The 140,035-nt window shown below is 40.6% G+C and overlaps 13 protein-coding genes, 1 long non-coding RNA gene and 2 pseudogenes across 23 annotated transcripts; 11 read left to right on the forward strand and 5 right to left on the reverse strand.

The window, feature by feature from the left end:
- Positions 1-9,492: 9,492 nt before the first annotated feature.
- LOC115670758 (uncharacterized) lies at positions 9,493-12,925 on the forward strand. 6 transcript variants are annotated; one of them, XM_030592524.2, is made up of 8 exons: positions 9,493-9,684; positions 10,491-10,842; positions 11,521-11,592; positions 11,706-11,773; positions 11,886-12,036; positions 12,217-12,297; positions 12,382-12,471; positions 12,620-12,925. In XM_030592524.2, the coding sequence occupies exons 2-8, from the start codon at positions 10,588-10,590 to the stop codon at positions 12,707-12,709; spliced, it is 807 nt and encodes a 268-aa protein (XP_030448384.1). In that variant the 5' UTR covers positions 9,493-9,684; positions 10,491-10,587; the 3' UTR covers positions 12,710-12,925. The 6 variants fall into 6 exon arrangements, with proteins under 6 accessions (XP_030448384.1, XP_056164320.1, XP_030448303.1 ...); XM_056308345.1 differs by having other exon boundaries at positions 9,496-9,684; positions 10,494-10,842; positions 12,382-12,477; XM_030592443.2 differs by having other exon boundaries at positions 9,497-9,684; positions 12,382-12,477.
- An 854-nt stretch (positions 12,926-13,779) lies between these two features.
- LOC115670987 (uncharacterized) lies at positions 13,780-18,201 on the forward strand. The gene is made up of 11 exons (XM_030592411.2): positions 13,780-13,858; positions 15,039-15,112; positions 15,195-15,265; positions 15,358-15,407; positions 16,248-16,321; positions 16,407-16,469; positions 16,822-16,909; positions 17,367-17,429; positions 17,501-17,580; positions 17,669-17,740; positions 17,816-18,201. The coding sequence occupies exons 2-11, from the start codon at positions 15,081-15,083 to the stop codon at positions 17,895-17,897; spliced, it is 675 nt and encodes a 224-aa protein (XP_030448271.1). The 5' UTR covers positions 13,780-13,858; positions 15,039-15,080; the 3' UTR covers positions 17,898-18,201.
- Positions 18,202-22,509: 4,308 nt separating this feature from the next.
- On the forward strand, positions 22,510-23,459 carry LOC115672740 (uncharacterized). The gene is made up of 2 exons (XM_030594664.2): positions 22,510-22,722; positions 23,023-23,459. The coding sequence occupies exons 1-2, from the start codon at positions 22,605-22,607 to the stop codon at positions 23,319-23,321; spliced, it is 417 nt and encodes a 138-aa protein (XP_030450524.1). The 5' UTR covers positions 22,510-22,604; the 3' UTR covers positions 23,322-23,459.
- A 5,260-nt stretch (positions 23,460-28,719) lies between these two features.
- On the forward strand, positions 28,720-30,957 carry LOC115672714 (7-deoxyloganetin glucosyltransferase-like). Its single transcript, XM_030594638.2, has 2 exons — positions 28,720-29,392; positions 29,685-30,957. Exons 1-2 carry the CDS (start codon positions 28,867-28,869, stop codon positions 30,620-30,622), a joined length of 1,464 nt encoding a protein of 487 aa, XP_030450498.1. The 5' UTR covers positions 28,720-28,866; the 3' UTR covers positions 30,623-30,957.
- A 2,560-nt stretch (positions 30,958-33,517) lies between these two features.
- LOC115670635 (GDSL esterase/lipase 6-like) lies at positions 33,518-35,058 on the reverse strand (annotated as a pseudogene).
- Positions 35,059-36,020: 962 nt separating this feature from the next.
- LOC115671504 (uncharacterized) lies at positions 36,021-43,173 on the forward strand. Its single transcript, XM_030593097.2, has 13 exons — positions 36,021-36,461; positions 37,338-37,447; positions 37,539-37,649; positions 37,758-37,815; positions 38,390-38,479; positions 38,625-38,719; positions 38,933-38,986; positions 40,693-40,830; positions 41,168-41,225; positions 41,354-41,468; positions 41,715-41,784; positions 42,483-42,554; positions 42,723-43,173. Exons 1-13 carry the CDS (start codon positions 36,056-36,058, stop codon positions 42,837-42,839), a joined length of 1,494 nt encoding a protein of 497 aa, XP_030448957.2. The 5' UTR covers positions 36,021-36,055; the 3' UTR covers positions 42,840-43,173.
- A 149-nt stretch (positions 43,174-43,322) lies between these two features.
- LOC115670612 (loganic acid O-methyltransferase-like) lies at positions 43,323-44,833 on the forward strand. 2 transcript variants are annotated; one of them, XM_056308347.1, is made up of 2 exons: positions 43,323-44,055; positions 44,179-44,833. In XM_056308347.1, exons 1-2 carry the CDS (start codon positions 43,751-43,753, stop codon positions 44,297-44,299), a joined length of 426 nt encoding a protein of 141 aa, XP_056164322.1. In that variant the 5' UTR covers positions 43,323-43,750; the 3' UTR covers positions 44,300-44,833. The 2 variants fall into 2 exon arrangements, with proteins under 2 accessions (XP_056164322.1, XP_056164323.1); XM_056308348.1 differs by having other exon boundaries at positions 44,378-44,833.
- Positions 44,834-45,088: 255 nt separating this feature from the next.
- LOC115669990 (ATP synthase subunit beta, mitochondrial-like) lies at positions 45,089-49,168 on the reverse strand (annotated as a pseudogene).
- Positions 49,169-50,951: 1,783 nt separating this feature from the next.
- On the forward strand, positions 50,952-54,889 carry LOC115672836 (54S ribosomal protein L51, mitochondrial). Its single transcript, XM_030594800.2, has 4 exons — positions 50,952-51,074; positions 51,342-51,421; positions 54,288-54,394; positions 54,552-54,889. Exons 2-4 carry the CDS (start codon positions 51,342-51,344, stop codon positions 54,722-54,724), a joined length of 360 nt encoding a protein of 119 aa, XP_030450660.1. The 5' UTR covers positions 50,952-51,074; the 3' UTR covers positions 54,725-54,889.
- Positions 54,890-65,581: 10,692 nt separating this feature from the next.
- On the forward strand, positions 65,582-69,481 carry LOC115670409 (protein DETOXIFICATION 14-like). The gene is made up of 7 exons (XM_030591710.2): positions 65,582-66,000; positions 67,272-67,816; positions 68,099-68,185; positions 68,342-68,398; positions 68,495-68,733; positions 68,822-69,027; positions 69,181-69,481. Exons 1-7 carry the CDS (start codon positions 65,662-65,664, stop codon positions 69,241-69,243), a joined length of 1,536 nt encoding a protein of 511 aa, XP_030447570.1. The 5' UTR covers positions 65,582-65,661; the 3' UTR covers positions 69,244-69,481.
- A 2,441-nt stretch (positions 69,482-71,922) lies between these two features.
- On the forward strand, positions 71,923-74,669 carry LOC115670549 (palmitoyl-acyl carrier protein thioesterase, chloroplastic-like). The gene is made up of 7 exons (XM_030591867.2): positions 71,923-71,938; positions 72,618-72,952; positions 73,064-73,197; positions 73,694-73,807; positions 73,892-74,060; positions 74,145-74,213; positions 74,316-74,669. Exons 1-7 carry the CDS (start codon positions 71,923-71,925, stop codon positions 74,667-74,669), a joined length of 1,191 nt encoding a protein of 396 aa, XP_030447727.1.
- Positions 74,670-76,474: 1,805 nt separating this feature from the next.
- Positions 76,475-93,480, reverse strand: LOC115684731 (DExH-box ATP-dependent RNA helicase DExH5, mitochondrial). 2 transcript variants are annotated; one of them, XR_004006174.2, is made up of 20 exons: positions 92,866-93,480; positions 91,441-91,595; positions 91,269-91,356; positions 90,074-90,319; positions 89,160-89,255; positions 87,303-87,491; positions 87,013-87,172; positions 86,801-86,931; positions 84,075-84,242; positions 83,710-83,982; positions 82,986-83,180; positions 81,341-81,544; positions 81,171-81,240; positions 80,932-81,080; positions 79,432-79,737; positions 78,296-78,355; positions 78,042-78,194; positions 77,774-77,884; positions 77,021-77,627; positions 76,475-76,979 (listed from the first exon to the last, which is right to left on the reverse strand). XR_004006174.2 is itself a non-coding variant. In XM_056306727.1 (19 exons), the coding sequence occupies exons 1-19, from the start codon at positions 93,343-93,345 to the stop codon at positions 77,166-77,168; spliced, it is 3,696 nt and encodes a 1,231-aa protein (XP_056162702.1). In that variant the 5' UTR covers positions 93,346-93,480; the 3' UTR covers positions 76,475-77,165. The 2 variants fall into 2 exon arrangements, 1 of the variants encoding a protein (XP_056162702.1); XM_056306727.1 differs by having other exon boundaries at positions 76,475-77,627.
- A 9,065-nt stretch (positions 93,481-102,545) lies between these two features.
- Positions 102,546-103,574, forward strand: LOC115670747 (E3 ubiquitin-protein ligase RHA2A-like). The gene has a single exon (XM_030592104.2). The coding sequence runs from the start codon at positions 102,673-102,675 to the stop codon at positions 103,252-103,254; it is 582 nt and encodes a 193-aa protein (XP_030447964.1). The 5' UTR covers positions 102,546-102,672; the 3' UTR covers positions 103,255-103,574.
- Positions 103,575-110,523: 6,949 nt separating this feature from the next.
- On the reverse strand, positions 110,524-114,445 carry LOC130137370 (uncharacterized). Its single transcript, XR_008815819.1, has 2 exons — positions 111,711-114,445; positions 110,524-111,648 (listed from the first exon to the last, which is right to left on the reverse strand). It is a non-coding gene; the product is annotated as an uncharacterized LOC130137370 (long non-coding RNA).
- Positions 114,446-114,799: 354 nt separating this feature from the next.
- Positions 114,800-122,620, reverse strand: LOC115672011 (uncharacterized). Of its 3 annotated transcripts, none has more exons than XM_056308657.1 (7): positions 122,387-122,620; positions 122,209-122,287; positions 121,929-121,975; positions 121,579-121,745; positions 120,861-121,068; positions 118,464-118,636; positions 114,800-115,119 (listed from the first exon to the last, which is right to left on the reverse strand). In XM_056308657.1, exons 1-6 carry the CDS (start codon positions 122,390-122,392, stop codon positions 118,469-118,471), a joined length of 675 nt encoding a protein of 224 aa, XP_056164632.1. In that variant the 5' UTR covers positions 122,393-122,620; the 3' UTR covers positions 114,800-115,119; positions 118,464-118,468. The 3 variants fall into 3 exon arrangements, with proteins under 3 accessions (XP_056164632.1, XP_056164631.1, XP_056164630.1); XM_056308656.1 differs by having other exon boundaries at positions 114,800-115,004; positions 122,363-122,620; XM_056308655.1 differs by having other exon boundaries at positions 122,363-122,620.
- An 11,629-nt stretch (positions 122,621-134,249) lies between these two features.
- LOC115670495 (uncharacterized) lies at positions 134,250-134,855 on the forward strand. Its single transcript, XM_030591797.1, has one exon. The coding sequence runs from the start codon at positions 134,250-134,252 to the stop codon at positions 134,853-134,855; it is 606 nt and encodes a 201-aa protein (XP_030447657.1).
- The last annotated feature ends 5,180 nt before the right edge of the window (positions 134,856-140,035 follow it).

Consider the following 140,035-nt stretch of genomic DNA (forward strand, 5'->3'; position numbering starts at 1 on the left):
ATTGCACCAGGACATCTAAATGCTGTCTTCGGGACATCTTCCTTAGCTATAAATATTTGGTTATAACCCGAATGACCATCCATCAGGGATAACATCTCATTTCCCGATGCTGAGTCTACTAACATATCTGCTATAGGCATTTGGTATTCATCCTTTGGAGTGGCATTATTCAGATCCCGAAAGTCAATACAAACTCTCAGCTTCCCATTCTTCTTTTTCACAGGGACAATATTTGAAAGCCACTCTACATACCTGGTTGTTTCAATAAATCTTGCTTTCAGCAGCCTTTCTATTTCCTCTTTGACTTTATCCACCACATCTGGAGCAAACCTTCTTGCTAGCTGCTTATGCGGACGAAATCCTTTTTTGATTGGAAGACGATGTTCTACAATGTCTCTTGATAAACCAGGCATTTCATTATAGTCCCATGCAAAACAATCCTTATATTCTTTGATTAGATTAACCAACTTTTCTTTCATGCCCCCTTGTAAAAAAGCACTCACATATATCGGGCGAAAACGACCAGGCTCCCCTATATCAACTTCTAACAATGGATCTTGAGCCTCCATTGTCCTGTCTTCTTTGACCAGTGGATCTTCCCATTCATCTATACAATCTGAGGCTTCAACCTTTTGATGCGCCATTTCCGCCAAATATACAAAATACTTTTCACAAACTTCTTGCAATACTGACTCGCTTTCCATATAGAGTATGTAATTCTTCCAATGCCAAGCTTGACTTAGGGATCCATTCGGCTTTCGCATCCCCGAGGCGGCAATAAGCAAGGGATCGTGGATCTGTCCCGGTGTTTCAACAAAGATAACCTTCATATGCACAGCCTCGATATTTTCGGCAAATATCGTCCACCCGATTGAAACATATCCCGAATCTGCCTCAACATACTCCACTTTCTTGCCATTCCAAAATGCCAAGACTTGATGCAAAGTTGAAGGTACGCACTGATTAGAGTGTATCTAATCTCTTCCGAGCAGCAGATTATATGAACCATCAGACTCTATCACAAAGAAAGTCGTTTTGGACGACTTGGACCCTATAATCAAATCCAGCACTATTGCCCCATTGACTTCGGTAACTTCCCCAAGAAAATCAGCCAGCTGAACATTGGAAGGGATAATGTCATCATCGTCCTTCCCTAATTTCTTGAAGTACTTGTAAGATACGAGGTTCAAAATGGCTCCAGCATCTACGAAAATTTTACCGACAGACCTACCATTGACCTTTCCTGAAATAACCAAGGATCTTAGATGCTTTGCTTTTTCAGAAGGTACCTTATCAAACTTAATGGCTTCCTTGTCGGGAAACTGGAATTCTGCCATGGCTATTTCCTTTTCCGAAATGTGTTCGGTATCTTCTTCCACTACCAAATCAGTTCCATATTCCGCTGGAAGTTTAGCATGGATCATATTTATCCGTAATGGATGATCATATTTCTTTGACATTTTGGGGTAGCCAATTCGGTAACTCCTGTCATTTCCTCGTGACCATTTAGGACCCAAGTCCTTTTGCCCCACCTTTCCTTGATGTCTTGGATTGAGAGCTACAGTGAACTGCCCAAAATTAACTGTCTGAGGAGCTTGTGAAACTTCTTCTTTTTTCATCTCAACTTGAGAACTATTTCCCAAATCCCCTGGCTCTGATTTAATTTGATCTTTTTGATCAGGGTTTCTCTTCCAGACCCAATTACCTTTCTTACTAACAGATGTGAAAGGTAAATCCTGCTTTGCTATACTTTTAACTCGGCTATCTTGGAAATTCCTTTGCCTATTTTTCATCCGCTGAAAACGCCTCTTAATGGTTCTGTAAGACGCTTGTCCTGGCAATTTAACTGTCGACCATTTTCCTTCGGGAGGATTGTGTGGCACTTTAACTGTTTTTCGCTTGTGGATCTCTTGGGAATTTGACGGTGGTGGATCATCAAACTCATCTCCCCAGCCAGTCGGCACAATTGGTAATGACGGAGGTGCATAATCATCCGTATCTCCGTAATAGACCACATAGTCAAACTTCCCACTAGGTTGTCCAAGCAATCCGACTTTAGGATCACCTTCTTTATATCGTTGCCACAAATTCTTTTTCTTTGCGGGCTTGGGTAATGTTTCTTTTTCTTCATGAACCTGAGTGGTTGATTCCCGAAGTGGGAAAGCTGGTTGTGACGAACCATAGTGATATTCCTTCCTCTCACATCTTTGACTAACATCTTTTCTTTCGGGAACATGTGCTGTTTGTCTTGATTGAACTTCCTGATCTTCGGTAGCAACAATCTCAGATTTTACCTGTGGTCTACTTATTCTGCGGACAAACGATTCCGATCGATATCTCCCCCTTGTTCCTCTCATGTATTGGAACTTGGGTATTTCCCGATTCTGGTGAATTAACTCTTGGTGACAACGAGCGCAAAGTTGCTTGTTATTGTCACCTGTCATATCTCGTATGTTAACCATACTAATCATGTTCGGGAAAGGGTCTGTATCCACTTCCATTGGGGCCTTGCCTTTGTCTTCAACAAACTTAATTTTGCCTTGGCGAATTGCTTCTTGAATAGTCTTCCTAAATACAATGCAATTCACCGTATCATGGGTTGTAGAGTGATGCCACTTGCAATACCTCTTATCTGTCATTTCCTCCTTTGGCGGAATTATTTGCCCTTCAGATAACTTGATCACTCCATCCTTCAATAACAGATCAAATATCTCATCCAACTTGTAGATGTCGAAGGAATAGTTATTTGTCTCCTTAGCCTTGAACTTGGATGCATCTCTCATCCTGGCTGGCTTTAGTGCTGGGCACACATACGGTTTTTCAAGCACCATAGTTGCTACGGCTATTTCATTCTCCTCTTCGGCTATATCACCTTGTTCGGTATTTTCAGCAAATGCCACTGTATGCCGATTATCCTTGTTCGGCTTCTTATCTTTCTCCTTCAACAAGTGTTCGTACTTGGAAACCCGTGCGTTCAACTGAAAGAGATCATCAAATGCTTGTCCTTCAAATCTTTCTTTAAGGTTGAACCTCAAGCCATTAAAAGCCAAATCCGTGAACTCCTTTTCGGTAAGTGACGTTAAACATCGGTTTCTGGATTTCTTGAAACGTGCAATAAACTGATCTACCGTTTCGGTACCATATTGATACATCCTGGCCAAATCGGCTACCGTTACTTCGGTAATCGTTTCGGTAAAATTGAGAATGGAACCGCTTTCCATCTCCGTCCATGTCTCGAATAGAATTCGCATGCAGATTTGTATACCAAGTAAACGCTGTTTTTGACAAAGACAGTGGGAACAATCTTAACCTTAAATACTCATTAGTTCCGGCTTCTCCACATTGTGCTAAGAATCGACCCACATGTTCCACGGCTTGATCGATCTTCTTCTCCCGTAAATACAAACAAAATCGACATCTTGAAACCCCTCGGATATGGTATATTGTCAACCCAATCGGGATGTGGTTTCCTATACACTGGGCTTGGCATTCCTCTTTCTGCTCCCAATTGTTGCATTACCAATTCTGCAACTCTATCTGGGTTCCATGGCCTTAAATTTTGCTGGCCTACCCAAGGATCTTGACCTCTAGGATCGAACTGTTGCGGTCGATTCACCCCTTGCTGCTCTACGTTGAAATTAACAGGCAGTGGTGGTCTATAAAGAGGATTTTCTATCACATGAGGATATGGTTGAGGCGCAGGTGGTCTGATATGGTCAATATTAGGCATATTCACTGGTAGAGGTACATTCGTCCCTGATGGTGCATTAGTGGTCACAGGATTAATCAAATTAACCTCATTTGAGGCATTTTGAGGGAAATTATAAGCACTCACACCATTCACAAGGTTTATAGGGGTAGGATTCTCTGGCCTTGGTATAATTCTAACAGGAGGTTGAGAATTTGATCCCCCACTACCATTATATCCAACATGAAGAGGTCCCGATGTTGGTGGGAATGATGTTGTCGCCGGAGGATTTACATAAAAGGGTGGAATTTGAGAAGATGAAGTGGGACGCGATATTACCTCATTTATAGCATTGATCACCATGGGCTTTATCACATCGGTTACATGTCGCACCATATGATTGGTAAGATCGTTTCGTCGCTCCTCAAACATCCTTCTTATCGTGGCTACCAAGGTGTTATCTCGGTGCCAACACACGGGCTTGTTCTTCAGTTAATTGTCGAGGAATGTCGGCATTCTCCTCTACTTGATTTGCTGCAGAATGTTCAGAACGTGCTTCATCAACTGGATTGTTGATGTTGCCGACCGGTATTCTTTCAGATTGCCTAGTTCTCACCATTTCTCCAAATCTTACCACGCAGGTCCCACCGGGCGTGCCAAAAAGATGTTCGCTCGTTTTGCGACGAGGAATATCCTTCACCGAAACTGTGATTTTCGGTTTTTATTAAAGTAGGTTCTGTGGCTTGATTACTAGGAATATCGTGGCGAAAAAACAGAGTGTAGTTTGGGTTATGTGGAAGCGGGTAGAAATTGAGTGGATTGAAAATGGATCTGGGATCAACGAGTTCCAAGCTACGTTACAATACTCCTACGAAAGCGGTAAAGGGCTTGAAGGTTAACTAAAGCTACGGGAAGTCAAACGCGGGAAGTAAAAGTGCAAATGAAACTAAAGTGCATATAAACTTGAGTGTTTTTGCATTCTTGTGTGTGTTTTTTCTTCTTCTTTCCTCTGAGTACGTATATCTCCTCCTACCCTGTAACTGCTTGTCGGTTACTTCTTTGTTTTCGAACTTTGAATTTTGGCGCTTTCAATAACTGCCTTATCTACCCACGTTTTCCAATTTCATTGTCCACCAAAACTTGATCTCAATTGCTGGGATAACTTCCAATTTGGATAAATGATCTCCCACGATCTGCTCGTATTTACTATCTCCACTTCTTGCTCATAACTTCCTGTTGTCACGATTCACGTGACTGGGTTGTGATCTTGCCGATTTTCGGTAGCTTCAACATTTCCCGAAATGTAAACTTTTCATGTTTCGGTAAAATTACCGATTCTCCATCCACGAGTTCGGGACATGGTGCCACTCACGCTTACTACATTCCCGAATTTTATCCAAACGTACTACGACTGAGCTCCATTGTCCATCGGATTTTGACATTAAACCGACGTGACATCCATGCCGATTTTGGTGTAAACAGGGTCAAATTGTATAGGGTCGCTTGGTTGACCTTGTTTTCTTCTTCCTGAACAATGCCTTGTGAAGTACGTCGACGCAGAAGTAAACAAGAAACAGGGTTGCTCTCTATCCATTCAAAGATCACGAGCACTTCTTCACAGTAGACCCGTAGCCCAGTAACCCCGTCCCAACTTAAGGCTTAATGGATCAGAGATCAATTTTTTTGGACAAGGTTTTGCCCACGGGAAACATGACCTCCTAAGTTATAACGAGTGTGAGATATTGTAATTAGAATATGGAATCCACTGCATCCAAATCATATGCCCGACCGCTTACTTCCTAAAGGCCATTTAAGGCACTAATTAAGGTATTATATATAGAAAATTTAGTCGCAAACTAGCTATCTCACGGAACGATGGTATTGGACGACATATTCACATCAACATGTCATCCACAAAAACATCCAACCAATCACTTGTACAAGTTTGCATTGGATGATTCTTTTTCCCATCTCATGCTTGAAGTTTGTAATAAGACCAAATACCTCATGGATTGTTGATATCTCAAATTAGGATATCGGCAAATCGGCTACATAATACACCTTCTCATTATTTTAAAAGGTCCCAATTTTATCTGTTATACTGTGGTTTAAACCACCCAATAAAAGAAAAACCTAAACTAAATTTCTGGCCTCAATTAGCAAGCTTGGGTGTGAAATTATTAAGTTAACCTTTTTAAGAAGAGTCCATGAACAAGAAAGGAGCAGTGGAAAAGACATTGAAGATCATGCCATCTCCCTCATGTGCTCACCTCCATATCAAGCGCTCAAGCGAAAGCAAAGGCTTATACCCTAAGGAAACTTCCACACATCCTTTCTTGGTGATGAAGAGTTGCCCTTTCTTCTACGTAAACCCTAGAACTCAAGACACATTCATTCTATGCATCTCCCACAACAAACATGCCTTCCTTTCTCATTATTCTCCCCCTTCTGTCTTGGTCCTGTCTTAATGTTTCCTTAAACTCTGCCATAGTAATCAAGCTCTTAATTCAATGGAAGGAATGCCAAATTTTAGAGGCAAAGTTCTTACGAGCCATGACAAGACCTGATCACGGGCTTGACAATCTATGGACCTCACTACGACAAGAACGACCTCAGGCAGGATTGTAATTGCAACACTACAATATTTTGTTGCTTGAGAGGACATATGCCAACACCGTTATAATGCGTTGCCTAAGAGGTATTCTAAGGCAACGAAGAGTGCAAATGATGCATTTAAGGGTTCTGAGTAATCCTACTTGCTACGTAATGTCATTAATAGATCTGTCAAAATGGGTCATGGATCCAATTTTTAACCCATATTTGATGAGCTGAGTTGTTATATGGGTTAGTTATATTCAATAATTGGGACCTAAATGGATTAAGAAGGGTAAAGCCCAAATAATATGAATGTTAAAAGAATTCACAACTTACTCAAACTGAACCTACATCTATGGCTCTCTCTTGCCCTCACTCGATCTCATGCTCACTCACTCTGCGTTCTCACCTTAGTTTGGTGCATAAGTTTTCATAGATTTGGTTAAATAGAGGAGTAATTTAGCAATATGGGTCGGATTGGATAATGGTCATTAGATTTATATTATATGGAAATGGGTCAATTTGGGCCGGATCGTTTTCGGCCTGACCCAAACCCGATCCAACTTACTTGTTTGATGGGTCTAGTCATTTTCTTATATTTGTTGCAACTCTTTACTTTATTATACTTCAGAGAATGGTTATCCGAGGGTTCTTAAAACCGTGAGCAAACGATTAAAGTTGAAGCTACCGAATAGACACCTCAATTTAATATGTAGAAGCTAACGCAATCATTCAGCTTTAGGCGACTGGTTTCCTTAACGAAATAAAAGGGGAAAACCTAATTCCCCAACTAGAAATCTCAAGCACGAGAACATTAGGGTTATCAACCCATCTTAATTGTTTTTTGCACAACTGATATCGAAACCTACGAAAAGAAGCAATGTCTTGTCCGCTTCCCCACCAGGTTGCGTAGGTTTAATTATAATCATCTTAACTTAAACAACAAATCTATGAGAAGCAACTCTAATAACACACCCTAAAGCTAAACTCCTACCATCAAATAATCTATCTACTCAGCTCAATAATTATTCATATAAACCAATAGCCGCCATATCCCACACGTTCAAACCTCACAAGAAACGCTGGAATTCCTAAACCCTAATAATAACTTGGAGTTTGCTTTAGGTTGGTCATGTCTTTGCTATATTCTCGCTAAGCAAGTCAACATCCGGCCAATATGGTAGGTCAACCACGCCGTCCACCACTTTTTCTAAAGCACACATGCGATCATCCTCAAGGAATAATAATTGCGTTGAAATCGAAGGATGACGAGGGTTTACATAACCCTTTTTGGAGCCTAAGATGGAGGAGGATTAGGGTTCTTGCTTATTGGTACGGTTGCCAACCAAAACCAATCAAATGATTTTGCATGAGATCATGCATGCAATTTCTTTCCCCTCATGTCATTGTCAAGCGTCAACCGCGAAGCACTTCGACCGGAGACCAAATTGTGTTTAATTTCGACACGTAAACCTGAGTTTTGATGAGGAGAGGATGGATGAGATCGCCACCTAATCGGGTCAACCAAACCCTTCTCCGACCTACGACCATCTAGAAATGGTCGTGGTCAAAGGTGTCCACCTTCCTAATAAATCAAAGTTCAAAGTTTAGTCCCATGAAAGTAAGAAATGTATTATTTCTCTTTTAAGCCGAGATTGGAGTTGGAAAGAAATTTCAATTGCACGAACTTTGGGGTAGTCCTAGCTATTTGTACATAGTTTCGAGGTCTCGAATGTTGTCGATTTCTATCAAATTAATGAAAGACGGATCACCTTGGAAAATTCCCGGTAGTGGTAGCCGGATTCGAGGAGTCCACGAGAACAAAAGAAAGGAAATTACAAATACCATCCTAAACTTTACTCCTCATATCAAACGACGCGTTTGAAGCGATAAACATCTTCACATATCGATTAATTATCTTGCTAGGATATGAAAAATTGACCCACCGTCAATAACGTTTGTAATTCTAGAAGAACCGCCCGTGCATTCCTTCACCTAATCAATAACGAAACCAAAGTTTGTTTCCTCTAGCTATGCATCTTACGTTTGGCAGAATCGTCCGTTCTTTCGGTTGTTCTACGGGGTTGTCCTTGAGGATTATCTAGACATGTAATGCGCCACTTCTTATTGGCTTAAAATAATCTCAAAGTATGAATTGACCGATTGATTAATCTTTCTCGTTATCTAGCTGACAATGGACAATTTCAAAAGAAGTCAAGCTTTGACCTTCTAGTTTAGGTAAAAGAGTTACGACATTTTTACCTAAGGAAATGAATTTCATGAAGATAATCCTTAATTCCAGTTTATGCGCACCGCGAATTATGGAATTAATTATAATCCCGTTGACCTTCCTAGCTCAACGACTCGTGGCATTTGGCTCTTCACCCGCTTGCGTTACATTACGTTCACGCGTGTCTTTTGGAGAATCAACAGTGTGATCTCATGCAGGTTTCCATTATCTCTAATGATAGCTAAGCAAGGATTTAATATGATATATATCGATTTCACTCATATTTATATATGTGTGTGTAGCTTGCATTTGTGGTGTTCCATTGCTTTCGAGACAATGTGACAGATTAAGTCCGAAACGCAAGGATTTGCGTTTTGTTCGTGTTGGTAGTGCAAGCCAAGTTACAAAACAGGGGCAAGATCCTCATCCATTCCGAAACCCTTCATTGATATATTCATATTTATTTGCTCATTATAAACAATCTCACTAATCAACGAGTGCACGAAATATATGGAGAATTAACAGGAGAAAAAGAGTAAGATGAAAAGAGGGAACCGGGATATATCCTCAATAAAAAGAGGTAAATTAATCTCGTTTATCATATATGATCGTGTTTGTAGATGCTGATCGCGGAAATTATCGAATTCGAAATCCATGCCCGGGAAATCTTTTTCCACCTGTTGTGGACAGAAAAGTACTGAACAAGAAGAGATTCGGCGGAAAAATAAAAATATATCTCAAAAAAGGCAAGATAAAAGAATTCGAGGGATCGTTGAATTCGTGTCGATCGCAGGTTGTTCTTTGCCTTTACCGTTGGAATCTCTTTGCTTTTTTATCTTTTCTATTCTTTCAACTGTAAACTAACTCGTAACACAATCCCTGAAAGGAAGAGGGGTTGTTTTGAGCTGAGATAGCGACTTGATTTCTGTCCCTGTTTATTTTAATCCACAAGCTTTTAGCCTCTCTTTCTCTCTCTCTGTATGTGTCTCTATCTGGTTTCCTCTGTATAACTATTTTTAGAGCTTCTTCACGAGTCCCATGTCCCCAAGTCATTCGCAACACTCCATTCTCTCTTCCCCTTGCTTCAAAGAAGAAAGAAACTAGAGAGAGGTTTTCATTCAGAGAGAGACTTTGTTTTTGTCTAAGCTTGAAGATATGCCATGCTCTTCTTGTAAGTCTCTCCTTCCCTTTTGGCTTCCTTCCCTTTTCCCCTGGAATCTTTTTCCCCTTTTCATAAGCCAAAAGCTATTCAATATTCGCCGTTCAAGGCTTTTGGATTGATGAAACAAGGGAAGGAAAAGTGTTCGGCTTTTCTTGTTTTGGCATCTGGGTCTCTTTCCTTTTCCCTCATACTTTGTTCTCTGGTTGGTTTCTCTGACACCGGGTGCTCTGTTTCTCGCTCTCTCTGTACCCCGCTTTTGTACCTAGAAAAAAAAATGATGTCTTTTGAGAACGCCCCTTTCCCTTGGTTGTTCGTTTTGTTCGGTAATTAGGTACCATCAAGAATGGCTTTCTGTTTTGCTGTCAAGGGAGGATGCTATCTTTTGCATCTTTTATTTCTTCCTCATCCCCGTTCTTGTTTGATGATCTCAATTTTTTTATGTAAAGTTGGAAACTGTTTGTTTCTGATCATCACGATATGACTATTGCATTCCAATCCATTTCTGAACTCATTTGTCGATATTATGAACAGAGGCTATTTGTCTTCTGTTGATAGTCTTCCTTTCTGTGATTGCACTTTACCTTCAGCACATTAATTTCAAGAGTACAGCTTTTCTTTAGCTCTATATTGATTTAGGAAACCAGTGTCAATTTTTGAAATAGTCTATTCGTTGTTTTGTTGCCATCTCTGTCTCTGCGATTGGCTTCCATCGTTTTCTCTTTGGATGTCTCCTTGGCCTTTTCTGTGTCCTTGGCTTTGCTGTTGCTAGCTATTAATCATCCTTATGGTAACAGTTGATTGGTCTTCTGTTACAGAAGCTTGCTAAAAGAGAAGGCATCGGATTGAGTTGTTTTGGCCATCAATAATACGAGTTTCTTGCGAAGGAAGCAATTTGCTTATTGGTTGAAGTAAATGGGGGATCACTTCGTGTTGTTGGTGGATCGCTTGCTCACCGAGTCGACTTTGGGAGCTGCAATCGAGAGCCAGAACCGGTATCTCGAAGCTATGGAGCTGGCTTCAGACTTAAAACCAGCTGAGAGCGCCTCACACAAGGTCGACTTAGGCAATGTATCTTCTACGGGGAAATTGGTTGAGTGCCGTATATGCCAGGACGAAGATGATGACAGAAATATGGAGACACCATGCTCTTGTTGCGGCAGCTTGAAGGTTAGTCGAGCCGTCCTTTCTACGTTTAGTAAGATGATGTTCATTTGCTTTTGTTCAATGGTGATTTTTATCGATCAACTTCTTTGTAAGTTCCACGGAGGTCGACTTCATTTGTCTGCACAAGTATCATGCATCACGAACCTGGGTCCATCTGCTTTAACCGGTCTAACAGAAAAAGTACCCGGAATGATTTTGTAACTGATCTTCTTGTGTAATTCTTCCTTGTATCAAACATGAGCTTGAATCCTGCACCCTAAGCGGGCCCTTATATTAGGACAGTCTCATTAGAGACTTTTAAGGTCTTTATCATTATTAAGCCTGAGTAGCAATGCCATAAGGCGTAGAGAATGTACCAAGAATGCGGATGGGATGTATTTCCTCTCATGGAAAGAGACCGTTTTCAGTTTTGTTTACTCTATATGCAAAAGGCCCCTTTTGGTCATGTTTAGGTGGCATAGTTGCTTTGATCACCAATTGCTCTGGTGCAATCACAAAGTTGTTAATGAACTTTATTGTTGATGCCATGCTTGTCCTGCCGCAGCAGATGATCTGTGTCCTGTTGCCAGAATTTTCATATCCAAAACTTTCTGTCTTTCGTTTATATGGTTTCGCCGGATAGTTTTAGTCCTCTGACTGAATTCTTTTTAATCATTCTTTCCTCTTTCTTGAATCCTTCAGTACGCTCACCGCAGATGCGTACAGAGGTGGTGTAATGAGAAGGGTAACACTTTGTGCGAGATCTGTCACCAGGTAAAGTTTTCTGCCTTTTCTTTCACCATGCATGATTGCTTCAACATATATCGATCCTTAGCTTAAACTCTAACTCTATGTTACATTGCTTGGCTGGTTTCTCCGCATTTCAGCAATTCAAGCCTGGTTACACAGCCCCGCCTCCGCTATTTCAGTTTGGTCGGGTTCCAATGAACTTCCGGTAATCTAACAGCCAATCTATCTAGTTTAAGCTCTCTTATCAGGTTGCCGAAGAAAATTGGTTATTGCGATTGCTCCAATTTCAGCATGTTCTTTCTTTTTCTATGTTTTAGGGGAAACTGGGAGGTATACCGAGGAGACTTGAATGGGCCGCGCATTATAGCGATGGTTGCACCTGATCGTAGTTTCTCTGAACCGGCAGACAACGAGCACTCACACTCGGTATCAAGAAGCTTAATGTGCTGCCGTTCCATGGCTTGCATCGTAATCTCTCTCTCTCTCCCCCCCTTCCACTCTGAAAACACAATCGAGCACGCATGTTACTACCCGAAAATGCCCGTCTCTTGCATAGACTCGGTTATAAGTTCGCCTTGAGATGCTCTGTTCATTCATTGGATAGTTCAGGGATATTTCAGATACTAAACCTGCCACACTTTGATGCAGTTCATGGTTCTTCTGGTCTTAAGGCACGCTCTTCCGGTCTTGCTGAGCGGCACTCGTGAATACTCGTTGCCATTGTTAATGGTAAGCCGAAGAAAACTAGCGCAAACATTATTAGCTCTACAGCAACGAGACTCGCGGCTAATGTATGATTTCTTTGCGAGACAGCTACTGTCTTTACGAACCGTGGGGATAGTCCTGCCGATTTACATCATAATAAGGGTGCTAACTGCCGTCCAGCGACACCGGCGTCAACAGGTACAGGTACAGGGCACGTCCTTAATGCTGCTGATTTTCTCCAAACTCGACACATTGTGCTTCGTTTCTTTACTTTTCCTCACCACGAGCGCTTAACGATAGGCGACCGGATTGTTATAATGTTACTGATATCGGGAGCGACCCACAGGTGTCTCTGAGCTCGCCGCTCGCTTCATCAGACCAGGAGACCGAGAATCCTACCCAGCAGCCTTCTCCGTTATCGCGCGACGGCAGATGAAGAAAGAGGCTAGGCCTTGAAAATGGAGTGTTTCTTTAGTCTTCAGAGCGATTACAGCACAGGTCACCAGATCATTTCTACTGGTTTTTTTCATTTTCATCTCGTGGGGAAAATTGTACAGTCGAAAGGAAAGTATCACAATGTACATATATATATGTATACACAAGAAGCAGCACTGCTGCACGCAGCCAATTATGCAAAGTTATCTCCATTGAATTCTGGTATAAACTGTCTGGCTTTCGTCTTGAGAAGAACAAAAACACCAAGGTTGTTAAAAATGCTACAGAAAATAGTCCGGCGGCATGTCGAGATTGACGAAGAATTCCGCGCGCTTCTCGCCGTGCTCGATCATCTTCGTGGCGAGGACCTCGCTAGTCAAAGTCGGGCACCCTCCCCCCGCTCAATTTTACCTCGATGTGGATTCAATCTTCGAAAAGGCATCGAGATCGTGGATTCTTGGGAATCGAGCTAAATGGATGGACGCGACGAAAGAGTTTTGAACACTCGTCGAAAGATTTGGTCCCCGTGATTTCTCTTTGATGCCGGAGAGCTTGTAACTCGATCTTCAGGTCGGACTAATTGATCAGTCAAAATCATAAAATTCCCATCACCCTCGCAATAGGGCGGTTGTGATATTGAGTATAGTTAAGCAGTACCTTGAGCTCATTCGTGAACAACATAGTTCTTTCGAAGAAAAAGGCAATGCTGGGTATTTACTAAAATCGACCTTGGAAAATTGATGTACCGAGTAACGCCACAGATCATTAGCGGGACATTCCAGTTCAATACCATTACAGAAAGTGTCGCGATTGTTTTAGTTACATCGATTTCATGAATCCGATCCAGCCGCCGCCCAAATCACGGTAACTCAATCGCCACGTGTCGGCATTCGCCTCCCTCGAACCCAACCGCCGTCCAGACCCGACCCGACCCGACCCGAAACACCCACCCAAGCCAAACGCAGTCTTCTTATCAGTGACCGCGCACGCGGAGCTTCAGTTCGGAATATTCCAAATTAGGGTTCCATCCTCGATCCCCCGATTCCTCCCAACACCACCGAAGCCGAAGAAGCTCGTCTTCTTCCCCCTCCTCCCGTGTTCTGAACAATTGCACCCCCCCCCCGTCTCGTCGACGCCGATCCCGGAGGAGGTGAGTTTGATCTTCCGATCTCCATTCTCACTTGCTCTCTCGCTCTCTCTTCTTCTTCTGCTGCTGTTTCCGCTCCGTTGCCGGATGAATCGTCCGTGCCGCGGTCGCCGCTTCCCTGCCTTCCCCGTCGCGGTTTCTGGCCGGAATCCCCCGCCGTTTTCGTTCCACCTCGTTAGGCCTCGGTTGGGCCCGGGGGTTGCGCGGGACTTCGACCGCGCCGTGTGGCTTGTTGAGCGTGCTCCTCTGTGGCTTTTTGGTGGGGTTGGCTTTGTGGGACGGCGCCGGGAATGCGCTTAGGGGTCTTGAGCCGAGCGTGGGGCGCTGCTCATAGATCGCCCCCCTCGGATGCGTCGAATCGTCCTTACGGCTTGATGGTTAGTGTACGGAGGAGATGCGTGCGGCTGCTGTGTCGAGTTTTTGCGGTACTTTGGGATCGATCTTGCGTTGTTCTTTCTTACGGGAGACGGGACTCGTGCGCGTGCCGTAGCCTTGCGCTTTAAGCGCTGCGGGCGCTGACTGAGCTGGTAGATAGATTAAATTCACTCTGTGTTGGGACTGATTTGGACTTCTTGGTTTAAGTATCGGAGTTGAAATCATTGCTGCTGTGTCCTGTAGGGGCCGAAACGCACTTACCATTGAGTTTTAAGTCGCCCAGGTAGAGCTATAATAAGATGACTATACTCGCAGGTTAAATAAAAACTAATGAAGACGAGAGCTGAGGGGAGAAGGGGAATATTTTTATCGATCGGCCGTTGGGAGATTTTCGGAGAGAACACGTTTGTTGGGTAGACGCCTAATATATCATTAGTAGATTGGAAGGAGCAACCTGGACGCTGTTTTCCCCTTTTCATCATGTTAATTGCTGCCTGCTTTACCGTTTCCACTAAAATGAGGGTATTGATTGTTTGATGTACATGTATTCGAGGTCATAATAGTAATTATCGGGGGAATACCTTGCATGAATTAAGCAAATCTGATTGTGTCTTAATGGAGAGCTAAACTCTTCTTGAGGATTGCTTGATCTCCTCCTTCCATTTGGCTAGGAGAATATTTGTGCTTGGTCTCCTTCTTCTAGTTGGTGAGGAATCTTCTTTATCAAATGTGCTGTCATTTATTCCTTATTTTTCTCCTCTGGAAATTATATGGAAGAGTAATATTGAGCTGTGACCATATACAACAGGACCTCTGAGAAGGCTGTTGAACTCATCGTACTGCCTGAGCAATGAAGTTCCTAGAATACACCCCTCTGGAACGGTAATCTCCTAGGTAGTCTTTTCAGAATCTCAGAAGCTTTTCTGGAACGGTTAAGTGAAGCTTCCTAATCGAAATATTGCAGAATAAATGATTTCTTGGATCATTTGAGTCTTGGCGAATGTACCATTGAAGGGTGCCTTGAAGCTTACTCTTGTACGTATTATTTGCATTTTTTTTTCCTTTTTTTTTTTTGGTTTACTTCATATTCAGTTGTTGACTGTGAGCTCCCGCGCTGTTCCTTGTAGGCAAGCATACGGGAACAGATAAGAAACTCTCCATCAGTTTGGAGCATGAGGTAAATCAAGGACAATTTAACATGTCGTTTAATTTGAATACGACTTTATAATTGTTGAAAGGAATTGCTTTGTTGGTTACATAACCTTCTCCTTTTCTCCCATATAACATTTGTCGTACAGATGGGATCGATTTCAATTAAATTAACAGCCGAGTTTCTATGTCACAGTCTGGGCTTGTTATCACGATATGTTTCGTTTGTTTTCTAATCCAGATGCAGTAGTTTAAACGGCGTGCATGGTGAAAGTTCATGTAATTGCTGCTGAGAAGATTATAGTAAAGAATCTTTTAATGAGAAATGTTCATATTGGCTGAGCATTGCTACTAGTATAACTATACCTTTCTGTCGATGGATTTTCAAAAGAATCCTGCTAACTCTTTAGTTACATATTTAGTTGCGAAGCTTAGAGTCAATCGTGGCTCGTGTTAGAGTTATCTTGAACATTTGAAATTGTAAAAATGTATTGGATGAAAGATGTTCTTAGTCCCATTTTATTCTGTTTAAGATGTGTTTCATTCCCACGATCCTAACAGAATAATTTCTATTCCCTATGCTATGTACTTCCCACATTTCATTGATAATGATTAAAAAAATGCTAAAAAATGCATCAAGAGATTCGAGACCTGTGTTAGTGGACTGGTTATCACGATACTAGCACTCTTTTGTGTGCTTTTGGTTCATTTTGTCAGGTTGGGCCTTTACTTTCTCACTCCCAATCCCATTTCCCTTGTCTCTCCTTATGTGGACAGAGGCCTTTGGTATTTTCAATGCGTGTGTAGCGCTTGATCGCGTTTTACAATTTATGTCCTTTCCTTAAAAAATTGTCCTATTCAATTTCAGATGCTTGATTATCTCGGAAGATCTTCAGACACTGACTCTTCTTCACCAGTTGATCACTTGTTGAGCAGATCCAGGTGCAAAAGAGTTCTTGACTTCACATATACGGGGTTTTCACTTCTTGTGTTTGTTTGACTGGATTTTTGCTTATGGTCAATGCAGCCGAAAGACATTGATCTATCTGGTTCTTACACTTTATCACATGTGTCCGGATTATGACTTCAGGTACATCTGTATGTTTGTTTCTACTTTGTAACTGCAATAGAAGGGAGGATTATGGGTAATGACTTCGTCAGCTGACTAGGCGACATGGCAACCCGTTGTATAATCCTTTCTTGATCATGTTGGGAGTGTTGTCAAAGGTTGACAGACAGTTCAGAGAACTGTTGCTCTAGGAGGAGCTGAGAGTTCAAGTCTCTCCATTTCCCAAGCTGATACTGCTTCTCTCACAATGAACTTGTAAACCGATGACATTTGGTCATAACATATGACTAAGCAGAGTCTTTATCGGGATATTGATTGTAGCAATTCATGTTCTAGCAATGGTATCAGGTTTACCTGTCTGTTGGTTTTCCAGTGTGGTGAAAGCTCATCAGTTCTTTACTGAGGAAAGCTGGGACAGTTTTAAGCAGATCTTTGATACGTACATGTTTGAAGCATCCAAGGTAATTCCTTTTGAATAATCTTGGTTCACTCATATCTGAATGCATTAATGTTCGTTTTTATCAATTTGACATTCAAATGTGTGGTGTGACCTATCTTTCCATCTTATTCCTTTTCCCCTTTATTCTTGTTGCAAGTTCCAGTGTTTTTAATCAGTCCTCTCTACGGGGGCCATTTACATGTAGTTGGTTATAGCCGATAGTTACTGTCATTGCTATTGTTATTGTTTATCGCTACTATTGAGAGAGCAGAGGATCTCCTTTAATGTCAAGAGGTTCCGGTTTTTCTATCTACATAGCTATGAATGAGGAGGAGAAACTTGGTTTAAGGTTCTTTACCCTTCTGAGTTCTCCTGCTTATTCCATAAATTTTTTATCCAACAAAGTATATTATTTCTACCTTTTGTTCCTTGTATTTGACTTTGAAGAAGTTGTAATTGTCTAGCTGTTAAAATTCCAGGAATGGGTACAGGCAAATGGTGATGGTTCCCTTATTGAAACCTTAAAAGAGGCTCTGGATGAGGTGACTTTTACAAGAATATAACTGCATGTTCCATCAGCAAGTGTTTTTTCGCCTAACTCATAGCCGTGCAGGTTGTTAAGCTATCCGAATGTGAAATATACAGCTATAATCCCAATTCAGATGCAGACCCGTTTTCAGAGAGAGGAGCAATGTAATTGTCTGCTCATCATCTCCTCACTTGTGCAAGTGGTTCCCATTTTTTATGTTAATTATTAACTCTCTTTTTTGGGCTCCTTCAGATGGTCTTTCAGTTTCTTCTTCTATAACCGGAAACTAAAGCGCATTGTTAGCTTCCGATTTTTATGCTTAAGGTAGGTTAAGTTTCAGTTTACTCATCTCATTCCTTCTTTAATGAAACTTATATGTTTTCACCATTACTTTGGCAGTAACTTAGTGGTGGAGGGACTGCTTCCAAATGAATTAGGCTACGGTGAAGACGAGGAAATCTTCGACGACATGGACATGTAAATACAACGCTTAGTTGTTATGTGTATACTGTCCAGAGTAGAGACTTTTAGACTTCCAGCTGTACATGTCTCGTGTGAAGCTGTATTCGGATAACTCAATAGTAGGTCTAGCTAGTTTAGCTTTTCAGCGTGCAGTTGCAAATGTCAATTCAATGGGATTTATGCGTGTAAAAAGTTGTTTGTAATGCTTGAAGACTGGAGGATCATGTCCAGACTTGTTGATATTTGGAGCTTCTGTTAAGAGGCTTTGGCCGAACAAGTTAAAAAGCAAAGACTATGGAGGCATGCCCCCGTTTATTCTTCTATGTTCGGACTCTGCCATGGTACATAGCCATGGTGGTTTTTGAATTGTGGTTTGGTGGTTGACGAGTGTTGGGTCTAATTTTCGGGTTTTTTGAGCGCCATTGAAAAGGATGGGTGATATCATGTCGGTACGTGGTGTTGGGAATCTCATTGAAAATACTTTTGCACCCGGACGGATTACTCCAAAGTTACCTCTATGGAGTTACCTAAAATTTGATGAAACCGATTGTACTCTATGAGAGCCCTCATTGAGAATAGATCGAGCCTCAGTTTCCTCTGGTCCTCCGATCCTCCAGTGTCTGAATTTATGATAACCCGCCATACGAATCCCGTTTTTTGACGTATATTTGTGGGTGCGGCTTTCGATTTCGGCGGCCATACTCATGCAAGTTACACTTTCTCCTTGAGATCGTTCTGAGTGATCTCATGGACAATCTGAATCTAATAATTATGACAAAAAAAAAAATCTGGAAAAAGCACTAAAGTCAAAATCCTGATAAATATGGAAGTCTCCTCCAATTATTTTCTCCCTTAAAGTCGGCCATCATTGAATCGAGATGCTCGGCCTTCCTAATTTACAACCTTTTTTTAAAATCTGCCTAACTCCATCATCAGTTAATAAACTACTAACGAAAACGGCACTGCTGATTATGGTACACCTGTTCATCATCTCATGATTGAACAGATTTAATAAGTTAAAGAGAAGGTCAATCATGTCGAGATGACTAATATCTATTGCCGTCTCTCTCTCTCTCTCTCCATCGGCCGCATGTCGTTTGGACATTTGTGCTACGTTACATGGGCTTCTTTTAATAAAGACGAAAAGTGACTAAGTGCATCCCTCATTGATCCGTGATTAGGACTAAAAGATTAGTTAGCATCATGTGTGTCGACACCTGTGGATACTTAAAAAGGCTTCTTCTTTTATCCTTATATAATTTTATTCCTTTCTTTGGAGCCCGCAAAAATGGGGATTTGAAGCAGACTCACCTGGCATTCATCCAATGAAAACTTGAATAATCAAAGTTGTTGTCATTCTTGAATCCAGGTCCACCATGCAATCCAACATGAGCACATGGGTTCGTCTAAACCCATTAACAGTCGTCACGAGATTATGATTGATACAGAGAGATTAGTATTTATTAGAATTAGACGCATAAACACAAATAGAGAGTAAAAGTGAGAAAGAAAAATCAAGACACACGGCAATCATAGACGTCCTCGATTGTTAGATTGTAGTTCATACTTTTGTACCTTCCTATTAATGGGGAGTGTGAATAATACCCTCATAGTATCATTGATCACATGTGTCCTAAAATCGCGGATCATTCGTGTGGTGGATGACAAAACACAAGCGATGCGGATTCAACAACAGAGTATTCATGCATAACTCCCCATTATGTTTCGAAGCTTTGGTGCATGTCATTAACAAAAACAAACCTAGCCAGCAAAAGATTGCAGTGTCCTCTGTTGTGTGACAGATGTGTCTCGCTTCCCAAGAAGGCAGGAGTTACGTTGTCCAGAGGATACGTGGCCAAATCAAATTGTTAAAGGTTTCTTTATTGCTTTTGTAACACCAGCCACTCCATCGCCATTTGCTTGCTCATGACTGGGGGAATCATCCCGGATCTTCACGCACTTGTCTCTGTCACATTTTGTCAAATCTTAAGCTATCTCACCTACCCTCAAAGCCTATGATCAAATTCCCTCTGGAATTTCCTTTGTTTTGGTGAATGTCCCTTAATTTCTACTAATGTCGGGTTAGGCATGAGACATCACTAAACCCTAAATCACCAAGTTTTGCATGATTGGAGAAAGAGTATTTCCCGCGGCATCTGAAAAAGTTTGGAGGAATAATTCACGCAGAATATGTTTCCCAAGGGTAGGGACTTAGTGTTGCTATGCCCATCTTTCTGTAGCTAGATGGAGATGTTCATAAGATACAATTAAGCAAAGAATGAACACCATCATCACAAGTACCTAAGCAACTCATTTGATGTTTCTTGTTCTATCGGCTAGCTAGCTAGCAGTTTTTATCAGCCATATTTGCAACTAAAATACCTCTTAGATTGATAAAAATGTACGGAAATGTATAGCGAAGTGATATTATATATATGCCATTAATCATGTCATGACAAGAAGGGCGAGGTTTGACCCTCTTTGCTATTATGTGTATGCTAGACAACAAGCTCACTTTGTTTCTTCTGCTTGAGTCGTAATGTGCTGCTAATCATTAGTTTGAATCTTTCACCATGTAACTTGGAAAAAAAAAGAGATTACATAAACCCACTAAATGGGTTAATCAAGTCCTTAATCTTGGTTAATCAACTAAAGGATAAAGCGCATAGGTTGGGGACCTAACATTATAGTGATGTTCAACGCCTTTTGGGGATTTTCAATAAGGGCTGGAGAGTTTAATCAAAGATTAGACATAGTAATTAACACTTAACGTTAATGTGCAGAGCCAGTCCTTTGAATTAATCTTCCTTCAGAGAGAGAGAGAGAGAGAGAGAGAGAGAGATTGCGACAATGACTTCTCCATCTCTTTCACAAATGTTGATAATTCTGAACCAAACCACTTCTTTGTTACGCAATGATAACCTAAATGTTTATATTATAATATCACCTGACTACTCAAGCTAACTTAAGGATTATAATGATTGCTTTAATCGACAATACATAGCATAATATAATTCCATTTTTTTTATAACTCAAGGGCAGGAGCGTAAAGGCTCGGCTACTTGGAGGCTCACGAAACACTCTACAAGCGTCACAAACCGATTAAGTCCAGACTTTCAACTTGTGTAGGTAGCTCTGATCCAAAGCAATATTTGCTTACCTACTATAATTGATAATGTCATATTATTATTTCTTTTTTCTTGTTTTTCCCATTTGATTTTTGCTCGTTTGGCGTCGTATTGGCATCACGCATCATTTTCTATCTCATAAGCAAGGCCACGTCATTAATTAATTTGAGTTTGTCGTCACTAATAACACTATAAACATCCTATTCAGTAACAACTGAAAATTCTTCATTAGGGTATACATTTCCTTCCTTCAGCAAGTCTCCAGACGATGTGCAATGTTGCTCCTAGGTGTACCATGAATGTACTTGTTGTAAATAACAAAAAAAAATCTATATTTAAAACTTTCGCTATTTTTTTCTTTCAATAGTACTCTTTATTCTCTTTAATTTGTCCTTTTCTTTTTATGACATAGATGCAGGAAAGCCTTATTTGTATATACATATTTCTAGATAGAATATATACACACATGTAAACAATTATTCTAAAATAGTTATTACCAAAATATGTGCGATCATGGAACATAACTTTTACCATGGACTATACATAAACAATATATGCATAACAATTATATATGTTAAAATGTCCATTCAAAACAAATCGTTAGATAAAATTTTAATTAGAATCTATATATGGACAAACAATATATGACAAGAATTAGAAACTGGGTAAAATCTAAAATAGAATCTATATATACATAAATAATATAAGCATAAGAATTAGAAATTTGCTAAAATAACCATCAAAAGCACATCACTGGGTAAAGCTGGCTCATTAAAAATGTCTAGAATAAGAAATATATTAAGCACACATTTAGGGGTATTAAGAAGGTTTTGCCATTAGTTAAGCTTAATTTGATGTTGATATTAATGTATTGGATATATCTTCATATTTATATTTCACCTAACAGCATAAAATCTTGCGACTCTAATCAATAATCTTATCATATAATAAATAAATCTTATATATATCAGACATCATGTGTTAACAAGAACTCAAATTAATATCACTGTGCTGTAAAGTTCATGCATGATGTAGTATGTACGCATGTATCCTAGGACAACTGTACAAGTGTAATGTCAAGAATAAGAACATATTAAGCGCACATTTAGGAGTATCAACGAGGTTTTGACATTAATTTAGCTTGGTTTGATGTTGATATACATGTAATAGAATAAATCCTGCAGCTCTAATCAATAATCTTATGCTATAAGGAACAATACATCAGACATGATATGTTCACTAGAACTCAAATTAATATCACTCTGTGTTGTAACTTTCATGCATGACTTTTTCATTTCTTATAGAAAGCCAAAATATTAAGCATATGTGTGATTTAATAAATTACCAGAAGCAAAAACATAGTGCATATACAAAGGATGAAGTACAAAGACCTTATGAATATATAACAAAGTGATACATCATATTCATGTGATGCAGAAACATGCATGTATCTTAGGACAACTGTACAAGTGTACATCTGTCAAGTACGACTACTTCTTATTAACCTTATCTCTTTGCTATAAATAAGTAAAAGGGCCAAGTGAGAGTAGTTGAATCTGGAAACTTACAAGCCCTTCAAAGTAAGTACCCTCCACACAATGGCCTGTTCATCGTCTCCACCAAGCTTTTGCAGAGTGAAAGGCCCGGCTTGCACTTGCAGGCATAAGACATCGATCATGTACCCAAGAGTGATATCGCGAAGCTTTAAAGACGAAGGTAGGTTCGAATTCTCTTGTAAACTGGCCATTATTTTATCAAAGCAGATTAGTTCATGATTTCAAGGGCTGGATCCTATCAAGCATAATATTGGATAAGTTTTCGGAGCAAGAAATTTTGTCAGTGAATCACGTATATTGAATCTGAAAACATTGAATACCTCCCTTGATCTCTCTGTGATTTATCCTGCCATAATTGTCATTAAGGAAATCTAAGACGAGTCTGCGCATATAGATGGTTTAGGATTCCTGTGCTATGTTTCTCATGGGATTAATCTGTAAATAATCTTTGGTTCTACAGGGAAGGCAGCGAATATGGTGGACGCAAACTTGGACGTTCTAAGACAGCGGATAGACGAAGTAAGGCAGAGGGAGAGACTGAAAGATCATCCCCGGGGCCACCAAAACGGCTGGAACTATCATCCTCATGTCCATGGCTACGACACTCAAATAGTGAACAGGAAGAAGAAGAAGAAGAAGGCGATGTTGGTGGAAGCAATGGAGCTGGTGATTCTAGCAAGTAGTTCCCTAGGGCTCGTCTTGCTTTGCGGTTCTTTATGCATGTGCCTTGTGTCGTTTCTAGTTCGTCTGAACTACTAGCGCTCTTGTGCAAGCTTAAGCTGCTGCTTCTTCTTCCTCTCTTTCTTCTTCTTCAATGTATTATCAAGAAGATTTTTGATCTGGTAGAAGGAAAAGAGTCAAGGAACAAACTTTATTAGGTGGCCAACACTTTCTGCATGGTGATATCTCGTCAACTTCAAGGCTTGTATACTTCTGAGCTTGAAAGAATTAGCAGAACTTAGATATAACAAAATAAAATAAAATAAAAAGAATTGGGAATCGAGTTTTAATTTCATTTATTGGCAGTGGAAAAATTTTCGCAAACGGTGGCCATCAGTACAACTCTCGAGTATAGCTATGATCAATGAGTTGATTACATCTCACTGCCAAAAATGGGTAAGTTACATGATTCAAGGTAGTTTGTCGCCACCGCTTGTTGAAAGTGACATGTGGTTTTTCTACTAATGGTAGGCTGTCTAAGAATTTCTTGCAATTTTAGCAACTTTCTTTGCTAGTCATAAGAATCATCTAATGTCCTTCCTAGTTTCAAATCAAGAGTTTGAGGGTCATTTCCTTTATATATATTTGTCTTCTTGTATTACCAAGACATAAGGAAGAATGAGTTTTTTGGCCGTCTCAACTCGGCACAAGGTTATCGAATGATTCTACTCTTTTGAGCCAAAATATAATGATTTGTATCTGTGCAGGTAAATCTCTATAAATGTTGATGAATGTAAATAAACCGTGAATAGATCAAATATTACTGATGACTTTTGTCCAAGTAAGTTATAAGGGAGTAATGCTCCGCATTCAACCTGGGAACCCTCCCCCTCCAAACCGACTTGGTCGGTTCGGTTCAAGGCCGATTCTCAAGTGAATAGCGTAGATTCACGAATTAAAAACCTGGGAACCGATCAAATTCGGTTCATTTCCCAGTTTTGAGCCTTGAACTCGCCGGTTCTACCCGAGAACCACACTAACCAAGCCGGTTCTTGGGTAGAATCGGGTTTGAACCGGCTTCGAAACCGGTCAGCACATTTAGAAAAAGAAAATCACTCTATTAAATTACAAGTTAACAATCTAAAACTGAAAAAAAGAAAAGAAAAAAACAAAAGGCCCTAGGCCCACACTTAAACTCATGCCACTCCCAGCCCACATCCCCACCGCCAGACAACAAGACTTACAATTCATAAAGCTAATAGGTAAGCCCTAGCACGACTCTCGATCCCCTCTCTCTTCTATTTCAAGTTGGAACCGGCTCTCCCAAATAAAATTAGCAAATTAAAGTGGCAACTCAATGAAAAAACCGATAAATCGAAAAGAACCAAATAAAATTCTGTACAAACTCAAATAAGGGTTGGTGACGCAAAACTATAGTTGAAAACTTAGTCGGAGAAAAGTTAGTAAATCATACTAAAGTAGTTGGTGATTTCGTATAATAGATAATAAATTTAAGGCGTTGGCGAAAAAGGTGAATAAAATTTTTCAAAAGATAGAAAAAGTTGCTTCGTTTTTTAAAGAGATGTTAGTTATTTAAACTAAAGCCAAATAAACACCGGTCACTAATCTCTCTGCGAGACATGCAAACAAGTTACGCCATCTTTGGAAAGTGATTGAAAGCATCATCATTGGGCAGTCTCAAGTGAATGAGTCCGCACAAATTCTTAAGGAAGAAGTGCTGCTATCTTTTACAATTTCAGGGTATATGATGGATCCTCGGCTCCACTGATTGAGACCCCTTGAATTTACTGCGAGAAAGTGGAATGGGAACTTCTCAAGCTGCTCAGAAAATTGTTTAGAATCCACTACTGTCCTCGAAAAATATGCAGGCTCGTGCTTATGAGCATTCTCGAAGCAACTCTCCGCTTGGCTAAGCAGACAGAGCAATAAGACACTCCTCTTCTGAAACACCTTGGGACACTGCATGCATTCTCTGAGGATCGACCACGTAACAAGTAAATGGATGAGCGAGCATTCTCTGACTTCACGTGAACGCGAAAGTTGATTTCGGTCATCTGCATGAATCCAAGACACTCTTGGAACAGGACTGCCACCGCATAGTACAGTTGCTGTAGGAGAAAAAACAGTGAACTGTTCCGGCAAGCTTAGGATGCTCCTTCCCAGTTCTTGATAAGATTTCTGGGGATGTACTGGTCCCATCCTGGATCTTTTGGCCGACTTCAAAAGAGTATATGCTAATTCTTCGTTGACAGCAACCATTTTAGGAAGCTGCTTGCAGCAAAGGATGTGTTTGATAACTTGCAAAATAGTTACTGATTCTATTCTTTTATTCCCGGTAATAAAAAAAGAACAGAAATATGTTTGGTAAATTTTTTGTTCCCGGACATAAATTTGTTCCCACAATCAGTTTTGGAACAGAATCAAGAATAAATAAAAAAAGTTGATTCTTGATTTTGGGAACAAAAATCAAAAATAGAAAAGATTTTCTTTTTCTTTTTCTTCTTTCTTGGCCGGCGACTGGCCACAGGCCAGGGCCGGCGAGGGCATCGCGGCCTGGGCAAGGGCTGCCCTCGCTGGATCCGGCAACGACTGGACCCTCGCGGCCTAGGCGGCCCTCGCCCAAGCTGGCGAGGGCCGCCCTCAAGGCTCACGGCTTGGGCGAGGGCCGCCATCGCAGGATCTGGTGAGGGCAACGGCGAAGGTCTAGCCCTCGCCAGATCCGGCGAGGGCGTTCCTCGCCCAAGCCGTGAGCCTCGACGGCGGCCCTTGCCGGTTTGGGCAAGAACTGGAAAAGGCCGGCGAGGGCCGCGACGCCCTCGCCGGCCTTGACCTATGGCCAGTCGTCGATCATGGCCAAGAAATAAAAAAGAGAAAGAAAGATCAAAATATTTAAAAATATTATTAATAAAAAGAAATTTTGTGCAGTTACCAAAGGGAAAATTACCAAAAAAGTCCTAAACCTTTTACAATTGTGCCAATTCAGTCATAAACCTTTTTTTTTTGCCAATTCAGTTCTAAACCTTTTGCAATTGTGTCAATTCAGTCCATCCGGCCACTTTTGGCCAGTCGGCGCTGACGTGGACGCCGGCCGGTGCCGGGCGGCTGACGTGGCAATTTTTAATAAATTTTTTATTTATTTTTCGAATTTTTTTTTATTTTTTTCTCTTTCTTTTTTTTTTTTGCCGACCTTCTTTCCCTGTCGCCGGTCCGGTGACCGACGAGAGGCTGAGGCCGGCGAGGTCCACCTCGCCGGCCATGGGTGAGGCTAGCCCTCGCCAGCACTGGCGAGGCCTCGCCCGGCGACGGTGAGGCCGCCCAGATCTGGTGAGGTCGACCTCGCCCGGCGACGGCGAGGCCGCCCAGATCTGGCAAGACCTCACCTTCGCCATGGCCTGGCGAGCTCGACCTCACCCGGCCACGGTCACGGCGAGGTCTCGCCGGATCGGGCGGCCTCGCCGCCGCCGGCGAGGCCGACCTCGCCGTCCGCCGGGCGAGGCCGACCTCGCCGTCGCCGGGCGAGGCCGACCTCGCCGTCGCCGGGCGAGGCCGACCTCGCCATGACCGGGCGAGGCCTCGCCGTCGCCGCCGGCGAGGTCGAGCCTTGCCATGGCCGGGCGAGGCCGACCTCGCCATGACCGGGCGAGGCCTCGCCGTCGCCGGGCGAGGCCGACCTCGCCGTCGCTGGGCGAGGTCGACCTCGCCCTGGCCATGGCGAGGTCGACCTCGCCCATGGCCGGCGAGGTGGACCTCGCCGACCTCAGCCTCTCGCTGGTCGCCGAACCGGCGACCGGGGAAGAAGATAGGCGAAAAAAAAAAGAAAGAGAAAAAATAATTCAAAAAATGATAAAAATAATAAAAAAAAATAAAAAAAATTATTAAAAATTGCCACGTTAGCCGGCCGGCGTCCACATCAGCCCCGCCCGGCCAAAAGTGGCCGGATGGACTGAATTGGCACAATTGCAAAAGGTTTTGGACTGAATTGGCACAATTGCAAAATGTTTATGACTTTTTTGGTAATTTTCCCGTTACCAAACGCATTTCTATTTTTTTTCTATTCCAGGAATGGAAATTTTGAGCCATTACCAAATTTCTTCAAATGTTTAGAAATTATTTACGGAAACAGAATAAAAAAATTATTTATGAACAGAAATTATTTTCGAAAACAGAATGGTTATCAAACGCACCGAAGTCCAAAGCTGCAAGTACTTATGCATCACTGGACAACCATTACAAGACAAAAAGGTAGGCTCTAAAGGCAAATCAGGTCGTAAAACATGTCTGCTGACTGCTCTTCACAGTTTCATTTGTTTTCAAAAGCCAGCTTAGCATTGTGACTGTGATAACAGCTAAAGATTTCATCTACCAACTAAAGATTTCATCTACCATTTAGTGAAAAGGAACCATTTATCAATCATTCTACTTTGGAAAAATCCAGTTCAACGCTCACGCTTGTCTTATGTGGAAGTTTTCCTCTTTATCATTCAAAAGAGCGCATGGCTGTATATAAACTGATCACAGTGATTGAGAAATGTATGTTACTTAAAGTTCTATTTGTTTCACGAAAAATGAATAATTTAGAAAATATTTTTCTAAAAATGATTACTTGTATCGCTTAAAATAATTAGTCAATGAAAATATTTTCATTATCAATAACAATGTATGCCTAAATATTTTTGTGGACGATGAAAGAGATACACGCGATCATTTTAAAGAAAATATTTTTCTAAATTATTCATTTTCCGCGAAACAAATGGAGAATAAAGCAGCTACATGTAAAGATGTGTAGAACTTGTTAGATGAATGCGTGGTTTATTATTTAATCACTTGAACACTCCCCCTCACACGTAACTGGACTTTGGCCTAAGTCGAAAGCGCGAAAATATGTAATCGGGGAGATAAATAGGAGCTTGGAAAAGATCTGAACTCATGATCTCTTGCTCAATACCATGTGATATTCTAAGTGTGAGGGGAAAATGATAAAATATTTAAATATTAAATTAATATTTTATCTAACGGCTTAAGTTTTCAGAACAGTTGATAATAATTCTATAAAAATCTCACGGAACTTACAAGTAGAAAGTGAATCGGTGTCCGGCAAATATTTGGCTCTGCCTGGCATTTGCTACATCTTTCCCCCTCATATGAAATATAAAACTGACCATCCATGTCAACTTTTCTATCCTTTGGGTTTTGCTTTGAGTGTCACCATAGAGAGAGAGAGAGAGAGAGAGAGAGACATGGACACCCCAATCAGCCACAGTAATGGTCGCGGGCAGAAAAGTTTAGGTGAGAGAGAGAGAGGAGAGAAAGCGGGGTACAGGTTAATAGTGGACCCACGTTGCCACGCCGGTCAAGAAATGGAGTGACTTACGGGTGTGGGTGTTGTCAGATGTTGGAAAAGTCCAAGATGGCGTGTGCTTGTAGTTGGTGAAACTCTTCTATAGATAGGGCGTAGTGGACGTCCAACTTGCAGCAGACCAGCTGGAAAACCTCTCCTCCTTCCATTGTGTTCCCAGCTAATACAAGTCTTTTATCTCATATAGCCTTTGTTCCTTGCTATATTTCACACGTATGCACACACGCTTCCGCAAATACTGACAGAGAGTGAGAGAGAGAGAGAGACATGGACACCCAATCAGCCACAGCTAAGAGAAGCCATGCCGTTTGTGTCCCAGCTCCATACCAAAGCCACATAGGAGCAATGCTAAAACTGGCAAAGCTTCTGCACACAAAAGGCTTCGACATATCCTTTGTGAACACAGAGCATAACCATCGACGCTTATTGAAGTCGAGGGGACCTCGAGCCCTCGATGGCTTCCGTGGCTTTCAGTTCCTGACCATCACTGACGGCCTTCCTCCCAAGGATGCAGACTCGAGCCAAGACGCCTTGGCTCTATGTGATGCTCTCAGAAAGAACATGTCTGCTCCATTTTCTGATCTCATCTCCAATCTCAACCACACCGCATCAAACTCAGATGTTCCTCCAGTCACTTGCATTTTCTCCGATGGATTCATGTCATTTGCCACCAATGAAGCTGCTCAAGAATTCGGCATCCCTATCATTCACTTGTGGACAATCCCCGCCTGCGCCTTCATGGGATTCCAACAATACCGGACGTTTAGGGAAAAGGGTCTCACACCATTAAAAGGTACAGGGAAGATAGTTTTATTGAACCCGTGAGTAGACTCAGTGATTAAGCAGCGGACACGTGTGTGGATTATGCGCATGGCTTGTGTATGAACACCCACAACATCTGGTATCAACAATTCCGAACCCACCCACCTGTGGTTTGGCTTGTATTTTACCGGTCCTAGGTTACCAGGGTATTTTTTGAGCCTGAGGTCTACCGACCTAAAACTAGCCTTCCTCGTAAAAAAAAAAAGAATTTAATTTCGTAATATGATATTCATGTAAGACTAAGAATATCATGTTTGATGCAGATACCAACCACTTAACAAATGGCTATTTGGATACAGTAATTGATTGGATTCCAGGATTGAAGGACATTAGATTGTGGGACTTGCCAACCTTATTCCCTCGTAGCAGGGATCCAGATGATATTTTGTTCAATTTTTGTATGGATGCCGCTGAGAGAGCAAATAAAGCCTCAGCAATGATTTTCCATACCTTTGATGCCCTTGAATCAGAATTGCTTAATGCTCTATCATCGATGTTTCCTCGCATCTATGCAATTGGCCCACTCTCGTTACTTCTAAGCAAACTAACGAAGGAAGAGAGCCCCCTGAAATCCATTGACTGCAATCTGTGGAGAGAAGACACAGAGTGTCTCCGATGGCTCGCCTCGAAGGAACCGAAATCAGTTCTATACGTTAATTTCGGCAGCATGGCTGTCTTGACAAGAGAAGAGCTTATCGAGTTTGCAATGGGACTGGCCGACAGCAAACATCCATTCTTGTGGATAATTAGGCCCAACCTTGTCAGTGGGAATTCAGCAGTTCTTCCTCGGGAATTCATGGAAGAAATAGAAGGAAGGAGCATGCTTGCAAGTTGGTGTCCACAGGAGGCAGTTCTCAACCACTTGTCAATCGGAGGGTTCTTAACGCATTGTGGATGGAACTCTATAATCGAGAGTGTGTCCGCAGGAGTCCCAATGATTTGTTGGCCATCTGTTGCTGACCAAAGGACAAACTGCACTTACGCTTGTAGTAAATGGGAGATCGGTTTGGAGTTATCGGGTGTGGTCAAGAGAGAAGAAGTGGAAAGGCTAGTGAGGGAATTGATGGCAGGAGACAAGGGAAAACAAATGAAGGAAAGAATCACAGAGTGGAAGAAACAAGCACAGGAGGCAACAGATCCAAATGGGTCATCGTCCATAAACTTTGACAAGCTATTGAATGAACTTCTTGTTAGTAATTAAACCAAATTCATTGGAACTTGCCGAGCAAGAGGTTACCGATTCACTAAACAAGCTGTTGATTTCAAAGTTGTCGATCGGTTACCTAATTATCGACGTCTGTTCGACCCTCAAGAGAGTGTTTATTGTAGTATTATTTTCAAGAGTCTGTTTGTATTTTTATATCTAGTTAATGTTTTGTAAATTTCTAGGAATTATTTTCTTGGAATATTAAATATATTTATGAGTCACTCAAGAATCGTGTAACAAGCCTATATAAAGGCAAGTATTGTAATTGTTTCTAATAAGGTGAGAAGGTGAAATAAAGAAGAAATGAAAAAAGCCTATTCATCTTCAAACATCCTGAATCAACAACTCTTTCCCAGAATCGACAACTTTCTTGCTGAATTGTCAATTCACCTTCAATTATCCTATGACTTCTTACTTAAATACAAAATCAAACGTCTTGTGCAATACTGCTACCACAAGCAATCCTTTGTTCACAACAGCATTATACTTTGTGTATGGGTTGTGGGTTTCAAGAGGTTTGCACTGACTGCTTAATTCATCTATCCTATAAACTTGTTCCCTACAAGAAGAGCTGTCTTTCCTACACCCATCTTCTACTCTCCATGCTTAGTCAAAAGTTCATAGATATCTATTGGCATGCTTTTCTCCTGGTGAAAATTCATCTTCAATGACAATCACGGATTTGTTGTGTATTTCATGGTGAAATCACAGGGTGCCCGTGAGACCTGGACAAATTTGAAGGCTCATATGCTCATGAGCATTTCCTTGCAATTCTCCCCTCGGCTAGGTTGACTGGAAAAAAAGACACTCCTCTTTCCGTGATACCTTGGACCCTGCATGCATTCTCCAAGAGGATCGACCATCTCAGAAAATGATGACTGAGCATACTAGGATTTCATGTTTTTGACAAAAAAAATAATACTAGGATTTCATGTGAATAAAAAGGCCCAGAAAATGCATTAAGAAAATCTGCAGTTTGCATCTTTTAGCCAATGCGGTCGATTGACTGAGAATATGCAACAATTACGTGTAAACTGTCGCCAAAGAGAATGTGGAAATAAGCATCTTTCTGCTTCATGAAAATAAGTTTCAAGCACCAACTGTAAGGCCTGGTGGGATGACTTCACCTTGGCATTTGATTGAGATATGAACTGTAATTAACATGAACAGGAGACTTCTCTCCATCGGTCACAAACACACCGAAGCCTCAAGTAAGGAGAATCCTAAGATCATATCATATACTTTTGGCTCTGCCTGATTTGCACTACATCTTCCCTCTCATCTGAGAAAAAAGACTGACCACCCAATCAGCTTTTCTTTCCTGGATTATGCTTTGAACTAGAGCCACCACAGAGAGAAGGACAAGGACACCCGATCAGCCACAACTATGAGAATAGAACCCATGCTGTTTGTGTCCCAGCTCCATACAAAGCCACATAAGAGCAATGCTAAAGCCAGCGAAGCTAATCCTCTGTGAAAACCGAGTACAACCTTCGACACTCGCTCAAAATGGCCATCCTTTCTTTGATGCAGACTCGAGCCACGGCCTTCTTGCTCCTGGAGAAAACACATGTCTACTCCATCTTCCGACCTCATCTCTAATCTGAACCACACCGCATCAACCCTGGATGTTCCTTCAGTAACTTGCAATTTCTCGGATGGGTTCGTGTCATTTGCCACCAACGAAGTTGCACAAGAATTCAGCATCGCTGTAAAACACTTATGGACAATCCCAGCCTGCCCCTTTATGGGATTCAAACAACACCGAACGCTGAGGGAATAAGGGTCTGACCCCATTGAAAGGTAAAAAGTACATGGCAACTAATTTAGGAAGGGACGTGCTGGGATTATGTTTAAAGCACACATTCGACGCCTCCCACCACCACATACAAACAATTTCCATGTTGTTAGGCTCACCCATCCGAATTGTGGCTGGCATCTTATCCGATCTAGATTAGCGGATATCTTTTAAGTCCAAAATTTATCTATCTAAACTAGATTTCCTCATCATAAAGGAATAATTTTCTGTTTGTATTCCGATATCCATGCAAGATTGAGAATTCTCGTGCGAACGCAGATACTGGTTACTTATCAAATGACTACTTGGATACACTAATTGACAAGACTCCACGAACGACGAACATCAAATTCTAGGATCTGCCCACTTTCTAAAGTTGGATGACACTTCTAAACAAAGTTGTGAATCAAAATTCTATCAGGAGAAATTGTCCAATCAGTTTTAAACCTGCCCACTTTCTAAAGTTGGATGATACTTTCAATTTTGACACTTAACAACCTTTTTCAAAATAAACTTCTTTTAAGTCGGGAAAATGACACTAATGGTCCCCGAACTTTGACTCAATATGCAATGTGGTCTCTGAACTTTAGCTCAATGTGCGATATCGTTCCTTAACTTTTAATTTGTTCAATGTAGTCCCTAAACTTTTGGTACATGTTCAAACTAGCTAATGGACTATATAAAAATGTTCAATATTGTCCTTAAACTTAAATTAATTGAATGATAATATTGGATGCTTTCATACTGCCTAAGGACTAGGTTGAATATTTATCAACAGGTCAAGGACTACATTGCATATTGCTCTAAAGTTCAGAGACTATTTGTGTCATTATCCCTTTTCAGTGCGGGGGCAATACGACCTTCCAAGTTTACCAGCCTAAGCGGAGGGGAAAACCGGTCTCCCTCTTGATGATTTTGAAGTGCTCGAACAAAATAGGAAGGATTTAATCTTGAAAAGCCAATTTATTTCCGTTCTCAAAATGAGTATTGATCAGTACACTTTATTCTTTATCGAAGTCCTCATCAACATAGAGAAAAGCTGGAAGAAGCATGACATAAGTCTGAAGCGAAACCGGATGTTCATGCGAAGTTCATCCTGTAACGTTCTTCGAACTCGTCGAGCGAGAGACGCTAACGTTGGCCAACGTGTTCAGATTCATGGGACGAATCCGAGATCGCTTGCCTCCCCACAAGGCCTTGGAGATGAGATGATTAGTGTGCTCCGATAGATGGAAGTAATCCCAGAACAGGAAGCGCTTCGGGCCCGAACAAATCTTGTAGCCTTCTTTGCCGCACTGCAGCATCCCTCCTAGCGTCCTGCCACCGCAACATGCGCTCGATACGTCGGAAAGACCTTACAACACGAGACACGAATGGCTCACTCGTATATCTCATACCGCCGGTCATGCTTTGCTCATGCTACACATATACAGGCTACAGGGAGTACTTGCGAGTTTGCGCGCATACTTTGTAACATGAGCGTTACTACCTTCGCAACGAATTTGATTCTCAGCATATAGTAGATCGATTGGGATAAAAGAGCGACGTTATGTACCACAGCGCGTGGGGATTGCACGAATCCGGTGAACAATATCGTACACCGTGCCGTAAACACAAGGGCGCCGGGGTACTTAAGAGGCACGTCCCTGGCCAAACTCCCCAAGCCATGGTTGTACTTCTCGACCATCGAATTCATCTTCCCCTAGCACCGGCCCACTGGCACCCCCGGCAAGAGTGCTTGAGCAGGGATGCACCCGACGGGGCCCAGCAAAAACACCGCAATCCTGCGAGCGCCGAGCTTGTAGATCTCGCCGATGAAGCGGGCCACTTCGGTGAGCATGGCCTGCACGCACGCATTGGGGCCGAGGGTCGGGGCGTCGAAAGGGAGGAAATAGTCAAACACATCGTTCGATCCGGACTCGAGGAAGAAGATCGATTGTCGGACCAATTTCTTGTCTACTTTGTTTTGCTCTACTAGGGCCCGGACTGTTGTAGCTGATCCTGGATTGGCGTCACTCCCTATCGTAAAATCGACAATTTTTGCTTGTTAGGACATGAATTTTTGTACCATGAAGAATCGAATTCATGAGATCATACTAATGAACTGGAAAATCTATGCTTATACATAGAATTAACGGAAAAAATCGGGGCATGTTTTCTTTACCATGTCCTTGTTTGTGTCTCTTAGAACACCACTCCCAGCACTAGCAAAGTTGATGCCATTTGATGGATAGTTCCTCTCGCTCCCATTGATTACCGCACTTTGTGCCTCCATGTATGGCTTCCGGAATTCGATGCCCAGAAATTGAGCTGCCACATTTTCTTTTCAACTCAATCTAAAAATTTACTCATAGAAGAACAAATTGACAAAATCATTATTTAAGTTAGCGAACTCACATATGAAGTCTGCGACGGTTCTTCCATTGGTGAAACTCCCCGTCGGGTGATGGAAGAAGCTCGACCCGTAGGGCGGGAAATCAGCCTGGGCCGTGCAGTTCCTGTTGAAGCGGTTGTTACCCACGTCGAAGATCGAGTCCCCAAATACGAAGACCGCGGGGACGTCATGCGACAAGGCCGGGAAGCACGACGAGACCAGGATGAACAATGTGATGAGCGACGATGGCCTCTCCATGTTTTCCGAAACGGGTCTCTTAGTTGATCTTGCTGGGACATGCGCATTTGTACATGGAACCCGAAATGGAGCAGCGATGGATGAGCCAAAGACAAGCTACTTTGAAACGAAAGGCACGAGCAAGTTGCATTTAGAAGAGCTAGTAATGAGTGGGTTAGAAATGAATTCCACACTCAAATCATTAAGACTTATTTATGATAAGCTTTAAAACTTTAAGATCCATTTAAGATGTACTCTTCAAAGTTGTATTGACCCATTTATGATCTATTTATTTTTTAAATGGGTCATAAATGGGTTTTAAGACCCATTTAACATGTCTAGAGCTAGCGAACAAAAGAGAGTGCGTAAGCTTTTGGGGCGGTTGAACGTGATGCGTGTGCATCAGCTATCAAAGCTGTCTCTTATGTTTTTCATTTTTGGCACTCCTGGGCATCATGAAGACTAGGTTGCTGTTTCTTTCTGTTTCTATGCTTTTCTTGGACACAAAAACGAGATGGCCAAGAGTTGTCTGAGACCTGATTCTTTTGTATTGGATGAATCGCATGTCAAGAAACGATTGGATATTACACCGACGGTCTATCGTAAAATAGTGGGATTCCCGGAGATACAATTTTGAATATTGAATTTCATATTACGATTGGTTTTGTTCACCGAATCATCTATTTTGAGGATTGTACGATATTTATCTTCTTTTTGCCGTATCCTAATATTTTTATCTAGTGTGATAAGGCGCTCTCTCTCTCCACTCAAGATTTCGCCCCTCGCCTCTATACAATAATATCCCATCTATGTCCAAAGAGGATTGTTGGCAATTGTCCACTAGGTACACGACCCAATGGTAAGCGAATTAGGATGGAGACGCTAGTATCATAAATATGAGATTTGACTCTTCTAATCTACAAAAGAGATAGATCATGTGTATGAAAGAGAGATGGAAGTTAGAGATAGCACGGAGTAAAGAAAAAATGGTCATATTAGCAGTTTTACGACTTCAGTAATGAAGGATTCAACTGCACAAATCGACGAAGATAGTGGACCGGAATTGCAAAACAAAAAAACTTGGAGGACTAAATCGCACAAGCGGCAAAAACTTCGGAGCGCGATAAAACAAAGCCACAACGAGGTCGTTTCGGCGGTCCTCTCTCCTCGCCTCGATCCCACCGGCGTCGCCGTCTTCAAGCGCTCGTCCATCCTGGCGACTTCGATCAACCGCGATTCCTCCGCGCCGGCGACCGCAATGAGCGGTCAAGCCGACGTGAGCTTGCTCGCAGCTGCGACCGAAGCTGCGAACCATCTCTATGGCGTCCGGGACACCTACTTCCCCTCCAATCCGGAGGACAAGCTCTCGAAGCTGCGCGACGAATCGAACTCGGCGCTCAAGCTCCTCGATTCCATTCCTCCCGGTAACCTCTTTTCGATTCGATGGCTTTGGCGAGCTTCATTGACGGTCCCTTTCGTGATCTTCGGGTTGGGTTGTGTTTGAGGACTCGCCGCTTGATTGATCGGGAAGTTGGCGGAACTTCGGGGGAGGTTGAATGCGGCGCTGTTGAAGTTTCGCGTGGCGAATGTGAACATCGAGTTGTGCTTATAAGACACGTCCCGTGTTACTGCACTGCGGGATGTGTGGGAGTTACGCGAGTTCTTTGGTTTTTTTAGTTTGTTGAGGAAGATTTGATCCGTGTTTGCTCTTGTGCATTTCGTGTGATGCCAGTGAAAAAGGAGCTTTCTTGTGCTTCTGTGCCCTTGTTTAGTTGGTGATGTAAACAAACGTCGGTTTTGTGCTTCCGCGCCTTCGTCTGCGTATCTTTATTCGTTGAATTATTTGAAAAGTTCACTTTTTGACTGCTTTACTCATCTTCTTTGACATGGCAATTTTCTGTTCTGGCTGGAGTTAGTGCAAAATGGAGTGTGAGATTGTTAAAAAAGTAAGAGCAATGAAAAGAATGGTGTTCTCATCCATCTCATTGAATTGTGGCTGCAGTGGTGGGAAGGGAATAAAGATGCTTCAAGGAGCTGATATTAAGTTCTTACAGACTTCTCGCATTTGGTTATCTTAGTAATGCTTGCGAATGAATGTGTTGTGTCTGAGCAGCATAGACATTGTCTCGTAAATGACTTTGGTAAAAGGGTTGGCGCCCCTTCTTTGCTGTTATGATGAATCTTCATGTTCTAACCAGTAATAAACTGAAAATAATGCAGTTGGGCTTTTCTCTTTTAACAGTGGGAAAATAATTTTCAGGTTTATTAACGCTGTGTTCGCTTGTCTCTGTGTTCGGCAGAAAAGAGGAAATCGCCTCTACAACGAGCAACATGTGAATATCTAAGAGGAAAGATATTGGATGTATTTCCTGACTATAGGAAAGAAGCAGAAGAACATCTCTCAAAAGCTGTGAGCACTGAGTTCCTGGTTTTGCTGTTTCATGTGTTTTATTCTTTAGCTTGGTGTTAATTTTTGTGAAAGCAAAACTTTTTTGGTCCAGGTTAAGTTGAATCCATCTCTTGCAGATGCTTGGTTATGTTTAGGTAACTGCATTTGGAAGAAGGGAGACCTACCTTCAGCAAAAAATTGCTTCAATCTCGCATTAAGCAAGGTTCTTTGTATCTCTTTTTATACTCTAGGTGTTAAATGATAACCATCTGGCCCGCTTGTCGGTGTCAATATCTATGCCTGAAACTTTTGGTGGTTTGGCATCATGAAGGGTCCAAACAAGGAGATTCTATGTCAACTGTCAATGCTTGAAAGGAAAATGGCTCAAGGCAAGTGCAAGTAATGGATGTTCTTTTATTTATATTAGAAGTCTTTCCAAAAGTATCATGTCTCTGAAGCATCATTTGACTTCATTTTTGTGGGTGCAGGTGCACTGCCACAAGGGCAGTGTGCCTGTTCATGCCATTTCAGTATTAAACTAGTATTGTGTCGTGGTCATGCACGGGATTAAATTGTCGCGAGTAATTTGATAATTGTGCTTGTCTTCCAAGTGGCGTCTTTTCTTAGGATATCCTGAGTCCTCCTCAGACAAGTATCAGGGAGTCAAATTCAAATGGAGGAGGACATCTCCCTCTAGAAATGCCGAGTTTTCATAAACTAATGTGACATCCCTCCCCAAAACCACCACTGAAGTAAAATCAAATTAGTATAAAATGAAATAAGAACAAGTAGGAAATGGGACACACTCTACATCAACTAAGCCAAGCAATGCAAAGAAGCTAAGAGAAAGATGGGATGCAAAATCTTGTCAAAAGGGAGAAAATTTGAAGGGATAAGAACTTGTGTTTTGGCTTGCTTAATATGGCTGCCCTATTTCGCTTAATGCTAACTTTTTGAATGTAGGTTCCGATAACCAAGCAGAAATTGTTGAAGAAAGCATAAAGCATGCAAAAGAAGCTATTGCTTTGGATGTGAAGGATGGGAATTCCTGGTGTAAGGACAAAACAATCTTCCATCTAGTTTGACCTTGTTTGACTTGGTTACATCGTCCCAGGGATTCATGCTTCAGTCTCCCTTTCTTTGTTTCCATTAAGGTGTATCATCCATCTTAGTCGTCGAATCATTTAAAACCTGGCAGATAACCTTGGAAATGCATGCCTCACTAGTTTTTTCGTGACTGGAGCCTGGGATCTTAGCAAACTTCATCAGTCTTTGAAAGCATATCAGAATGCTGTAAGTGTCAATAAGATGAAGCAAGAAAACCATTATAATATTCCTATAATCTTTTTTGTGATCCAAGCTGATTAATTAATTAGTCCTTCCATCTTGATGTAAATATGGAACTTTTAACTACCTGGAAAGATCCATCTGATACTAACAGGTTTTTCTTTTGTTGTACTCATAGACCCTTTACCATTTTATGCTCTAACATTTGATTACCATCAGGAAAAAGATGAAAGAATGGAATCCAATCCAGACCTATTTTTCAACTGTGCTACTGTAAGTGAACCTTTTTTTTTTTATACTTCACATTGCCATATCATGAAGTTGAGAAAATTGCCTTTGTCATTTCTTTTTTGTTATCAAGATGACAAAATGTTTAATCATCTTCTGATATGTTCTTTGCTGGGGCTTGAATATATTGAGTAAACAGCTAGAGTGTTGATGAGCTGACTATCGCATGTCGCATAATATTTGTTGTTCCTTTTCTTAGTTACATAATAAGGGTGTGCAGATGATTAGACTTTTTTGTTCCTTTTGTCATTATGCTTGTTTATAGATGAGTTTGCACCGAGGATTCTTTCTACTAGATGGGCAGGCAATGTCACATGTCAAGTACTTTTCCGTTTTTTTTTTTTTTTTTTTTTTTGTGGGGGGGGGGGGGTGGAGATGTAAATTTTTATTACATGATTGGAATTGGGTGTCAAATGGGGTAAATTGTCCCAGAAAATGGCAATGTGCATAATCACTTGGACATTCAAGGCAGTGTATTTTTAATGTGATCACTCCATTACCAAGTTTGTCAGGCATAGCTTTAGAAATTGTACATGGGAAGCAAATAAACAAAGCATTTAGTGCCGTATTTTCTCGTCAGTTTTCTTTCGAATTAGTGATGCAATGCAAACTGTGGCCAGAGTAACGATACCATGTGGATAATTTCCTCGTTACCCACGTTACTTCTTCCTTTAAGAGGCTTTTCCTTTTCAGTTTGACTTTCTTGGTGTGCCATAGAACCACAATTGACATTCCTGATGCTCCAGGTTTTAAATATCATTTCAGATGTCAAGCTGGAGAAGCTTTTCATTTCGTACCTAAAGAAAATGAAGAAGAAACAGATATTACTTCAGTGAAAAATATATTCGAGATCATTGGTTCTTGTATAGTCCAAATAAATTTGAGTTTCCTTTTGTCGTTTTTTAAATGACTCTAACCGACTAGCACTAGTTTATCAACTCTGTTTCTCCCACTAATCAACCTTATAAAAGAGTACCCATTAATCTGATTGATGAGCCACTAAGTAGAGTTTGCTTAATTTAAGGGAGCTTTCAAAAGATGTTGTCAAGGTTTTAATTGATGGGAGGAGACTCCCAGTACTAGCACACTGACTTACCAGGACCTTGCGTTGTTGCTCTAGTTTAATTCTTGTAGATCTAGACAATACCTATACCTGATTACTTTTAGACACATTTGCATTTGCTGCACATGATGTGCCCTGTGTATAAGTTGTTCCATAATGATTTATTTGGAATATTTGTTTCAAAAGTGAAAAATTAAATTACGAGTCTGCTATAGATACTGGTAGTGTATATTACAATGCGTTGTTATCACCGATCGCCTGTATATATGAATATTAAATTTAACATCAAGGACGACTCCTTAGTTAATGCTGAAGTTTAATAATTGAGAAAAATCACATTTATCTTTTTTTAACACTAAGAATAAGCAGCTTCTACCTGGCAGCTGATAAACTAGAAAACCAAAAAGAAAAAGAAAGGAATGTTATAGATGGAACAGGAAGTGAGAATGAAGAGAGATTAATGGTTCATCGAATTTGCAGTCATGAGGCCTTTTCAATTGATCCGATGAGCAATGCCTAATAAGAGTTTTTTAAGTTCATTAACGTGATGTTTTGTATGGAATTGGCACTCTAATTAGGTCATTTTCCCAGTCATTTCCCAGTTTGTTCAATGTTGTTTCATCTTCAGGTAAATAAGTACCTAGAGAACTATGAAAGGGCCCTTACTGGATTTCAAGCTGCTGCGCTAAAGGATCCTGGTCTGAATGCATCTGAGGAGGTTGAGAAGATAGTCAGTCTTCTTGACAAGCTAGATAATTTCTTGAAGGTAAATTATTTTTGAGTGAAGATATTAGCTACTTGATACTGGAACTTTCTTTTAGCTGGTTGATTTTATAATTTGTAGTTAAACTTGTGAATTTTGGGGAGTTAGAACTTCTAGTTAGCACATTTATTGCCTACTAACAAGACATAAGAGAAACTGACTCTTGAATTGTTATAATATCTTTCAAAAGTTCAGTTATAATGTTACTATGGGAGTTAAAATTCTCTTGATGCTGTCTCCTTGGTTTTCATGAAACTTATCAACAATTTTCTGTCTTCTGTGGATGCTAGTGATGCGAATATGAAATCCTTACTTTAAAACTGTTGGTTTGTGCACATAGGTACATGCCAAAGGGAAACGACTCACGTCTTTTGCATCATCGCTGGCTTCTGCCAATTGTGAGTTGTAATCCTTTGCTTTGACTGATTCTTACTTTCTATGAAAAGCTTTTGTATTTCTGGAAATGCATTTAATTTGATTTCCTTTTCTTTTGTTTGTTTGTGCGGGGACGTGTCCTTATCTCTAGTGAGTTCCTCCCACAAAAAGGCAAATGTTGATCTTCTATTTGAGGGTCTTAACAAAGCACTAGCCCTTGTTGGAAAGGTGCTATTCTTCATAAAGCATGATAATGTTTCTCCCCTGTAAGTTCTCTGCTTGTCAAAGTTCTCATGGTTTGTGTCATTTGATCAAACTGATTTAGTCACAGGTTGTGGACATTATTGTGTGCTTCACATGTATTATAATGGTGCAATACTTTCACATGGATATTAAACTGACTGTAGTCGACTCCACATACGTGTGTTCCATTTTAAGTCTGAGGCATCATATCGCACTTGTTGATCCTTTGAACAGCTTGTTTATTATGAACTTTGTGGTGGTTTTGGCAGGTATTATTTAGCATGTGATTCAAATCAGACATGTTTTATCCTTTCAGTTTATGGCATACGGAATGACATGGTAAGAAGTAATTGTTCCTTTCTGCAAAAAATGTGAAAATCCACTCGTTGGACCTACTGATTTGTTCCCAGTGTTCTTTGCTCTCTATCTACTACTTTTTTTGGGTTCCTTTGTGGTTCAGATAAATTTTATTCGTCATCACTGAAGTTTAGTGAATTTTCCAATCATATCACAGAACTTTCATTTCAATTAACTAATGTACTGAATATTCAATTTTTGCAACATATGCACAGGAAGTAGCCAATTTTCCAACAAATTGTTGGCGGGTGTATCTCCATCATTGCCACGTGGGCATCATGTTATATTTTGCCAGAGAATTGGCTGGACTTGGGTCATAGTGCACCAATTGCAAAAAATTGGAAGTTTAGTGCATTGGGTCATTAAAAATCAAAGATGAGTGATCTCATTGAAAGTCGCTTCAGTTTGGTGACCACCAATGAAATTTATTATTTATTTTCTTATATCTCAGACGTCAGTCTAGGACTCTCACGCAGTTTGCTCCATGTCTGTTTACTCTGGGGCTTTGTATCGTCACTGGTAGAATGGCGAAGGATGAATTTTTGTGTATCAGATACATAAACTAGGTTGAAAAGTGCCTTAATATTGCGAACCCTGCACAAATTATGAGTTCAGTTTTTGCATGCAGTCACTACTCACCATCTTGACTGCTATTTGTAACCTGTGATTTGTGTTTGCAGATTAAAGAAGGAGATCAACTGATGCTCTTGGATCCTTATTACCGTCTCGTTGATTTTACTTGGAGTGGGAAGGTACTTATTTTGTGAGCATATATCCTTGTTCACATTTCTTAATGAGCAACTTGCTATCAAACTTTATTTCCTCTTAACACTATCCTTGATATAAACCATGACCCGCAGTGCGAGTTCTATTGACTCCTGGTCTGCTTTTCCTTTATTGTTAATTGATTATTGGAACAGACTTACCAGTTCAAATCGATCCGTGTGGATTTCCTTCAACAATTGCTCGTGAATGGAAAGCCTTTGCCTCCAAGCCAGGCAGTTGGAACGTCCTTCCGTGCACAGCACAAGCCCTGACAATTTGTATCAAGTGCCTGTATCTTGCTGAGTTGCGGGCATCTCTCGATTCTCCTGGCCTGTGTGGTGTGCATGAAGCAGAGAGGGTACAAGGATGAATCAGGAAGTTGAAAATGGAGAGTGGAATAGGTGAGTTGTTGCTCGTATTCACTACCGACGCACCGAATGAGAACCAAATGTAATGCAGATTCATTTTTTTGACAGTGCAGCTTTTGATCATCGAGTTGTCGTTCCTTGTGTGCCTTCTGCCTAGGTGAGATTGTATCTTAGTTTGCACATAACAGCAACAGTGTCAATCCTGTGAAATGTAATGATATTTGGGTAAGCTTGCAAATTTATGCGTTCGCCACTCTTTCTGCCTCTCTTTACCGCCCTCTGCTGATCCCCAGCGACACGCCACTCGTCAGCTGGCAAATCATTAGTAATGGCACATTCCATCTCTTGAACTACTGAACATGCTACCGAATCTAAGTGCACCCAGGAACAGCATAACTTTTCTCATTGAAAAAGTGAAAAACAAGTACCAAAATTTATTTTCTAGTATAGTCCATCGGGAGCGCAAGCTTTACAGAACTGAATCTTTGCCTTCCCCGGGAATGAAACCCAGTCCAAGAAACTCAAACAAGTGTTTCGTGAAAGCATGATCGAGCGGTATATGAAACTCCTCCCTTTGAAGACGTTTTTGCCCCTTCACCTGCGTGCAGACCATAATCGACCATCATCAACGCGATAAACCTTGCATACATGAAGGCGGGCCTAGGATCTGATCAGATACCTCAGTTCCAAGTGTTCTTCAATGACCAAACCACCAATGACTTCAACACCCTCTTCTGAGTTCCGAGCTCTTCCACCCAATCGGCCGGGCGGGAGTTCCGGGGGCTTTCCATGGCCCACTGTACCCAGCCACTTCAATGAACTTGATCCACTCAGCTTTCGCGCTTCACTGGCTGTCCAAGGTTCCTGAGGAAGTGAAGGTCGGTTCTCACGCACGGACTGAAGGAAGGATCCCGTACGCTGGCGGTTCTCGTGGAGTCACCGAAGCCTTTGCTAGTCAGTTTCAGAGGGATATGGAGGAGTTCTTCGAAGTGAGATCGAAGGAGATGGTGGAGGACGGGCTGCTGATGCCGTGTCGGCCTGATGGCATAGTGGCTTCTGAGTTCATGCTTATGCACATGTCGAGTGTTCGGGGAATGTTCTTGCAGATATGGCCAGAGAGGTAAGCTACCAATGCTTAAATGTCAGATATTTCAACGCTATAAAGCTTGTTCTTTGTGGAGTTCCTGCATTGTACTAAACCATAAACACTAGTGCGAATGCTCAGTACACATGTTAATGACAGAACCGCACCGGACCAAGTTATTTCTGAATTTTCACGAGTTAATGCAGCTCCGTTTTTTAAGAACAGTGGACTTTTTGGAGCTTATGAGATGGAAGAGCGAAATGAGGCAACTGTTCAATAATCTTGATATGCCAGAGGCAGGGACTCCTGCCAGTTTGCCTGGAATTTTATTTATATTTGTATTTCACCCTTGTTGTAGGGCTTGGTAAAGGAATAACTCGTCGACTCATTCATTCTGCCGATTTTCATCCCGAGTCCAGCTGAAGTAAAGGAGCTGGCAATGAAGATGGATTGCTTCAGCATTTAAGTAGCAGAAAAGATTTACTACCCTCCAAAGCCAACTACACCAGAAGACATGAGGCTTTGCACTTTCCATCTCAGAGCAACAATAGAAGACGTTTTGCACAAACATTTTGGACCCGAAATTATCAGTACCGTCTTTCAGAGGCTTCCACAAAAGCTCGAACAGTTCTCAAGTACGCCGTGTTTCACAAATGTCGAGAGGTTGCAACATTTACTTCTTGTAGTCAAGAAGAAAAGATGCTTCTAAAGTAAATTTACTATACATAAAGTTGTCCAACTGCTAGCATTCCCAAAATTCCAGACTGAATTTGGTTTCCGATGTTTGGAATGCAAATCAAGTCAAGATCTGCAAAGAAATGAATACTAGTTGACAAGCAACAAGAAACCTCGTTTGTGTCAATGTCTTGAGGAACTATTCCTCGATTGGAACATTTTGAATCAATATATATTTTATCATAGTTCCAATATAAGATGTCTTAAAATGCAAATGCTTGAAAAGTACTCAATGGACACCGATGTATTTACATCCCATCAAATATGACACGGCCCCATCTATGCCTAAGCATAACAAGAGAAAAGGGAAAAGATACCATGCATGGCAAAGTAATAGGGAAAATGCTGCAGTACAGCATAAATAAATTTCTTCAATTAAAGAAATCCAATATGCCCAAAACCAAAGCAAAAAATATACACGTCCAGTCATTCCCTGGCTTATTAAGTGACAAGAAGAAAGAGGGCATAGCAACTGAGGCCCTCAACTCCATTTCTCTTTCACACTCTGCAATCAGATTAAGAAAGAGACAGAGAGATCCCGAAATTTGATCCGAAAGCAATCCTCTTGCAGGCCAATTATCTCTTAAATATGTTGGTTCCTGCAATTACAAAGTGAAGGGGACAAACAGAACTGGCAAAGAGAGGATTTGATTAAGAAGCAGATTCCTTGGCAATCTTCTCTGCCTTAGCGATAACCTCTTCAATGCCTCCAACCATGTAAAAGGATTGTTCAGGTAGATCATCATACTTTCCATCCAACACTCCCTGCCAAAAATTTTAGAGGAAAAAGCACAAAGCAATTAATAAATGCACACGATAATTTGCCTGAACATAACAAGTGCTATATTGATGGCATTCAGTAAGAAAAATTTAGAATTAGGACATATGTGCATCCTACAAGCAAAAAGCCAGAACCTAAATAAGTAAACTCTAGGACCCTTTTGACCAAAAAAAAAAACATTCTAGGAGCCAAACAATGCTAGAAACATATGGAAGCAAATAGACTGGCGTGGCGACTAAGACTCAATTCAAACAAATACACTGGCATCTACATTAGTGGATTCTTTTTCAGATAATTAAGCATACAGGAGTTTCATGATAAGACTATAGTATGAAAGTCCAACATAGAATTCCAGTTAATTCTCTCCAGCAAGTACGTTGAGCTTTTAGAACGAGATGAATCAAAAACTATCAATAGTTCTTCAATTTAAAATCATACTGCATCACCCCTATATTTTGTGATCAGGACACAGCCGGATCAACCGATGGGAGGAAAAAATATAGGAATATATATTACCTGGAAGCTGTTAATACTCTCCTTCAGTTCTACATATTTGCCAGGGGCTCCCGTGAACACTTTCAGCAACATGGAAAGGCTGGCTCAAGAACCGTTGAATTTTACGAGCACGAGCAACAGTCAATTTGTCATCTTCACTAAGTTCATCCATTCCCAAAATTGCGATAATATCTTGAAGATTCTTGTAGTTCTGAAGAACCTTCTGCACTCCACGAGCAGTATTGTAATGGTCCTCACCCAAAATGTGAGGGGAGAGCATTCGGGATGTGGAATCTAGGGGATCGACAGCAGGATAGATACCAAGCTCAGATATCTGCTCAAAGTCACAACAAGTCATCAATCCATCAGAAGAACCGTTTTGGATTAGTACTAATAAGCATCAACAAACCAACCTGTCGTGACAGCACAGTCGTGGCATCCAAGTGAGCAAAAGTGGTTGCAGGAGCTGGATCTGTCAAGTCATCAGCAGGGACATAAATAGCCTGGACAGATGTAATGGAACCTTTCTTTGTTGTTGTAATACGCTCCTGAAGACCTCCAAGATCAGTAGCCAGAGTGGGTTGATAACCCACAGCAGATGGGATACGACCAAGCAAGGCGGACACTTCTGAATTGGCCTGCAGAACAAATTGATAGTACAGTAAACAAATGGAAAGCATCGTAACAGTAGCATTCTTGCGACGGTTAGAGAAACTAAACAACACAATTCTTATGTCCTTTCACGGGCATGCTTACTTGGGTAAATCGGAAAATATTATCAATGAAAAGAAGCACATCTTGCCCTTCAGCATCTCGGAAGTGTTCAGCGACAGTCAGACCAGTGAGCCCAACACGAGCACGTGCACCAGGAGGCTCATTCATTTGACCATAGACAAGAGCACATTTGCTGTCAGCCTGTAGTTTGAAGGTTAAACTAAGCAAAACAATCCCACATGATTCGTGTATTCCAACGAGCAATAAGAAAAAAGAAAGGAGTGGTATTTAAGCACCTGCTTATCACCAAGCTTGATGACACCACTCTCAATCATCTCCCTGTACAAGTCATTACCCTCACGAGTTCGTTCTCCAACACCAGCAAACACAGAGAAACCACCTATTGAAGCATAATGAAGACGTCATATAGGAACAACAAGATGCAACCTGCACCTTAAGACATGTGGTATAAAAAAACCAACCATGGGCTTTAGCAACATTGTTGATAAGTTCCATAATAAGCACAGTTTTGCCTACACCAGCACCACCAAACAGCCCGATCTTTCCACCTCTTTGGTATGGAGCAAGGAGGTCCACAACCTGCAGGGGAAAGCAGCAGTGTAGTTGTTGAAACTCACTTACATAAAGCCAGCATATGACGAAAATGGGTCTAAAAGAAGTTCAAGGAAGATAAAATTTAGGTTTTCATATAAAATCGTATACCTTAATACCAGTGACGAGAATCTGCTGTTCAGTTGCTTGCTCAACGAAAGATGGAGCTTCTCTATGAATGGGCAAAAAATGATCCGTCTCTGTCAAAAAAGATAAATTCTCACCCATTAAGATCATGCGATCAAAGCAGCAGTTGGAACAAGCATGTACTTCATCAGTTCTCTATTACTCACTGATATCGCCTTTCTCATCAATTGGCTCCCCAATAACATTGATGATGCGGCCAAGTGTAGCCCTTCCTACAGGTACCTACAGGGAAAAAGGAAGCATCGTAAAGGCAGCAGATCAAGATATACAATGCAAATTTATTGAAACATGTGTATCAACAGAAAAAAGGAACAGAATGGGCCAATCAAACTAAATGCAGATATAACCCAAAATACACAGACAGATGCCACTCCATTAAAACAGAAGGAAATATTGCTGGCAGACCAAAAGGCAGTTTGAAAAAAGAGTCTCCGTGAGAATTCATCAAAGGCAAAAGCATAGAGCCCAAATCAAACAGTCAACCAAAAGTGGTTCGCCTCCGCAACTTTTTCTGAACTAACTTAGTAGTGAATCTTTCATTTCTTTTCATGAAATAACATGGAACTTTGTATGGTAACACCACGTAAGAAATGCTTTCCATCAACCACACGATTAGTGAAACTTCTGTCTTTCACAAATTAAAATCATCCTTCGGGCTTCAGCTCTTAGCTGAAGAAACAAAACAGGAACATCACCTCTTGAGCTGCATTACCTCAGCACAAGACTTTACACCAAAATCCTAACTTTCCAACTTAACATCCCACACTTGCACAGGAAATCCGTATCATTTGCATCACCCCAGTCCAGTCTCCAACCACCCACGACACGACAATGAAATCAACCATTTTCACCTTAAAATCGGACAATAACGTTAACATTTGGTCAAGCGAGGGGGACAATCACATCGACGAACAATTTCTCCCCCGCAATACCGGATCATAACAAGGATCCACAAAGACAACCACGCATACATCCACACAAAGTGATTTGGGCAGAGAGAGAGACGGGGGAAAAAGTCAAACTTACAGTGATAGGGGAGCCAGTGTTGAGCACGCGCTGACCACGCACGAGCCCTTCGGTCCCGTCCATAGCGATGGTCCTGACCATGTTCTCACCCAAGTGCTGGGCCACCTCCAGCACCAGCCTGATCGAGTGGTCGTGCACCTCCAGGGCCGTCAAGATCGGAGGCAGGCCCTCATCGAACCGCACGTCCACCACGGCCCCGATCACCTGGCACACCTGCCCGATCGCGCCGGCGCCCGTGAACTCATCGGTGATCCTGCCCTTCCCGGCGTCCTCCTTCGCGGGGGGAGGAGGAGCCGACGGCGGCGGGGCGGAGGCGGCGGAGGAGGAGGTGGCGTAGTAGGCGGCGCGGGTGAGGAGGTAGCCGTGGGGAGAAGAGGGGCGGTGGTGGCGCGGGGAGGAGGTGGAGAAGGGGGTGGGCTTGGGATTCGAGGAGGGAGGCTTCGACGGGAATCGGCGGAGGTAGGAGGAGGAGGAGCGGAGGAGGGTCGGCAAGAGCCGGCGCGAAGATGCAGAAGCCGCCATGGAAGGGGGTGGCTGGCTTCAGGTGGAGACCAGAAAAGTGGGAGGAAAGGAGGAATTTTTGTAGGGCTTCACCTCCAATTTATGGACTGTGTAGTACACTAGAGAGAGAGAGAGAGAGAGAGAGAGAGAGAACAACAACCAATCCTGCATTTCAGGCAAAATTCAAGTGAAGAAAAGAAGAAGAAGATGAAAAAAAAAGCATCCATGTTGGATCTTTTGCATTTTACAACTTCAATTGTTGGAGCTAACAACAATGTAATACAATTGATGATTGAAATATGGATTAGTTACACTTTCATTACACATGCCAAACTTCCGGTAGTGGGGGTGCGAAAACTAATTTAGTGCACATAAGCGATGGATCTAACAATCAACCTATTAAGAAAAAAAAGTTTACTTTTACATATTACCTTTCACAGCCTAATTCCCTAAAAAATCACCAACTTTAGGTCAAATCCTGAACTTTTTTTTGTTTCAGAAAAAACCTCAAACTTTAGGTCCAATCCCAAATTTGCCCTGAACTTTTTTTGTCTAAAAAAAGACCCCAAACTTTAAGTCCAGTCCCAAATCTGCCCCGAATTTTGTTTTGTGTAAAAAAAACACCAAAATTCAATTTATTTATAAAAAAAAAACCCCTGTGATTCAGTCCCAACTTGATGTGGCACTTCCACGTCGATAACAAATCCACGTCAACAAAGTAATGGGGCTTTTTTTTAGACAAAAAAGTTCGGAGCAAATTTGAACTGAACCTAAAAATTAGATTTTTTTAAAATAAAAAAATAACTTTGTGGTGGATTTGTTATCGTCTCTAACTTTCATATCCTATAATGGTTTTATTTTGGAGAATTTCAACAATTTTTATTTGGTTTGATTTGTTATTGAAGTGGAAATGCGACATCGATCTGTACCTATCGTTCCATTACTTTACTGATGTAGATTTATTATCAACGTGGAAGTGCCACGTCAAGTTAGGACTAGATCATAAAGGTATATTTTTTAATATAAATTGACATTTGCTGATTTTTTTTACATAAAACAAAATTCGGGGCAGATTTGGGACTGAACTTAAAGTTTGGGGTTTTTTCTGAGACAAAAAAAAAGTTTGGGGCATATTTGGGATTGGACCCAAAGTTTGGGATTTTTCTGAAATAAAAAAAAGTTCAAAGCAGATTTGGGACTTAACCTAAAATTTGGGATTTTTTAGGGAATTCACCCTACCTATCACTTAATCTAGATCTTATAAGTAAAGCATTTGCGGTCTTTCCAGAATTTAAAACTCCGTGAAGCCACAGGCTCGAGTAAGTTGTAAGCAAATCTCTACTCAGCTTATGACATAGACATCTGCTCCTTCATGCGACCAGATCATCTAGATTTCTAGCATTGTGACATATGAACTGAGTAGTTCGACCAAAAAAAAAAAAAACTGAGTAGTACTAACTCAAACCAAATATGTTGCAACACATGTGTGACCATTAGGGTAACATCTAGAGGGGTAGCTGCTCCCACCCACTCTCCGCCTTATTTGTCGATTAAAAGTATGAAATACCTTATACTTGTAGAGTACTAAGATGTTAACATGTAAATCCAATAAAAAACAAACATGCCCGTCAAGGAAAGCCATTACCTCAATGCCAATTGGTATAATTCGTTGACCGGCGAGCTCGTTAGCGAAAACATTTTCATATAATTCATGGTCTAAATTGAATACGTACCAAAAGTCTATGGAATATATCGAACAAATTGAAAGTTCATGGACCATATTGAATATTAGGCTCAAGATCATAGACCACACTGAATAAATTAAAAGTTCAAGAATCGCATTGCACGTTGGGTCAAAAATTCAGGACTATTCTTGTGTTTATCCATTTTCTTTTCTATTCCGAATATTGGGCGAAAACCCAAAAATCCATCCCAAAACCCCTCCCCCTTTCCCCAAACCCCTCGCCTCTCCGACTCTTCTCTCTCTTTTCTCCTCCTTCGCTGCACATCGACATCGATACAAGCAAGAGCCGGCGACGCCGAGGTTCGTTCAACCTTCCGCTCTCCTTTCGATCTCGCGTTCCCCAGATTCGAATGCTTATAGTTATAGGCCGATCCTTAGTTTCTACTGCTGCTATCGAGTGCGGTGAATAGCTGTCGAGCTAGGGGACCAGTGACCCAATTTTCGGGAGGTTCTTCGTTTTCTTCGTCTGCGGTTTTAAGATTCCTGGTAGCAGTAGTGCTTTCGCTTGCGCTCATTCGCGTTGCCCCGGGTAAATCCGGCGGCGCTGTTTTTTGGGGGGGTTCTCAGATGGCTTTGAGAGGCGCCTGGCAGCTTCAGAAGCTGATTGTAAGCTATTGCGACTGGGGAGGAAGTAGCAGGGGCATCAGGTACGCTTTTTTTTTTACACGGCTGTGGGTACGATTGATGTGGGATTGAGCTCTTGGGGTGCTATGCCTTAAAGTCTCTGTTGTCATCGGTTGTTAAAGATTCGAGCTGTGCCTTGGCGTTATGTTTTATCTGCTGAAAATCTTAATCCCGCTAAGATTGTGCGTCGTCTAATCTTTTTAAAGTGCTGATGCAATGGGTGGGATTGGATATGCATGAAAATATTGGATGGTGCCTGGCAGACTGTGGAGGCCCATCTCCAGCGGTGGCCTCTTTGTTTTTGTTTAAGGTCTGTCGGGGCTAAGGAGCATTGTTCTGGATCCAAGGGAAGATGTTAGTTGCATATGACGCGGCTTCAAATGAATGCAGTTGCTGAAGATATGGGACTCTAGTTTTTGAGGTAGATAGATAAGTAAAGCTTGTGCCTCTAGAAAAGAAACTATAAGGTCAGATCTGTTCAAAAAGGAGCAAGTTGGTTGGGTTTCATCTACGAGGGCTTGCTATCTTTTGGATATGTATGGTTCTGCGGATAATGGAGAGTATTTGAAAATTGACCGAATACAAAGATTCAACTTTGCACCATTTGTTACTGTTTTGTTTTTTTTTTTAAATAGGCAAGTGAAACACCAAGTGTTACTTTTAGGTGATATAAAATTATTCTGGAAAGGAAGACTCGGTTATAGGGGGGAAGCTGAGGAGGGAATCAATGGAAGACAGGAAAATTATGACAAAGATTGTGTTGATTGCAACAATCCATTATCGCACAATACCGCTTGTTAATCCATGTTGATCCATGTTGAGTATTCTGTCTAGTTTGTATCTGTAAGGTATGCAAATATGCAGCTGTTGTCACTGTTTTCAAACCCGAACTGGATTGGCCGGTCCAACTGATTGGACCGGGAGACCATGATCCGGTCCGATTTTTCTCATCCACCTGGTTGGTCATGAGCCGGTCAAACCCGATGTTGACCTGGTTCAACCGCTTGATCCGATGAGCCGGCCATCGGTTGGGCTGGAGCTTTGATCAAATTGTTGACTTGGTGAATAAAATTAAATATTGGGGTAGGTAGTGATCAACCCCTTGACCTCTTGTACATTGAAGAACACTGTATCCACTAGAGTGAGTGTTCCTCCTTTTTGCTGCTAACGTGCATACTCAATATGTATCATATAAATTTCTTCTTAATTTTACTACTTCATTGACCCGGTGGTTCAACCAATTGAACCGGTTGACCCGTGAACCAGAGCACAGACCAGTTCTTTGACCAATCCGGGTTTAAAATAATTGGCTGTAGTAACACACTCTTATGCCACTCTTACCAGTATAAAGGACAATTAGTGTACTTACACTCCTATAGTTTCGCTATCGGATTTTGCCAATGGGGGTATGTACCTCAACACAAGAATTGGCAGAAATTTCTAGAAAGAGGAAATGTTGTCATAAAGAATTGTTTGTTCCTTTCCCATCCTTGTCTTGCCTCTTTTCAAACCCGTGATGACTGTTACAAATCATTCAAAAGCTTTGCAAAGAGGTTCCACTCTGCATCAGTACGTGACAGGCATTCTGAAAAGCCGGATTACACTATGTGTTATCTCCCTCCCGCTTTATTACCATTTAGACTTCCATGAGTGAAGGTTGATCCCTTTTCCCCTCACTCTTCGATATTTTTAGGTTATATCGTCCATATTTATGTATATAAGACTATAGTATAACCATTAATGTTCGTTTAACTTAGAAATGAAAGAAGATCGATAAAAGCATAATGGACATGGACTTAAGTATTAGCACTGCTCTTTACAAAGAGCATTATAGCGATTGTGTTTCCTTCACTAATTGAGACATTTAAAGGGAACTTTTGGCTTTTGCTATCCTCTGCAATAGATGGAAGTACTGTCTAACTAGTATCTTTGTATGATAGGAACCAAGTATGCCTTCACTTTTTGTTAGATTTAGTTTCCCTTTGGCAATTCAACTCCAGATGCTCTCTTTGCTTTCAAGTCCCCTCATTTTGAGCATGAGATGAAAGGCTGTCTTAAATGAAAAGAAAAAATGGGGACCAGGGATTGGCCCTATTTGTTGAGAGACCACTGCTCTTTGGGCTTTAGTCCTGGATTTCTCTACCTCTTCCCTTTCAACCTTATATCATTGAAAGATATGAAGGCTAGGACATGAACATGCTTACTGTGGACCACCCATAGGGTTCTAGCTTTTACTATCTGCACAATTTGCCTAGTTTTAGCATATTTATACGTAAGATTCGAGTATGGTTCAATCAATTATTTTGAATCATGAATTAATTTGTGATTGTGAAAATGAACTTCACTGGTACGGCTGACTCTATCATGCTGAGGGTTATCATGGTTCTTTGTAGAAAACAGTTTCCTGAATGTTGAGCAGGGATACTAAGGCTTATTTAATGGAGAATTATCGTTTGAATTCTTGGCAGAGCTTTTCCATGCCTCTTTTGTATGTCTGAAGTAAGAAGTCTCTGATTTCTTCATTAAACCTTTCCGCTCTTTTTTTCATGATGTGTTCATCTCCATCATGAATCATTATGATTTGTAGGCTGAGATAGTAAATTACGGGTGATGTGGCGGCAGTCTTGCAATTAGGCAAGCTGTTACCTGCATCATAGATTTCTTGAGCATCATAGTTTCGACCATTGGCTTTCGCTACTTTACAATTCTTTGGTGATGTGGATGGTTGTGATACAAAACATACATCGCAACTGTTTATTTAATTGTTCTTCGCTGATTAGAATATCTTTGGGTCGATAGATCTGTCTCTTAGTGAACGGTCATTTCCTGCATGAATCGTTAGTTCCAATACCATATATCAGCAATTTATCTTCTTGAAAATATTGATAGGGCATTTATGGAGTCTCATCTGCCAGCATTTAAGGAGGTTAACCCTCAGTTAGAAGTTGCCACTGAACTCATTCGTGGCCAGCATCCACATCTGAAGGGCTTTTATAGTAAGTCTCTCCCCACAACCCATTAACCTTCTATTGATGACCCCTGTGCATTGGTCCATATTTTCAATCTGCATGTGACCTTAATGTTAGTTTAAATTACCAAAAGTGGGAAGTTTTGCATAGTCCTTAGTAAAAGTTTTTTTGTCTGGATTTGCAGAGAACAAGAACCAGCGGGTGATATGCGTGAAGAATATGAGCCCTGAGGACATCCTACTACATGCGACCAGGTTGAGGAATGCACTGGGAAGAAAAGTTTTGAAGCTGAAGACAAGACATGTAACGAAGCACCCCAGCGTGCAGGGTACGTGGACAACTGCTCTCAAGTTTTGAGCTGCGAAATAACCGGTAAAAGGTTTCTGATTTGGAGTATTGTGGCATAAGTTGTAATTGCTGAAACGATGATCTCATGTGGGGTCCTTCTAAATTACAAGCGGTAGTCATGGTTTAGAGGCTACAAATTCCATTGAACAGGAATGCAGCTTTCACTTTCGTGGTTGGTGTATTTTTCATTTCTTCTGGCCGTTTTAGTTGTCTTTTTCCTATATTTTAAAAATGCTTCGGAGGATCAGGAAGTGAATAGTTAGGGCAGCTAGGTCATTTGACAGACACAAAGACCTAACATGTGCTACTGACGTCATTTTCGCGCGTGAGATTGCAACAGCACTGAGAGCAAGTTCTCCTGATTTGTGGAACAGAACTCCAAAGAAAAAAAAATGTTATGTTCTCGCGGTTGGGTTTTGGCTCTTGTGCAATTATCTGTGTTAGAGAGGAAAAGTTGATTTATTATTCAGCAAAATAACGTATTTATACAATGGTAACCCAATAAACCCTAAGGCTGCGTTTGGTCGTGCGGATATCTAAACAGGATAGGACTGGATAGGATAGGATAAGAAATCTTGGGATTTCTTCATATCCTATCCACTGTTTGGTGGACTACGGATTTAAAGTTGGATAAGATAAATTTTTTTTTTTTTTGCTATTCACGGGTTCGGAGGAGTCGGTGAAGGAAAAAAAGCCGAGAAATTTTTTTGGTGAAAGCGCACAAGGTGTGGGGATGAAGATGACGGCGAGTGGAGCGTAGGGTTTCTGAAAAAATAGACATTAGAAATCCTATCCAGGTTTATCCCACCTCCCCCCTCGGATTTTTTTATCCGGGCTATATCCGGTCTATATCCGACCTTATTCTACTCTGGACCATCACCAAACACAGGATAAGATAAAACATATCATATCCTGGCTTTTATCCGGTCGACCAAACGCAGCCTAAGAGTCCTAAAGACCATTTTGCCCTTGATACTTCTAACACTCCCTCTCAAGCTGGAGCATAGATATTAATCATGCCCAGCTTGTTACAAATATATTCTATCCTCCCGCTACCCAAAGATTTAGTAAAAATGTCTGCAAGTTGTTCACCAGTTCTAACATGACTAGGAAGAATCATTCCACTTTGCAGCTTCTCTCGAATAAAATGACAATCAACTTCAATGTGTTTTGTTCTCTCATGAAACACCGGGTTAGATGCTATATGTACTGCAGCCTTATTATCACACCATAGAGACATAGGAGTTGAAACTTTCAAGCCTAACTCAGTCAACAGCTGCTGAATCCACACTAATTCACATGTTGCTTGTGCCATGGCTCTATACTCTGATTCAGCACTAGAGCGGGCAACAACACTCTGTTTCTTACTCTTCCATGACACTAGATTTCCTCCAACCAATGTACAGTAGCCAGTAGTAGATCTCCTATCATCTGGAGACCCTGCCCAATCAGCATCAGAAAATCCTTCAACTCTACTATGACCATGATTTTGATAAATAATGCCTTTCCCTGGAGTCTTCTTCAAGTACCTTAAAATTCGAATTACTGCATCCCAGTGAGAAGTACGAGGAGAAGACAGAAATTGGCTGACCACACTAACTGGAAAGACAATGTCTGGTCGAGTAACTGTGAGATAATTTAGTTTGCCTACCAATCTTCTATATCTCTCAGGACTATCGAATAGCTCTCCTTCTTCGGCAACCAGTTTAACTCCTTGTTCCATGGGTGAATCAAGAGGCTTGGATCCTAACATGCCTGTCTCAATGAGTAAATCCAAGACATATTTTCGTTGTGACAGAACAATACCCTTCTGTGACTGTGCCACCTCAATTCCTAAAAAATACTTCAATTTTCTTAAGTCCTTAGTCTGAAACTGTTTCTGAAGATAGATCTTTAGTTCATCTATACCAACTAAATCATCTCCTGTGATAATAATATCATCCACATAGACAATCAAGAATAATTTGTCTTTCCTTGACTGTCTATAAAAGAAAGAGTGATCATTGTCACATCTAGACAGTCCAAAAGAAAGTACAGCTTCAGAAAATCTTCCAAACCATGCCCGAGGAGACTGCTTCAAACCAAACAAAGATCTTTTTAATTTGCAAACCATTCCTCCAGACTCCCCGTGAGCAACAAACCCTGGAGGTTGCTCTATATAAACTTCTTCATGTAGAGTACCGTGCAAAAAGGCATTCTTAACATCAAGCTGAAATAAAGGCCAATGATAGGTGGCAGCAAGAGATATCAAAATACGAACAGAAGTAAGCTTGGCAACAGGAGAGAAAGTATCCAGATAGTCAATCCCATACATCTGAGCATACCCTTTCGCAGCAAGTCTCGCTTTTAAGCGAGCAAGAGAACCATCGGGATTAACTTTGATAGCATACACCCATCTACAACCAATAGCAGTTTTTCCCTGAAGGAAGAGGTACCAAGTTCCAAATTTGATTTACCTGTAGAGCTTTTAACTCTTCTTCCATTGCTGTCCTCCACCCAGAAATTTGTAATGCCTCAGATACAGACTTGGGAATAGGATATTGGTTAACAGTAGATAAAAATGATCGAAAAGAAGGAGACACAGAAGAGTATGAAATAAAATTTGCGATAGAATGTTGTGTACAGGCACGTGTACCTTTGCGATGAGCTATTGGAAGATCAAGATCTGACACATGAGGAGAATCGACTAATGGTGGATCTGGGACGGAAGATGACGCAGTCGTGACAGGAGGAAGGGGGGGAGTATGAACCCGAGGACGCCGAGTATAAACCTGTAGAGGAGGTGGTTCCTGTGTAAACGCAGGTGAAACAGCTGGAGTAGTTGACCGAATTGTAGTCACATATAATTCTTCATCCAACTCAGACACAGAAATTGGAACATCATGATATGGAGTGGATTCGAAGAATGAGACATCAGCACTTATGAAGTATTTGTTCAGTAAGGGAGAATAACAATGATAACCCTTTTGAGTACGGGAGTAACCAAGAAACATACACTTGATAGCTTTGGGATCAAGTTTGGATACTCCAGATCGATGATCACGAACAAAACAGACAACCAAATACATGAGGTGGTAAGGCAAATAGTGGCTGATTTGGAAACAAAGTAGAAAATGGAATACCACCTCGTAGAACAGAGGAAGGCATGCGATTAATGAGATAGCATGCAATCAAGACAGCATCAGACCAAAAGACTTTAGGGACTTTCATCTCAAATAACATAAATCTAGTAACTTCCAACAAATGTCTGTTCTTCCTCTCAGCAACACCATTCTGCTGTGGTGTATCAGGACGTGAAGATTCATGAATCATACCATGCTGTGTCATGAAATCAGAAAAAGGTGCAGAAAAGTACTCCTTAGCGTTATCAGAACGCAACACTTTAACATGCACACCAAATTGAGTAAAGATTTCAGATATAAATGCGCGAAATATAGAAAACAACTCAGAACGATTTTTCATTAGATATAACCAAGTAACTCTGGAATAGTCATCAACAAAAGTAACAAAATATCTAAAACCCAACTTGGAAGTCACATGACATGGACCCCAAACATCTGAATGAATTAACAAAAATGAAGACTCTGTTCGTTTAACGACTCGAGACGGATAACTAACACGATGTAATTTGCCAAGTTGGCATGACTCACACTCTACACTAGAAATAGATTTAAAACTGGAATTCAATCTCTGAAGACTGTGTAGAGAAGGATGACCAAGACGACAATTGATCTGATGTAGAGAAGTAACACCAGAACATGCAAAGGAAGTTGAGTCTTCAAGCACATACAGTCCCCCTTCCTCACGTCCTTTACCAATCGTCCTCTTCGTAGCGGATCCTGGAATATACAAGAATCGGGATAGAATGTTCTTGAACACCGAAAAGTTTTAGTTAACTTACTGACTGACATGAGATTAAAAGGAAATTGTGGAAGATCAAGCACTGAGGTCAAAGGCAGTGAGGGAGTTGGATGAACTATGCCAACTCCCTTAACATGTGTAGATGAACCATTAGCTAAAGTAACGGTGGACGATGATGGAGTAAGAGAGGAAAATATACCTGAAAGACCAGACATGTGATCAGATGCCCCTGAATCAATGACCCAAGGGTGAGAACTAGCTAAAACGCATGCAGTAGCATTACCTGTCTGGACTAGAGTAGCAGTGGAAGACGAAGTAGGTAGTGAAATCTGAGACTGGTTGTACCGTGCAAATTCCTCATCAGACATAACCACTACATTGCCTTGTGAAGGCTGTCGTAGGGACAAAGAGTCAGTGCCAGATGCAGCATTTGCAAACTGTTGTTGCTGTCCTGGTCTACCATGTAACTTGTAGCAAAATTTCTGAATATGGCCAGGTTTTCCACAATAATGACAAGTTCGAATAGTCCTTGAGCTCTCAACAGTAGTTTGGGACGATCCTTAAAGCTGCCTTTGTCCTTGGCCTCTTCCTATTCCTGTGCTTCGACCACCACAGCCACCACGACCATTATACCCTCCACGATTTCCTTCGTCACCCCTACCTCCACCAGTTCAATATTGAGAAACAAGAGCTGAATTATCAACCATAGCTGTGGTGCTCTGAGAAGAACCACGGGATGCTCGAAGAACTTGAGCATATGTATCCCTAAGTGACGCAATAGTCTCTCCTCCAAGAATCTGAGACCTAACAGTATCATAGGCTGGAGCAAGACCTCCTAGAAAATTCATTACAGCCAACTGTTCTCTTTGAAGTTGCATTTGTTCAGCATTAGAAGAAATAGGAAGGAGAGCATTCAATTCTTCATACATTCTATTAAAATCAGCAAAGTATTGATTAATAGAACGCCCTTTGCTCTCAGATCGGTGAAATTCCTGTGATAGTTCATATATCCTAGAAATATTGTTCTGGCCAGAATACAATACACCTAAGTAGTCCCACAAGTCCTTGACTGTATCAATATGAGTTACCAAGTCTACAATATTGCTCTCCATGGAGTTCAAAAGTTGACCCATAAGACGTGCATCAATAACATCCCAATTTGCATCATTAGTAGGTTTAGTTTCAGTCAAGTGCATATGCTGATTTCTACCCGTCAAAACAAACTTAACAATCTTCTTCCATTGTTGAAAATTAGTAATACCCTCAAGCTTCTTGTCAGTAATTCGAGAAGATGAAGAGGAAATTATCTCAGTCGTCACGGTATCACTCTTTCCAGAACTACCATCAATTTTACTCGGATCATCCATCCTTAACAATTCAATAATCCACTAGAGCCCCAAATAATTAACTCCAAAATCTCCAAAATTCACCTAATCAGCATCGCATAAGTTCCGAAAAATTTAGAAACATTCCACAAACACATCCATATCTCGAATAAAGCGCTACCCACATCATTATCAAGCCTAATCAACAAATAACGTCTCAAAATTCCTGCTGTCAAGCTCAGTAACCATCAAGCCGCCAAAAAATCAAACCTGTGGGTCCTAACCGAGAGACATGGGTGCTGAATCTGGTTCACTGACAATGGACGATGCCTCACTGATGCTGGACGACCTCTCTACAAGACTCCCCGACGATGGACAGCACTGGATTTGGACTTGCTGGCCTCGGTGACATTGGGTGACGTCTCTACATGGGTCGCTGGGTCTTGCTGACTCTAGATCTGGCCTTGCTGGGCCTAGGCGACGCCCTGGCAAGGCTCGCCGGCCTAGATGACGCCCCGGCAAGGCTCGCCGGGCCTGGGCAACGCGAGATCTAAAGATTCCGGTGAGAAGAGGGTTGATTGAAGGGGGTTGGTTGGTGGTTGACGGTGGATGGTTCACGGTGGCGACTGGGGGTAGACGGTGGTAAGCGGCTGTTTAGGGTTTAGAATTTTTTGTTGCTCTGATATCATGTTAGAGAGGAAAAGTTAATTTATTATTCAGCAAAATATCGTATTTATACAATGGTAACCCAATAAACCCTAAGAGTCCTAAAGACCATTTTTCCCTTGATACTTCTAACAATCTGCATTACAAGCATTTTGTTTTGTTTTCGAGTAGCAGGTAAATTCGCCATTATTTTCCTTTGTGTTGTGATTGATGAACTAAGTAGGAAAAAACAGTGGTATGATCATCCTATAGATGGCAATTCAAGAATTATAAAAAAAAAAGGTGATTAATTTTGTCTGAATCCACTCCAGGAGACAGGTGCTGCGAGTATGCTTTACTGCAATCCGATCCAGGCGTTTGGAACCATCATTTTCCATCTATCCTTGGAAATTCCGTGGACATGTGTTTGAGATTAATGTTGTGGTCCGACATTGTACCAAGTAGCAGTGGCCAGTGTTCATTGCGTTGTTTGCTAGCTTGGTTTTAGGACTCTGGGAAGCATTTCCTAGAACGTTCGTCTTCTATCCTTAAGTGTGATAGATAGTTCCTTTTCACGTGTGTACTAACTAACGAAAACTGATTGCCTTTTTCAGATAAACGTAGCTTTCATTTGTACTATGGCCATAGTGTCGTTGCCATAAGAAAGCAGATGTACAGGTTTTCGCTGGCTGGATAGTAAAACAAAGTGAAGATGCGTAATTTTCCTACAGACTTACTAGGTTTATGGCTAAAGTAGGGAAAGTATCAAAAAAATCATAAACCTATTAAATGAGTACCAATTCAATCCTAAAAGGGACCAATTTAGTTCTAAATATTTTCATATTGGTACCAATGGAGTCCATCTAATCAATTTTGGCGATAAACTGCTGATGTAGATACTGACCGTTTTGCGTGGTGTGGTTGGCGCTGATGTAGATATTTTATTTTATTTTTAAATATTTTTTCGAATTTTTAATTAATTTTTTTATCTTTGTTTTCCTTCTCTTTTCCTTCTTTTTTTTTCTTTTTTTTTTCTTTCCTTTCTCTTTTTTTTTTCCTTTTTTTCTTAGTTCCCTCCGCGAGTTGCTAGCCTCTACGATGGCCATCGGAGGTCGCTAGCCACCAAAGAGGGCGAAGGCTGGGCAAGGCCACCCCTCACTGGCCTCTATCAAGGGGCGGCCTCATCCAACCCTTGCTGGCGACCTCCGTCGGCCATCATGGTCACGGTGACTGGCAGAGGAAAATAAGGAAAAAAATGAAAGTGAAAGAAAGAAAAAGAAAAGAAGGAAAAAAGGACAAAAAATTAATAAAAATTCGAAAAAAAAATTAAAAACACCTCAACGCTAGCAATGCTACGTAGGATAGCCAGTGTCCATATCAGTTTTCCCGCCTAAATTGGCTGGATAGACTTAATTGATACCAATATGAAAAGATGTAAGACTAAATTGATCTAATTGAAATAATTATGATTAAATCAGTACCACTGCAAAAGGTTTAGGACTTTTTTGGTACTTTTTCTGACTGAGCTATACGGTTCATAAAATTGTCTCATACATAAGGTATGCTAAGAGGTAGCAAGATTGATCACCTCATGTTGCGGAAGCAAGCGATCGCTCAACAAAGTAAATAGAATAAGAAAATAAATCGAACATAAGATTTATGTGCTTGGTAGGTGTAACCTACGTCCATGAGAAGAGTAATAAAGAATTATACAATGGATCAAGCGATACAACGGAGATTACAGTTATACTCGAGTCAGTCAAACACTCTCACTATCTCATTACCCCAATTACACTTAATAATTTTACATACTATTTAACCCCACAATTCCTCACGAAAGAATTTACCAAATCTTAACACATAATTTTCATGATTTCAAATACTTAGGGCACAAATGATAATCATTCTCTTTCTGGAAACAATTTTTGGCCAATTCCCTTGACGAGTTTCTAGGTAGAAAGTAGCATTTGATATAAACACAAAGGCGAGTGGCACGACTGTAGCTGACATGGACACCGGTCGTTTTACGTGACACGACTGACGCTAACGTGGACGTTTTATTTAATTTTTAAATATTTTTCAAATTTTTTATTAATTTTTTCTTCTTTTTTCTTCTCTTTTCCTTTTTTTTTTTCTTTCCTTTCTCTTTTTCTCTTTTTCCTTCTTTTCCTCTGCCAGTCATTAGCCTCTGTGATGGCCGGCAGAGGTCACGAGCAAGGGCGAGGGGCAGCCTCATCCAACCCTTACCGGCGACCTCCGCCGACCATCACGGAGGTTGATGATTAACGGAGGGAAATAAGGGAAAAAAAGGAAAGGAAAGAAAAAAAAACAAAAGAAGGAAAAAAGAAAAAAGATTAATAAAAATAAAAAAAATGTCTATGTTAGCGCCAACTGTATTACGTAGAATGATCGGCATCCACATAACTAATTTTCAGCCTAAATTAGCTAGATGGACTCAATTGGTACGATGTGAAAATGTTTAGTACTAAATTGTTCCGATTGAAGGGTTTAGAACTGAGTTTGTACCAATGTAATAGGTTTAGGAATTTTTTTGTACTTTTTCCAATCGAGCTATATAGCTCATAAATTTGTCTCATACATAAGGTATGAATCTAAGTGAATACCCCATGTTGCGGAAGCAAGCGATCGCTCAATAAAGTAAATAGAAAAATAAAATAAATCGAATACCAAATTTACGTGTTTGGTAGGTGTGACCTACATCCACAAGGAGAACAATAAAGAATATCACTATAAACCAAGCGATACAACGGAAATTACAACTACATTCGAGTCACTCAAACACTTTTACTGTTTCACAGCCTCAATTACACCTAAAAATCTTACACATTGTTTAACCCCGCAATTCCTCATAAAGGAATTTACAAAATCTTAACACAAAATTTTCATGACTCCAGACACTTAGAAGAATTCACAAGCAGAACCTCTTCTTCAATACTCTTCACAAGAAATCACACTTCTTATATATAGATAGGCCTAACACCCGAGAAAATTACCAAAAAGGTATTAAATTTATTGCAATTATGCCAATTCAGTTCTAAATCTTTTTATTGAGTCAATTTAGTTCTAAATATTTTGCATTTGTGACAATTCAGTCTATCCGACCAATTTTAGCCAATCAGCACTGACCGTTCGTTTAATGCTGACATGGAAATTTTATTTAATTTATTTTTTCAAATTTTTAATTATTTTTTTGGCCGTCGCTGGGCAAGATTGGCCTGGCCCATTGAGGCTTGCCCTCACCTCTGGTTGGTTGTCGCCAGAGGAAGAAGGAAGGAAAAAAAATAATTCAAAAAAATAAAAAATAAAAATAAAAAAATGTACCATTAAAAATTGTCCACCTCAATGCCGGGCAACAAAATTGGCCGGATGGATTAAATTGGCATTAATGAAAAATGTTTAGAACTAAATTGGCACAATTGTTATAGGTTTAGGGCTTTTTTAGTAATTTTCCCCCTAATACCCTAAAAAACCTATAATTTTAGGCTTTTGTCCCAATTTTACCTTTTGTTTAATAAAAAAACCTCCAACTTTAGGTCCAATCCTAATTCTACCATAATTTTTTTTTGTCCCATAAAAAACTATCAAGTTTAGGTCCTTTTTCAATTCTACCCTAAACTTTTTTTTGTCCTATAAAAAACCCTAAATTTTAGGTTTTGTCCCAATTTTACCGTCTAGTTCTAATTTGCCCTAAAATTTTTAAGGTCTCATAAAAAATCTCAAACTTTTACTTAAGTCACAAATTAGCCCCCATTAACCCTCCGTCCAAAATTTCTTGTTGACAACCGAGAGATAGAAAATTCCTCAGCACAAGTTGTTCGAGCATCCCGAGTGTGAGCTCTCCGACCGGGAAAGATAGAATATTCGCAAACACAAGAGATCGACGAGCGCAAAATCATAAGGGTGATTTTGACGGTGGGTTAATAGAGAGTAGATTTGGTACTCAAATAAAAGTTAGTAATCTTTTATGAGAAAAAAAATAAAGTGAAATTGGAACTGGACCTAAATTTGGGATTTTATTATGAGACAAAAAAAAAGTTTATGGTATAATTGATATTTGATCTAAAGTTGAGGGTTTTTTGTGAGACAAAATTTTTTTGTTGTATAAGTTTCTAATGGAACAAAAAAAATTTATAGTAGAATTGGGACGTGACTTAAAGTTAATTTTTTTTAGGGAAAAAACCACCAAAAACCCCAAACTATGCCACCTGTGTCACATTTACCCTGAACTTTTTTTTATGACACCAAAAATCCCAAACTATACTATTTGTGACACATTTACCCCAATGTACTTTAGTCCATGGGCATTTTCGTCTGTTTTGCTTTTTCTTTTTTTTTTTCCTTTCCGGCGAGGGGTGGCCCTCGCCGGCGTCGGCGAGGCGGCCCTCGCCGGATCGGCGAGGGCGACCCTCGCCGGATCCGGGCGAGGCGACCCTCGCCGGCATCGAGCAAGGGTGGCCCTCGCCGGCGTCGGGCGAGGGTCGCCTCGCCCGGGCGAGCGAGGGCGGCCCTTGCCAAGGGCCGCCTCGCTCGCCCTCGCCCGAGTCGGGCGAGGGCCACCCTCGCTCGCCCAGGCGAGGCGACCCTCGCCCGACGCCAGCAAGGGCGACCCTCGCCCGACGCCGGCGAGGGTCGCCCTCGCCAGATCCGGCGAAAATAGAAGTTTGGGGTAAATGTGTCACAAATAGCATAGTTTGGGGTTTTTGATGTCACAAAAAAAAGTTCATGGTAAATGTGTCACAGGTGATATAGTTTGGGGTTTTTGGTGGTCTTTTCCCTTTTTTTTATGAGACAAAAGGTAGAATTTTTTGTTTCCAATACAAAAGGTAAAATTTAGATAAATATGAGGTTTTTTAGGGTATTAGGCCTATATAAATAAGATTTAGATCCAAAATAGGAAACCTATTCAAACTAGTAACCACTTAAATATGAAAACTATTCAAAATGGAAAATTTATTGAAAGTAAGAAACCAACTCTAATTATGAAAGTTTTCCCTTTATGCTTAAAGTCGACACAAATTTTCATCACCCCAAGTTACAATTTGATTCCCATGAATTAACTCCTGAAATCCCTCTCTATCTCTCTCTCTCTGGGGAATGGGAGACCACGCAGAGAAGAAGATGGAGGAGGCCCTACTGCTGAAGAAGGAGAGACCAGAAGAAAGAGATGGTCACCATGACGATCCCGAGAAGACGAAGAACAGTGAAGGAGGCAGAAGCCGGTTAGCTTCATGCTGTGCATGGCCGCGGAGAAGAGTGTTTTGGGAGGAAGTGAGGAGGGTGGGCCAAGTGGCGGGGCCTATGGTCGCGGTGATGCTGTCGCAGTACTTGCTGCAGGGGATCTCGGTCATGATGGTCGGCCACCTCGGCGAGCTAGCCCTCTCCAGCACCGCCATCGCCGTCTCTCTCTCCTGCGTCTCCGGCTTCAGCCTCCTCGTACGTTCTCTCTCTCTCTCTCTCTCTCTCTCTCTCTCTCTCTCTCTCTCTGACGTGTTTCTTCATCGAACATGGAGGAACACCATCGGCGTTCGTTGGCTTCATTGACCGTGAAATAGCATGTTTGGTGTTTTGCCTGCGTAGCTGTATTCTTCTTCTTGGTCATGTTGTGCCCATTGCTTCACACGTTGAATCGTTTCATATTCCTTCTTTTTTTCTTGTATGATTTTCTTTTTGCGTTCTTTTTAACTTCTCGACGAGAGTGAAGTACGTAATTTCGTGCAGATTTTTTGGGATCCGATCAGTACGTTAATCACAGTACTTACTACGTAGCATCGGTTCTATATTTTCTTGAATAATGTCAAGCATCTTATGTGTTTATATATTGAAATGGCATGCGACGATTTTTACGCTGGGATGGGTTTTGAATGCGAGCACCCCGGTCGATACGGCAGTACAGATTTGTTAAAACTTTTTCAGACGTGATTATTTACCTATATTACAAAAATTCATGTTGAGTCGACATATTCTACTAGTAAGTATATATGTAAGTGCTTTCTTGTGGAGCACTTGTTATTAGTATTTTTCTTTTTCCATTTCTGATTTGTCTTCCTTTCTTCTTAGTAATCATAAATCACAAGAAGAAATGAATCATAATGAAAAATCTTCTGATGAAATTTAACGAAATAAATTATGGTAAAATAACTGGTTCTTTTTCCTTTTGTCTGTTGTGATTCATATTTTGTGATCATACACGTTATGCGTCCCGCTCAACAATTCGATTACTTTGACAATCCTAAATCAGTATATCTTTTGCGTCAAAGATTTTGGACCGAAGTTATTTGGACCCGATCGATTACAACCGGGTAAGGAATTGTATCTAAGGCTGGCGTTCCGCGGAAAATATATTCAGATGGTCATCTAATTAGTCATTGTTCTAGCGCGTGCACGAGAGTTGGTAACATCTTATGGCACCAACGAATTTAATCTTGATTAGAGGTATACTTAAGAATAGAAGGATGACTTTTTCCTGCTTTGAAGGCTCATTTTCATTTCGCCCGGTTTGAAACTTGCATAGCAAGACAACAAATTTCAATACTAAGTGGCAATTGGGCAAGTCTCGGTCGGTTTTCGGCTTCATCATTTGTTGAATCTTCTCCTTTTTCACCCATTCTCCTGTTGCAATTGCTTTTTACCTTTTGATTTTCAGCTAATGACCTCGGTATTTAACTATGGCCAATGCTAATTGTCTGGCTCTCATGTCGTAATAGCTAGGAATGGCCAGTGCTCTGGAGACACTATGTGGACAAGCATATGGAGCTCAACAGTATCACAAACTAGGGACTCAGACATATACTGCGATTTTCTCCCTTATTCTGGTCTGCTTCCCTATTTCTGTCCTATGGATATACATGGGAAAGTTGCTCACATTCATGGGCCAGGACCCTCTGATTTCTCTCGAAGCCGGCAAGTTCATGGCTTGGCTTGTTCCTGCACTCTTTGCCTATGCAACTCTTCAGCCTCTCATTCGCTACTTCCAGATGCAGAGCCTCATCATGCCGATGCTCATGAGTTGTTGTGCCACCCTCTGCATCCATGTGCCACTTTGCTGGGTTCTTGTGTTCAGGTCAGGGCTGGACAACCTCGGTGCTGCACTGGCCATCAGTGTTTCATATTGGTTGAATGTGGTTTTCTTGGGGGTGTACATGAAGTACTCTCCTTCCTGCGCGAAAACCCGTGTGCCGGTTTCCGTGGAGCTGTTTCGAGGGATCAGCGAGTTCTTTTGCTATGCTGTGCCCTCTGCATTGATGGTCTGGTGAGCCGGTTACTTGTCCTGGATCCTGTTTGCTGCTTTTTTCTGCAAAATGCTCTCTCAAAGTTTCATAATCTTCGAGCAGTTGATCATTAAAAGACTTCTTAGTTTTGGGCCACCTCTTTAAAGAAAAGCACATCATTTATTAGTCTGTATAGTTAGCAAATTTGAGCAAAATAGATCATTGTTTTATTTTTAGAGCAAGAATTTGGTAAAACGGCCTATCCATGGTAGCATTGGCATGACTAATCCTTCTTCCACTTATCCTTCTTAATTTTATTGCAGTCTTGAATGGTGGTCTTTTGAGCTGCTGATCTTGCTTTCTGGGTTGTTGCCAAATCCGCAGCTTGAAACTTCGGTTCTGTCTGTGTGGTACATTCTCTACTTTGTCAATTACCATCTTCAGAATGTGAATTTTTCCATCTTAAATTTCACAAACGTTGCCATCAGGAATGGAAGGACATTCCTATCAACTTAGTGTCATGAATTCAAATGTGCTAAAATTAGTTCTTTTTGGTTCCTAATCAGTCTCAATACCATAACAACACTCTACATGATACCATATGGACTTGGCGCTGCGGGAAGGTATGATCGAATTCACTGATACCTAAAACTCTGAAAGCTTAAACACCTCTTCCACATATTAAGATCTGATAACTTGGTCTTTCGAACTCATCATAGCACAAGAGTTTCAAATGAATTAGGAGCTGGAAACCCAGAAGCTGCCCGTCTTTCTGTTTACGCCACTTTATTTCTCACCATTACCGAGACAAGTATAGTGAGCACAATCTTGTTCATTATCCGGAGAGTTTTTGGCTACACATTCAGCAATGAAGAGGAAGTTGTGGACTATGTTACTCAGATGGCTCCTCTGGTTTGCTTGTCTGTCATCTTGGAGAGCTTACAAGGAGTGCTTTCAGGTTGAACATCTTTGTTCTCTTTGGACTAATCAGGTTTTTCGCTTACCTAGCTTCGGTTTACAACCTTAGACTGGTCATATTTGAGCAGGTATAGCTAGGGGATGCGGGTGGCAGCACATAGGAGCATTTGTCAATCTGGGGTCGTTTTATCTTTGCGGGATTCCAGTAGCTGCCGTTCTAGGATTCTGGGTAAAATTAAGAGGAATGGGCCTTTGGATCGGGATTCAAACTGGTTCTCTCGTGCAAGCAATTCTCCTATCCATTGTGACTAGCCGTACAGATTGGGAAATGCAGGTAAACTACTCTTCTTTGCCCTGAGTTACGGTCGGAGGGGATTTGGGATGATGATAAGTAACATAATCATAACCTGTGAAGTCGCTTGTAGGTCTAGTGGTCATATGTATCATACTTCATATGTTCAAGATTTCCACTTTTCTTGCTTTTCAGGCAAGTAAAGCCAGGGCGAGGATATTTGAGGGAAGACATTCGGAGGACCATGTGCTGATGTGAACCTTAAGTGGTACTCCAAGAGCTAACTCTCGTAGTGCTGCTTCTACTCAAATTCAATTTCTTCTCAAGCCTTCAACTTCAAGTGCCAATCATTGTGTAGTCTAGGAAGCTTGTTGGAGAAAAAGTCCAATAGTACTGTATTAGTACCAGTCTTCTTTTCGTATTAACTATGTTGAGATCTACTTGTTCTATGAATAGATTGCAACTACACACATGAATGACCGTCATCTTATCTTAACACCCCATCTGTGGGAACCGTTTCGTCCAGGGAAGGAGGAAAAAATGAAAAGTCATATTTCTTGGAAACAAGGTAATTTGTTGGTACTTATAGCATGGAGACGCAAAGGAAACTGTAGACTGTTCGTTTAAGCAGAATGAGGCATAGGTGAAAGGTTGCAAAGACCAATCTTACCGCTGGTGTCATACTGGTCTTGTTAATCTCTCTCTCTCTCTCTCTCTCTCTCTCTCTCTCTCTCTCTCTCTCTCTCTGCTCCTGTGGGCGCCGCAGTGGGAGGTCGGATTCTTCGCTGTGTTTCCAAATCGTTAATTATTGACATCAAGGAGGGGTTGGTTCACTTGGGTGGTGAAATCCAACTTTCATGAATTCTCAAAGTAATAAACATAGGAGATATCAACAAGGATGTCACTGTCTATTAATATTTGGCTGTTTGTCCTAGACAAAGAGAAAAGGCAAGTTGCAACTTGTTGTAGATTCCACCATGAACTGTCCCTTCTATGGTTCCGGACACATCAGATGTTGCCCTCTTTGGACGATTATATTTGTGTTTTGTCCCTTCCTTTTCATTAGCCATGCATGACCGCATATTGAAGGGGACAAAAACAATGCTTATAATGAATGACCAAATCTAAAAAAATTTGAGCTTCTTTATACTTGTACTGCCTCATTTTCCTAAACTTTCCTCATTCTTAAGAGTATCTCATCCAGCTATAAGATTCATTTTGACTTGAATGGTTATTTTTATCTTTTCTTTAGCTGTCATGGCAATGTGTTTCAGTACATTTCACATGAACAGCAGTGCATGAGATTCATGATTTCCTCAAAGGAAAATGAAGACCAATTCAACGAAAATTAGAGTGAACTGTTCAAATGCTCCTCTTGCTATCTGTTTTCCGCGACCTAATTATTAATACCTAGACCTTTCAAATGGTCGGGTCGGGGCAGGGCGGGGCAGAGCGGGGCAGGGCGAAAATGGTCCAATCCAAGTAGACCCATTTAACTCGTTTTGACCTATTTCCATGTAATGCAAATCTAATGACCCATACCTGACTTGACCCGTACCTGACTGAACCCATACCCAACCCATACATAACCTGACTAATTTGCTAAAACAATTCCATATTTAACTCAATCTAGGAAAACTCACATCCAAACTGATATGAGAGTGCAGAGTGAGTAACCACGAGATTGACTGAGGGCGAGAGAGATAATTTGGGTTTAAGTAAGTTGTAAACCCATTTATAACTTATTTACGACCCATTTAACATCCATGTTATGTTTATATCAATTTATGACTCATTTATTGAATATAACTAACCTATTTATGACCCGTTTATTAATATATGGATTAAAAAATGGGTTTATGACCCATTTTGATAGGTCTAATAATACATAAGGCTTCATATAGTGCACACATATGGCCACAATCTACAGAAGTTCACTAATTCAATACCTCCTTTTGTAACAAGTAGATGGTTATCAAACACGGTAAGACACTGCTCGATGAAGCTAAATCATGTTGAGCAGGAGATGCACATTTCTGGACCTACTGAGAGAGAAACCGCAATCCCAAGGTGAAAAGAACCAAGAAGAGACCAACCAAATAAACTCAGTTAAGAGTAATTTTTTCAGACTGGTCCTATTAGATCTTGCTTTTCCGAAACTCTCTCTCTCTCTCTCTCTCTCATGTGCCGACTTTTTCTAGGAGCATGTATTTCCAAAGGGAAGCATCGTACTTGCTTCCCGCATACCAGAAGCAACTGACATCTGGTTTAGCTTCCAGCCAATAGGGACAAAAAAAGGAATTCCATAAACAAAAGAAAGCAAAACTAAGAACAGGTTGATAAAAAGTAAATTAAAACTTCAGGCCAACAGACAGAAAACTAAAAGCGCATAAGCTTGATTATGGAATGTCTTCTGTAGAAACTAAAGGACAGTGCGATAAAATTTGAATCTGCCTCTTGGAATGATGATTCAACAAAACCTTAATGGACCAAAATCCTGGCTACTGAAAAACTGGTACAAACTCGATTTAATCTGGCGGAGAATGCTAATTTCATGCAAGGTCTATTCAAAAGACATTTGAGATGATGTGAAATCACACGTATTGGCATGTGAGGAGATGAAAGACTTTCAAAGAGTGCTTGTTTGAAGAGAAATGAGCGTACAAGGTCAACGCAAACTGAATTACGATAAATTCAATCCGTTAAATGTGACACAAAAAGAAATAGACCGTGCTGCCATGTCAGAAACAACATTCAACTGAAAATCTTGGAAACCTTTAACTCTTTATCTGACATGCTCTTGGTTATGATCCATATCAATTGGGGTCATTCTCATATTTCGAAACTAATTAATCTGTGAGATATTACATTCTTGATTTTGGAAGAAGAGAGTTTCTGGAGCAATGTACTGGACAATTTATAAGACACCAACGGAGTATGGTGACTGTTGGGGGTGAGAGTCTGGGCAACAAAACACACTGAGGAGAATCTTGATGTTTCCTTCCTGAGCAATGGTCAAAGGGATCACTAATTCCTTGTTCTGACCCTCCAAGAGAGAATCAACATATTGACTCTTTGTTGCTTCCTCCATCAAAGGACAAACGCGTGGATTATTCTATTAACTCACGCCAAACTCCACGGAGCCCTCAAGTTAACCTATATTGGTGTGATGATTTCATTAATTAACGCCCCCAAAGAGTACAAAACAATGCAGCCTCTTTGTAGTACCCCGAAACGAAATGACAAGAATGGAATCACTATAGAAGAATACAAGTCTCGGTGAAATGGAAGAAGAAAAGAACGAAAATAATATCGATTACGTCGATCACTACTAAGGGAACAACCCAAAATGTGGAAAAACCTAACATTTTCCAGCATATATCACTAGGGCCAAAACCCCTTCTTTGATATGTTCAATTATCAAAACAAAGCCTGTCCTTATTTTGTCCCTCGAATGTAATTGTCCCATGGCTATGTCCGTCACATTGTGGCTATTAAAACAATTTAGAGCCCATTTCTCTGTTCCAAACTCTTCCTATCCAAATCATCACTGAAGAGTTTGGTAGAAAATAAAAAAAATTTGATGGCTGCTTTCTCTTGCACAATTTCCTTTCCAATTTGGTGCTCCTCAGGCAGAGAGGGCAATGACCCGAGCAGGCAAAACCTGAGCAACATCAAGATCAATGGCACTTCAAACAAGACATGGACCAAGGTTGACAGCACATTGAGGCAAACACCTGGCGTTGCCACAACGTTTGGTTCCGTTGCTTCAGTTGTGGACAATGGCTACATAGACAAACAGCAAGTGAGGCAGAACATTCCCACAAAGAAGCAGTTCGTTGACTCGCATCGCCAGGGAATCATAACTGAAGGGGGTGTCGGGTACCAGCAGACTATCGTGATTCGGTCTTATGAAGTTGGTCCTGACAGGACCGCCACCATTGAGAGCATCCTAAACCTCTTCCAGGTGATTGCAGAGACATGTTTTTGATGACTTTCGTTATAAATTTGTGTGAGCACAGAAAATTTGTGGAAAATTTTACAAACTGAGCATGATGTTCGACTTGTGAAATTGTAGGAAACGGCATTAAATCACGTGTGGATGTCGGGTCTTTTGAGCAATGGATTTGGGGCAACGCATGGAATGATGAGGAACAATCTGATATGGGTTGTGTCAAGAATGCATGTTCAACTTGATCACTACCCCATTTGGTTAGTTCCATTACCATGTCACGATTAACCCCTTTCATGTAAGGACTCAAAACTTTAAGTTCATGAGAGTCCTAAATGTGAAAACGTTCGACCTAATAAGGATTCCGAACAAAACTTGTAATACTGTCTTTATACAAGACAAACTGCTACAGTACGAATATAATCGTTACGTCCGGACGAAGATTAGAACTAATTGTTCCATGCTTCTATGCCCAGGAACTGCGAAATTGTTTTAACTGTTCACCTGCTTTAGTTTTCAGCAACCTGTCAGGTAATTAATAGATATAATCTTGATCACTAGGTTGATAAGGGATGTAGCTTATAAATTTTGGTTTGGCAAAACTCTCCAGGAAGAGCTCATAGTGCAGGATATTTTTCACATCGATGAGCATGAAGTTTTAGGCTTGTAGGAATAACATTTGGTGTACAATATTGATATTGAATTTCCAAGTTGTTGAGATATGTGAACATGAAGCTTTAACAACGTATCCTACAGGGGCGAAGTAGTTGAAATCGACACGTGGGTTGGAGCATCAGGGAAGAACGGCATGAGGCGAGACTGGCTGATCCGCAGCCAAGCTTCGGGAGTGACTTTTGCTCGGGCAACCAGGTATGACTCGAAAATCTGACTCTTTTTAGTCAACTGCATATCTACTATAATCTTGCTGATGATTCCTGCAAATGTGAAAAACAGCACTTGGGTGATGATGAATGAGCAAACAAGGCGCCTCTCGAAAATGCCAGAGGAGGTAAGGGCCGAGATCTCGCCATGGTTTATAGAGAAGCAAGCAATCAAAGAGGACAATCCTGAGAAAATAGTCAAGCTGGACAGTAAAGCCACGTATGTGAACTCTGATCTGAAGGTAATTCCATCTCGAGCCGTGAAAAATATCTTCTCAAGATAGTTCCTGCGCATTTATCACTTACGATAGTGAATTTCTTTTCAGCCAAAGAGAAGTGACTTGGACATGAACCACCATGTGAACAATGTTAAGTACGTGGGATGGATGGTAGAGGTAATTGCCTTCCCTGTAGAGCCTAGACTCATCCTTTCAATTTCTGCAACCATATGGCCTCTCTGCCTGAGTAGATGTCTAACGATCCAAGTTTGTCTGCAGACAATCCCGGATGAGTTCTTGGAAGCTCACCAGCTTTCTAGTATAGTACTCGAGTACCGAAGAGAGTTGGGTGGCTCAGACATAGTTCAGTCGCTTTGCGAACCTGATGCCGATGGAATTCTCCAGAGTGGTGTTCAGCACGACAGTTATCAGGTTAACATGCTCAATGGATATTCCCTGGCATCTGAAATTTTTCAGGGAAGTGGACTGCTGGGATCATTCGGCAAGACGACGATGCCTTTCAAGTACACACACCTCCTCCAGATCGACGGTGAGTCTGAAAACAAGGAGATCATTAGAGGAAGGACCACATGGAAGAAAAAGATTACTTCCGTGCCGTTTCCGCCACGTTAAAAGGGCAGTAGATATCCTGTAGGGGGATTTAGTAAGCCTATCCTTTTCAAAGCATGACTCCATCTTTGGCCTCACTCTAGTTGCCTCAGGGCATTGAGATGGATTCGCTCTATATCCCAAGAATTTATCCATTGTGTTTGATTCAGATATAAAATTCCAAGAAGCTAATTGATTGTGTGTGAATAAAGAGCCTGATGTGCAGACTCCGGAAGCATCAAGGTGCCACAAAACAAGTACCTCATTCGTATCCCCAGAAGGGATAAGTTCCATACCCGGTGACTGTGACGTGCTGGATGTTGGGAAAAGGCTTCTTCTTCAGCCGATGATCCTGTGTTTGCCAGTGTACATGCGTCAACAAGACACAGTTTGCACTACCCAATTGTGGATTCATGAAGATTGTCATACTTGAAGTCGAAGTCATCATTTCTTAGTTCAGCATGAATATGTGATTAGTAAACATATGATGTTATGGAGTAAACAGCATGATTACTACAGCTGATCTAAGTATGTAACTATGAAATTATATAAAGAATAAGTGAATCAAATTCCTTATTCAGCCAATGTAATCAAGGATGATATTGTACATGGGCAACTCCGAACCGGCGGTACTGGCAAAGAAATATTTCAGAGTCATCTCAGCGTATAGAAAATGTAAATCATGCTAAAACTGACATTACACAGCCTACAAAGAACCCGAAGACGGTAAGGGCTATCTTCACCAAGGATCATCTGCTAAACTTCGACATGTGGGTTTGAAGCTGCACCGTGCAACGGTCAGTCCTCAATCCTCATGATAAACTTAATTTGCTTTTCTTCATTACGCTATTTCATCAATACGCGCATAAGTTATGGTAACAGCGCCGGGAGATGTACCTAGTTAATATTAGGGCTTTGTGTATTTGATTTCTCCGCATAAAATCTTTGAAGATCGTTTCTTTTGTACATAAATAATCTAGGAAACTTTTTAAGAACTCTGCGGAGTATTGCACCTCTAACGAACCGTTTGTTACGGTGAAATCGCTAATCCATTCCATTGTATATTCCTACCAAGGTTCTTCACATCTGCGCTAGGAAGACGCAGTGCAGAGAAAGGTATCATAGTTAAAGGTATCATAGTTCAGCATTACGCTGAAGTATGCTTCTTGGTTTCACTGCAATTAGCTAATTGCAGATACTTCTCCCATCTGTATTCCGAAACTGCTTTGGCGCTGTGATTTTTCGACTTAAACTTTCTGCTGAAAGGCATGAAAGAGGAAAGCGCAGCTTATCCATTTGGAATTTGATTTTGCCGGCATTTCCTACGAGAGATATATGGTCTTGCTCTTCCTTCAGCCCAATAGACCGAACAGAGGCCATTCCAATTTCAGCACGGTGCACGTCTCTTCTGAAGACTCTTAAAAACGAAGCACTTAATTACATCATCACTAATTTGAGAAAAATATATATGCTAAAAGAAGGAAAAAAAAAAACAAAGAACTTCAACAGCCGCTTTACCTCTTTATTGGAATCAAAAGAATTACCATAAGGTTGCATCCCACAACGCAAACGTTAACACTGCTCAATTTAGTACAGGTTCTTAGGCCAGCAAACAACGGGTAAGACAAAGACATCCTCCGGACATCAACTTTCAAATCATTCCAAAGGTTGCCTGCGTCGTCAACGTGATTAAATAGGTTTTCCATGCATAAAACAGATCACGAAAGTTGTCTCTTTGTCCGCGATTTATCAGAGACTCTAGAATTTTAAGGCAAGAAACTAAATCGAGGAACAAGCACCATCAAATCAACTGACCATCTTGAGAGACGTGAACCAAATGAATGCGGGCCACTTTCATTCTAGAAAACTCAAAAGAGCAACGAGAATAATCACATAGTGCCAAAGCATAAGAATATGCACGGCCGAAGCAAAATTTACCCTTAACTCAAGGCCACACACTTCAATTAATTTACATCCATATGCATGGATACAAGGAGTTGGGAGGTGCCGAAAGTGCCATCAAATTCCAAATCCAGAGATCCTCAATTCAATTGAACTGTTAGACCTGTACAAATCCAAGAATTGTAGATTGTAGTATCTACAAGATGACTCACCTCAGCTCCTATGAATCCTTTGACTGATGATACATAGAATTGCTTCTGATCCAAGACCCCATTTGAAAACATATGCTCCATTCCAGAAATCTGAGCTTTAACTCAACCATCTTACAATACAACCAAGTCCACCTTAAGAATCTGAGCTATTACAAAATCCAACTGACCACACACATTGCCCCAGACCTTAAGATCCATTCTCCTTCCACAGAAAATTGAGCTCAAGAACTTGAAGGTGGAGCGCGAAAAAGGCAGATTAACCACCATCCTCATGCAGAAAAGTTCTCGAGGATGAAGCAGTGCTTTAGTCTCAGATTCTCACAAACTCTTACCAAGAGTTCAGCATTTTAGCATGATACTTTCATTCCCTCGTTGAATAACGTATCTACATATATCACCTGTTAAGCTATCGGTGGTCCTTCTTGCTTTTCTTCAGTAGCATCGACATCTGGTTTATGTATTCAGAACCCGATTGAGTACCACTCATCAGCCACTGCAGAGCTTCAGCAGCTGCATCCTTCTCAGCACTCTTCTTATTGGTGGATGGCTGACCCATGATATGCATACCATTAAATTCAACTGTCGCTTGAAACTGATTGTTCTTCAATTGCTTTGTCTTATAGGTAGGGGCAGCATATCCTGCCCTTGTGAGCAGTGTTTGCAGCTGACTTTTTGAATTATCACCACCAGGCCCACTCTCAGCGCGTGAGATCATGGTTGGCTGCACTTGTGTCTGGGTCGTGTTTGAGGGCATCAAAATCTGACGGCCAAAAATGAATTTACCATAACCCTTATCCTCTGCAAGCAGCAGCCTTACGGCAGATAGGAGCTCATGATGGGAGTGTATATCCATCCTAGGATTATGTAGCTGCAGCACAGAAAACGCAGAAATCAATTATCTTGAATGGCTGATAAGACTACATTTTCTTTAGGCTTACACTATAAAGAAATAGGTAACCGTAAGCTTATGCCATAAGGGTATATTTGCTTCGATAACAAGAATGATTCTCTCACCTTCATTTGAATCAGTTCATCAAGCTCTCTTTTAATGCTTGCATACATGTTTGCTATTGCAGGATTCATGAAAAATTCCAGATATCCTCCTAACATCTTTATGTGCCCATCCTGTTAAAAAACCAACTGGTATCAATTAGTTACGCAAAAGTGTCTGTCACAGAAATGAGGTACCCGGAAGCGAAAGCAAGTACATTGTTGCTTAAATTTTTTTGCCGGAAGTGTGTAAAAGTTTACAGTATCAGATCTGCATGGAGAGAGTGTTTACCGTAACCCCCCTAGAGAAACTTCCACCAAATAGGAGAAGCATTGAATCTGACACAGCTGTTGAATCGCGGAGGAAAACAGATTTCACTTTAATCTTTTCATTGAAAACTAGCCATGGATAAGGGATTTGGGATTCCCGAGTATTGACAGAGTTCTGACCAAATAAATTATTGCACAAACATTAGATCCCCAACAGTGCAAGTACTAAATTAACATTCCAAGGCAGATATAAATATTTCATAAACAGGAACTTACTGAATACAGAAGCACCTGGCCGTCTTCCATAGTTTTCAGGGAAAATGACTTTCCATTGTTCTGCATACAGATACAAGTTTAGCTGTTTAAAACCTATGAGTTTGAGAGAAACGGTACAGCCCAAGATTATTCCACATAAGCTTTAAGGTGTAAAGAAGTATGAATCTTGAAACAGACTTTTCATGGGATAAGAATAGCAGGAATGCCATAACTTTCATACAACACTCACTTGAGTGCCATAACTTTTCTTTCACTCACTTGAGTGCCACAAATTTAAAAAATCAATCACTTAAATGTCATCGGCGATTTGCCTCACCGTAAAATCCAACGTGGACGCCCATCGTCCTATGTGGCATCACTGGCGCTAATGTGAATAATTTTTTTGATTTTTTTAAAAAAATTTAGTTTTTTTATTTTGCTTTTGCTTGTTTTTCTGTGCCGGAGACCCGTGCCAGCCGCAAAGGCCTCACCTAGACTAGGTGAGGGCCATCTCACCCGCAATCGCCGGGGGCGAGGCCATCGCGGCCTCGCCGGCCACAGGTGACGGCGTAAAGGCCCTCGCTAGATCTGGGCAAGGGCCTTTATGGCCCCGCTGCGACTATGGGCGAGGCGGCCTCACCTAGATCTGGCGAGGACCTTCACACCCTTGCCCGTGGCCAGCATGGCCGTCATGGCCCTGGGAGAGGCCTTCGCGGTCGGCGAGGGTCGCCGGCACAAAGAAAAAAAAAAAGCAAAGGAAAAGAAAAAGGAAAAATTAAAAAAAAATTCATGTGGGAATGGAAAATTGAGTAAAACATCCACGTAGGAAGATTTGCCGGAAATGGCACTCAAATGATCAATTTTACTCCAATGTGGCATTAAGTGAGCAAAAAAAAAGTTATGGCACTCAAGTGAGCGTTGTACAAAAGTAATGGCACTCCCGCTATTCTTATCCCCACTTTTCACCTATCTTGAATTTACAAATCAAGTGAATATTTGTTACCTCGACGTAAGGTTATAAGAACACTGAGAAGTTATCGCAATAGAATATAGAAATGATGCCCAAGTTTGTTTTCTGTTTTGATAGATTGACTTTGAAGCAACTGTCCAAATGGAGGCAGTATTAAAAGTCTATTGCACAAGAATTTCTGACTTACCACAACAGAAGAAATACCAGGATACAGGCCATAGCATATAACTGCACGGATGAGATGTTCATCATGGCTCCATTGGTTGCTGGTGGCTGTGTTTCCATCAACAAGGCCGGTGTCCCTAAGCAAAGAGAAGAAGTCCCTCCGAAGAGCATCAATAGCTTTCATGGACTGTACTGACAGAAAATTTTTCCAACAATACTCATATCCAGCAAAATCTACTTCAGCATCCTTCCACCCCTCATAGGCCCGGACAATCGCAAGATGGTCGCTGTAGTCACGAGAAAACTGTGCTTTTGCAGCCTCTGCTAACTGTAAACAATACATAAGAAAAAGGATCAAGCAAATGCATGAATATTGAATGGTATCTACTGTGATTTCTATGTATGCATATAGAAAAGCATGAGAAATCTCAACCTTAATTTAACTGGAAGGATATAGATCTGCTTTTTACTAGATTTTTACTGGTTTTCTCAATGGAATAATGTCAGTTGCAAGGTAAAAAAAGAAATTGTTGAATAAAACACCAACGACAACCTGCATCTTAAAATAAATATAGGAGAAACAGTACCAGAGGTAAATAAGTTACATAAGCTACTTTCATTTGTTTTTTCCAGTTTCATATTACATTTCTTTCTGTTTCCTTGGCTTTCTCAAAATTTTAGCATACAGGGCAAAAGTGTGACACTGAACAGTTGCATTTGTTTGCACGTGTGCATGGTAAGATTGAGACTTCTGACTGTGTGCATGCATACGTGCAAACAATAAAAATTCATCTTATGGAGATCATTTTTTACAAAATCGCATTGGCATATGGACCCCTCATGTGACTACTTAAACCGGTTAAACTGCCAATTGATATTCGGTCATTACATGTAAATAAAGTGAGATCTCCATGCTGAACACAGCTTGGGGTTGAGGTCCAAACGCATGGTTGTGTGAACATGAGGTCACATGTTTGACTCTCATGCTGCACAGCACTTCTATACTTGCCATTCTACAATATTATAAATGAATTTGTTGCTCCCTGTAAATTGACAGCAACATTTGGCGAAATGGAACAACACAAACTAGGAAAACAGCTGTCAAAATATTAGCAAGAAAACATGAATTAGAAGAGAGATCCTCAAAATTCTAAAACATTTGCCTAGGAAAGAATACAATTTGCTTAGGCAATATTCAAACACCACAAAACATCTGTTTTTCCAATGCGATATGGTGACAATTAACTCACAGCAATAAGAATCAACGAACATATGGAGATCATTTGCAATGGAAACAACAAATCATTTTTTCTTCCTATATAGAAGCCAACAAAATCACCAGGAGACTGCACAGTCAAGGACAATCCCCCAACAAGCAGAAAAAAGCATGGGACTTCCTAATCAAGTACAAAGCAACAAATTCATACAAGCAAGTGCCTCCAGTGAGAACTTTTTTTAGTACTGATCTTCAACAAGACAAAACGAAGAAGAACCGTCTAGATAAATGGAAAGACTGACTTACATCCTTCTTGTCCATCGGTGTTAGAAAAGGATCTCTCACGCTGAGGCCAGCAACAACAGTAAGTATCGGATCCAGGCAATTTAGGACTGCACCCAATACGAGCATCTTCCCAAGTTTAGGCTCCATTGGAAGCATAGAAAGGTAACGGCCTGCCAATTTACACTGATCAGGTTGACTTTGAAAGATATACTGTCACTGAAAGTGATATAGACGCAGAACTATATAAGAATCCCTTTTACCTAGTACGGTCAAATTCTCATTCTCATCCAGAGACCCAATAGTTTTTAAGTACTCAATGGCATTTTGAACCTACAATGGACATTGATCACAGAAATTAATAAGGACAAGTGCACGGCAAATTAAAGACAGATATGCAGAGAGGAGACATGAAAGGAATGCTTCTAAATACCGCTAGCAACTCTGGGGACTGCAAAGCCCTTGATAGAAACTCAGAAATACTGCCAAGTTTTAAACTTTTTATTTGCAAACAAAGCGATTGTAAGGGTGTTCTCAAAATTTCTGGCAACTGATACTCTGAAAAGGCATCATATACACATTTAGGATAAAGATGGTAACATTCTCCAGGTTGAACTCGACCTGCTCTTCCTCTTCGCTGTAAATGGGCAGAAAAAATTATAACTCATCAATCAATGAGGAATTCAACACTCTGACTATAAACAACAACCATCTGCAAGAGAAAGTTATGACATATTCTGTTACACTGACATTAAGAATACTTCCTGAAATTTCTCTTAGAAAAGGTGTCCCAGCGCACATGGCCTCCCGCACTGTAGGGGTCTGGAGAGGGGACTTCTTAGGATCTCTCTCGATAAAAAAATAAAAAAAGCACTACAAAGAATATTAATTCACCCTCCCCTCTTCTGTTATTTGAATCTCTAGATGGCCCCAGTTCAGGAACTCGTCCAGGACATTGTGCTTAGAATTTAATATCAAAATGGAAGATAAAAATCTTGCCATGAATATTAGTGGTATGCCCAAACAACTATTTATTGAGGTCAAGCATGAGATGTCATGAAGAGGCTTAAGCTGATAGACCATTAGGTTCTGGCTTCAGTTACCATCTCACCCATAGCTTGCTTATTTAATAAAAGTTAAGTTGAAAACCATTCTATGTGGATAATGAAACCAATGAAATAAACTACATAATGAAGACTAGCTATTAATTTTTCCTGTTCTCTACATAGAAATGCATAGATGATTAGCGTGAGATATCTGTTCATCTACCTTCTAGAATCAGACGTTTGACCATGGGGTAGATCATGATAAAAGCTTCAGAGTTCTGAGTACAATTGTTTTTAACAGTGCTCAAAGGGGCTCACATATCAACACTATGGAACTAACAATGTCCATAGAAACCACAAAAAAGAGAGTAAGTTATATACAGACACAGGGCCATCCTAAATGTTTGTGAACAACAAAAAAACTTCCAGCTATGTACCCTCCTAAAATCAACAAAACTCACTCCAGGATTTAGCCAAAAAGCATGCATAACCAACAACTAAGCGATAGGATCTCACAGATGATAACTTGACGAACATCAAACTCAAAAAATTGCCAACGACATTATGTTCACAGGGTGAAATTCTCCCTGACGTCTCACTTCAACATATTCCATATATTTGATAGCATTTTATTACACTTTCTTTTGTCACTTAATTGGTAACCTCAGATAGCAGCTCGAAGTACATAAAACTTGGACAATTTCCCAATAAACACAAAGTTCAGAAAGTGAATTTCTCTGTAGTTGGTTTCTCACTTTTAACATCTTCAACGTATTTCATCACACTTTAGACACTTTCAATTTGATAACAGAAATGTAAAAGAACTTAGTCATACAAAAATTGGCACAAGCTGCCAGAGCAAGAAAATATATCAGGTGGGAAAAGGAAAAAGAAAGAAGGGGGGGGAGGCTAACAATTTCAGCAAAAGACCACCTTTTTTTAAGTTAACATCTCAGGCCCTCAATCTACAATATTCAGAATGTCAACAGTATATAATGTTTGCTCAATGTGATTCCTAACAAGAGTATTTACCTGTTGCGCAGAAACTTTAGATATCCAGGAAGGAAGCAAGCAAGGAGTGTTATTCAGTGCATCATATGAGGTCTCTTTAGCCTTTCCACAGTCGAGAACGAAAACAACGTCATTAATTGTAATACTTGTCTCAGCAATATTGGTTGCTAGCACTATTTTCCTCACACCATCTGCCGGTTCATCAAATATTAACCTCTGCGCAAGTTTGCAACAAAGTATGTAATAAATTGTACAGCGAGAAACATACTTGATCGTGAAAGACAGCACTTAGAGGCACATACAAAAACAAGAAAATAGGAGGAATAAGGTAAACGAACGATTGCAAAACATATTGTCAAAACAATCAAGGGAAAGAAAAAAGAGGGCATGTCCAACCAGATGAAAGTTTTTACAAAATAAAATCCTGTTTCTTTAAAAGGTCCAGCATGTGACCATCTTTAAATTTTAGAAGGTTAATCCATCCAGTAGGTTTTAACTAGAGAGCACCCTAAAGATGAACAGCAAACAATTAGCCACTAGACAACGGTAAAAAATATCCTGCTTTAGCTGCTCAGAGTCTCCTTTATATGAATGAAGATAATTAATGTTCTCTTTCTTTCCTCATCAGTCTGAAATGTGCAAATTTACAAGAGTGCAAAAAATGTGAACACATAAGACAAGTGGATCTCTCATTTCTCTTTTCTTTCAAAAATCAATTATACTGCCATTAGAGAACCGATATTACCTGCTCCGAACTGGCCATTGAACTATGGCATGCGAGCAATAAAACTCGATTAGGATCTCCCAGTATTGGATGACTTTGGAGTTTTTCCTTCAGTGAACTTATGTCATCCCATCCTGTCATAAAGACCAGCACAGCACCCGATTTTTCATTCTCACATATTTGGCACAGCAGATATTCTATAAGATTAAAGCCCATACAGTCGGGATTCCAACATGAGAGAGACTCTCTAGTCTGGGGGCTATAATCCTTCAAATCTGCAGCTCCAAGTGCTTCCTAAGAAGCATCATGAGAACAAAATTAAAATAAAATAAAATAAAAGACAAGACACGTGGATCCGGAAGATTAAGAAGGTCAATTTAGTATACCTCAACAACAGAGGCAATTTGACTCTTTCTCTTTCTAGGAGCTTGTTTGCTCATTTTCCACATCTTTTCTTGACCATAGTCATCTATCTGATTGTAAGGAGTCAACCTGTAGCCCGTCGTTTCTAGTACATTCTCCAGAAAATGAGTCCGAACAGGGTATGTAAAACCCTAATCAAGTGATAGAGAAACGGAAAGCTGAGCCCAGATTTTCAAGATTTGTCATTTTATGGTAAGTAACACTAGTTTGTGAGAAGATGCAGTACACTAGTTTCAGAAACTAAAATGCAAATAACTTGTTGAAAGCCTTAGAAAACAAAAACTAATTGTAGTCGCAGGACTGCTGTGAAATACACATTTAGCAGAGAAAGATGAATTGCAATGGACATATAACAGTCAAGTTCTGACCATAAAAAAGAATAAATCTCATTATACAACAAAATAGTGTACATAGAAAACACATGAGGGCATTACATTAACTTCGTAGAGACCAAATTAGTAAACTGCAACACTCCTAGAATCCAACATACCAGAGCAAGTACAGCAGACAGAGTATAGATATCGTCAAAACCAATATAGTTTTCTGCAACCATAAGGTACAAACAGAAACAGTGCAACTTTTCCCAAACAAATTAAAGACCACGACAAGAAAACAGATCACACTTGAATGTCCAAAGTACTCCCACTTCAGGTTGAATGTCAAATCAAATAGACACAGTCAAGCAGTGGAGTTTGGAAATGGACTGGAAATGTCTGTGCTAATAGATTAGGACTTCATTGGTCATGAATGCCCAACATCCTTTCTGAAGGACGAGGGATGCGCCGTTTTGTCCTTAGAGAATTATTCCCACGCATTGCAAGTTAGCCACCAACAAGAAGAGAATAATTACTGCATCCTTTCACACAATTGGCAAAAGGAATTCAATGGAATGTGTCCCTTATAATAAGGAGAGTGAATGATAGAGCTCCTTCACCACTATTCTTGGTATAGATTACAGCAAGCTCAAAGAGCTTCACATGACTAATTGACCGATTATTTCTTCAAAAAGAGGAGCTTCTTCGTACCTTACCCAAGGGACCAAGAAAGGCAATCTCATTGGCGGCTCTGGTCTCAAGTTAATCCCAACAGTCAATTGTGAAAAATCAAGCATTGGTCCAATGGTTTTAAACTCGTCCTTTACAAGGTATTAGGTCAGGATTCAAGCCATACCATTCCCCATCTTACATAACAAGGGAAATAATATATTTGTCAATAGCTAAAACAAGACTTCTAGGTGCAAAGGAGGCTAAACAAAATTGATGTTCTTTAGTGTCGTGGAGATGAGAATGCTTCGTCGAATGTGTTGGAACAAGAAAAAAGACAATGTCAGATATGAACCTATTTGGGAAAAAATAGGTGTTGTCCCAATCAAGGATCAGATGTTGCTTGAGCTGCTTTGGCCATGTTAAACAAAGACCTTTAAGATCCCCCAGTGAGGAGATGTTAGCAAGGGATGGAAACACAGGTTATAAGGGGATGGGGAAGACCTACAATGACACATGAAGAAACAATAGGGAACGATATGGAGTATTTAGAGCTTAAAGAAGTTCTAGTAAAGGATCAAGCGCAATGAGGTAATAGGTTTCATATAGCTGACCACATATAGTGGGATAAGGGTTGGCTTGCTGTTGCTAGCCCTTTTTCTTCTTATAAGTAAAAAGGTGGAAAGGGGCAACCATCATAGCTAACCCCTCTAAGAATTACCATGAGAGGCTTTACACCTGCTACAAAATGTTCATTTTGAGCCATTGCCACTTAATCCACTCAGAACCCGAAGATTCAAGGCCAATAAGCCCGTCACCACAGCCCCACCGACGTGCCAAAAGCTAAGAAGTCTCTTCACAAATGCCTAAGGCACAAACTGATAAGAGGTTCGCCTTTGACGTAACTTGAACTTGCTCCTTAAAAAAGAGAGTGTGAAACCTTCACTGCTCATCCACTGCACTCAGGGGTCTCAATTACAAAAATTTTTTGATAAGAATGGAAGATTACTTTTTTTCTCATTCATCCTTCATGAAGTGGATCAAAACCTTAGTTTTGTAGAGCTTGTGAAGTAGAAATCAGAGGTTTAGGCATTTGAACTCGTCAACAATGGAAGCTTGTGTATAATTATTAGGAAATGTTATCTCGACTCCTTCAAGTCATTACTAATCTATCAAAGAGCTCGTTTGAATAAAGGGACGATGAGCAAAGGGGAAAAAGGTGGATTATCACCATAGGACTGTTGGAAAAAGTAGAAAGGAGCACTGAAAAGAATGGTCTTTCAGAAAGAAGGCAAGAAATCAAGTGAATCTTCATTACCAAACAGTTGCAGTGGATAAACTAGATAGTATATGTCCCTTTTTCCTAGTAAATATCTTCCATGCCATTTTCTACAACTCTATTTTCTGATAGGTGTCTAAGGTCTCTTTCAACATGCCCTTGATCTCTTATGTCCATTGAAAAATCCATGAATAAGAGAACTTACAAGACTATATTCTATCATACTTATTCCTTCAAGTTTCAGAATTCAAAAACTATATAGTATCGCGATCTAGTTAGCCAATCCCATTTCTTCATTCCGCCACCTTAAATGCAGGCAGAATCAACAAACACATAATTAAGTGGCCCATCAGGTGCATAATGCTGTTAATCCTTATATGCAAAACCAGAAAACAGAAAAAAAAAAATCCTCACTTTTGAAACTTACCGGAATGCGAATTATTGGAGCTCCACCAAAATAGGACGAGAAAAGTTCCGCATCCAAGGTGGCACTCATCAAAATCAACCTCAATTCTGACCGACGAGGAAGTAGATCTTTAAGGACAATAAGCAGAAAATCTAGCACCAGATATGCGCAGTTTTAGAAATAATATCTTTTTATCATCCTAAATGTAATGCTTCCAACAAACAAATATGTACCTTCATTCATTCCACGTTCATGAATCTCGTCAACAATAACATGAGTTACACCTTTCAAGTTTCTATCAACCAGCAACCTTCTCAGCAAAATGCCTGTAGTGCAAAAGAGAAGGCGTGTATCCTTGCCCTTCATACCCTCTAACCGAACCTTGTATCCAACCTTTTGAAAGGGATAAAAGAAAGAGCTCCTTACATTGTTGCTCAAAAAATTAACTTGCAAATCCTTCAATATTATCTTATTCAAGACCAAACAAATTATCTTGCTGTATAGTATCAGACAGGAAACTCACAGAGTCACCCAATATTTCTCCTCTTTCTGAAGCAACTCTTTCAGAAACAGACATGGCCGATATTCTTCTTGGTTGTGTGCATATGATGTTACAAAGTGCTCCATCTCCAGAATCTATCTTTGATTCCAAAATAAATTGGGGAATCTGTGTAGTCTTGCCGCAGCCAGTTTCACCTGAGATGATAACAACCTGTAAAATTTTGAGAGCTACTATCATAAGACACAAACAACGGCACAATTAGTCTTATTATACAGAATGAGAACTTTTCCCTCCAACCATTATTAACAAATGCAGGTCTACCATATATTCCACAAATTTCAGATGAAACTGCCATTCTGCCAATGGACACATCCATGCTTGAGTGTGTTTGTGCGTGTAAAAATGCTTATTTATACAAGGGATAAGTGCACCGGAAGTCCTAAAACTTGCAACGAAAATGCAATTGAGTCCTAAAACTTTCAAAAAGTGCAATCAACGGAAAGACCTGATTGGACCAATTTGACAAGTTCTAGGACTTGATTGCACTTTTTGAAAGTTTTAGGACTCAATTGCACTTTCGTAACAAGTTTTAAGACTTAATTGCATTTTCGTGACATGTTTTAGGACTTAATTGCACTTTTTGAAAATTTTAGGACTCAATTGCACTTTCGTGACAAGTTTTAGGACTTCTAATGCACTTATCCCTTTATTCAAGAAGAAATCAGCAGAACAAATCAGCAATAAATCTCAAGAAAAGATAAGCACGACTGAGGCATCTCATCCAATTGATTGGCTGGCCTAAAGACAGTATTACAAACCAACTGTACTCTAATGACTAGGAAAGCCTCACAAAAGTCATAAAAACCAGACCTAAGGGAATACATCTTCAATGTTACTCTTTCAGTTTTTTGCAATTCTACCCCTGTTTTCCACCCATGTCACCGAGAAATAAAAGACAAAGCAAGAACTGGTTTAATCAACTAAGATTTCACTGACTCTCTAAGGCTGTGTGCACTAACTCCTAAGAGGAAATGCTCTTTCTGAAATGGAAAAAAAATTAAGTCACTGATTCCATCTTAATGAAATTGGAATGAAAGTTCGACCTCCACCAAATAATTGACATAAAGATCCACAGATATAAATTGAAGAATAAAGGGACAATATGCAGGCATCTCTCAAACCATGTGCAAAGAGATCCTTTAAAAAGCAGCAGATATATACCATGACCAAAACCAGGAATCCAACCAAAACTTAAAAACCCAAAGACTTGTTATTTCTGCCATGGATAGGATGGAATACATCATTGAGAAATCTATCTACATCCTGAACAGTACATTATAAATGCCAAAGATCGGTGCTCTTTAAATCAAAGATTATAAGCCAAACAGACTCCAGTTGGAGGGTTATGTGCAGACATCAGAAAATAAGCAACAAGACAAATTAGAAAGTAACATCTCATCTGAAAAGTGCAACAGAACCCCAATCAGAAAGTACAAGAAAAGAACTCCCAGACAAGGGGTAAAAAGCATGTAATTCAATCAACAGTCAGACAGACCGTGCAACTTATGTCAGCCATTGCCAAACCAATAATTGAACAATCTCCTAACTTCGTTGTTTGAAATGTTGAAGCAACTAGTTTCTACAAGCCATATGTTTCCGGTTATGATGGTCTTATGTACAGAGCATACAATAAACAAAGCAAACAAGTCAGGATTCAAAGACACGGTGACAATAATCAACACTAAATGTAAATGCAAAAGAATTAAATCAATTAAGTTCTACCAACAACCCTTGTTTTGCTAAATTTTTCTGATTTAGTCACTATTTCAAATATAGATTATTGAGAGGACATTCATCATAGAATCAATAGCAGTTCACCTGATTTTGCGAAATGGCTGTTAATAATACATCCTTCTCCTTATAGGCAGGTAGATTTCTACGAAATTCCAGCATTTTTCTTCCTTGTGGAGATTTCTACAAGTGAACATAAAATGCGCACTTTAGTAATGATTTGACAATCATAACACCAATAGAGCAGTATTTAGAAGAACTATAGCAATATGTCTTCACACTTCTCCGCAACTTAAAGAAACTTTTGAATCATAAACAAATTAACCAAGTTTACAATAAAACCTGAAAAACCGGAGTGCTCTTGATGTTACTTAGGCTTTCACTCATACTAGCAAATGAGCAAGAAAAGAAAAGCAAACAAAAGATCAACCACAGTCTGATGGCTTTGCATAGTTGACTTTGACTGTGATTCTGCAAAGTGCAAACATGCAACTGGGAGTGAAGCACCGCAATGTCCAAGATATTGTTAACTGAGAGGAATTACTTTTGACGTCTCAAAACGTATTCATTGAATCGAAACAGAACTGATGCATGATGTGGGTAACAACGCAATAATAAAGACAGTCAAAGGTTTTCATGGCTCTAAGGATAAAAAGGAGGTGAGGAATTAAATGAGGCGCATTCTCCAGGACTTTGTGAAAGGAGAGAATTGGTTTTGGAGCTGTAGAAATTCTCCATCATAACTTCAGTTATTGCAACTAATAAATATTTAAAAATCTACGTGCTTCTTGTAAAAGGTTGGTACTCATCAACGCTATTTTCCCATTATGGAAGCAAGGACGACCAAAGTTACCCATTTAGAAAATACTAGCCAATGGTAATCAGCCTCTTACCAAGTCTGTCAACGAAGTAATGGACAATTAAGGTCCGATAAAGTATAAAATTGAAACATGTGAATAGAAAAGCAAGACATGGCTCCGCATGTCAAAAGTGGAGCCAACCTGCCAAGCTTGCTGCTTCTCGTGGAGTTGCAAACTTCTCCGAGCAAAAACTCTCTCTATCACGGACTTACTGGACGCCGGTGGCTCTGGTTGTTCAAAAAGCCCTTCTTCAGTAGCAATACTACTGCTACTACTGCATCTTGAAAAGGAATTATATGGACAGCTTTCACTATATCTTGGCTTCTGAGAAAAGTACTCCCCTAGATATGCCTCAGCTCTTCTTAGCAGACCAAGAGGTAAGCTCACCTGGAAGTCCGTGTTGTTAGACACTCAGAAAGATGTCAAAATGACAGATAGAGGAACTAGAAATGATATGTGAAGGCGAAAAGGCGTGTCATGGACCGTTGATCCCGATATGGACCAGAACCTTATAATGAATAAAAAGAAAAAGAAAAGCAAGGGGCCCAGTTGGTTCCCGAAAATTATCAATTTTTCCTTTCACTGAAGATGAAATGAAAATGAAAACATCTACCTTTCTCATTGTGCTATTTTCTTGAAGACACGTCTGGTATATGCACAAATTTCAACCTGAAGAAAATTCTTATTTTCATATTTGATTATGCTTTTACAATCCATTATTTACTAAATCAATTTAATGTCAATATCAATTCTTACTCTACCATCTCATTAGAGATTTGACTATTATATATTACTCAAATCAATTAATGTGAATAATAACAAGATCTGGAAACTAATCACTCATAATTGAAATACACTGATAATGGCATTAACTTAATTCGGAGTCTATTTTTCTTAGAGAGAGAGCGCTCAGAACGACCAAAACAAGAACGCTTGCTTCAGAAAACCCCACAAAAGTTCAAGGGGAGGGAGATGTGTGATTACAGAAGTGCAATGCTGGGATAAGAAAACGTTGAAGCAAGGGAGAAGGACAGTGTAAGGGATACAAACATCGTGATGAGAGAAGGCACACCTACGTATACAAATATCTTGTGTTTTCTTTTGGAAAAGAAACACTGAAAACAATGAAGTTTTCCGTGTTTTTGTATGAGAACATTCTCAAAGCTGATCCAAACATGTTTTCTTGGGCTTGTTTCATTTGAAAAGGAAACACAATTTTAGAAAATTCTCATAAACTACAGCCCAAAATTAGCTAGGATCCAAGAGAATTGTGCTTGTGAAAATGTCAGTGAAAATAAAAAAAAGCAAGAATATGACAGTAAGTAATGTACTGTACCTCCCTCTGCGGACGCTTCTCATCCAGATCAAATCTATAGTTAGGCAGAGGAACCTTGCTGAAGACAACTGCTTTTGCATACACTTGGCTGCAAGAGAGTTAAAGTTCAGAATCCAGATCTAGCAAACAACTGATAGGTGGACATTATTACCAATGCCAATGGAGAACATACCTATACAAGCCCATCTTGCTCGCCAGAGCTGCTATTTGCTCAAAATCACGCCTGTCCTTTTTGTCCTTTGAGACCAATTCTTGCTTTTCTTTATTGCGCAGAAGCATGTTTAGCTTGCGTTTCCACCCATCAATACCATCAGAAAACGTTGAACCCTGTTAAAGCATGGCTCGGAAGAATGAGGATGAATGAAGCACATTATATTTACGGCGAATAATCAAAATGCTATTAATTTTTTCATCTTTAGCACCCCCAATGCAGGAACCCATTTGTTCTCCTATCGGAAGATCCTCCCAGGAACGACAATCGAATCACGGTAAGGTCTCCGGAGCAACTAGGAAATCTCTATACCCCCTATTCATACAAAACCGTTTCCTACCTCTCTATCTGAAAGAACTGTGAAGTCATAAAAACGAATAATGAAGAGGCTGATACTTGATACTTCTCTCCACAAGGCAGTTTAATTTATGAGACGTCACCTTTGCAACATTTAATGTCTAAGAAAACTAAAGGAGGTCACCAACTCATGCGATCATCAATTGAATGGATGAACATGCTTGAATGTATGACATGCTTTGAACATGTGTATCCTTCAACACCATCTAAATTCATCATAAGGAGAAGCTGAAGAAGATTGTCTTTAAGGGAGCATCATTCCTCTCCAGAGATTTGAATGAAGACTTATTACTTTGGTATCACCAGAGCAGATCCCTACCGGGAGAAAACAATTCACAGAATCCATCCAGAAACCAAGCACAACTTGATCGGCATCTGAAGTTTTAATATTCTCTCGCATGTCCACCATCAAAATGTCGGTCCCAATGGCAAACATAAATCCTTCTGATTCATATTTTCAAATTTTAAAATTAGCCATCCCAAAGTTATTTTTCGGTAAAACCACTCTCCCAAAATAAGGAGGAAAAAGACAGAAAGCATAGCCGTGCACCAATTGAAACCCAGTGCCACATCGTGAAGAGCCTCTGTATGAAGATAAAGAGCCACCATTTCCACTCTGGAGTCCAGAGTCGATTTGTCTACAGCAACTCCACAAATTTTAGCCTAGCATGAGTTGCTTAGAGAAATGCTTCGAATCCACAGCCTTCCAAGTGACGAACTATTAGCACAGTAGAAGCAAAACGATTCTCAATGCTCAACGGTCCATTCCGCTATAAAATCATAACGACGTAAGGCACTGACCTAACCGAACCCCGACGTTACGAGCGAAAGGAAAACGTTGGAGAGTAGCCAAGGGCCAAGGGCATTCGAAGAGGTGTATCAACTATACAGTGACAATGGAGAAAACATAAAGTACAGTGTGCCTAAGTCATCTCCAGCGCACAATTTAGCTCCATTTTTCTATAACGTCACGAGACATCGGTCAGTTAACAGAGCAACAGCAGAAAAATCGCAACTCCAGCAGCACACCTGCGACCAAGACGACTCGAACTCGCGATCCCAACCGTCCTCCGACGCGCCGTCGCCGTTAGCCGAATTGTACTGCGGAAAATTCCTCTTGTTGAGCTGCTGCTGCTGCCGCTGCTGCTGAGTCGTCGAGCCGGGCGGAGGAGCTCTCGCGGGGCTCGGGGCGGGGACGGCGACGGCCTGGCCGCGGCGACCGCGCGAAGCCGCGGCGTCCGCGGAAGCAGCGGCAGCCGCCGGAGCGGCGGAGGAGGAGGAGGAGGAGGAGGAGTAGTAGCTAGGGGCGGTGATGACGGAGCGGAGGCGCTGGTGGGGAGGGATGTAGACGCCGCCGTGCGACGACGGAGGCCGGTCCTTCATCCCGAGGGAGATCGGAGAGGGCGGCGGCGGAGGGTTTGCCGCTCCGGGGAAGAGGGCGGAGGAGCGGCGAGGGAGCGGAGGAGGAGCAGGAGGGAGGAGGAGCGAGGAGGGAGATGGGGAGGGCATGCAAGTGCGAGACGGTGTCGTTCCCCGAGGGTTTTTTGTTTGCAGAGCAGAAGGGAACGCCACGCCCCGGATTCCCGTTTCCGGTTGAAGGAAATGGGAGAAGAAAATGGGCTTTGGCCTTTGCTGCTGCTTTCGATCGGGGGACCTCAGAAAAATAGTATAAACTAAAAGTCCGATTTTGCTGTTTCGTCCTCGCACTTGCGGTTTATTCGAGTTCTCCCCCGTCGTGTTTCGCCGGACCGCGCAATTGGATCCCCTTTTGTTACCCATCCGCTTGGCTACTATGCTAATTTTTGTTGTTTGATCTAGCTATGCAAACAAATTTAGTGAAGGGATTAAAACTTTAAAAGTGGAGTTAACACTGTATTCGATATCTCGCAAAAAATAGAATTTATAAAAAATGATAATAAATTAATAACCGTACGAACTAAAAAGTATCTAATGGATAATGAGTTCGATACATTCTGTTTAGGAGAATGAGTGGGGTATTTCTTGCCCATTCTCAAGTGATCACTTATTCATAAAACCCTGCCTTTGAACCAATAAATGTCACTTCACACTTTATGAAAAAACCCTTTTTTTTTGTCGCTTCGCTGATCCCTATTCTCTTTAGGAGACCTTATTTTTACATACAAGAATTAAACATTTTAAAACGTTCCGTTGTTTGGCGAAATTGATAAACACAACTCCTTAAGATGAAGATTGCGCATATGGCTCGGCTTGATGGGGATGGAACGGATGACAAGGCCACACTATACTGGCTTAGTTTGGAAATTGACTGATGAGTCAAGTCTTGACTCCTTTAGATAGAAATGCTTCGAACCCGAAGAGATCAAATTCGGGCTGGAATCAACCCGAACGTGCGAACAGCCCGGTTCGCACGTCCTGGTTTGGGCCGAGGGTGTTGGTGAGCCCATCCAGCTGAAAAGCAGGCCATTGTGAACACACGGAATCCAAAGACTTGGGCCTGGTTTGGGAAGACGGATTTGTACAATACGATTAAAAGCCCATTATCCATTATCCATTGGGTCCATGCTGAGAATGAGGAGACGTGCATCCCACTTGTGAATTCCAGTTTTTCCCCCCTTTCCAAGGTACGGGCCATCACGCGCTCCGCACGTGCGTGGTGTCGGGGCGATCGCGCTTGAAGGGAAGAAGATCGATTGGAACAGTTCGGGCGGTCGCTTAGTAATGGAGTGAGCGCAGTGAGTAATTTGCAAGACGAAGATCGATTTGGGGATAAACGTGTTATAGGAGTATCGGCTCGATATCTTTCGCGAGACGAAGATCAGTTCAGGGTAAACATCCCATGAAGATACTGATTTGGGATTTTCAAAATAGTGTCGACCCTATTGTTTACACGAGTTATATCCGGTGGAACTTCGAGTGCACGGTCCTTCTACATCGTTGCGATCAAACGGAACATCAAAAGGGCGTGAACCTGTCTCTGTCCGTCCAAGCCCATCATCATCATCAACCTCTGTTCAGTTCTGGAACCTTCATTTCTTTCGTTTTATTTTCCTTTTCCTTTTCGGCACTTACTAGGTAGTACTTAATTATCAAATCACACAGTTTCACTGGCTGAAAATGACGCCCCCGTCAGGTACCTTCCACCGTCCAGTTGTCTTGCCAACGACACAAAGTCAGAAAAAAGAAGGAAGCCCGAAATTGTTACGGTTGATCGGGATTCTCACGTCACGAAATAGAGATCGCTTGTGTGGATCTTATCAATGGTGTGTTTGACCACTTTGGATTGGGGCCACCTGTACATGCGAAGGGTTTGGACCAAGTCGATTCATAATGCCCGCGGCGTATTCCATAAGGTTTCAAATAGCCGGATTCCGGTGACCATAGTCACGGATAATCGAAAGGAACGATGATAAGCACAGCACGACGTTGACCGTGACCATCCAGATGGACGGGCATGCAGGTGCACGTACGGCGAACGCACCAGTTGCCATCGACGGCTGCTCTTCTGGTCTTTGGTTTCACACTCTGCCAAAGCAGCGACATTTAATCGTTTCCTAAACTCGTACGAAGCACAGGCGCAAATCGCTAACGACCCCAAAGCGAGAGCCTAGCCACGTGCTAGGTTTAGATAACGAGGTTTGACGATGATGGAGTTAAATCGGGGCAAAGGGCTAAACGATGATGGAGATATTGTTACCAAAACTTTAAAATGCAAAGAGACAAACAGTACGATTCTTCATGTGGAGCCTCTCTTGATAAAACATAATATCTTCGCGTTCATATATAGAATAACATTATACAAAGAATCTCGAATCGGTTAAACCTCCTGGGAATGAGGTTGAAACGCATACATTGTTAACGAGTGCAGATTCTCCACGTCGGGATCTGTTGTTCTTCACGTCCGATCCGTCTTGTAGTCATTTGTTACGCGTGTAGATACATATGGTTTTTAACGGGGTACTGCATGGAATGCTAACGGCGCGTGGATTTGGGTCAGCCGTATCGATTAGGGTTTTTTTTTTTTTGCGAGATAAAAATTAGTTTTAGAGTAAATAGTCATCAGTACCGGTTCGGGTTTTCTTGTGAGACGAAAATTAGTTCGAATTAAATGTGTTGTGGGAGTACCGGTTTCGGGATTCTTAATCGCATTGACCCTTTTACGGAAAGAGAAAATGCGAAACCATCACGTTCAGCTCGATAGCAGTAAAATTAAAATATCGAAAACTATTACTCGATGGTTAGAGAATTGGATTAACAGGTTCGATTCCCTAAATCTTCAACCCCGTGGCACAACTAGAAAAAGAGTTCGGTGGGGTCAATTGAATGAAGGCTCGTAAAAGCGATGAATGTCGCATCAAAATACCCCCATTTCACAGGTAATTAAAAAAAAGGTCCTAATAGTCGCGATTTGCAATTAGTCCTCATCAAGTTTACACACCTAGCAAAATTATTCATAATTAGGTCTCCCGCAGCTTGGTCTTTTTAAGATTTTTCACTTGGACACCACGTCCGTGCATCTATTTCCATCTTATTCGATTCGCGAAATCAATGAAATGTTTCACAAATTCATGATTCTACCATTTTCTCGTCGTGAAAATAGGAGGTAAAAGAAAAGGGAGAAAAATACGGTAAAGAAGAAGAAGGACGCATGCGACAATTGCGGCTTCCAAATTAAGGATTGGCCAAGTGAGAGAAAATCGTATAATCACCTAACGACAACTTGGCCTTTTCTATGAAGTCGTTATCTCATCCGACGGCCACGGTTTTATGGGCGGTGGATACGCGGATCTTCTCGGACGGTGGAGATTTTTCCATCTTTCTGTCTCAAACTCAATACCCTTCCTCGAACCTTCTGTTTATTAAATTATCGTGTTTATCGCGATTTAAAACCTGGAAGAACATTGCTAACAGGTATCCGAGGTCATTTATGATAATGGTTAATATCACGAAAAATCTTAAATTGATATTATTATGATAAATTTATTTTAAATTAATTTTTTGATCACGAAAAATTTCAAATTTGTACACTTGTGATAAATTTACCCTCCGTTAGCACCATAAATCGGTACTGCTGTGACAAATGGAGAGTAAAACTCCAAATTAGTATGTCAATTAATTGCTACTTGTCATCCAACTCAATAATTTGATAATAAAATTTAACGGAAACTAACGGAAAGTAAATTTATCAAAGGTGTACCGATTTGAGGTTCTTGGTAGGTAAATTTATCACAAGTGTATCAATTTGAGGTTTTTCGTGGTATTAACTATTATAATAATTCGATATCGAGACATCGATCCATAAGACAAGCGATCAATGCGAAAGTTTTATAAACGGGGTCATTTAATCAGTGCTCTCGCAACATTCGTTGATACGATATACCGAGTTAATTATGAGAATTAGACATCGGATATCTGGGCGGAACTCATTCGCGTGTTGTGTCGGTCCCCCCGTCTCGATTGTCCTAATCTCCCACCGCCCCTAAACGTAGCCCCACTTGCACGTGAACTATTACCAGTTTGATTAGCGACATGTGATGTTGGGAATTCTTCGGACACCTTCCTTCTCAAGTTAAATTAAACAAACCGGAAAAAATATATAAAATATATAAATCGATGGGACAAACCCTTTTGAGCTCCCCTCGAGTTCAGATTTGAAATAATCATCCGAAGCAATCACATGCCATGTACTTTCAATGCACTTTTAGCCTTGAATTTCATCTGGGTTCCATAAAATTATATGCGAATCCTCGTATCAATATTCAGGTATTAAGAAAGTTTCGGGTGTTCCGAGATGAAAAAGGTCAGGGCGTGCGTTGCTGGACGAAAGAGTGAAAGTCGATTGAGATACGCTTTGCATTATCAAAGAGCACGAATATGGGACTATGCTCATAAAGAATACATGTCCCGTATTTATTATGTTAAGGGTTAATATCACGAAAAACCCCAAACTGGTACACTTATGATAATTTTACCCCGAACTAATTTTTTGACTACTAAAAACCCCAAACTGGTACACATGTGACAAATTTACCCCGAACTATTTTTTTGACCATCAAAAACTCCGAACTGGTACACCTGTGACAATTTTACCCCGACCTAATTTTTTTATCACCAAAAACCCCAAACTGGTACAATTGTGACAAATTTACCTTACGTTAAATTGAATTGATATCACGAAAAATCACAAATTGATAAATTTGTGACAAATAGAGGGATAAAACTCCAAACTAGTACACCCGTCAACTACCACGTGTCATCAAACTTAGCAATTTGACAGTAAAATTTAACAGAAACTAACAAAAGGTAAATTTGTCATAGGTGTACTAGTTTGGAGTTTTTTGTAGTCAAAAAATTAGTTCAGGGTAAAATTGTCATAGGTATACCAGTTTGAAGTTTTTGGTTGTTAAAAATTTAGTTCAAGATAAAATTATCAAAGGTGTATCAGTTTGGAGTTTTTTATGATTAAAAAAATAGTTTTGGGCAAATTTGTCACAGGTGTACCAGTTTGGAATTTTTTGGAATTTTTCATGGTATTAACCCGCGTGTGATATGTCTTTGAGTTTGTTATTGTTCTTCACCACCACCAAGGCAACGAAGCATCCTCGAGGAACAAATGGTGCTTAATTTTACCATAAAAGGGAGGAACCGAAGCCGGCGACTGCTAAAACTTTATGATCAAGTGGATCGTTCAACTCTTTCTGAAGCTTTCGTTGAGAAAAATGAGTTGGTGAATCCAATGACTTCGATTGTATCATTTCCTACTCAAAGATGGTCGCATTCGTCTAGAGATAGGTAAGTATACTCCCTAGAGTCGGCATGGCTGGATGAAGCGTCGGAGAATTTTCAGCTCGGGAACTAGAGGTCAACTGTTTTGAATTATGTCAGATGCGTGCAAAACCATTCTGGGTTAAAGCCGCATGCACAGGTCAAGAGTTTTGACTTAACTAGCTCAAGGGATTTGCGAGGTATTTCGCGGGTCTTCCCACAATGTTTGGATTATTAAAGGGAAAAAACATATGTAAATGTGAAAGGAGCATGTAGGAAAGAAAAGAGACTTCATCGACCATAAAATAGTAACACCGCGAGCTTAATGTGTCATAGGGAAAAATTACCCAATTAGTCATAAATGTTCTAATTTTACCAATTCATTCCTAAACTTTTGCGCGAAATTCCAACATAGTCTTTCTGGCCAATTTTTGATTGAAATCGCTGACGTGGTGATCCAATCATCGCAGGCTATCGAATTTGTCTGGTGGAAAAATTGGCAAAAAAGACCATATTGGAATTTCGCATAAAGGTTTAGAACTAATTTGGCAAGATTTGAAAGTTTAAGATTGAATTGGCATAGATTTATGACTGATTGGACACACACTTAATACATATATTTCACTTGCTTTTAAGTTAATCAAGTGTTCCTTAACGGGTGCGATGATTAAATTGCAGGTTTAAGCAGTTCGTGTGAAAAAAAAAATGTAGATTTTCTTAATCAACTTGGTTAAGTATTTGTGGACCGACTAATTACACCAAGCCTAACAAGCCAGCAATGGTGACGGCAGCAGCAGACAGGGAGGCTACAAGCTAAGCAGTCATCACTAATTACAAACAGCTCAAAGAAGAAACATCGAACATGGTTTTGTCAATTTTCATAATATTTTTAACGTAGGCTCCGTTTATTTTACAAAAAATAAATAATTTAAAAAATATTTTCTTAAAAATAATTACTTATATCGCTTATATATTTATTAATAGAAAAAGTTTTCATTATCGATAACAAATTATATCTAAACATTTTCTTGAACGATGAAAATACATTTCATTCATTCATTTTTGTAGGGAATATAAGCGATCATTTTTAGAAAATTTCCAAATCATTCATTTTCTATGAAACAAACAAATTCGTAGTCTTTTGGCAATTTTCATTCTCCGTAAGCCCATGATTGGCATACCAAAACAGGAGAATGTGCAAGCGATTTAAAAACCACTTCCAATGCTAGATGGAGGGATATTCATATTTTTTTTGGTTTAAAAAGTTCCGCTCAAAAATTTAAATTTACCATAAAATTGGAAAAATGACACAAATTGTCTCTAGACTTTGACCCAATGTGCATTGTGGTCCTTGAAATGTGATCCCTGAACTTTAGCTAAATGTGCAATACGATCCTTAAACTTTTAAATTGTTTAATATCATCCGCGAGCTTTTGGTACATGCTCAATTTAGTCCATAAACTATATGAAAATGTTTAATATTGTTCATGAACTTGAATTAATGGAAAGACAAAATTGAACATTTTCGTGTAGTTCATGGACTAAAGTAAATAGTACCAAAAAGTTCATGGGCTACATTGCATATTGGGGTAAATTTTTGAGACCACATTGAACAAATTAAAAGTTTAATGACCACATTGTACATTGAGTCAAAGTTTATGAACCATTTGTATCATTATTCCAATAAATTTTTTCGGTATTACGGCACTAGTGCTCCATCACCATTAGAGCAAGCATTGAATGTTAGGACCATTTTGTTCTCGGGATCTCCCTATCATTCCTAACTAGAAGCAAGAGATTATTCGATGGGTATTAGACTTTATCTCCATTTTAAATCGAAATAGCCATCTTACAATTTAGACTAGATTGATCCTATAATTTACTCATAAATTGAGGAGATTTATCATACCTAGACATATCAAAATGGGTCATAGAACAATTTATAACCCATATTTGATGAGCTGACTTGTTACACGAATTAGTTATATTCAGTAAATGGATCATAAACAGGCTTAAAAGAGTAAAGTTCGAAATAATATGGGTGTTAATTTGATTCATAACTTGCTCATATTTAACCCATTTCTTATGTTAAATTGGAAATTTTTTTAGCAATATGAGTTCGATTAATTGTGAGTCACTAGATCTGTATTGCATACACCATTTTCACCTAAATCCGATCCAGTTCTTCGTTTGACAGGTCTAACCATACGCATACAACCGAAGTCATCATGCGAGCACATGAAAGTGTTGCATTTCTTTATTTTATGCCCTTTTTGGGAGTCGAGCGAAATCGGACGTCATTAATGCTTCCAATCTGGAGGAAAGGTCGCAAGCCTTCCACGCCAGCGTGTGGGATGTAATCCTAACAGCATGAGCATCCTCGGTCCGGCGAGAGTGCTCCTAAAAGATCTCTTGCTAATAATAGTTTTGAGCACGTCCTTAGTTAATTTGGGGCTCGTCAATTTAATTCTTTGGGGAGTGTGTTGAGAGAGATGTTGGATAAGAAATTTGGATTTCGCGGATAAATACTTTCGTGGATAAGTGTCAACAAGTGGAAGAGATTGGTTTCGGTGTAAGTAGAATCATCCCATATTGTCCCATCTAAATTGTCCTTTCTCTTGTTTGCTCTCCAACAAAGCATGACAATCTTCGTATTTACCCTCGTCACTGATGTTGAGTAATAACCACACAATATGATGACTATTTGAGGGTTGAGTCGCCCCGACAATACTTTCCCAATACAATGTGTGTCCGGTCCATTCCTACCTCCTCCGACATCATAGAGCCACACACCCTGTCCGAACCTTTTCGCCTGGATGATCACTCTTGCTATCGTCAAATTGATTATGGGTTTAGTTTGTCCATGGTGGGGGGGTCTTGCTTCGATACTATCTAAAATGATGTGGCCCTTTTCACGTGGGTGAATCCCTTAAAAGGAACACTTTGAGTAACCGCATTAGATTTGACCATTTAGGAATGGGTATTGATTTATGAATCTCTCGACAAGCCTTTCTAAAACCGATGTAAGACTCGTGACGTCACATTCGGTTATTTATGTTTCACATCATAAAGGTCGAGACTACAAATTATCTAAAATCTATCTATTAAGAACTTCACGTGGATGCAAATAAAAATAGCAGTTTTCATTTCACAAAAGTCTCATTTATCTCATATGATGCTCGGGGAGAAATATAGCGTTTTGAAATCTAAAGATCAGACCGTTTATAAGTAGTTAAAGGCCGAATCAGGCGGAACCGAATAAAAAAAAACTAAAGTACGACAGATAATAAAATGAGCCGATCCGATACGATTTTCAAGACACTTTGCAAAATGCAAATGGACGGAAGCGTAATTCTCGAGGGACACCAAGAACGGAGCGTTTCCAAGGATCCTCGGGTTCCAATAGATGTCCCATCGCCCGAATTGGAATCATGTGTGTAATATACTGATGAGATCGCCGGAAGGACAAGGACGCCGACGGCCTGATGATAGATAGGGAAGCCGGCGACCGATCGGAACGTGGTTATCCTCAAAAAACCCTTATGAAGATCGTCAAACTAGAAAAAGAAGGATAAAATCTCCTTTTCATTAATCAGAGTTTTTCATGCACGACGGGAATTTTTATTTTTTTTGGGTCAAGGAAATTACGGAAAGAGGGGGGGGGGCAATACCAGGACGAGAGGAGGGGAGAGACCTCCCAAATTGCACGAAAGAAGGACCCAACCAACAAGGGCAACACAATTCGACCCAAAAAAAAAAAAAAACAAACAAACAAACAAGGGGCAACACAACAGCAACAGTAGCAACAGCAACAGCAACGAGGGAGAGCGAGCAAACGATCCAATGGCGGATCCCCTCGCACATGCCACGATATCATCACACGGCGCAAAAACGCCAAAAGAACTTCTCTCTCTTCCCCCTCCCTCCCTCCCTCTCTCTCTCTCTCTCTCTCTCTCTCCTCCATAAAACCAGCGACCCCATGCCCATTACACTCACACACTCCCTCTCCCTCCCTCTCTCTCTGTGGAATCGATTGCAGCGAAAATCGAATCGGAGCGCTTCTCCAGAGGAGGACGCAGCAGGTGGGCAAAAATGGGTTTGCAGAGCCAATTGAACGACGTCTCCTCCAATTCCATCCCCCTCCTCCTCCTCGCCCTCGCCGCCACCTGCCTCCGCCACCTCCGCTCCTCCCTCTCCTCCCTCCTCCGCTCCCTCGGCCTCCCCCGCCTCTACGCGCCCGGCCCCGGCTCCCCCGCCGCCACCCACGACCCCGCCGACGCGGACGACGACGCGGACGACGACGACGACGACGCCGCCCGCCGCCTCTCCGCCCCCCTCGGCTCCGGCCTCGCCGGCCTGATCGTCCTCGCCGAGCAGCTCAACCTGAACGGCCTCCTCTCCGACTGGTTCTCCGGCGAGGAGGGCGGCGGGGCGGGGGGCGGCGGGGGCTGCGCGGACTGCTGTATGGTGTGCCTGTGCGGGCTGAGGGACGGGGACCGCGTGCGGAGGCTGCCGTGCCGCCACGTGTTCCACAAGCGCTGCTTCGACGGATGGCTCGATCAGCTCAAGTTCGACTGCCCCGTCTGCCGGTCGAAGCTGGTCCCCGACGAGCGCGTGGAGCTCACCGCCAGGCGCGTGGGCGGGGAGCTGGTGGCCTTCTTCTCCCCGCGGTGAGGCGCGTGTCGATGGACGCGACTCCCCATCGTCATGATTCCGATGATTGATGGTGAGGGCTGCTTCGCAAAATTGCCTGCTCTTTTCTTTCTCTCTTTTTTTCGGTATTTGCAGTTTTGACCCTAGATTAACTTTTCTGCCACTTCTTGTTCCTCCCATTTTCTTGTTCGGTCCTTAGATTGATTTTTTCTTTTTCAGTTATGTCCTGCCCCGTTGATTTTTGAGGAGCTCGTTCGGAGTTCTTTTTAACCGTCGGTGTAAATTTCTAGGATGTGCTACCTGTGATAAATAAGGAAAATTGGAGGATATATCTTTTTGTATGTTGCAATTATCTGACATGGCTCTTGATTTTCTTTTTCTTCTACATATCGTGTCGAATCGTCGAAGCTCTCGATCTTCTTTCTTCCGAAATAGTAAAAAGGACGGGGCAGATCGCATCGAATCCTCGAAAATCGATGTGATTTCTACGAGAATGACTACAATTTACTTAGAAAATTCGGTTTGATTTTCCTTTTCGCAATCAGAATGGAGGGCTGTGACACGGTACAATCGTTGTCGAAATCACTGGGCAATGGTGACCGATCATGTAGAATTTCTCTTTGAAGCGCCAAAGACAATTTGGGGGGGGGGGGGTCTTAGATAAAGTTAGAGCTAGCGCAGGCGAAATAGTGGAAAGTGTTTGTGAGATTGCCAGTTTGATGAGCGCCCACTTGCTTCTTTAAACTTATTATCCTTTATTAAAAAGTTCAATTAAAAAACTCGAGTTTATAGATATAACAAATTCGCACGAACATAAAAACATACAAGACCCGTTATCAAGTGATGTGAGATGATATATAAATATTTACAAAGGGTAAATTTTAGAGTACGATTCTATTCGTCCCAAATGAAAAAATTAATATTTATAAGGAAGAAAAACTTATCCACGTGTAATTTTTGTCCATCGAATTAAACCCGGGGCATTTTTTTTTCCCCTTGTTTGAAAAGCGAAGATGTTTTTGTCTCGCCGAGGTGAGTTGATTCCTATATTTAATTATTTATTTTTAAATTTATGCCCCCCCTATTTTTTAGTGTATATCAAATTGGATTGTGGTAAGCAAAAAGTCAGCGGATAGATCCCGCGGGAGTTGGGTGAAATGATGATGCAAGTAAAGTGCGGAAGAACATGTTCGCTTTTACGTGTTTAGGGGAGGGACAGAATGTGTCCATCGATGCTACGCTCATGAAAACGTGCGATGTGAAGTGCGAACACTTTTTGCTGTTTTAGTTCTTTGTTCTTTCTTCCCTTTTTCCTTTGCACTTTCTTTTTCTAGTTGCTAGACGTGGCAAATCTCGATTGGGCATCAAAATAAGTGGATCCATGAATTGAACGATTGACTACCCTCAACGCACAGTAAAAAAGTACCACCTCGTTATGTACGTTTCAGTAAGATTTCTCGATATATATATATATATATATATAGCAGGACAATCGATTTTAAGGTAGGTAAATTTCAGATCAATAATCTGGGAAATTTAAACCGGTTTCCAGTTTTTGAAACCCGAAACCTATCTTGGGACCGATCCTGGAACTTACCATATTTTTTTGATCCGGTTCCAAAGTCTACCTGGAAATTGGTTTCATTTTTTTTGCTTATTTTTAAAAAAAATAGAGACAAATGGCAGTTACAACAAAATAATATAAGCAACAAAACGGCTCGAAATAAAATATTGATACAAAACAAACAAAAATATAAAGTAGTAGATAAGTTAAGTTCATTTAAGAAAGATAAATTATTTTTTTCCAACTTCATAAAATAAGTTCTAGCCATCGGTTCTCGGGTGGGTGAGTTCAATTTCCAGAACCTGAAACTTACTCGCACAGTAAGTTCAAGTCTCTAATCTTTTGGGTTCTACTCTTTCGGGGCAGACTGCAGCAATTGAATTCAGTTCATAGAAATCCAGACTCAAGGTAATATCACTCAAAGCATTTTTGTGGATACTATTTGCGAAAACGAGGAGAATCACGGCGTTGAAAAATTCCAAACTTAAAGCAAAACCTGTTATGTTATGAAACAGTTCTTGTCGAAAGTCTCTCGTGTTCACGGTTGCGGCGCATCGCGACATTGCAAAACAGCAAAGTTATGCCGCCGGAAGCAACGGCGATGCCAAATGGATCAGCAAGATGGCGGCAGGTAAAGGAAACCGGAAATGCAAGGAAGGGAAAAGGCCAAAGATGATGAGCAGAGCATACAGAGCGCAAGTGAAAGTCCAAGAACAGAATTTCAGTGTTCTTTTTTTTGGGGAGATTACAGAATCAGTCCTAAAACTTTAGTAGGAATTCGATCGAGTCCTCAATCTTTGAGAGAAAGTACAATCAAATCCTTTTGGCCAAATCTCGCTTAATTTATTTGATACACCAGTCGAGTCATCGCCGATTATCCTATGAATAATTGCCGTTGTGTTACATGGACTAATATTCAACGAAAGGCTACCGTTTTCATATAGACGAACAGCGCAGTTTCTTAATCGAGCAACTAAAGTGCCATAACCAACCCAAAATCCCCAGATCCATCCCTCCTACTCGAGCCTTAATAACCTTGAGAAACCCCAGTTCCAGTCTTGGCGGAAAAATTAGGAGCAAAGATGAAGATGACCTCGAGATTCTGCAGCAGAAAAGACAGAGTGGTCGTGTCAGGGTTTATAGTGAAGCCCACCTATCTTCAATTTTTCGACAGAACAAGAGAGAAAGGGGTAGAGAATCGGTCAAAGGTATGACTATGATTGCGGTCCCTCCAAGAGTGTGCCATCTTCTTATAACCTATTCGTGTTGTTTGTATTGGTTTCTTGGCTCGTGCTCTCTATCTCCCGTTATCACGTCATGACCATGCCAACAAACGCCCTGTCGGTATGATCTCTGCTCACACTCACATGGTCGCTCAAGCGCCCGCTCGTGCTCACACATGGAAACTCTTTGCTTTTCCTACCCGCGTTCGCGAGTGCCTGCTCGCCAGGCGATGTCAGAATCTATACGAGAGACCGATCGAGGCGCGACCGCAGATTCGAGCATGCCTCGTGGTGTCGTGATTAGTAGTAATTAAAGGGGTCGTTAGAAGAATGCATCCAAACTCGGGATCATCTCACAGAAAAGAAAACATCGGATTCGTTCATGAGAGACCATAAAACATCACCAAACAGGCACGAGAGAAATGGGATCGAGACAAAAAGAACAGGAGCCCCACGACATTTCTGTCTTTGTCACCCTTGTCTGAGGCCGACTAGTCTTGGATCATGCATGATAGCGTCGCTCCCACACAAGATGTGGTCGAGAAAAATAAATCGCCGTATCCACCATTGCATCGAGAGCACCTCTTTCCTTATTTTTGGTTAATGTACCGTGTTAGTTGCGGTCGGGATCAGTCGACACCAGCGTCGGGTGTTTTGAACCACCCCAGTGTCTATCGGCACCCAATGTGAAGAATGCACTTCGTCGGTGATTGCCCCACTTCCGATCGAATCTGTTGCGGAAGGAGCGATTTCCCGCCGGCCGAGATGGGGACAGTAACTTGCACGTTTATCAGTGGCTACCGGGAAGTGATATGCTGTGAATCTCCTAGTTCTTATGTGGATGACCTGCATTCGACTGGACCAGAAAGGTAGACTCCATCCGAGGCGCGAAGAAAGCGACCCTGCCACTCTACTTCAATTTCCAAAGAATCGTGGCCACAATTCTCCAGACGCAGCTAAGCCCTTTCTGATCTCACGTTTGGGCTTCAATAGGCTTAACCCATTACTTATATATGAATGTCATTTTTCAATATAGAAAACAAAAGGAACAAGAAAAAGAAAAATTACATATTTTTAACACCAAAGTAAATGGTTAATTATTTTCATCACCAAATTCCGTGCAAAATATGTGGCTCAATTTGGAGGATCTTATTCGTTACATGCATTTTCTCGACGGAGACTTTTGAGAGTTGGATTTTGGGTATGATCTAGGAAAGTTGTGTATGTGTGTGTATATATATTTGTTAATAGTTATGGGGTTCAGCTGAGTTTTGAGATGTAAATATTCTTTTTGACGAATTATGGAAGCATTGATATTGTAACTAATCTACTGATTTATCATATATAGATGGTTGATAACGGATTGTCGGTTGTTTTTGAGGCTGTATTTTTTGAGTGGAAAGAGAGTCATGTTATCCCGCATTCTTATTGGTTTTGAGGTGTGACATCTGTTCGTATCAAAGATTATGTTATGATCTTTTCGAGTGTAGATTTTATAGGACATCGTAAGATTGTGTGATAGCTTTTCTTAAAAGCGAGTCATTACCTCCGATATCACAACTATGCCTCAAGGTTCTCGAGGCACAGCTTCAAAAAAGAGACAAGAGGTTTGATATGATAGGAGTTTCGACTCACACGAAGCCAACGAAGAGTTCCAAAAGCCTTTTCGCCCCGACTAATTTCGCTCAAGCAATGATTCATTGGTATGGTCATGCGAAATAATTGAGTAAAGGTGGAACCACTTATTCACGCATCTTCGCACAATTCATAAAGGCAAATGCACCTAAATATGATGGGAAATTGGATCCTCTCAAGCTCGAGGGCTGAATTAGAAACATGGAAAGGATTTTTATAATGAAAAATGTTTGCGACAATCAAAAAGTCAACTTTGCCACTCGATATTTCGAAGGCGAAGCTGTATGTTAGTGGGAAGGGACTAGACCCATCCTTGAAGACAGAGATGCAACTATTTTTTAAAAGACTTCACTTAAGCTTTAAACGCTCAATTTTCCCCATAATCATTCTAAGCGAAGATGAGAAGTGACTCTGTAAGTACATCTCAAGGTAACTCATCGGTTATGGAATATGCAGCCCGTTTTAATCAGTTAAGTAGAATTGAGAAAGATTTGGTGGCCAATGAGAAACGTAGGGCTAAATACTTTTAACGAGGGCTTCGTTCCGATATCCTTAGTATACTCACGACTTTTGTACTAACCCAAACAAAGATATTTTAGAATGAGCAATTAGGTTGAGCAAAACATTTTGGAGAGCGGCACACAGGGTGCACCTCAGCACAAGAGGTTTAAGCTCACAGATTACTAAGATAGCCATATCAACGAAAGAGAAAAGCGAAGAGGTTTCAATCGAATAGGGAAGTCTAGAAATCAGAGTAATCAAGGCCCTTGTAAAGCTGAAAAATGATCCTATTGTTAGAGAGTTTCCAGATGTGTTTTCCAATGATTTGCTAAGTTTGCCTCCTATAGAGAAATTTAGTAGTGTATTAAATTGATGTTCGGTACAACACTAATCTCTAAGGTATCGTATCGGATGGCACCTATTGAAGTGAAAGAGTTGAAAACGCCATCACAAGAACTTTTATTAAAAGGTTTCGTTAAACCCAATGCTTCACCTTGGGGAGCTCCGTCTTATTTGTGAAAAAGAAGGACGGTGGTACGAGACTCTATATAAATTACCATGAACTTAACAAGGTGATGATAAAAAACAAATATCCTTTACCCCGGATTGATGTTTAATTTGGTCAACTTCAGGGAGCTCGAGTATTTTCCAAAATCGACCTTCATTTTAGGTATTATCAATTGAAGATAAAAACAAATGATACACCTAGAATCGCTTTCAAAACAAGGTGTGGCCATTATGTATTCATTGTTATGCCTATTGGATTGACAAATGCACCTGTTGCTTAGGGTGTTTAGGGAGTATTTAGATATATTTATTGTAGTGTTCATCGATGATATTTCGGTATATTCGAAGAGTTTGGAGGAACATGAGCAATACTTAAGGTTTGTCCTATCGATTTTACGTGAAAAGAAGCTGCATGCTAAATTCAATAAGTGTGACTTCTGCCTTGATCATATAGAATTCTTAAGTCGTGTGATCTTGAATGATCCTGAAGGATGGCATTTCGATAGATGTGAAGAAAGTTGAAACAGTTGTTCAGGGGAATTGGCCTACTAATTACATAAGTGAGAAGTTTCCTTAGGTAAGCAGGCTATTACATGTGATTTGTGAAGGGATTCTCCAAAATTGCTGGTCCACTTACTTGCTTAACTCATAAATGGACTAAATTTGTTCAATCAAATTAGTGTGAGCACAGTTTTCAAGAATTGAAGAGGCGTCTAATGTTAGCTCCTATATTGATCTTGTCTTCTGGAATTTATGCAAGGTGATGAAGTTGTGGCATATTTTTCTAGACAATTGAAATCCAACAAGAAGAACTACTCACTCAAATTTCAAAGTTAGTAGTGGTTGTATTTGCTTGAAAATATAGCAACGCTGATTGTATGATGAAAAATGTGAAGTCTTCAAAGATTACAAGAGTCTAAAGTATATTTATACTCAGAAAGAATTGGACATGAGACAAAGGATGGTTAGAACTTATGAAAAATTATGGCCTATCTATCAATTACCATCTAAGTAAGCAAATATAGCAGCAGATGCCTTGAGCTGTAAATCTTTGGAAATATGGCGACTTTGTTGACTTCTCAAAAACTTATTCTTGAGGATATGAGAAATTGACCTGAAAGTTTTGGTGCATCAACTTGGTGCTCAGTTAACAAATCTTCGAGTCCAATTTAAATAGATGAGAATCAGAGAGAACGATCTAGACATTAGTGGATATGTTGAGATCCAGCGTTATTGACTTTGGTGGTTCGTGAAACGAACATCTACATTTGGCTGAGTTCTCTTATAATAATAACTATCCTTCTAGCATTAAGATGACTTTTTTTGAGCTATGTACGGTTGAAAATGCAGAACCCTATCTGTTGGGATGATATTGGCAAGAAGAGACTAACCGGTCCTGAATTCACTCAGCAGTCAGAAGAGAAAGTCGGGTTGCTTCGAGAGTGTCTAAAAGAGCACAAAATCGTCAGGAAAGTTACGGAGACCCTAAAAGGCGCAAGGTGGAATTTAGTGTGTGGTTTCATATATTCCTAAAGGTTCTCTTATGAAAGTTGTCATGAGATTCAACTAGTGTGGCAAGTTGTGTCCTAGGATCATTCTTGATCTTAGAGAAGGTTGGCGAAGTTGTTTACAACCAGCCCTATCAAGTGTACATGGTGCTTCGCATGTCTCTTTATTGCGGTAATATGCATCCAATCCATAACATATTCTAGATTTTTACACTCTCAAGGTTTTGAGGAGCATCCTATTCGTATCGTCAATAAGAAAGTTCAAGTGTTACGACGCCGAACTATTCCATATGTGAATACCAATGGTAGAACCAGACGGAAAGAGAGGCAACTTGGGAGCTCGCGAAGGAGGTGAGGCACAAATACCTTCATTTGTTTGAAAGTAGAGGTAAATTCAAATTTCAATGACGAAATTTCTTTTAAGACTTTGTTATTGGGTAAGAAAATGGGCAAAACCCGATTATTAGATTAACACTTGCCTAACAAAATTTAAATTAGACTGATCTTACTATAATAGGCGAATTAAACCTATGCCTATCCAATGCCGAAGTGGCATTTACATCGTAGGATTGAATGATCCAATTTGCCAACCAATCTTCACATGAATTTTCTTCCCTAAAACAGTGAGAGATAGTTTGTTTCTAAAGTAGTGCAAATACTTCTTGCGAGTCCATCTCCACAATAATTTTGAGAGATTGCCAATTTGAGGTAAAAAAAAAATACCCCAAATTGGATCAAAGGGTAGGAGCCAAAAAAAAATATAAAGAGAAAAAAGTCTCGTCAAAGAAGGGAAAAATGGACACTCGGCTTATTTATAAGACAGAGAGTACGCTTAAAGAGAAGGAAAAAGAAAAGAAAGTAGAGAGAGGAAAAAGGAAAAGAGGACTTATCACGTACACGCCACGGAGACCTCTCCAAGCTGGATTTACTTTGATTCGCAACGCCCGCAAAAAATTCAAGCCATTTATTTGTTTAATCGGAATAATTTTTGCAATTAGGGCACAAATTCAAAGTCATATGAAATTTGAATTACGAAGTCGAAATCGGATTTCGCAATTCAGATATCACGTAATTTCGAATTTGCGTCCTAATTCCGAAAACTATTCCGATTAGACGAACAAATAACTCAAGTCCTCACGGAGCGTTGCGAACCGAAGAAAATTCGGCTTGGCGAGGTTTCCGTGGCGTGTACGCGCAAAACCCTCTTTTCCCTTGTCCCTCTCTCTTCTTTTACCTTTCTTTATTTTCTTTCCTTCTCTCGAAGCGCGGTGCTCTCTTATCTTATAAAACGAGTTGAGCGCCCCTTATCCCAATCAAGAGTCCACACATTACACATTGGTATTGCCAAGTCTCCCCAGAAAGGCGAAAACGGGACTGGGAACTGTTAATATGCTCTAGGTTATACTTATAGGGATGGCCATTGGACCGTGTCGTAACGGGCCGTACCGTGCCAGCCCATCTTAGGCCCATGTCCCGCCTCTCTTGGGCCCGTGTCGGGCCAGGTCCGTCGGCAATGAACTATACTTTTGTAATGACCACAACTACATTGTAGCTGTCTGGCAATTTTGACCAACGACCGTCATATCATTTCAAATACGCACACGTAATTTTTTGTAAACATATATATTTGCTCAGACAAATATTATAGCCGTAGGTCAACATAATACCGCTTTTTCAAATAAAAAAAAAAGTTGAAATACCAGGTAGATCATGGTGTATATATAGGACATACAACGAGACTTTTACACCAATCTCTTAAAATTGTATTTACGGTTCGACAAACTCTTCTGCTCCTTGACCTTTACCCACTCGGAACGAGATGACGTACGGCCGGTTTGAATGTCAATGTACCGGAGTTGGGCAATAAAATTTCTCGTATATGGTCAATATTATAGTGTGCAAATAGTGTCAAAAATTCTTCACCGTGATCCACGAGATGGGATAGGACATCCAATGGATGAACAAATGGTTATCGACACGGGGTGAGCGTAGGCCCGGGTCACGGTACCAAGTATAGATCAAATTTCACCATTTTATTTCAATGAATTTTGTTAACGAGTGCCCCGAAAACACTTGTTAAACATCCACACAAATAAAGCCACGTCATTTCCATAGCACCACTTTCCCCGTGTTATGTGCTATTGATGTATGGAAAATGAGAACCTTTCTTTATTAGGTTTGATTAACAAGTTTTAATGGGGCACTTATTAACAATACCCTTATTTGATTAGTAAATATTAGGGTTTAATGCACCATATAAATACTCAATGTAAATCAAAATCTAATCATCTATCATCAAGCTTTTTCGATTGTGTCCACTATTCATATTTAATAAAATAGACGAAATCTATTACATGATTTGCATCTATTATCAAATCACTTTTCATTCTTATTTCGAATATCTAAAAATTTGAGCGTTTGGACTATTATTAGGGGAACTTTAAGCATATGATATTTAGACAATCAACAGGAGGACAGTAGCGTATCATACACTTATGTTTTGCTACAACAATTTTTAACGATTGATTGCGAGGATACATCGCAAGTCTTGAAACAATTGGACGGCGTTATAACGTTCTTTACACTCACGACATCGCATTGCATAGTTGTACCTTACCACAAGTGTCCAACAAGTGTATCCTGGAAGTGTTCGACACCTTATTTTCGATGATACTCATGAACGAATCAGCCCGAGAGAAAAACTTACCTAAACTCGGATCCACTAGACCGAGTCCATCACAGCCATTGATCATGCAAAGATCGACAACATAATCAACGGCGGTAATAGATCCGATCCACGTCCATGCAAGATTCTCTCGCTCATGTAAACCCAACACATCTGACAGATTAGATCATCTAGCTCGTCTGTCAGACTCCAGATGATCTAAAGTGTTTTTGATTCAGATGGTTTGAGCTCCACCACAAGCTGAGTTCACACAACTTCTCGCCCACATATATATGTCTAAGACCCAGATCTATAAACTGAAATGATAAAGAGAAAAAGCATAAAACGAATTGAATCAAAGCAAAACAGCTACAAAAGGACAGATCTACACTACCCACACATATCAAGAAACCCTTGAGCCATTACTCGGTACAGATATACATGAAACATGTGCAGACACAGAGAGAGAGAGCATGGATCTGAGAGATAAACGAACAAACCTTTTTGCCATGGCCGTCAAAAGCTCTGGGGAAAAGAAGGGAAAGGGAGGAAAAGCAGGAAATTATTGGCATGGGTGGTATTGGCAAGAAAACTCACCCTCCATAACACATCTGTGCATGACAACCGAGAGCGATTCCTCTCACCAAACGACCCATGCCCACAACTTCCTGAGACCCTCTCTCCCTTTCCCTCTCTTCGTCTCTCTCTCTCACTCTCTCTCTCGATCACTCAGATCTGTGTTTGTGGGTTACCTGTCTTTCTTGTTTTTCTTAGGTTTTGGGTGATGAACGGAAGACTGCGATGTCCATCGAAAACGGGAGAAGGGGAAGGGAAAGGAAGGAGGCAAAGGAGTGTATGGAATGGGAGGAATAGGAAAGAGAGCAAACGCCATCCACTCAGTCACCGTTTTTCCTACCCTTCCATTCCATGCACTCCCCGACGCTGCATCTTTCTTTCCCCCGCTTCTCTTCCTCTCATCTCTCTCTCTCCTCCCCGTGTGAACTGAAAGATATATGTTAGTGGGGGGTTTTTATAAAAGAACAAGACATTGGATGCCATTTCAACTCCGCCAACCACTTTTCTGGTCTTGTATTGAATGGCGGATGGTGGATGCTTCTCGGGAACGCGGAGTCGTCCTTGTCACGACTGAAACCCCGACCCCCACTGTTTAAAGCGAAAGTTAAAAAAGCCAATTTGATGAAAGGGAGGGAGGCGTGCCCCCCGGGTTGGTTGGACCGTAGTGTCTGACGACGAATGATGCCCCCCACTAAAGCCTGAAAAAGATGCCGAGCACCATTATGATATTAGATCGGCCTGTCTAGAAACTACAGATAGACAATTTCAAACGAAGTTGTCCCATTATTGTCCACCCTAAGTCACGTGCAGGTTCGTCCGAACCGTCAAAAGCCAAAAAAATGTTGCTGGAGAGACCTGAATTTCTGAGCAATTACCGAAGCTGTATCAGCACCTTGATTTGGATTGATACCCAGAACTAGATTGGTGTACACTGCAGACGGACCGATGCATACCCGAGAAACTAATCCCCGACAGCTTTTGATTACTTTCCAATGGCGGGTAAGACCGCAATCACAGCACTAATTTCTTTTGTTTCTTATCAGGGCAAATACTACTACGAAAAATCCCGAACTATGTCCTCTTTGACCAAAACACCTTGACTTTTTTTTGAATTTCCAAAAATTCTAAACTTACCCGTTATGATACAAATACCCCCAATTTCTTTTTGTGTCACGAAAAAACCCAAATTAATACATATGTAACATATATACCCTCTATTTCAATTCCATCCAAAGTATATTTGTTACACTAATATAAAATCAGGGGTTTTTTGAGGTATTTGCCCTTCTTATTACTCCCTTTGCTTTCAAGTGATTTTAAATCAGCTTTGAGAAATTCATCAGCTACTTTCTTTTCCCAACAAAAATGGCAATGGCAATCAGACCGATTAACTAGCACGCACACGGGGCTTTCCTAGCAAAACAAGTTCCCAGTCAACAAAATCGGCACAAACTGTACATTCGTGAGGCCACAAAGTATATCGGCTTATCAGTTTGACAGAGAAGCTGGCGAGAGAGATTGACGACGGTTTGTGCAGCTCCACAGAAGGCAACAAGACGTTGAATTATTAAGCCCCGATTTGAAGCAAGAACCTGCATTTAAAAGAGCATGCAATGAGAACTAGGCGCCGGTACAAGATTCTAGTTTACACAGAATCCTCGAGAGATGCTGCCTCAAAACAAATACCACTCGATCGCTGCAAAACACCTACATTCCAACAAAGAAATATAGTTTTAATTACTTGAACGCAACATGACAGTTCGAAGCTCGACCAAGACTCAATACTGAACTAGAGTTTAAATAACCGTGATGTTTCAAACAAAATTTTATTAAACAAGTTATTTAATATGCTCGAGCTCGATTCAACTCAGCTCTAAAGTAAAAGAATTCTACTAAACACTTGAATAAAGCTCCGGTTTGAGTTTTCAAAGTATGAAAAATAATTAAATATATAAGATTACAGTTACAATTATGTTAGCTACTAGATTAGGGTTAAAAGTCGCTCAAATTCAACTGTACTAAAAACTCAATCTTGATTTGATATGATGTTAATTTGCCTACACTTGATTCAAACTCAATAAAAAATTGAATGGACCTCCAGTCAAGCAGCTAATGAGTTAGACTCGAGTAACTAACAAGCGCCGCAAATTATTTGCAGCCTTATTGAGAGATCAAAAGCATAGAATGCCGAGACAGAGACAATAACCCAGGTCAACATGACTCAGCAACATTGTTAACAACTTGAGCTAACCACAGACAAAAGCAAACTCCACCTAGATCATGTCATGAGGTCCTCTAAAAAGTCTGCAACAATCACTTTCTCACTCAGGCTGAAGTTGCCCACTAGGTTCTTGGACTTTTAAGCATCCAGAACAGTAGAATTATCATGGTGAAACAGACGAAAAAAATGCCCTAGGCCATATATAGCTAAGGGCATCAGATTTTCTCCAGGCGTAGTAAATGCTATATTTACTACGCCTGGAGAAAATCTAATGCCGTTAACCATATATGGCCCGGGACAATAAAGGTTCAATGTGTGTACGTATACATAGTCAACCTGGGTCCAATGGTTGATAAATAATAGATATCCTCATAGGGAAATAATGCATTAGACTTGCACATATATTATGGTATATATTTATTTACTCTCCCAAGATCATCCGCAACCCAGATACTGAAAGGTCATTAGTGCTAAAAAACCCAGAGTTAGAAAAGGATGAAAAAGATTAGGCTTGGCCCAAATAAAGACAAAAATATTTTCTGTTCTCTATTCTGAAGTAAGTTTGGCAAACTCTTTCTGAGACAAATTTCGGAAATTGTTCTTGAAAGTATCAAAACACTATTTTGAAATTGGATACTTTGTACCTTCTCGAAAATAAAAGAAATGAAAGCAAGAACAATTACCATACAAAGTAATTACAATGTTAAACCAATAATAAAATTAAAATTATATAGCTAAGATAGTTTTCAAATCACATTTCACCAAAGGCATGTACATAAAGTACTAGATAATCAATGTTTTTTCATTACAAAATTAAGAATTGAGAACTACAAGAGAACATTCATCCTTATGTCTCCTATGTAAGCAGAGCAACAAGTTGAGAGCTCATCTCTCATCTCAGTTGCGGAGAAAGATCATATTACTTTGCTTTCTCGATAGATTTCTTGGAGATTGTGTTATGGAGTACCAGTGGATGTAGCAGAATGCTAGGAGAACCAGCTTTGATCCATATTACTCAAGCTAGTTCGAATACATGTTCTATTTCCTATAGAGAGACAGGAATGCAGCCATACATGGTCAAACTCCTTCTATCATTCAAGTGTAGAAGTGCGTTATATTTGCAGTTAAACATTGAATTTAATGTCATCAAGTCCTCAAGCAGAAAGTTCAGTCTGTATTAACTTTGCAGCATGGTTGTTGGGATCACAATCCAGTGATCCAGATATTCCACAATGATCCGGATCGCACCAAATATCACAAACAGGTGGGATCGTGGGAGGATCACAATCCAGATGGGAGCGTATAGGATCGCTCTCTTTCAGTTCTTAATTTTCAGTTTCTCTGTTTTCTGTGCAGCTCTAATCCACATATCTTCTAAAGTTTTTCCTCTGCTTTCTTTTGTTAAACTTTTTTTACTGATTTTTGTTTTAGTAGATTTTTTATTGTTGTTTCGATCAAGAGTTTGACTAATGTCCAGTTTGGGTGAGGATGATTTTTAATAAAGAGGAGTATAATGTGATGAGAAGATGTTAGCCAAAGATGAGGAATTTTAGGGATGAGTCAATTTTGGAAAACTTCTTCTCTTCTTCTGGCTGAATAGAAAGGTAGTAGTTGTCACTGGGTGGTTTTTTGAACAGCTTGCTTTAAATTCATATGATTTTTAAGTGACATGTTTTGTTTGAACTTTATAATTGTATATTCTTCATACTTAAGATGGATATGGAGATTAAAGAATGCAAAACTCAGAAATTGACCTTACTAGAGCTTTATTCTCTCTTCTTAATGTTAATAGGTCTGTAATTGGATAAAACAATTTCAAATTTTTACATTTTAGGTCTCAATTTGTAACTTTTCTACGATCTTACAATCCTCGATCCGATCCTACAATTTGAATCTCAAAGAACTTCAACTGATTCTGTTTAAGATCCCAATCCTGACAACCTTGCATGGCAGCTCTGTGCTAATTAGCACATCCATTTCTAGTTTATTTTATATCCAAGTTTGGATTGTTCATGTTTTCTTCATATTACTGCAGCATTGATTGTATTCTGCTTATTCTTGTAATGGATGGTTGTACTCTTGCAGCCTTTTGGCTTGTATTTGGCCGCTTGCCCTTGTTGAGGAAATAAAGAGTTTAACTTACCCATAAAAAAAGTATTTATCCAAAAAAATCTCTCTGAAGAAGAGACTGGAAGGGTCATGTGACGATGGTGCAAACAACAAGGCCATGTCCTATTTTTCTAACTTCATAGTTTTTGGTTTGAAGAGATACTTGACTTTCTCCTTCCAGCCTTCAGCCACAATTAAGCCAAACCACACAATCCACCACCAGGAAATACGAATGCCACTTTCTAGCCAAAAATGGAGATATGGTAAAGTAACTTATTCGGGCATAGTTTAAGTCTAGAAAACTTTTTTATGACAAATGTGACACTGTGTATTCCGACATTAACAGCAACTTTTGACGTAAGTGATGAGAATGAAAAAGACAATGTCTGATCAATTTGATGCAATATTTCATGGTTGGTTCTGTTTCATCAATCTAAAAAACAACCGACAGTGCCTTTGCAAAAGCTTCACAATTCATGCCCTCTACTAGCTCCAACATTAACCTCCCTCAACATCGTAAACCTATCACATGCACCAGTTTTTTTTTTTTATGTTTCCAATTAATGTTTTTCTTCAAATGCAGTCAGACACAATCATTTGCAAAAGTGAATAGACAGAATGAGAAGGTGGAACTGCTGCTCACTTACTCAGCACGTCGATTTTCACTTGAAGACGATATGCAATAACTGAAAAAAGAGAAGTTACCAAAGTAGATTCTTACCTCAATCAACTTGACTTAACATGCACTTCAATGATGTCCTCATCCTCCATTCCCAAACTATCAGGGGTTGCTGATGGACTGATCTTCTCCCCGTCAAATGTAAATACTAAATTTTTTAGGTTAAGCTTGACTCTATCTGCATATAACTTGAACAGCCGCTCAAACTTGTCATCCTATAGCAACATCATGGAAGTTAAAGTTCGACCAGTATGAACTTCAAGGGAAAAAGAAAGAAATTATAAGCGTTAAGGAACAAGATGCCAACTGCCGCATGATGCAAAGAAGTAATAGACAATGTGTAAGTGTTTGAGCAGCATGAATTTGATTGCTACAGCACTGAAATTGGATCTGGTGTGCTTGGCTTGTTAGGAGAATCAGAAGATAGCCTTCTGAAAAATATGCTCACCATCATTAATCAGGCCCTTATGGAATCATTTCAAGTAAGGTTGGAAGGATATGCTGCTGAATAGCTACCAGCAGCAGAGTGGAGAAAGAACTTATTTTACTTTACGAGGATGGTGGTTGTGGGAGAAAGCACATTTTAAAATTATCGCACAGGTACAGAGACTAAACAACCATCCAGAAAGAAAAATTAAAAGCCGCAGGGAAATCATTAAGGAGGTAGTAGCCAAAATCAATAATCATATGACAGGTACATGCCATTTTACTGTAGACAGTTGACTCTCCAATTGCATATCACAAGGAATGCTGCACCCAAATCCACTCAATCAGAGACATTCTACCTTATACATTTATTCCTAAACGTGCCTGGACAAAATCCAGTCCATCTGACATAGATGATGAATCTACCTTGAGTTTTTCAAACATATAAAAAAACTAAAGAAAAGAAAGAACCACCCAACCAGCCTATAGATGACCCCGGGAGATTACAGCAAAAGGACCGGAGACGCTAAGTCATGTCAAAGCAAGAACTAAGTTTGGCTTATTGAAAAGGATATTCCTTGAACGTGTGTGCAGGTATGCTATAGACCTCATTCCCCGAGAATTGTTCAGCATGCCATAAGTATAATTACACATGACTTAGACTTGTCGCGACATGCCTGAGGATGGCCTGATGTGATCTATGAACAACAATATAGTTTCAAAATGTGCTTCTAGGATCACAGTATTCAATAATTTAAAGCAACCAAGCAACAGTAGGGAATTATAAGGATTATACTCATTGGGCATTAGTCCTTTTAATTCAAAATTCATAGAATTCATTTCAAATGTTTGACCAAAAGGGGTGATTCTAAACAGATGATCTTGTAACACCACTCTGGCAAGTACCTATTAAACCCAGATGAGGAAAGGCCCAATAGTTTTCCCTACAAACCCAAGAAGAAAACTAGCAGAAAATTAAACGAATGATCCTTAAACGAAAGTACCAGCTATCCATACATACATAAAGTCGTAAATATGGATGTCATGCAACAGCAAAACTGAAATCAGACGAGACTAAATTCTCTCATGACTGCCTAACATTTGTCACCATCATTATGCCACTCTGGTTAGATCATTTATTTCATGCTTACTTGCATTTAAACATAAAGATATTTGCCTGATCGAAATAGCACAGTCATAGTTACCTAGAAAACGACGCTCAATATAGTGGATTACATTGAAGGTTGCTTAAATCGACATCTTTTATCACATTGACTACTAAAACTGATTTACTTCATTCTTTGAACTATCAGACCACACCGGGCAGTCAAGAACCAACAATTCTACCATGTGCTATTTGGTATGCAACGTTAGATTCTGGTTAGAACTATTGACCACTTTGTGATATAGTAAATCACTGAGAAGAATAGACAAATGGCTAAATGGAATGAATGGAACAAATCGCAGTTCACTGATCAATGGCGGAAACATTTCAGAGTAGACTGACTTCGCTTGGAATTTACCAACTCAACATCATTTGATCATCATAGTTCCAACTCTTAGACAACCTCAACAAGAAAAGTCTCCACAATATATAAACATGACTAGCTAAACATTCCAGAGTCCAGACATTTCACAAGTAGAAAATTGCACGTAAAGAATTCACAGAAGAAGAAGCGGACTCATAAACTGAGTGAAATCTGATAAAAATTGGTCAAGAATTCAAATGATTACAAATCTAAAAGTCAAGAAAAAACTAAAAAACAAAAAGTAGAAGGGTATACAGATGTCCTTCATTACTGACCTAGCCGATTTTGTCACCACCACTATGCTAGTCTAACCCTCCAATTGTATGCTTACACAATAGAGAGAAGAAAAGGAGATAACAAGATGTAGATCAGGACTATGTTATTGTTAAACACAACCAAAAAAAAAATAGAATTCTACGTGTTGCGTCGGCCAGCAATTTTTTAAAATACACTTATTGTCTAGACATTCTAAATGCAAACATACCAGAAAAACACGAAATTGCTTGGGCCCATCCTTGTCCTGTATCGATATCACTATCTTAGCTCTTTCACATTGAGGCTTGGGTAATTCAGCAGAAGCATCCTTCAAAGATTGAGATGGACTAGAGACCTCTCTCTTAGCAGAATCCTCCTCGGATTGCAACAAATCTTTGGTAGATTGTGCAAAGGTTTGAAGCTCCTGCTTCATCAACCTAAGGCCAGAAACCTCATCCAGTTAGCTCAAACAGGTCAAGAAAAGATCAAACTGGACAAAGGAAGAAGTCGGGTAGACACTTTAAATTTCTGAAACTTAAAAGTAAAATTGACAACACCGAGCAATATATCCAATTAAACAGCAGCTTGCAATGTGTATGTAGCAAATCAGACAGTGATTAGGCATCTCAAAATATCTTCATGTGACGAGAGCTGCCCGAAAATTTTAGCGCTATTACCAGCAAGCATACTAACTAGGGGACACAATCATTATCGAAATTAATAGGGGAAGAACTGGTACATGGAAAAAAAAATCCAGCATCTCAGCAACAATCCTAAAAATTCAACATCATACGTGATTGCATGTGTAAATCTTACAAATTTGTACGGTTCATGCAGCCTATATTATACGCAACAAAAATGGTTAACCCTAGAAGATCAGAAAAATAGGTTCTGGATGAAGCATAGCATACAGATACGTAGGCAAATTAATATTGTCCAAGCGATACCTCAATTCCTTGAGTGCAGGATCTTCGGCAAGCTTCCTCTTCGCATTGGCGTCAAATTTGGGTGGCGGGGGCATCCAATCATCTTCTTCTTCCTCCTCCTCCTTTTCTTCTTTCTTGCCATCGCAGACAATCACTCGAGGAACGCCATCATTCTCTCCCTTCCCATCCTAAACCCGGAAAACAGACACCACAAGTGACCAACAATTATTCCAACAACTACTAAGCGACAGAAAGAAACAAACCCAAACCACCAAAAATTCATCAAAAACACTCCGCTCCGCAATCGAAAAACATTCTCCACACTAACTTTTGCAGGGTACACCAACGGAAAAACCTTAACTCCAGATTACCTTCTGTCGCTTCGAGACGAAAACCGGCTCCTCATCAGAATCATCATCTACAAAAAAGCAGCCCAACCTCAGAAAACTCCATTTCAGAGCAATCCCACGATACAGTAGCCAACCAAAAAACTCTCTCCTTTCCCAAAACCAACCAGCGTCAAAATCCCGAGGAACCGCCTGACATCGAATAACGAAAAACGCACGCACGCGCACACACACAATAAACAAGCAACGAGCTTTAACACTCTAATTCCAAACGACCACGCTAGCTTATTTCCCAAGAACCCACCATCGAGGCAAACGAACTTGGGCTGCACGCGCCTGTAATCGAACAAGGGCTCGAACTCTTCCTCCGCCAACTCGCCCTCCTGCAGTACCGCCGCCGTCGTCGTCATCATTCAAATCACAAACGCAAGAGAAAAGGAAACGAGGGAGAAAGGGACCCGCAAAACGAAACTCGACCGCACCGCCATCGAGTCTGGTTCGGCCCCAAGACCTCGGCGAGAGCTTTTGCTCCGGGTCGACGCCGGTCCGTCCAGGGGCAGGAGCGGAGAGGCGGCGAGATTCGTCGTCCTCCCCGGCCAAAAGCAGCGAACTTGGATCCGAGCGCGCTGTTTGAACTTGCCACCGAAGGGAAGAGAGGAGAGGAGAGGAGAGGACGCTGGACAACAACGGAGGGCTACAAAAAGTGGAGAGCACCGAAGGCCGGGAAAAGTGCCAAAAAAGTCCTAAATCTTTTGCATTAGTGCCAATTTAGTCCTAAACCTTTTTTTGGTGCCAATTCAGTTCTAAACCTTTTACATTTGTGCCAATTTAGTCCTAAACCTTTTTTTGGTGCCAATTAAGTCCTAAACCTTTTAAATTGGTGCCAATTCAGTCCCTAAACCTTTTGTTTTTGTGCCAATTTAGTCCTTAGCCAATTTAGACCGGAATTTGCCTACGTGGGCCTGCCGGCCGGCGGCCGGTCACCGGCGCCGACGTGGCGCCGACGTGGACAAATTAAATATTTTTTTAATATTTTTTTGAATTTTTATTTTTTTCCTTTTTTTTCTTTTTTTTTTTTCCACTTTTTTTTTGGTTGTCTTCCTCCTTACTCTGGCCGGTCGCCGGTCCGGCGACCGGCCACTGGGGAGGGCGGCCTCGCCCGGCGAGGCCGAGCCTCGCCATGGTCGGGCGAGGCTCGACCTCGCCGGATCCGGCAAGGTCGAGCCTCGCCCAGCCCGCCGGCGAGGCCCGACCTCGCCAGATCCGGCGAGGTCGGGCCTCGCCCGACCATGGCGAGGCTCGAGCCCTCGCCGGGAGGCTGCGGCGAGGGCGAGCCTCGCCCGACCATGGCGAGGTCCGACCTCGCCGGAGGCCGCGGCGAGGTCGGGCCTCGCCCGACCAAGGCAAGGCTCGAGCCCTCGCGGGAGGCCGCGGCGAGGCGAGCCTCGCCATGGTCGGGCGAGGCCCACCTCGCCGCGGCCTCCGGCGAGGGCTCGAGCCTCGCCCGACCAAGGCGAGGCTCGCCCTCGCCGGCCTCTGGCCTCTCGAACAAATTTTTCAATTGGGCGATTGGGTCCCCCTCAAATCCTCTTAATTGGATTCAATCGAGTCCTCTAAATTTAATGATTTGTCATTTGTGCAATCTAAGTGCTTTTACCGCTGTACAATTTGGACATTAGAAAGTGGGTTTTGCTAGCACTAAGACAGCAACGGCCCACAAATCCTTGAATAAGTAGGCTCCATAATAATTTATAATTATTATTTTTTTTATTTTTTTTATGATCTTGAATGTAATGTTATTTTCACGCTGAATTAAAAATCTGTCACTCAATCATTTCTCTTTCCTTTATAGGGAGGATCATGAGGATCTCAATTCATGAAGATTATGGGTAGATCCCTCTACCCATCAAGATCATGCGTAGAGGAATCTACACTGTCGGCTTCAAGGGTCTAAGGCCACGCTTGGCGGACCGAATATAATTTTGGATAGGATAACTTATATCCCATTCGGCATTTGGGGTAACGTACAATCCAATATATAATTCAAATAAATAAATAAAATTTCACTTAGAGGGTAGTATATTTCCAAATAGGATAACAATTAAACAAAGGAAACAAAAAGAAAAATCTGAAAAAAAAAACACAGGCAAAAAAGGATGCATCGGAGAGAGATAGGAGAAAAAAGGCAATTTTTGCTTAAGTGAAGTCAACGAGAGATTGATGGAGGAGAAGATGAGAGTGCATAGAGTGACGATGCTTGTCCATGGTAGGGGTGATCGGTTTCCAGGTGGATTGATTCCTACCGTGGAATCGGGAACCGCTCACAAAAATCTAATTACTCACTAGTTCTCTAAATTCACTTGGGAACCAGACCCCAAGTGGGTCCATAGAACCAGTCGTGCCCTAAAGTCCACATTTTCTTCCAAAAACGGCTATGCCTCCGTCTTCGTAGCCTTCCTTTACATAACTTCAGGAACCAATGCTCAATTTTAGAAGGCACGTTTAGCTCCATAACGACACTGATGATCAGCCTGCTTAGCTCCATAACAACACTGATGATCAGCCTGCTTCCTAAACCCATCAACACAATTTTCCAGTCAAGCTCTTCGGACCATGTCAAAGTCCTCTTTAGGGACCCGCAAGACATGGTGGTGACAATATTTCCACATTTCTTCGGCAGAGGAACTCCGCACGGCCCTTAGTTTCCTAAGACACCATGACAAAACCAAACCAGACGAAACAAAACTAGAAACCAGGACGCGCTGCAAGAAACAAAATTAGGGCACATAGGCTACGAGATTGGTACCTAAAAAACTGTCGAGGCCGATCGTGAGCACTACTAAGAATGAGCGACAAGCAACAAACATCAAGGTCGTGAGTTGAGCGAGAGAGAGGGGTGGCGAGTTGAGCGAGAGGTCGTGAGAGTCAAAGAGAGGTAATAAGTAATTAGGGTTTTTTTTTCTAAAAATCGAGAATTGGACCGGTACCCACCAATTCTAATTTTAAGGAATCGGGAACTGGACCACAATTCTAATTTTAAGGAATCGGGAATTGGACCAGTCTTCACAGGAACCTCCCAGGAGACAGGTCGATCCGGTCCGGACGGTTCCTTTTGCTCATTCATAATCCATGGTAGTCTTATCATTCCTCCGAGCTCCACCATTAAAGATCGTTCCATCCGTCGACCAAATGCAGCCGAAAGGGTTTCCATCACCGTTCTGGGTCCAACAGATTTCATATCGGGCTCATGGCACAAAGGATTGCCCGTCAGTTTTTTTCCAAGCAAGATACTTGAGAGGGTCCTCAGAGACATGCCTTGAGCTGGATTAAAACCCATATTAACATACGCTACTTAGCTTGGCGATGACAATTTCTAGTAAGCCTATGTCATTGTGTACATTGGCGATGACATTTTCAGTATTATTGTTTTTCCTCATAATATAATTTAAAGAAAAAGGAAATATTTCCTAAACATAAAATGAACCGGTGCAACAATTAAGGATGCGTTTGTTTCACGAAAAACGAATTATTTGAAAAATATTTTCCTACAAATGATCGGTTATATCGCTTGCAAAAAGCAACGAACGAAACGTATATTCATCGTCCGCTAATATGTTTGGTGTGAATTGTTGTCGATAACGAAAACATTTTTCATTGACTAATCATTTTGAGCGATACAAACTGTTATTTTTTAAATAATTTATTTTTCGCAAAAAAAACGGAACCTAACAAGAGAAGACAAGTGAAGTTAATTAGCCCATCCAAATTTAGTTATCCTTGTATGATTGGAAAATTACTCACTAACTTTTTCAGTTTTTAGTCCAAAGTTTGACCGCCAAAAATGAAACTTTGACCATGGCCCATGGTTGCAAGATTGTGGACGAAATTGCTTTGTTTAATTGCTATAAATGCTTTCTAAGAACTTGAAAGATTATTAAATCAGTGCAATTTACCGAATATTGCTACTCACCATACTTGTTTAGTTCAACTTGTAAAGAAGTCTCCCCAGTATACTTTTCGTAGTAAGCTTAGTAACTATAAAACAAGTCATAATGATAGTGAAATTTCCATAATTTCATATAATAATATTCTTGATCTATTAAAATTGGTCCGCCATCCTAATCGACCAATAAGTCATTGGTTTAAACTATTAAACGTAGGTGGAATTGGACCCAACTTAATATGTTGACCGTTCAAACTTAGACTCGCTCTTGGTGATTCCCTCAACTCCATGTGAAGCATCGGATTTTTCCCGTGCATCCTCAACATGTACAGTGATCAAAAGCGAACCCATAGTCAGATATCGAGGTACATAAGTGATAAAAAGGTTACTTGGCTTTGTTCTCTCAAAGCATATTCTAGCTCAAGAACTTGAATTGAGCAATGAAATATATTATGTACATTGATTTAGTGGTGATCTATGTATATAATAAGCTACTAATAACCTTTAACCTTCGATTTTAGTGTGTGCTTATGAAGGAGCACATATGCAAGTAGAAAGCTTGAGCTTGATGCAAATGGCTAAAATATATGTCGCTTTATATGATTATCGACCTTGTAAGAAGTTATTCTGCATATCAATTCTTACATTTCTTACTACTGATGGTGTGACGGCTAGTTTTGAGACGTCGGTGGGCATCATTATTGCCGAAGCTAATGCTTATATTGCATTCGCAGGAAAAAAAGTAATTGAACCAGTATTAAATAAGACGAAAGATTCCTAGGAATACAGATACTATGAAATTAGATTCTTAGCGAAGTATAGCGAAGTAAGAAACTCGTGTGAACAAACATCTGGAACGGAGCAAATAAAGCAGTAGGGATATATTGGAAATTATAGCTCTACAAGACCTCTATAATGCTCAAAATATAAATTAAGTATGCACTCATCGTGTGATTATTTCATGCTTCATTCGTTTTGTGGAAATGAATAGTTTGAAAAATATTTTTCTAAAATTAATTGCTTGCATCGCTTATAAAAATAAATGAACAAAAAATATATTCATCATTTATGAAAATGGTTAGATATAAATTATTATCGATAATAAAAAAAAATTTCGTCGACCAATTATTTTGAACGAGACAAGCCATCCCTTTTAAGGAAACATTGACTTCCACAAAACAGACGGAGCAATGATTGTTTTTCCTCCTGATCTATCGGTCAAAAAAGTAAACTCAACAAGTGAAGTTAGCACATCCGATTTTAGTTATCCTTATATGGATAGAAATCACTCACTTGCCAGTTGCCACTTCCTAGCATTAAAGCGTTTTGACGGCCCAAATATTGCAACTTTTACCAAGGTCGTGTGGTCCTATTTAGGTTTCTTCCGAAGACAGACAAACAACATGCAACACTTCCCTAATTAAGATTGTGGATGAAGATACACTGGCCTAAAGGCCTCTAAATGCTTTCCAAGTTAGCTCCAAATTTGCAAAATCAAGGCAAAATTACCATATATTTCCACTTGACCCCACTTGGTTTAATTCGACCTGTGAAGGAGCCTCCCTTTTTTCGAGTGGATTTCTCTATAGGTAGTGAAGTAAGTAGAAAACAAGTTTGAAGGTTTAAATTTGTCAATTTCGGGTTTTGAAAGGGGGCCGGCGATGGTCTCTACTAATTCGAGGATGAGTAGAGATATATGAACTCCCCCGGCGCAACCCGATTGTGGGTTCGTCAAGATCTTCCCGTTTTCCGGCTTCGTGTGTCCCTCGACGACAAGATATCGGACGGAACGGGTCGGCCCCGATGGTCATTTGATTAGATAGAAGATCTAAGTTTTATTTTATCGTCCTACCAATGCCAAGCACTGAGGCAAAGTATTATATATATACCCTCCTTTCTTCTCGTTTCCTTGGGTGGCTCTCTCTCTCTCGCTCTCCCTTACTCATTCCCTTGGGTTTGCCACCTTCTTCTTCTTGCTCTCTCTATCTCTCTATCTATCATCTATGCGGGGTTGTCTGAAACTCGTTTTCTTGTTGATGTTCTCATTCCGTGTGGTGTTTTGAAGAGAGCATCAAAGCCTCCTGTCCATTATTATCTGGCAAAGGAGAAAGAAGCTTCGCTTATTCTTTGTCTTGTCGTCGTTCTCCTTCTGCTGAGCGATCGACCATCCACAATTCCATAACCATGATCGTGGGTCGCGAAGAACTGCTTTACTACCCGGTGCCTAGCTTTGCTCGCGGTCTGCCGATACTGTTGGTTGATCACGACCCAACGTCTCTTGCGTCCACGAGGTCCCTTCTTGGACGATACTCCTTCAATGGTAATCAGATATGTGATATATATGAACGGTTTGCCCATTTTTCCTTCTTGTTGATCATTGTCAAAGGCCTCTCTCTCTCTCTCCCTCCCTCCCTCCCTCCCTCTCTCTCTCTCTGCGCGCGCCGCCCCCACAAGTCAAACATTGAATTGTTTCGCGCCGGCATCAACCGCGCGAAAAATTAAATTTGTGATCTAAAGCTTAGAACTCTACATGGAAATAAGTAGAAGATAGATGCAACTGTGTTTAAAGGTTTCAAGCCCATAATTAATGCAAGGATTCTCGATCCAAGTAAACTAACACAATGCGAGTTCATTTTTTGAGTACTTGAATTCTGTGATCTTTCGTCGAAGAGGAAGATCGGATCCCTGTTCTAATTCATAGAGTTATTATGGACCAATGTCTAGCTCTATATAGTTAATTTTCAAAACAAAGTTATGCCCTTGTTATGTTTGAATCACAGTATTAATCTCCTTCCTAGGGCCCCCCCAAGAAAATTTAGTATTGTTCTCCTTCCATTTTAATGTTCAGACAAAATCAGGAAACCTAGAACTAGTAACTCCAATTTTCTATTCTCGTGTATACAGGATATTATTCGATGTTAAACAAGGGTTTGCCAAAGTCAGTCTCAGACTGATGAGAACTGTTTAAACACATAAAGAATGCAGAACCATTGATGCCTTAACCTGTGGAGCCGCAGGAATTCATGTTGAAATGCTATGATTAACGTAGTTCTTTTTGTTTCAATAGTTCAAATGTTAGTTCTTCTGTTGCCGTGCACTATGGCTTGTGACGGCTAGCTTTTCGCGCCAAAAGCAATTTATCCGAAAAGGAAAAAGGAAGAGGCATGAAAAAATAAATTGAATCATATGATTTTACAAACTCCTTGTTGTATTACTTGTTCATTGTCGAATGATTAAGATCTCTATTCTTTTAATTAGCCGTTCCAACAGGTACATTTTTCTCTCTCTTTCTTTGTTCCAGTGACAGGTACTGAATTAGCATCGGTCGCTTTGTCCATTGTCCGGGAAAAGAAGGACTGGTTCAAGCTTGTCATGGCAAATATCGACAGGATCAATGACGACAACTTTTCGATCCTTTGCGAGCTAATGAAGGAAGAAATTCCTGTCATTTGTGAGCTTCTACTCAATTCATTTGCATTCATGTTATTACCTTATACTTCACTTTTTATATATCCTAGTTTAGCGCATTTATTCGTAAACCATATTTGGAATTCAGTAATGTCAGCGAATCGGCACAAGAACACAGCGGGGAGATCCCTAGCCGCAGGAGCGAGTTACTTTCTCTATAAACCCATTTCTCCAGAAAATCTCAAGGTTTTATGGCAGCATGCATTCCGAAGGCGAACAATATTACTGACGGAAGAGAGAAATGCTCGATTGGTGAAATCTAAAGGAAACAAAGTCCTCAGGAAGGAGCATTCACCTAATAAGAAGATAGATAAGGCGACTAGCACTCGAAAGGCCCCTATGGATCAACTTGGGAAGAAAAGAGGACATACAGCGGAAGGCGACCAAGTTGATGAAAGGTGCGCAAAGAAACCGAAAGTGGGGAAAAGCCGCTTTGCACCATTGAATGTCAAAGGGAAAGGGACGACACTAGGAGCCGGTGCGAAGAGATCCAATGATGGGAAGGACGACGAGAGAGAATACAAGAGACCTAGAATTGACTCGGGAAGGGTTGATTCCGATGGTGAGAATGTCTCCGAGGAGGATTGGGGCACAGACTATACGGAGGATGATAGCATCGGGACTAGTTCGCCTGGGAGAAGAAGGATGCGACAGGCTGTGTGGAATCCCAAGCTGCATCGCAAATTTACTGTGGCACTGAGTGCACTTGGTGATGGTAATACTCATTCTCTCAGTAAAATCTTCTAATAAAATGAAATATCTAATTTAATAACCGTGCATAGACGTACTGTATGACAGACTGACTGTCTTCTCGTTTCTTGTGCAGATGCACGCCCGAAAACGATACTGCAAATGATGGATGTGCCATACCTAACTCATCGTCAAGTCGCAAGCCACCTTCAGGTAATTTCTCCCTTGCTTGATTTTTATCCAATTCTATTTTAAATCATCATTGTGTAGTATCATTAGCCCTAGCATGTCCGAAATTGATAAACTCCAATTCAGTGCTGTCGTGCCATGTCTGGAATATACATTTGATGAATATACCAGCCTTTAATTACTCTGACTGGCTACTTCAAGATTGGTTTTCACCGGCATATTGTCCAGGTCTAGACGCTTTTGTGCACATTCTGCAATTTGTACATTCTTAAGTGACATGTCTTCCATCCTCCTCCTTGTTTTGATTTACAATCTAGACTTGATCATATGTATCCTTCTTGTTCTGTGTACTAAGAGTTATTCCCCCTTTCAGAAGTACAAGAATCAAGTGCAGCGTCTTTGTGATATAGCCAGCACGAACAATGTGCCTTCAGATGGAAAACCAGGCGGCTCCAACAAGAGAGTTGAACCTCATCAGCAGCCAGACGCCCAAGCTCCCGTTTCTGGCCAAGTAGGACAGGCCAGCATCAACTTCAGAAGCGGGGGTTATGCTGACACCAGCCAGCAGTCTTTCTTTCCAAATCCTCAGCTTATGTTCAACAATTGTAATCAAATCCCGAACCAAGTCCTGCAACAAGCGCAGAACCAATATCAGCAACTTTCGGATATACCTGCCAATCCAACTGAGCAGAGCTCATACTCATCTCATTATGAGAAAGTGCATAGTGGCAGTCAAGCATCAAGTCACAGTTTAAACTATCCTGGAGAAGAGAGCAATTTTTCCAATAACAATCTCAATGTGAACCAAGGCCATAATGGATATGAAGGAAGCATATATCAAGTGCTGGGGACGGACTTGCCAAACATTCATAGCATCAATCCTGTGGCGGATCTTACCACCTTTACATCCCAGAGCATGCCTCCTCAAGTTGATAGCAGCCTGGTTCTCTCAGGTTCCGAGCCTGTCTTTAGCCTGCAAAACCAGACAATGTCTTTGACTGCAGTTAGTGGCAATGAGGCTCCAACTGTGCCTCCACAGGTGGGAGTAGAAGACAACATCTTCACAGGCGTGGCTGAAATTTTCCATTCACCGCAGAAGCAACATCTCTGGACAGCACTTTCCGATTCTTCTGATCTCGTGGATCTGCAGCATCACCCAGAATTGGACTCTTTACTTAACGAAGTTGATACTCCCTTTGTGCCTCCCGAATTGGGAAGAGAGATCGACTATTACACAGAGTTTGCTTCTCTCATCAGTCTGAGTGGAACCAGCGACAATTTCGTGCCTTCGCAAGAAAATCAAGACAAGGCGATGAACCAGGGATTGACCCAGTCCCTAGCAGGTGACAATCTTGAGCCGTCCCAAGAAAATCAATACTGTGTGATGAACCAGGGAATGAATCTGGTAGCAGAAGTGGAACCTCAACCTCAAGCCTGGTTCATGAACCAGTCACTACCCAGCGACAATCCAGCACCTTCCCAAGAAAATCAATACCATGTCATGAACCAGGGACTGGACCTTGTACCAGAAGCGGAACCTCAACCTCAAGCCTGGTTCATGAACCAGTCCCTGATCGGCGACAATCTCATGCCTTCACAGGAAAATCAACACTATGTGATGAACCAGGAATTGAATCTTGAAGTGGAACATCACCCCAACACCTGGTTCATGAACCAGACCCAGACCGGCGACAATCCAGTGACTTGCCAAGAAAATCAATGCCATGTCATGAACCAGGGACTGGATCTCATAGCAGAAGCAGAACCTCAACCTCAAGAGTGGTTCATGGACCAGTCCCTAACCGGCGACAATCTCGTGTCTTCACCAGAAAATCAAGACTATGTGATGAACCAGGGATTGAATCTTCAAGTGGAACCTCAACCTGAAGCCTGGCTTATGAACCAGTCCCAGACTGGCGACAATCTAGTGACTTGCCAGGAAAATTTATGCCATGTTATGAACCAGGGACTGGATCTCGTAGCAGAAGCGGAACCTCAACCTCAAGCCCAGCTCTTGAACCAGTCCCTAACCAGCAACAATCTCGAGCATTCCCCAGAAAATCAACACTATGTGATGAACCAGGGATTGAATGTTGAAGTGGAACCTCAACCTGAAGCCTGGTTCATGAACGAGACCTTGACCGGCGACAATCCAGTGACTTCCCAAGAAAATCAATACTGCGTGATGAACCAGGGAACTGATCTTGTAGCAGGAGTGGAACTTCAACCTCAACCTCAAGCATGTTATATGAACCAGCCCCAACCAGATTATGATGCGTCGCTGAGAACAGACGGGATGGAGGATCTCCGAGTTCTCTTGGATGAGCCAATGCTGGATGAGATCAACCAATTCTCTGAATGGCTATCCAACATCTTCAAGGGAAATGATAACCCAATAATAGGATGAACACAGCTTTATGGAGTCTTTCCGTCAGTAGATATTTAGCAATAAGCAATAACCTTTTAAAGACTTGTGATTATGTTCTTCTCATAAACTCTGTGAGAAAATAGGAAAGACTATCTTTTGAATAAATATGGCTGAGTACCTTGTCTGTTGTAAAAGAAAGAAATATACATCAACAAATGCTTTGTTTATTTTCTGGATTATTGTTTGATTCAACTCTGTGGAGGAGTCATCTCATTTGACTACTTGCATCCCCATGCCAAGGTTCAGTTTCCAACTCTGAATTATTGATTGATCATCACTGCATAAGTCCTCATTGATATGATGATCATTCATCATAAAATTTGGCAATCAAGATGGCATCGGCCAACCCAACTCAGTTAAAAGCAGTAGACTGTTGCAGCATCATGGCGTAGACACTCAACCCCCATAAGTGAAAAAACACACTCCTCATTTCATCTACTTCTTTTTTCGTTTCCAATCGACGGTAGAAAATTGAGGAGGCTCTGCATCACAGGATCCATGATATTCATACGAGTCTCGAAGGGTGCTGCTATGAATTGAAATGATAGTATCGGGAAAATGATGCAAGAAGTGTTGTAACTTTCATATGACGCTCATTTCAGAGCAATAATTTTTTTCTATCACTCGAGTGCCAGAAAGCCAATCATTTCTGTACCTCCGGCGACATATTCTAGCAACCTTTAATGAATATTTTAAGTCCGATTTTTTCAATAAAAAAAATATTGAAGTCCGAGGCGAACAAAGAATAAGACAACTAAAACAAGCTTCATAAAAGAAAACAAGAGGGGTGAGCGCAGGATCATTGAGCAGAGCAAGAAAGAAAAAGAGAAGACATTCTGTGGTGGCTCCGCCATCCACCAATGTTCAATACATCCCCAAACTCCTTCGGGGTTTGACAATTTTTTTACTGGCTTTCATCACCATAGTCACGACCAGAGCAAATATCTTCACAGAAGTTCATCCTTCGAGCATCTTTAATCGCCATGGTCTGAACACCAAGGATCTATGCGACATCTTCAATTACCAAATATCCATGAACCAGGACTCAACCTTGTCCAAACTGTTCTTCTTGGACTTACAGTCCGAAATAGTTCACCTTCGTCTTTACCAAATTGACATGATCACGAGCCCTTTGTCCTGCTCCCTCTCCATTACAAATTTCAGCACCTAATTTTTGTTAGAAATATTAAAATTGTTTGTCTTTATTCAAACTTGATCCTCAAGTTTACGAGTCCTCAAGTATACAACTTGGCCTTCAAGATAATACAAACTTGGTCTTCAAGAAAATTTCATCTCTACCTTAAGAGTAGTATAAATAGGTTGTCCCCTCCCTATTTGTGTAAGAATGTGTAGAAAGCCATAGAAAGAGAGAGTTGAGAGTTGTGAGAAAAAGCTTGTAGAGCTAAGCTTGTATTTCTCTGTGTAAAGCCTGAGCAAAAGGCATTTTGAATATTATCCTCTCTCATTTGTGTATTTGTATGCTTCTCACTAAAATCTTCAAAGTTTCTCTATATCCTTTTTTTGCTTTCAACAATTGGTATCAGAGCTAGCAATGGCATCCACCAGTTCCGTTCAATTACAACTTCCAAAGTAGAACGGAAGGAATTTCAATAATTGGTCTGTCTAGATGAAAGTTCTTTTCAAATCCCAAGATTTGTGGAACCTGGTGGAGAATGGCTACACCGACGTAGCCGATGCTGAAGCATTCGAGGCTTTAAGAAAGGAGGAGAAAGACTCTTTGGTGGAGTTTCGGAAGAAAGATCAGAAAGCATTATATGTGATCTTTCAAGCCGTAAATGAAACGATATTTGAAAAAATATCGAGTGCAGAGACCGCGAAAGAAGCATGGGATATTTTGCAAAAATCCTACAAAAGCGATGATCGTGTCAGGCGGGTGCGGTTCCAAACACTTCGAGGAGATTTCGAGTCTTTACACATGAATGACTTTGAATCTATCTCATCGTACTTTGATCATGTGCAAACCATCGTTAACCAACTGAAGGTTAATGGTGAAGAACTCCAAGATGTTCAAGTTGTAGAAAAAATCTTAAGGTCTTTAACTGAGAGATTTGACTACATTGTTGCGGCGATCAAAGAAGGCCTAGATATATTAACCATGACATTGGAGCGGTTGATGGGTTCATTATGCTCGCATGAGCAAAGAATGAATCAGAAGTCCATCGGTTCGAATCCCGAGCAAGCATTGCAGAGTCGGGTCGCTCGCTCAAATTGAGGAAGCCATCATGGTGCCCAAGGTCGTGGAGGTGCCCGAGGTAGAGGTGGAAATTTGAATTCCATGGGAAAATATAAAACACGTGACAAATCAAAGGTAAAGTATTTTAAATGTAACAGATTCGGACATTACAAATCCGAATGTCGAGTAAACATGGGGCACGAGCAACCAGAACGTGTACATGCTGTCGATGCTGATGAAAACGTGGTGTTAGCATGCAAAATGGATGACTCGAGTACCATGGATGCCAATATCTAGTATCTCGATACCGGGTGCAGTAATCACATGTGTGGCCAAAAGGAGCTATTCTCGCAATTAGACGAGACGTTCATGGTGAAGTCAACTTCGGGAATAAATCAAAAATTTCCGTTTTGGGCAAAGGTAACATTGATATCAAATCAAAAAATGGTACTGATGTTACTATTTCAGACGTTTACTTTGTGCCAAGACTTTTCTGGAATTTGCTTAGTGTTGGGCAACTTTCCGAAAAAGGTCATAAAGTTAATATTGAAAATGGAGTTTGCACTATCAGAGGTGTAAACAATAAGTTGATCACGACAGCGCAGATGACGAAGAACCGAATGTTCCCTCTGTCCCTTCAAACGAATACTGTGTTGAGTTTTCAAACATGGCAAAAGATAGCAAGTGGCTGTGGCATCTTCGATTCGGTCATCTAAATTTTCGTGGACTAAAATTACTTGTCCAGAAAAAGATGGTGACCGGCATGCCTTTGATCGACTGTCTAGACCACCCATGCGAAGGATGTCTCGTTGGAAAACAGCATCGAGAATCCTTTCCAGTTGAAAACGCTAGAAGAGCCAAGCAGCCTTTGGAGTTGGTACATATAGATATATGTGGCCCTGTTGAGGTGGAATCAGTCGGACAAAAAAGGTACACGCTAATTTTTGTCGATAATTTTACCAGAAAAACATGGGTTTATTTCTTAAGAGAAAAATCAGAAGCTTTTGGCAAATTTAAAGAATTTAAAGTCTATGTTGAGAAACATAGTGGCTTTAATCTAAAGACGTTGAGATCAGATAGAGGTAAAGAATTTACTTCTAATGAATTTGACAAATATTGTAAAATTCATGGAGTAAAACGTCAGCTGACTGCTAGCTATACTCCTCAACAAAACGGTCTAGCAGAAAGAAAGAATAAAACGATTTTTGAAATGGCAAGGAGTATGCTAAAGGCTAAAGATTTCCTAAAGAAGTTTTGGGCAGAAGTCATTGCTTGTGCTGTATTTGTGCTAAACAGGTGTCCAACAATAAGTGTTCTTGGAAGAACCCCAGAAGAGGCTTGGAGCGGCAACATACCAGATGTTTCGTTCGTACGAGTATTTGGGTGCTTGGCATATCCCCATATACCAGACGAACGAAGGAAGAAGTTGAATTACAAAAGCGAGAAAAGCATCTTTATTGGCTATAGTGACACAACTAAAGGTTATAAGCTGTATAACCCAGTCACTGAAAAGGTAATCATCAGCAGGGAAATCCAGTTTTAGAAGATGAAGCCTAGGACTAGAACCAAAAAGGTGACCAGAAAAACATTACCATCAAAGATGAACCATTGGAGGGAGATACAGAAAACCTCCATCATCTTCAACCAGTGGTGCATCTTCTTCATCATCTTCGACTGGTGGTGCATTTTCTTCACCAACAGCAGCTTCAAAACCACGATTACGTCGTTCACAGCGACTGCGAGAGACTCCAGCAAAATTCAGGGATTATATGGTCACAAGGGACGATAACAGTGATGGTGACAAAATCACTAATGAAACTATGGTAAACTTTTGTTTATTTGCTGAATGTGACCATGTATCCTATGATGAAGCAGCTGTAGATGAAAAGTGGATCCAAGCAATGGATGAAGAAATCCACCCCATTGAAAAGAATGACATATAGGTGCTAACTTATTTACCATTTGGTAAGAAGCCCATTGGTGTCGAGTGGGTGTACAAGACAAAGTACAAACCCAACAGTCAAGTGGATCATTACAAAGCCAGACTGGTCATGAAAGGCTATAAGCAAAAGCCAAGTATTGATTATTTTGAAGTATTTGCACTAGTGGCTCGAATGGATACCATTCGGATGGTCTTAGCACTCGCAACTCAAAACCATTGGAAGATCCATCAAATGGATGTGAAATCAGCATTTCTGAATGGGTTCCTTGAAGAAGAAGTCTACGTGGAGCAACCACAGGGTTATGAGAAGAAAGGGCATGAAAATCAAGTTTACAAATTGAAGAAAGCATTGTATGGGCTAAAACAGGCACCTCGAGCTTGGTACACAAGGATCGATACATACCTGTTGGAGCATGGTTTTCAAAAGTGTCCATATGAGCATACACTATATATCAAATCAAATACTAATTGTGATATTATAATTATATGCCTTTATGTTGATGACTTGATATTTGCAGGAAACTGTGAAAAGGTGTTTGCTGAATTTAGGAAGGCCACGATGAGCCAGTTTGAGATGACAGATTTGAGATTGATGTCATACTTTCTAAGCCTTGAAGTGAAGCAGACAAATGATGGCGTATTTGTTTCACAGCAAAAATATGCTCATGATATTTTGAAGCGACTCAATATGGAATCGCTCAAATCAATTCAAACGCCCGTAGCAGAACGGCTAGAGCTGAAGAAAGAAGGAACCGGTGTACTAGTAAATCCCACTTATTTTAAAAGTATTGTTGGCGGTTTAAGATATTTCACTTCTACTAGGCCAGATATTACTTATGGCGTGGGAATTATTAGTCGGTTCATGGAAAAATCATACTAATCACATTTGCAGGCAACAAAAAGAATTATACGGTATGTCCGTGGAACTCATGATCATGGAATTTTATATTCTTACACTGACAATTTCAATTCAGTGGGATATACAGATAGTGATTGGGCAGGAGATATTGAAACGCGGAAGAGTACTTTTGGATATGCGTTCTTTCTCGGATCAGGAATAATTTCTTAGTCCTCGAAAAAATAACAAATTATTGCGCTATCAACAACTGAAGCAGAATACATGGCAGTAGCTTCAGCAGTGTGTCAAGGAATATGGCTTCGTAAGATGCTTTATGAACTGATGCGTGAACAGAAAGGTCCTACAAAATTGATGTGTGATAACAAGTCGGCGATTGCATTAGCCAAGAATCCTGTTTTTCATGGTAGGAGCAAACACATAGACATTAAGGCTGCGCATGACAACTTGCCAAACAGTGTTTGATTCTGTTCTTTTGTTCCCAGAATCAGTTTGGGAACAGAAATGCGTTTGTTTAATTTTTTGATTCTGGGCACAATTTTGTCAAAAATTGTTCCCATAATCAGTTTTGGAGCAGAATCAAGAATAAAAAAAAAGTAGCTTCTTAATTCTGGGAACAATTTTGAGAATCAATTTTTTTTTCTTCTTCCTTTTCTTGATTTTTAATTTAGCTTCTAATGTCCGGCCCGAGGACCGCGCTCACCGGATTTGACGAGAATAAAATATTATTAATAAAAAATATTTTACCGGCCATGGCCGGCGACCAGGCCATGGCCATAAAAAAGAAAAAAAAATATTTTTAATAAAAATATTTTAATAAAAAATATTTTACCTGTCATGGCCGGTAACCAGGCCACGGCAAAAAAAGAAAAAATATATATTTTTAATAAAATATTTTAATAAAAAATATTATTAATAAAAAAATATTTTACCGGCCATGGCAAAAAAAAAATAAAAATGTATATTTTTAATAAAAAAAATATTTTACAGACCATGGCCGGCAATCAGGCCATGGCCAAAAAAAAAGAAAAATATATATTTTTAATAAAAATATTTTAATAAAAAAAATATTTTACTAGCCATGGCCGGCGATCAGGCCATGGCCAAAAAAAAGAAAAATATATATTTTTAATAAAAATATTTTACCAGCCATGGCCAGCGACCAGGCCATGGCAAAAAAAAATATAAATATATATTTTTAATAAAAATATTTTGATAAAAAATATTATTAATAAAAAAAAATATTTTACCGGCCATGGCCCAAAAAAATAAAAATGTATATTTTTATTTTTAATAAAAATATTTTAATAAAAAAAATATTTTACCGGCCATGGCCAAAAAAAATAAAAATATATATTTTTAATAAAAATATTTTAATAAAAAATATTATTAATAAAAAAATATTTTACCAGTCATGGCTGGCAACTAGGCCATGGCCAAAAAAAAGAAAAAATACTTTTAATAAAAATATTATTAATAAAAAAATATTTTACCGGTCATGGCCGGCGAGCAGGCTATGGCCAAGAAGGAGGAAAAGAAAAAAAGAAAAGAAAAAAAAGAAAGAAATATTAAAATATTTAAAAATATTATTAATAAAAAGAAATTTGGTGGCGTTACCAAATGCATTTCTGTTCTTTTTCTATTCCAGGGATGGAATTTTGGGCCGTTAACAAACGCCTTAAAATGCTCAGAATCAATTTCGGGTATAGAATAAAAAAGAATCATTTCTGAGCAGAATCTGTTCCCGGGCATAGAATCGTTGTCATGCGCAGCCTAAATATCATTATATCCGTGAGCTGGTCAAAGATAGAGAGATTGAACTTGATTTCTATAGATCCGAGGATCAGATTGCAGATATTTTGACGAAACCATTGAAGGCGGATTTGTTCAAGAAATTGAAGACGATGTTTGGTGTTGTTGAATTCCAAAATCAATTTTAAGGGAGGCTGTTAGAAATATTAAAATTGTTTTTGTCTTTATTCAAACTTGATCCTCAAGTTTACAAGTCCTCAAGTATACAATTTGGCCTTCAAGATAATACAAACTTGGTCTTCAAGAAAATTTCATCTCTACCTTAGGAGTAGTATAAATAGGTTGTCCCCTCCCTATTTGTGTAAGAATGTGTGGAAAGCCATAGAAAGAGAGAGCTGAGAGATATGAGAAAAAGCTTGTAGAGCTAAGCTTGTATTCCTCTGTGCAAAAGGTATTTTGAATATTATTCTCTCTCGTTTATGTATTTGTGTGCTTCTCACCAAAATCTTCAAAGTTTCTCTATATCCCTTTTTTGCTTCCAACAATTTTACCCCAATTCCTCGGTTGTGAGGATAGGATTTTGATGAACACAACGAATTTAGCCCCAATTCATTAATTTGGGGCAAACAAATGTGATACACAACGTGATTTTCACTTTGCCATCGAGAA

Source organism: Syzygium oleosum, unplaced genomic scaffold (assembly GCF_021117445.2).
Source record: "Syzygium oleosum isolate NSW1041296 unplaced genomic scaffold, Sole_v2.1 Sole_v2.02, whole genome shotgun sequence".
In the NCBI taxonomy this organism is placed as follows: Eukaryota; Viridiplantae; Streptophyta; class Magnoliopsida; order Myrtales; family Myrtaceae; genus Syzygium; species Syzygium oleosum.

Excerpts from the sequence above, each read along its gene's own strand:
- LOC115670758 (XM_056308345.1), top strand. The coding sequence starts at position 10,588 with ATGGGGGATCACTTCGTGTTGTTGGTGGATCGCTTGCTCACCGAGTCG. Across the intron at positions 12,037-12,216 it reads GCCGTTCCATGGCTTGCATC|TTCATGGTTCTTCTGGTCTT; the intron begins GTAATCTCTCTC and ends ACTTTGATGCAG. Across the intron at positions 12,298-12,381 it reads ACTCGTTGCCATTGTTAATG|CTACTGTCTTTACGAACCGT; the intron begins GTAAGCCGAAGA and ends TTTGCGAGACAG.
- LOC115670987 (XM_030592411.2), top strand. The coding sequence starts at position 15,081 with ATGAAGTTCCTAGAATACACCCCTCTGGAACG. Across the intron at positions 15,408-16,247 it reads CCATCAGTTTGGAGCATGAG|ATGCTTGATTATCTCGGAAG; the intron begins GTAAATCAAGGA and ends ATTCAATTTCAG. Across the intron at positions 17,430-17,500 it reads TAAAAGAGGCTCTGGATGAG|GTTGTTAAGCTATCCGAATG; the intron begins GTGACTTTTACA and ends ATAGCCGTGCAG.
- LOC115672740 (XM_030594664.2), top strand. The coding sequence starts at position 22,605 with ATGGCCTGTTCATCGTCTCCACCAAGCTTTTGCAGAGTGAAAGGCCCG. Across the intron at positions 22,723-23,022 it reads GCGAAGCTTTAAAGACGAAG|GGAAGGCAGCGAATATGGTG; the intron begins GTAGGTTCGAAT and ends TTGGTTCTACAG.
- LOC115672714 (XM_030594638.2), top strand. The coding sequence starts at position 28,867 with ATGGACACCCAATCAGCCACAGCTAAGAGAAGCCATGCCGTTTGTGTC. Across the intron at positions 29,393-29,684 it reads GGGTCTCACACCATTAAAAG|ATACCAACCACTTAACAAAT; the intron begins GTACAGGGAAGA and ends TGTTTGATGCAG.
- LOC115671504 (XM_030593097.2), top strand. The coding sequence starts at position 36,056 with ATGAAGGATTCAACTGCACAAATCGACGAAGATAGTGGACCGGAATTG. Across the intron at positions 38,720-38,932 it reads TGAAAGCATATCAGAATGCT|GAAAAAGATGAAAGAATGGA; the intron begins GTAAGTGTCAAT and ends GATTACCATCAG. Across the intron at positions 41,226-41,353 it reads ATCGCTGGCTTCTGCCAATT|TGAGTTCCTCCCACAAAAAG; the intron begins GTGAGTTGTAAT and ends CCTTATCTCTAG.
- LOC115670612 (XM_056308347.1), top strand. The coding sequence starts at position 43,751 with ATGAACTTGATCCACTCAGCTTTCGCGCTTCACTGGCTGTCCAAGGTT. Across the intron at positions 44,056-44,178 it reads TTGCAGATATGGCCAGAGAG|AACCGCACCGGACCAAGTTA; the intron begins GTAAGCTACCAA and ends TGTTAATGACAG.
- LOC115672836 (XM_030594800.2), top strand. The coding sequence starts at position 51,342 with ATGGCTTTGAGAGGCGCCTGGCAGCTTCAGAAGCTGATTGTAAGCTAT. Across the intron at positions 51,422-54,287 it reads GGAAGTAGCAGGGGCATCAG|GGCATTTATGGAGTCTCATC; the intron begins GTACGCTTTTTT and ends AAATATTGATAG. Across the intron at positions 54,395-54,551 it reads ACATCTGAAGGGCTTTTATA|AGAACAAGAACCAGCGGGTG; the intron begins GTAAGTCTCTCC and ends CTGGATTTGCAG.
- LOC115670409 (XM_030591710.2), top strand. The coding sequence starts at position 65,662 with ATGGGAGACCACGCAGAGAAGAAGATGGAGGAGGCCCTACTGCTGAAG. Across the intron at positions 66,001-67,271 it reads TCTCCGGCTTCAGCCTCCTC|CTAGGAATGGCCAGTGCTCT; the intron begins GTACGTTCTCTC and ends ATGTCGTAATAG. Across the intron at positions 68,734-68,821 it reads CTTACAAGGAGTGCTTTCAG|GTATAGCTAGGGGATGCGGG; the intron begins GTTGAACATCTT and ends ATATTTGAGCAG.
- LOC115670549 (XM_030591867.2), top strand. Across the intron at positions 73,198-73,693 it reads CTTGATCACTACCCCATTTG|GGGCGAAGTAGTTGAAATCG; the intron begins GTTAGTTCCATT and ends CGTATCCTACAG. Across the intron at positions 73,808-73,891 it reads ACTTTTGCTCGGGCAACCAG|CACTTGGGTGATGATGAATG; the intron begins GTATGACTCGAA and ends TGTGAAAAACAG.
- LOC115684731 (XM_056306727.1), bottom strand. The coding sequence starts at position 93,345 with ATGCCCTCCCCATCTCCCTCCTCGCTCCTCCTCCCTCCTGCTCCTCCT. Across the intron at positions 91,357-91,440 it reads AGCAAGATGGGCTTGTATAG|CCAAGTGTATGCAAAAGCAG; the intron begins GTATGTTCTCCA and ends ACTCTCTTGCAG. Across the intron at positions 78,195-78,295 it reads GCCAGGTGCTTCTGTATTCA|AACTCTGTCAATACTCGGGA; the intron begins GTAAGTTCCTGT and ends TTATTTGGTCAG.
- LOC115670747 (XM_030592104.2), top strand. The coding sequence starts at position 102,673 with ATGGGTTTGCAGAGCCAATTGAACGACGTCTCCTCCAATTCCATCCCC.
- LOC115672011 (XM_056308656.1), bottom strand. The coding sequence starts at position 122,392 with ATGGCGGTGCGGTCGAGTTTCGTTTTGCGG. Across the intron at positions 121,746-121,928 it reads TCGTCTCGAAGCGACAGAAG|GATGGGAAGGGAGAGAATGA; the intron begins GTAATCTGGAGT and ends TTCCGGGTTTAG. Across the intron at positions 118,637-120,860 it reads AGCAATTTCGTGTTTTTCTG|GATGACAAGTTTGAGCGGCT; the intron begins GTATGTTTGCAT and ends ATGTTGCTATAG.
- LOC115670495 (XM_030591797.1), top strand. The coding sequence starts at position 134,250 with ATGAAAGTTCTTTTCAAATCCCAAGATTTGTGGAACCTGGTGGAGAAT.